Genomic DNA, 115,186 nt, shown 5'->3' on the forward strand with positions numbered 1-115,186 from the left:
ATTAACCAATGATAATTTTTAAATAAGAACAGTACATAAAATCCTGTACCAGTGTGAAACATTTGAGACCAGCAATTTTTTTTAACATTAACCAACAATAATTTGTAACCAGCCTCTATAAATGATGACAGATATTTATAATATTTATAACCCATAGGATCTGAAAGAGTTCTTCATAGGTAGAGTTAAGCCTTGGCCAGCTTTGACCAAAGGTTTGAGGCGCACAGCTCCCAGGGCAGACAGAGGGAACTCATCCATCAGCATGGGGGGGGGCACTGAGGAAAAAAGATTGTTAACCTCTTTAGGTCATAGCAATTACCCAGTACATCTACCTTCTACAACTGTGTCTGGCAGCCTCAATGCCTTGTAACAGCAAAGCTGAATGGCCCAGCCATCCATACAAGCATGCTGCTCCGCAGCCACGTGCTTGGGGCTGAGGCTGACTCTTTTTTTTTTTATGAAATATACCCCTATGCTTATGGCCATATCTCTAAAGTCTTGTAAGTGATCACAATATCAAAGTCAAAGAAGTCATTAAGTCATTATTTGAGTAGTCAGCGTCAGTCTAAGTCAGGACAAAGGCACAACATATATTACATAGACATACAGGACAAAGGCACCAAACAAACCAAAGACTTCAAGCTGCTTCACGGGTGTGACCAGCCCCACTTTTGAAATGAGACCGCTATCCATGCAGTCTCTACAGAGAACTGACCATACCATTCATGTATCATACCATAGAACTGAGAAACGCCACCCGCGTATCTCACCAGAGAACTGAACCTGCTACCTGCATGTAACTTCCACATTCTCACCAGCACCCAGATGGAAACCTCCCAGGCGCTACTGATCACCCTCTCTGTCTCCTCCCGAGACACGGGCGACTGCAAAACCGGAAATACAGAACCTGAATTCAATTGGCACAGCAGAGGTGGAGAGGGGCCAGTATTGAAGTTGGCCGCTATTTCCCTGTCGCAAGGGAAATGCTTGGGAGGTTGAGTCTGGGGGAGACGGTTCACATTTTCCCCGAAGCCTGCTCGCGATGGGGGAGGCAACAGGCTGGGGAGGGGGTGGATCATAAGCCAAACTCTCCCAGGTGCTGATCTATAGTAAGGCTTAAAGGGGTAGTTAGAGACTGTCCCATGTTAGTATTTCAATAAACGAATAGACAGACCACAAAAATGAACAATAAAACGAACAGACTGACAATCAGACGCGCTGCGCGGCTTTGGCGAAACACCGAAAGCAGAAATTCAGACGGAGGCTTCAGAGAAGGTCCGGACCATTAGCCTCCCAGAAGGAGCCCCGAAAAATCGGGCTCCAGACAGATGAGTCCCGAAAAATCGGGCTCCAGACAGATGAGCCCCGAAAAATTGGGCTCCAGACAGATGAGCCCCGAAAAGTCGGGCTCCAGACACCCTTGGACGTCTCCCAGGGTTGCAGGGGAGGAGTTCAGACCCATCAGTCTCTCCTGAGGCCTGCCAGATATACAGACCGATTCAGCTGAATCGAACAGAATTCAAATTCACAGCGCAACACTCAGACGCAAAAGACGTAAGGCATTTACAGGACATAGGACATATAGAATGCTGGCCAGCTTACCTCCCGAAGGTGGGTCGGTGGTCCTTGGGTGGGGGCCTCAATTCCTGGCCAACACACCAAATGAAAGACCCCCGAGGGATGTCTTCCTTTCGAGAGAGGCCCCGAACCCACGAATCAGACGAAACCACACTTACGGATGCAAACAGCAAGAGGTTTATTCGAATACACAGGTACCTGGTGCGACAAGGTCTCTCGGAAGACTTGCGCGCCCCCAGGTTGGAGTGAGGGGTTCTTATAGGAGAGCAAAAGCGTGGGTACAGAAGTGAAAAGTGTGGTTACGGGGATTCATTCCATTGGTCAATTCAAATAAGGCTAAGAGCGTGCTGAGTGGCAAGTTCTTGACCTTTTACCTAAATGCCAAGGAGGGGGTTGTCTGGGGGCTTTCTGTTTTCCTTATCTCTTCCTGCCTTCCTAGCTGGAGACCCACCTGAATACCAAGGAGGGGGTTGTCCAGGGTGGTATTTTTCCTTTTCAGGATTCATGATTAGCTTTCTTCTCATATATTGTATTTCTGATTAAGCATCCCCTTATATATTGAATTTTTGGTTAAGAACTTTCGTTTCCATTTGAGAGAATGACGCTTGAGGAAAATATGCAAGTTAAGAAAAATAAATAACCCATGGTTCAGAAAATTTTAAGATAGGTCAAAAGTTATGCTGAAAAGATAAAAAGTATGCCCTGAGGTTTCAGTATGTACTATTTTGGGTCTAAAGGAGTAGTTTGAAACATAAAATGCAGAAGTTTAGGTTTGAGTAAATCAGTAAAGTTTATATGGATGTTATATGTAAAGATTTTCTAAATATGGGGATGTGAAAATAATTTTGGAAAGAGAAATGTACTCTGAGTATGTAAAATGCAAGTTATTATGATATGTAATAGCAAGTTATGAAGGTCTGGAGATTAAAAGGCTTGAGTAGTGACAAAGATAATAAGATTTCAAAAGTTTAAATTTTAACATTAATAATATTCTGATAAACTTTTAACAACTGCTTGTTTTTTCCCTTCTCCGTTCCATTCCTTCCCCTTCCCCCCCTCCCCTCCCCTCCCCTCCCTTCCCTTCCCTCCACTTCCCCTCCCCTCCCTCTCTCCTTGCCCCCTTCCCCTCTCCTCCCCCCTTCTCTCCTCTTCTTTCTACCCTCCCCTTCCCTCCCCTCCCCCTCCCCTCCCCTCCCCTCCCCTCCCTCCCTTCCTCTCTATCCTCTTTTTAATAACCCACTGAGTCCAGTCAGTGCTGCCCATGAACACATGGGAGTAGAATAGTCCCTGGATAGTCTACACACCAAAGACGCACTCCTGGAGAAAACCGACTTTCCCTCTCCTGGCAGTCATCACCTGTCTGCAGCTCCTCAGCTGAAGGGGGAGGGCTCCTGTTACCCTCCCCCACTCATGCTAGAAAGATAAAAAGACTGATAGAGTATGAAACTGACTTACTTTTCAACATTAACTTTCTGGTCCATGAAGTGTCCTACGCTGCACACTCTGACTGCAGGTTAACAGTCTATATGTAGTCACTCCTTCCCTCTTCTTATTCTTTAGGAATAGAGTTCCATATTTAGCTCAGGCACCCATAGCCCAAATTCTCCTGCCTAAGCTTCTCGGTTATAAGGCTTACAATTGTGAATAGTGGGTTGTTTCTCAATTGGTCTCTTCAGAAACAAAATGAAGCTATAAATCAAAATATTTAACAATGCTGGCATTTAAGAAGCCATACCCTTGACTGTCCTGACCCCCGTGTTTGTCCCTTGCTGTGTTAAGCATATATTCTCCTGACTATTACTCCCACTGCAATCTACTAAAAAAAAGGAAGAAAAAAATACAGAAAAACATACACACAGACATACAGACTTATAGGCAGATGCCTTTGCTTTCGTTTTTTTCTCTTCCTGGGGCTGTATCCCCAACATCCAGTTGATGTGGTCCTGATTTAGGGCTCAGGGCAGACTGGAGGGTTCAGGACAACCTAGTACACAAGAATCCCGATTTACCACCAGGTGGCAATAGCTCCACTCCTCTCTTGTGGCGCCGCCCAGGCTGGCCTTCCTTCCCTGAAGTTCCTGATGCAGGCAGAGGCTGAGGACAAGCTGAGCAGCAGCCTGAGAGGCTCCTCTTCCCCTGCATCTGACAGCAGTGAGTGTGGGCGAGCAGGAATGGCTTTCTTATAGTATAAGTAACATCACACACCTCACCCACTTACGGTACACAGTTGTGTGGCTATGGGAATATTGAGAGGTGTGCAAGCATATTTCCATAATGTACTCTGCTTATTTAATCCAGAGATGCTTTCCCACAGCTTTTCTGGGTAGTTTCAGTGTTGGGGGGGCGGTTACTGGCTCCAGGAGGAGAGGAGATTACTAGGAGGAGGTTCAATGTGTGTAGAGACCACAGGATAACTTTTGAGAGTCAGTTATTTTCTTCCAACTTCTGGAGTCAGTCTCTCCTGTGCTTTGTTCCATGCTGGGAACTCCAGGGTAGTTAGCCCTTCAGCTTCTAGATGATCTCCTGTGCTCTGATTACAAAGGTATTCTTTTTTTGATGGTGTTCTTTGACTGAACTCAGATCTCCAATCTTGTGCTTCCAGCGTTTACCTGCAGAGACATCTTGCTGGACCCTGGGTGGTTTTCAGAGCCATTTTCTTGGTATGTGGTTCAGAGGATCAAGTCCAGAGCCTTTCATATGCTAGGCAAGTGCTCTTCCAACTCAGTGGGATTTTAAATATAAAAGCATTTCATTCACAAGTAGGGTAATTTGACTTCTTCCTTACCTGTTTGTAGCTTCTTTTTCTTCTCTCATTTTATTTCTCTGAAGATCCAAGCTCTGTATTAAATAATAGTTGAGAATTGGTCACTCCTGGGTCTATCCTGCGTTTTGAGAAAGTGATTCAAGTTATTCCCTATTCAGTATATTGCTGTTGGTAGGGTTATCACAGTGCCTTTCTTGTGTGTAGGCAGGAGTAAGTTTTCTCTTCCTGGTTTGTTCAGGCCTGAAGTCAAGAATGAGTTTAGTTTTTTTAAGGACTTCCCCCATTTATTGAGATTAGGATATCAGTTTTATTTCTGATCATGTTATGTGCTGAATTTCTTTTACTAATTTGCATATGCTGGACCATGCTTGCAAAAAAACACAGTGTTTTTTCATCATGTGTTTCTGTGCTTTCTCTTGCTGTTGACTTTTTGTACAATTCCATTATGATCTGATGGGATGCAAGAAATTACCATTTTGATTTGTCAAAAGTCTGTGATGGAGTGTTCCAATTATTAACATGTTGTTATCTTTATCTTTCCTACCTTTGGCTGGAAATCTGCTTTGTCAGGTAGGAGTGGAGATTTCCAGTCTATTTTCTTAAAATGCTGTTTTCCATCCTTCCACTTTCAGTCTTCATATGCGTTGCCAGCTAGTTGAGTTTTCCGCTGCAATAAACAATTTGTTATTGTTTTCTACTTTCCAATTTAGCCTGCCAGTTGCATCTTTTACTCCAGAATTGAGACCAGTTATATTTAGGTTACTGTTAAAATGTTTGTACTGGCCGAGTCGTGGTGGTGTACGTTTTTAATACCAGCACTCGGGAGGCAGAGGCAGGTGGATCTCCGTGAGTTTGAGGCCAGCCTGGTCTACAGAGTGGGTTGCAGGACAGGCTCCAAAGCTACAGAGAGACCCTGACTCAAAAAACAAAACAAAACTAAACAAAAGTTGGTACTGAATGAAATCCTATAATTTGGTGAGTTCTCTTCTCTTCACCTTCTGATTTTCTGATTTGGTTTCAATTTCTATGTGATATTTTCTTTCTCTCTCATCTTATATGTTTGCTGGCTCATTGGCATTTTGCTTTCGATTCCTGCGATAAAACATTATGATCAAAAGCTACTTGTGGAGGGAAAAGTTTATTTGGCTTACATTTTCACATCACAACCCACGACTGAAAGAAGCCAAGGCAGGAACTCAGGCAAGAACTGAATCAGAGACCATGGAGAAACGTGGCTCACTCGTTGCTTCTCATGTCTCCTTCCTTTGTTATTTTATTTTCCTGTGAGTGTCTTCTTCACTGCTTTAGTTGTGTTCATCTTGAAGGTGTTTATAAAGGATAAATTTGCATGTAGTCACATTGGTTGTCAGTTATTTTCTTTGAGGACTCAAAATACACAATTGCACACTCTGGCCTTTAGCTTTTCTGTCAAGGAACATGCTATTTTTTTCTGATTTGTTTTCCAATCAGGTCCATGCTAATAACTTGCCTGGTCTCCGTAATTATTTCCAGCATTATTTTTTTTGTTCTGTCCTCTCTGAATTTTACAAGCAGTGTGATATGATGAGATTATTTTCTGGTCCTATCTATGTGGTAGTCTAAATTACCTCTGTACCTGGATGTTCTCATCTCTCAACAGTTACAAAGAATTTTAGAATATTGCTTGAATGAATAGGTTTTCTATGCTTTTAGTCTGTATTTCAGCATTCTGTTCAAATAAAAATATTTCTGTATGGTCTGCCTGTCATATTCTGGGATCATCATAAGCTTTTTTTTAATTCCTCTCAAATAAAGAGGAATGCAATAACTTATTAACCTTGTATTTAGAATCTTGGTAGTTTTATCTTTCAGTTAATTTAGTCGGTTGGTGGTATTTTCTCCTGAATATTTAAAAGTTTATCTGCAAATTTTTCCAACAATTACATTTTTAAAAATTCTCTGTTTATTGCACATATCCTGTATTGTTTCGCTTATTTCCTTCAGCTGTCTATCTTTTTGAAGTTGCAATCCTTTGTAACTAAACCTCCTGAATAATTTCTTCAGCACTCTATCCATTTAAATACCCTTGGATTCAGTTGCTGACAAGTTATGATCTTTTGAGAAACTTTTATTTCCTCATATTCTTGTGTTTTGTTGTTGTAGTTTGTGCACCTGTGGGAGTGAATATAGTTTGCACACTGATGTGAGGATTTGTATGGTAACCTTCTTTCTACAGAGGGCACTGGTCAGAGTGCAGAATAAACCACAGTTACAACACCAGAGCCAGCTTGCTACAATACTCATAATGGAAATAATGAAATAATGGACAGAAGGTGGTGGTACATGACTTTAATCCCAGTACTCAGGAGACAGAGGCAGGTGGATCTCTGAGTTCGAGGTCAGCCTAGTATATAGAGTGAGTTTAAGGACAGCCAGTGATACAGACAGAAACCCTGTCTCAAATAAACAACAACAACAACTGAAATGTATAGTAAGTAAGATTAGCAAAAAAGAAAAGGAGAATAAGAGAAAAGAGCAAGACCTTTAAAAAAAATAGAAACAAAATATCATTCACACTAAAGACCTCCCGTCTTTGAATAGTCTTCTCATGGCTAACACGAGGGGTCTCTGTGGGCTGTGGTCCAGGTTGCCACTTCTGTTTGTGCGTCTGTCTAAATGAAGCAGTGTCTCCTGGATGCTTTGGTGGTGGGGAAATCCTTGTAAGCCAATAATCTTTAAGAGGTGGAATCTAGTTTAGGCATGGCCTTCTGGGACCAGGAGATAAAAACCTGTGCACCACCCAGGTGCACTCTCTGTATAGCTTCCCCTGCTGTCGAGCAGAGCCTGGATCTTCCGTTCCTGTGGCATGAGTTTTCCCCTTATAATAAATAAATTATATTTATAGACTTTAAGCTTGCCTGGTTATTTTTATAGTTAGATATGATCAACACTTTGGAGAAGTGGATATGACAAACAGAGCATGGGGTTCCACAGTGGAGAGAAGTTCTGGGAGCTGAGCTCTTTGCCTAAGCATTTTCAGATCCTATGCAGCAGCAAACCACCATACAATAAGGAAGAAGCTGTGGAAACAGTAATCCTTTGGTTCCCAGAATCACTTGGGTTCCCAGCTCTCAGCCCGTCTGCTGCACACAAATTTGCGCCATGAGTCAATTTCAGAAACCAAAGAATCTGCCAGAAACCTGCTCAGAACTCTCGGGCTCAGCAGTCACCCAGAGGAGCCATGTCAATCTGGTTACAGGAGGCAGGGCTGCCTGTCCTCATGCCTCCATGGCCTTAGCTAGGAGTGTGTCTCGGTCACTCCCTCCTGCACTACTGTCCATCATGGCTGCCTACCCTCCAGGACATCCCAGGGCACCAAGACACGTGCTAGATGATTTTGGATCTCAACACAGCTCAGACTCAGAGAACAGAAGCTCCTGGTTCTAGCACTGTGAGAGATAGAGTGTGTAGAGCTCGGGCAGTGCCCATCTATGTTCCTTTGTGTTTTATAGGACAGGAGTTTTCAGAGTGGGCCTTGCCCTGAGTAACTCCATTATACAGCAGTGGTTTGTTTCATTTTGAAAGCAAATACTGAGGCAAAAATGACTCCGTATCTTATGTGTGCAAGTGTTCAGCCAGAAAGTAAATATATGTTTATAGATAACTTAGTAATACAAACAAATTATTCCTACCTATAAAAATATTAAGCCAGGAACAGCTAGACCCATGGATGTTTGAAGACCTTGTTCAAGAAACCAAGCTTGTGTGCTTGTCCTAAACACCAGAGCAATGAGCGCTGCAAGGCCCTCACTTGGATCATAGCCGCTGAGTCATCATCAGGCCATCTGTTGTATGTGTCATTCAAAAAAAAAAAAAAGACAACAAACTCTCATCTATGTCCCAGAATGTCTGCTCACATGATCAGCCCTAATTGAAGTGTTCCACTTGAGCTCCCATTTGCTCAAACCCCTTCTGCTTAGAATCAGCTCTGTGCTTTGGAGCAATCTGCCCCATGAACCATCTCTCTATCTTGAACTGACACTGTGCCTTGAACCAATGGAGTATTTACTGACCACCCTGTCCAGAACAGCTCTCTGCTGCATGTGTATGAGCTCTGTTTTCCCTTCCACAGCTCTGCTTTAACACTTGCACCACTGTAAGTCTTTCTGGGTTGGTATGGGAGAATTGTCTGTATTCTGTCAATCATATTTTAATAAAACGCTGATTGGCCAGACAGGCAGTATAGGCAGGAAAACCAGACAGGAGGTAGAGGTGATGCAATGAGAACAGGAGAATTCTGGGAAGCAGGGAGGTTCCTCTGCCATTACTGCGCAGGCCACTGAAGAGGCAACATGTAAGCTGACAGCTGAAAAAGGTACCAAGCCATGTGGCTAACATAGATCAGAATAATGGGTTAAGATAAGTCATAAGAACTAATAAGTAGCCTGACCTAATGGGCCAATCAGCTTTATAACTTATAGAGATCTCTGTGTGATTGATTTTCGTTGGGAGTTGCCGGTTGTGGGGTACCGGGCGGGACAGAAACCCCAACAAGCTGGCCCTCATGTTACAATGGGTGACACTGTGTATCATGCTCAATGCAGTCTGAGATCTGAGAGACAATGTTGGTCATAGGATCAGAAGGAACCAGTTTACACTTGCCAAAAGCCACAAGCCTCAGAAGAAACAAAAGTGCTGGGAAATGAAAGGCAAGAAAGTTGATGCATCTTATGAATGCATTGTTCTTCAAACATCTGTCATGTGGATGACATACGTGTATTCATCCATGTTTTTCACACAGCATCCTTATGGCAGAGATTGATCCAGTGCATTCATTCCCAGTACCACTCTGCCATACAGGAGGAGACAGAGTCAGGTCAAATAATTGCAGTGGAACAATCCTCTTCTACACTATGAATGTATAATACTCTCACCGGTTAATAAAAACCTCACAGGCCAGTAACTGGGCAGAAAGTTGGTTGGTAAAACCAAACTGAGGATGATGGGAAGAAGGAAGGAAGAGTCAGGAGAGAAGCCAGTCAGCTGCTGAGCAAGGAGGTTGTGTAAAAAATGAGGTAACAAGTCGTGAGCAACATGGCAAAGCATAAATAGAAATACGGGTTAATTTAAATGTAAAGGTGCCTACTAACAAGCCAGAGTTATCAACTGAGAATTTGTAATTCATATTCAGCCTCGCAGTCGTCTATTTGAGACTGGGCAGTGGGGACAGGAAACATCCATTTACAAATACCCCTGCGGAATTAGTGTCTGGAGAGTGCTAAGTCTCTCCTGCCAGCCTGTCATCACCCAGGCACCTGTTTCTCCTTGGAGTTGCTCCCTGGTCTACACATGCTGAACGTGCACTGACCTATGCTCTCAGGCCCAGGCCCGTGTTTCTCCATGTGCTGTTGTCTTCTGCACTGTCTCCCGTCTCATCTGTTCTGGTATAAGAACTTCATACCCTTTCGTCAAGTCCTGTAGATGCCTTATGCTCCTGTGTAACACTCTTTCTTCTCACCTTGGAGATTCTTTTTTCTTATGATTATTCTCATTCAGAATGATTTCATTTCAGTATCAGTCTTGTTTGTCTAGTTCTCCTTCTTGAGCTATCAGTGTTAAAGTGGTTACTAAATGCATTTTTGAAATCTTAATTATGATTGTTTTGAAAATAGATTTTGTGTCTTGTGATAAGAAATCTGTAATTCGTTTCTCTCTGTCTTTGAATGTAGCAACCAATTGTTGTATTATTAATGATTGAAAATTGCAGTCTGGGATACTTGTGAACCTCCTTCTAGGTTCTCACTTTAGGAATCTTTAGGCTTGTTTACCCCATGCCTAGAAATTCATAATTGAAATTTCAGATGACATTTTTTGAACAGGAGGAGTTTAACATTCTTCCAGTAATGTCTGAGTAGAGCTGATGTGCAGAGCTTTAGCCCCATAGTCCTAATTCCCAAAGCCTAAACCTTCTGGATCTCAAGGCACAGGGTTTAGAGCATGTCATTGTTCTGAGGATCCAACTTTGCTTGGCGACAGACTGCTAATAATCTTCAAGAATAACAGGTCTTTTTGTAGATGTGTTTAGCAGGTTTTGTTTTCTTGCCTTTCCTGGAGTTTGGCCTGTGCTTGGGAGGTTTTATGGCTTGTGGCAGGAGGGAAGGCAGATTGGGGAGTGGCTGGCTTCACTGCTGCTGTCCCTCAACCCTGGCTGCTTTGGTTGTCATCAGAGCTCTTCACACAGCTGCTCCCACCCTGTCTGCTTTAAGGACGCTCCTGGAGGAGGCTTGCCTGAGCAGCTGGACCCTCACAGGCAGGAGCTCCCCACCCAAGATGTCATTTATTTGAAAGGAAAACCAGCTGCGTTGAAGTGTAAAGGAAAAAATTATATATACCACCCTTTATGCTGAAATGCAGGGCCTTAGAAATAGACAATTCAGGCCCCTTGCTGTAAGGGAGGGGAAGGGAGCCTTTTGTCCTGTGACAGGATGTGAGTCAGGATCAGCTAGGAAGGCAGGAAGAGATAAGAAAAACAGGTAGCACAGCCCCCTCCTTGGCATCCAGGTGGGTCTGGACAATCCCCTCCTTGGTATTTAGGTAAAAGGTCAGGAATGTGCCACTCAGCTTAGCCTTATTTACATTGACCAATGAAATGAAAGCTTTTTTTGCTTCTGTACCCGCGCTTTTGCTCTCCTATAAGAACCCCTCATCCCCAACCTGCAGGCGCGCAAGTCTTCCAGAGACTTGTAGCCCAGGTACCTGCGTATCCTATCCAATAAACCTCTTGCAATTTGCATCCAGCTGCGTGTTTTCGACTGATCTTTGGGCACGGGGTCTCTCTCTCTCTCGAGGGAAGACGCCCACGGGAGTCTTTCAGAAGATAGTATTTAAAAGTGTTTCATAAGCTTAGATCACTAAAGATCTTCAATTAAAGCAGACATTAATAACTTGTGAAATGAGACATTTAAATTTCATTTGTATTTTGTTTCCTTTAAAGTTTTAAAGTGTTTAGCTACTGATTTGTTGTCCTTAATCACTGTCATTTTAAAATCTAAGTCTTCGTAGAATTTAAACCTACCTGTTACAGTAGCGATGCTGTCGTTGTCAGCAGTTCGTCTCCTTTGCTGTCTGAAGATGCCTGATGACCAAAGGTGCAGTCTGAAGCTGTAAATAGTCAGAAGTGTCTACTCATCGCTGTGCAAGTCCAACTTATTATGTTTGTTGACCAAATCTCTCTCTCTCTCTCTCTCTCTACCGCTACACACACACACACACACACACACACACACACAGAGAGAGAGAGAGAGAGAGAGAGAGAAAGAGAGAGAGAGAGAGAGAGAGAGAGAGAGAGAGAGAGAGAGGGAAGAGATGTGGTAACGGTTGTCATATTTCTGCCTCTGAACTTATAGTGTATCATAATATGCTTTTGAAATAAGACAAATCTTCCCTCTCATCTTTCTCCTTCTTGCTTTATGAATTGTGAAGAACATTTTTACTTTACTCTTTAGAGCTTTTTTTCCCACTTAGGAATTTGTCATCTAAGAGGAATCTATGTCCTCAGTTATGTCTGCTTCTCATTGGGTACTTAAGTAATCACAGCCATATGAACTGTTCTTGAGGAAGGATTCTGCCTGTGAGTGCATAGTTAAAAAACAATCCTGAAGTGTGCTGTGTTATATAATAATCTTGTTTGTGTTGACCATCAACTTACCCTTGCTGTTCCTTCTACAGGAGGGAAGAACCTCTGGAGATGGCGTCCAATAGTGACCCTGTTACAGTCCCAATGATAGAAAGCAATCCGAGTGACCTTCCTGGAATGGACACCAGTGACCAGAACACATTGACTGGAGAGGCTGTGTTGAGTTTTCATAACATCAGCTATCGGGAAACAGTTCAGAGTGGCTTTGCATTTTGTAAAAAAACATGTGTCATAGAAAGACTATCAAATATGAAGTATGTACATGTAGTAAATAAACCAGTATATTGAACAAGGTTTTCAACAAACACAGATTTAAATTTCTTCTATTTTCAATCTTTTTTGTATGTATGTGTGTGTACATTTATGTGTATGCATGTGTTAGTGTGTGTACACATGTCTGTGTATGCAAATATATATCTGTTCATGTGTGTGTATAATTGTACTATGTGTATGTGTATATATCTGTTCATATTTGTGTATAAGTGTATTGTGTATGTATGTGTATATATCTGTTTATGTATGTGTATGAGTGTATGTGTGTGTATATGTCTACATCTGTTTGTGTGTGTATAAGTGTATGATGTGTGTGTATGTGTCTGTATCTGTTGGGGTATGTATAAGTCTATGTGTGTGCATGTTCACATGTACAGATGTGTGACACACCTGTGGCACAAGACTGTCAGAGGACAACCTTGAGCACGGATCCTTCTTCCGTGTTGCAGACAGAGTTCCTCATTGCTCACTACAGTGTATGCCAGGCAAGCTACCCATGAGAGTCCTGTAATTCTCCTACCTCTGTCTCCCATCTCTCCATAGAGCATGGAGTTACAGGTGCCATCACTGCACCCAACTTTATGTGAATTTTAGAGGTTTAACTTAGGTCCTCACCCTCGCACAGCAAGCACTTCACCCAATGAACCCTTCCCAGCCTCACCTTGTTATACAGATAGATTCACGATCACAGTGAAGTTTATGTGATGGAGACTAAAGAACAACACAATGGATGAATGGCACAAAAGCTGGTTCATTGGAAACACAAACAGCCCTGACAAACCCATAGACATATAACAAAAAAAAACAAGAAATTATTTTAATTCAATAAAATTTGGAATGAAAAACATAACATCAAAGATCTACTGATAAAATCAAAGGATGATAGAGGATACTGAAAATTTAATTCCTAGAAATTTGAAAATATTAAGGAACTGTGTACACATGTATACATACGTGCTCTCCAAAAACTGAACTGAAAGTTAATGACAGACTGACTGGATCAGTTATCAGTGACGAGATGGAAGCAATGAGGAAGTCCTAACAGCAGAAAGTACGGGCCCTCAAATATTTGCTCAAATTTCATTAAGAGCAAAACAGAGCTAAAGCCAACATTCCACACATTGTTCCGTGACATAGAGAACCAAATTTACAATCAAATTTGAGGACAGAGCTCACATGCCAAGATCTCCCCACGCAGTCTGTGTAGACTCTTCCTCCTGATCCCAACCATAATCTTTATTATTGGGCACTGGCCATTTCTGTGCCTCAGACTACAACTTCCATCATTTTCTTACTACGAGGGAAATGGGCAGGGCAAAGGGTTTTCTGAATATGATACTGTCTGAATATTAAATAAGAAATGGGAACATAGCTATGCTTTCTATAAGAATATACCTTTTTCAATCTGGATATTCACTACTCTGAATTAACCAATTAATTTTTGGACATAATTTGTTTTTATGCTGTACTTATTCACTTGTAAATAATGACCTCTACTTGAGGAATGTCTCCCAATCCTAAACTGAGCATATTCTAATCTCTTTATCAGGGAGGAATATCATCATTTTTGTGTGTGTATTTAGCTTTTCTATTTTGATTAAGATGGTGTTTTGTTTTGTTTTGAGTGTTAAACTTGGCAACGCTCTCCTGTCTTCTAAGTGCTTCTTTCTAGTCTTTAGATTTCTACTTGAGATGTATTGATTTTGATTTGATTTTATTTTAATAATACCAGCACTGTAACTGATATCCCATGTATCATAGCGTTCTTGTGATGAGGTCTCCAAGGCAAAAAGCAGTGTTATATGAAGACAGTGCTCATCAAACATTTGCAAGAAACTGTTATATACTGGGCACAAAAAGGCCATGTGTGTAATGGAGTCCTCCTGAAAGCCTGCTACTTGCTTCAAGGAAACAGAACTTAGATGCATCATGTTTCAAAAAAGACAAATTCTTAAATAATAAATAAAAATTGTTTTGTGATATCTGAGGCATTTTCTGTCAAGACACCACTAGAATTCAACATCTTTTAAGATAATAGACTTCCACTAATATTTAATTTTTTCTTAGGAGTTTGTGTTTATTTTCTGTTTGCAATTTCACCCAACTTCAATATCATATTCAGTGTAGACCCTAAATGAATATAACTTCTTTTAAACAGGGAAATCAACCAGTGTGATTTTGTATTTACAGTGGGATCATGAAACCTGGCCTCAACGCCATCATGGGGCCTCAAGATGGGAGCAGATCTTTGTGAGTATGACGGACAACAAATGCAAGCTCTTTGCATCCAGGTTCTGCGCTGTAAAGATCACTTCTATGGGACTTATTTAAGTTATGTGGGTATATCTACTCCTGTCCTGTGTGCTGTGGATAATGTGCAGGAGGATGCATTCTGATTTTATACCAAGAACAGGAAGTCTTCCTAGGTCACTTTACTGATAGTAAATAATAGAGTGATTGGCATGTGGTGTTGAGTCATATTATTATTACTTAATGTGTCAAGATACCATTAAAATTGTGAAGGTGAAGCAGAAGTTGTCTGGGGACAAGAACACATCACCAGAAATAATTCTCAAATTAGAGCAGCACGTTACCAGTTTGAGTTTCAAAGGACATACAGATCGTGTCTTGCATTCATAATTCTGGGCTGTATTAGAGCACAAGCACATACTGAACAGAAAGGATTGTGTGTGTGTGTATGTGTGTGTGTGTGTGTGTGTGATATTTCAGATAAACTTAGGATATGCAGAATTTTTATTCTGAGTATCTGAAAACTGATAGCTGTTACTGAACAGAGGAAGTAAACCACACAACATATGTGATCCATGTAGGTTATTAGATGTCTTAGCTGCAAGGAAAAGTCCACATGGATTATCGGGAGATATTTTGATAAATGGAAAACCTAGACCTGCTAATTTCACATGTACTTCTGGTTACGTGCCACAAGTAAGTGCTGGTGGGTTTATAATTTAAGATTTCCCCTGATTCTATATGGTTAGAAGTTCAGCTTATGGATTTGTGTGTTTCCAGTTCATTATATGACATATTTATAGACCGGACTTTCTCTACACTGGCTTTTCACAATAACTCATTATCCTGAGGTTGGCAATGTTAAATAGGAAGATGGGAAGGGATTGGAGTAAGAAATATGGGGCACAATATTAATAATTTCAGCCGTAATTTAATTCTACAGAGGACTACTGTTGTCTAATTTTGCCTTTTCTTCATCTCTCTCCACTACTTAGAAGATGCCTTATAGAAATAATTTCTGGTAATAGTCACCAAAACCCCTGTGCTCTACTTGGAAGGCAAATGGGAAGGGGTGAAAATGATTGCATCAGGCTTTCTATTGAAATCACTAACATTGAAAGAATGTTTTTAAGTAGAGCACTACAGTGGATGTGCTTTATGTGTGACTAGGTTATGTGTATTAGAGTGATGGCCTTACTAATAACTATCTGTAATTAAATTTAAAATTCCATTTAACCTTAAGAATGACGTGGTGATGCGCATGGTGACTGTAAGAGACAACAGAGTTCTCAGCAGCTCTTCGACTGCCAATGACTATGACAAGAGATGAAAAAAGAAGGCGAATTAATGAGGTCCTTGAACTTCTGTGTCTGAATAAAGTGGCAAATGTCAAGGTAATGTGAAGAAAAATCTTGAAAGACTCAGAGCTGAGAGAGGAGAGAGAAAGAGAGAGAGAGAGAGAGAGAGAGAGAGAGAGAGAGAGAGAGAGATTTTTGTGTAGATTACATGATCCTCTGTCAGCTATTCTATATAATATGTGTTGTCAAGGTGGCTGCTATCTGTATTTATGAGTAAGTGACAGGATACATAATATGAAGTGGAATGTAAGCTGCAAAGCCTTTTTTAGAATGACTAAACCTGGGAATGGAGTGGGATCCTGCAGGTTAAGACAGTTCCTCACATGACCATTTCCAAGTGTTTTTCACATGAGTCTCCTCTTCCCTTAGCCTTAAACTCTTGACTCATTAGAGATTTGGACAAGTGCTTTCTTCTTCTATTGTCACTTTCCCTAGAGGACTTGTCCCTTGTTGTTTCAGAATGTGCTTCTGGACGGACACAGGACGTGCAATGGAGAACTCTTGCTCTGTGTTCACTCTGCATTTATTTCCCTACACGGTTGTCCTTGGTTTCCTTAGCATTTACTTCTCACTTGCACAGTGCTTGTTATTTCCTGTAGTCTTTCTTTTTGTGCTCTTATCTCATCCTGTCTGTGGTGCCCAGTTTTAACTGTCAACTTGACACAGTCTAGAATCACATTGGAATCATCTAGAAGAGAGTCTCAATGAGGAATTATAGTCAGGTTGGCTTGTGGGCATTCCTGTGGGTGATTGTCTTGATTATGTTAAGCAATGTGGAAAGACCCAGTCCACTTAGGCAGCTCCGTTCTTTGGGTTTGGGTCCTGGGTGGCTTGTGAATGGAGAAAGTGAGTTGAGCACTGACAGACATGCGTGCATTCACCCTCTCTGTGCCCTTGACTGGTTAAACTGGCCAGAAAACTAGGCTACGCTTTTGCCCTTCCTCCACACTTCTTTATCTTATGTCAATATTTATTCCAAGACCTTGTGTAAGGTTTGATAGATACAACCTGGGGCAAGTGTAACAATGAATGGACCAGGTGATGCCTCCTGCTGAGACTTGAACAGGATCAGGAAGGGTAATAGATAAACAGTGAGTTTCACAGCTGAATGTGGGAGTAGATAACTAGCTTCTTACTGACATATTAGAAAGAATGTTGAATAGTATTTCATCCCTGAATACTATTCTTTATCCATGAAAAATAAGGACATTTGCTTTTCTTAACAATTCCATTCTTAACTAGCAAAATAAAATAAATCCTGATATCCTCAGCCCTATCAGGTTATAACCATTTACATTCCCCAAATGTTCTTTATTATTACATGGTTTACAGAACCTGATCAGGCATTTAATTTATTATATGAATAGAGTTTCTCAGCATTAGGGTTGTTTCCCTCTTGTGTGTCCTCCAAATTTTCTTGTCTCTCACAATAACATCAACTCACTTAGAAGATTATATACATATGTCTGCAAACAGTCGTGCCCCTCACAATGGTATCAACTCATTGAGAAGATTATATACAGATGTTTGCAGAGCAGACATTTGGGGGTATGAAAATGGTCTCCCCAGAATATGATTCTCATGGATTAACTCCTGAGTTGGCTCCTCTTTAGAGGCAGCGAGGAAAAGGATGGTACCAGCTGCTGAGTCTCACGATCCTTCTCGACAATTGTTTGTGAGATGTTTGTCTTGTTTGGAAAAATAATATAAAATATGACATTTAACAAACTTTCTTTTTCATAAATGATAGAATTTTGCTTGCTTTTACTTTGTTTATTTATGTGATTTATGTTTTCGATAGGATACTTTCCTTTCTATGTTTTTAAGAATAATTATTCATTTCCCTAAGTTGCTTATTTGGTTTTGTTTATAGGGACAACATATTAAGATATTTATTATCTTCTTGAAAGTCATGAATTGTAATAGATTGCAAGAATTTTAATATAATATTTTATTAATGAACTTTGTATTTATTTTACCTCCTGATAAAAGCTTCCCCTCTCATCCTCTTTCCCTCTCCTCTCCCCCTCCCCAGTCCACTCTTCCTCCACCTCTGTTCAGAAATTGCAGGTCTCTATGGGTGTCAACAAAATATGGCATGTCAGGTTGAGGTAGCATCAGCTCCTCTCTTTATATTAAGTCTGGGCAAGACAATCTAGCATTAGGTACATGCTCCTAAAACCTAGCCAAAATATTAGGGACAAGCCTGACTCCCCCACTACCAGGAGTCCCACACAAGCAGACCAACCCTCACAACCATTACATATATGCAGATGACCTAGACTGATCCCATGAATGCTCCCTAGCCATTGGTCCATAGTCTGTGAGCTCCCATGAGCAGCCCAGTTGTTTCTGTGAGTTCTCTTGTGATGATCCTGACCACCTGGCTCATATAATCATTCCTCCCTCTTCTCAACAGGATTCTCCAGGATTGACCCAGTGCTTGGCTATTTATTTCTGCATCTCTTTCCATTAATTAGTGAATGTACACCCTCCAATAACAGCTGGGGAGGTCACCAATCTGATCACATGAGATGGTCAGTTTAGGCTACCTATCCACTATTACCAGGAATCTTAGCTGGGGTTACCCTTGTAGATTCAATGGAGTTTCTGATGCATCAGGTTTCTACCTGAACCAAAAAATTCCTCAATATTTGTGTGTGAGTGTGTGTGTTATGACAACATATGTGGTTGTCATAACACATCTTTGTGACAGGTCTATTCTCTCCTCCCGTCTTTTTTGCCTTATTCTGCTGAAGCCCTACACACAAGCCTGATGCCCTGATCCATGTCCCATCTCATGCTTTATATGCTAGTTCCAGGGATTGAACCTGGGCTTCAGGCTTATGGGGCAAGTGCTTTTCCCTGCTAAGACTTCTCTTCAGTCTTTCACAAGATTTTGATTTAAGAAATGTAGAGGCAGTATGTGGTTTTTGTAAAAGATTGACTGTTATATAGCCAGTACATTAGTACACTTGCTAATACCGGTCTCCTGGGGTTCTTGGTGTTTACAGCAGCATACTCACTAAAGCTGTTCCTCACCGCAGCAATTTAACAGAACATTAGGTGGTTCCTTACTCCTGAGTACTTACTTTTCATCCATAAAAATAAGAGCATCTACTTACCTAGAAACTCTAATCTTAACTATCAAAGTGAATTATTCCTTTATAACCTCAGCCTTGTCATGACCACACTCATCCTTATTCCCTAAACATCCTTTGTTGTATGTTGTCAGTAGGGCTTGATCATGGTTTTGGTTATCATGTTTGGTGATAATTTTTCCCTAGTTCTGTGTTCCCGTAAACCTTACTATTCCCTCTCACCTTACACAATGACACTGGCTGGTACCAAGACTGTTCCAGTTTGACCTGTAGACTATACGACCTTTTGGATTTGCCTACAAGGATGAATCATGAATTCTGTGATCTTGTACAGTGTAAAAATGTCAATTCACAAAAGTCTTAAGGGAGTTAAAAAAGATCTTAATAAGGCAACGTGGAATTTTTTATTAAAAGCAGTGTGTGTGTATTTATTATGCGTGTTGTATTGTGTGCTTGTTGCTCCTGCGTCTGTACGTGTTTTGAAGTGTGTTTCTCTCTGTGACTGTAAGTCAGTGTGTTGTTTTGTGTGCATGCCTGTGTGTCAGCATATTGTGTCCTGTGTGTATTGTGTATTATGTGTATTTGTATGTGTGTTGTGTAGTATGTGTATGATGTTGTGTTGTTTTATGTTGTGTAGAGTGCCTTTGTCCTAGGTGTGTTGGAAGGGTATGAAATGGTGACTAAATCACTACAGATACTTCCTCTTCTCCTGTCCCATCTTCCTTGTTCTTTAGACAGAGATTAGCACAGGCTTCATGTAAAGTCTGACCTGAGTCTTTCTATTCATTTGGAAAAGAAAAAACTCCTTTCTTCTCTCAGGTGCACATATTTTTGCTCATCAGGATAATACTGTAACAAAATATTTTACTGCTGAAACAGGCTTGTTCAGCAAACGACAATGACTGTTGGTGTTCTTGTTGGTAATGGTGGTTGTTGGTGCTTTAGCCTAGGTCTAAAGAGCTTGAGAAAAAGACCAGTTTAGCAATGGAGCTGGTTGCTGAGCATCCCATTTTGTTCTTGGATGACCCCACTACTGACTTAGACTTGAGCACTATTACTGATGTCATCTCTGTCCTGAGAAGGTAAGTGCTGAAGGAATCTTAACTTTTATTGACTCAATGCCTGATCATACGTGTGTATTTTTGATGCAGGAGATTCAGAGGTAATGCTGACTGGGGGTGATGGCCTCCATTCAACACCAGGGTATGAAAAAATTCCATGAATGTGGAGAGGACTATGAGTTTTTCCATCTGAGGGGAAAAATAAGAAAACACATAAGCTTTCTCATGGTAACTTTTCCTTCATCTTTTAAAATCCTCTCTGAAAAAAATATCTCTTGTTCCTCCACATGGCTCTATATAGCCTCCCCACACTCCCAAACTCTGAACAATTATATGTTACATTTTCAGTATCAGACCCTGTCTCAAAAAACAACATAATCACATTGTTTCTCCATGGCAGATGATGTGAGAAGCTTATAAGTTTGGAGCAGTTCAAGGAATCATGGAGAAGGTTTTGCAGCTGCATCATGGTTGAGTGAGAACTACAAAGACACAACACTATGGGAATGTAATGATGTCAGCTGAAGGCTGAGATGTGTTGGTTCCTTTGCTAGGAATGTTGGCTTCTGAGTAACTTCATATATAGAATAAAGAGTATTATCTCTGCGTTTAGACCTGGATGTGATGGCTGAGGGAATGATTGCTAAGGTCTGGGTCCTAACCTGGGAAGAATGAAGTAAAAGGAATTCATTTCCTTCTTCCCAGAAAGATGTCTATGACTAAAATATTAATAGAATAAAGTGTAAAGATTGGGTTTTGTACATTTTAAAGATTAATAGAGTTTCAAACTGATTGAATAACCCCAAGAACTATATAAGAACTATCCCATTCCCCTGACCTAGGGTCCTGGCTGTTGAACTTTACTGTATTATCTATCTTTTCTTTCTTCCCCTTGTTCTTTGCTTTGTTCTGACATCATGGTCCATTACCCTAAATACTGTTTCCTGTCCCTCCAAGAACCAAGATCACTCGCTCATTGTATCTTCCAGTTAGGAAGCCAACAACTGGGGCCTTGTCACCTTCTAGACTGTAGATTCCTCTGGTGTCACCACCTTCCCCAGCCACCCCTTTTCCAGTCATCTTCAGGATACTCTAAGATCAGGATACGCTAAGATTCTTGCTCATTTTTCAGTATGGAACACTTCTCTCTGTTCCTGTGTCTTAGGCCATGGCTAGGCTTAGTGCATTGCATGGGGTCATCCCAAGTGTGATTTATCCCATTGTTGTGGGAACGGACACAGGTCCTGACATGCTGTGTTCTCAATGCTCTGAACACTCATGGAAGTACACTCTAGTTGTAAAATACTTTTTTCAAATGTTTCTATTATATGAGTGTTTGAGTTGTTTAGTGTGAGTGTGTGTGCATGTGTACCTGTGAAGCCTGTCTGTAGAGGTTAGAGGACAACTCAAGGAGTTGGCTTTCTTATTTGACCAAGTGTATTCTGGGGACTCAACTTGGATCTTTAGACTTGGTATCAAGTTCCTTTACCCACTGAGCCATGTTGCTTGCCTGTCTTGAATCTTGACATTCATGTACTGATGCTGGTGGTTCGTGGGTTATATCATATGAAGTTGCTGTTTTCCTTTTGTGGTTTATTAATCATCTCTCAGAAAAAACAATCAGTTATTATGCCCATTATTCTGCCCTTGTCTCTACAACCAGTCGTCCTTTTAGAATTCAAGATATGTGCTACCATGCCCAGCTCTCTTGCTCTCTTTATCCATTCTTTACCTCATCTTTTCCTTCCTCCCTCCCTCCCTCCCTCCCTCCCTCCCTCCCTCCCTCCCTCCCTCCCTCCCATATTCTTTCTCATCTTCTCTCCATTCCTTCATTGTGTTCTTTCTCCCTCCCTCCCTTCCTCCCTTCTCCCTCTATTTCATTCAATCTTTCTGTTTTTTCTTTTGAAATGGGGTCTCATATAACTTAGGCATGCCTAAAATTATGAATCCTCCCTAGTGCCTGGATATTACAGATATGCTACCATACCCAGCTATTATAGAAATATTTTCATAGCAGTTTTAAGCACTGTTTTTGTTTATTGATCCTTCTAATAGAAGATATGACTTCTTGAAATGCTCATTCAGCTGTTATTTTCATGCTATAGAATTAAACCAATACTCAAATCCTAGGTTTGCACCTCACTAACTGTGACCCCTTGGTCTGTTGCTTGACCTTCTAAGCCTTATCAGCAGAAAGGGAGAAATTATATTAGAATTGCCTTATGCCGATATTGTGAAAATTTAAATGAGATTATTACTGCGGTATTTAGCGGGAGAGCAATTAGTTAGGAATGTGAATCACATCATCAGAACAGTGAACACCAATTCCTGAAGAGACAGAAAGTGTGAGCAATTGAGGGGAATTGTGCTTACAGTCACAGCTGTAATGTTTGCTCTGTCATTGCTTCTCAAGCTTGAGTGAACCTGTCAATCACCAGGGCTGCCTTCTCGTGATATGGATTCCCTGCACTGACTCCCAGATATTGTGACTCAGTGTCTGAGAAGACAGCACAGGGATCAACGTGGTAACACTTGTGTGCACTACTGACGTCCCACATGTTAGAAGTCTTAGACTTTTAAATAAGAGCTTTAGCTTGGTTTTGCTATCCCATACATAACACAAGTGAGACAAGGTGTTTTTAAGAAAAATTCAAGCTGAAATGGGAACCTAGTTTATAACTTCAGGAACAAAAAATTTTGTGAAAATCTCAAGGTTCCCCTATCCAGTGACTTATGATTTTCCCTCTTTGAACTTAGGATGTCTAGGAGGAGACGGACCATCATCTTCTCCATTGATCAGCCCCACTACTCCATCTTCAGGCTGTTTGACAGCCTCACCTTAGTGGCCTCAGGAAAAGTCATGTTTCACGGGCCTGCGCAGGAGGCTTTGGGGTACTTCAAATCCACAGGTATGGCTGGCTTTTGCTGTGAGAGCGCCTTCCATCATGGGATCTGGGCAGAGAACAGGAGTTCTCAGGAATGCTGCTTTGCAGACTTACTGTGTGTGGGCTTCTACATTTTAAATAATACATTTGTTTAATTTGGTAATAGGAATCTGTTGCTTGTGTAGCACAGGCTTGTTGTGCAGGTCTCTTCCTTTCTCCTGTCCTGTATCATGCCTGTGTACAGGATTTTTACTGAACCTCTTTTTCTGTTTCCCAGTTGTGGTGACCCACTTAATTAACATGCTGGGCTCAGGTCCAGTAATCTGTCTCTTGAACAGCTTTGGAAGGGCCCAGCATCCAATATGTTTTTGCTCATGTAGCAGATGGTGGTTTTCAGTTTTCTCCTAGTGTGACCTGACTCTGAGGAACTTTGGAGATATTCCTTAATTTAGTATTAACTTTGCATTTCAGTTTTAGGCGATGCTTGGGGACAGCAGTGGTGCAGGTCTGGCTTCTGTGGACTCATGTTTTTTGTCTGCCTGTTTTTTTCACAGTCAGATTAGATGATGGCACATTTTAATGGTTTATGCCATGAGTTTCATCTTTGAGAAATATGGATATAGTTATGGATGATTCTCTTTGACTACAAATATAGGTTTAAATATTTGCTGTCATTTAAAGCTGTGTGGGTAATTGTGAGTTTATGGAGTCCAATAAAAATTTAGGCCAAATTCAAATGATTTTTTTCACAGGAAGAGTTCATATGTCTATATCTAGTCTATGTCTATTCTCTGCCCATGTTTAGTCTACCTCTATGACCAGATCTGTGTCTACTCTATTTCCATGTCTAGGTCTAGTCTATGTGTATGTCTAGTAGTCTTTGTCTATGTCTAGGCTATGTTTACTCTGTCTATGTCTGTGTATTATATATGTGGATTGTGAATGTGTGTATAGCACTAATATAAACACACATATGTATACAATAGGGTGTGAAGCATAAAGTACTGAAATATTATGAGTGATACATAATAAAAGAGGACAAGTTAGTTGAGGGGAGGGTCAAAAAGAGGAAGAAATTCTTAGATTCTGTCTCCACCACCCCCCTTCTCACTCTCTAATAGAAGGTCCTCACATTTGTGTTCATGGTCTACCTTCTTTGTAGGTTGCAACTATGTTTCCCACAACAACCCTGCAGACTTCTTCCTGGACATCATTAATGAAGATTTCTCTGCTCTACTCCACACAGAGGAAGATGGCCATGAAGGTATGTGAGTCTTCTAGAGACACAAATTTTTGCCTAATTGATTTCATTAAGACATAACTGCTGCTGCCTTGGGACCAGCATCTAGGCAGCTTAGGGTTCAGAGGGAAGCCATGGGGCCGGGGAAGCTAAGACCTTTTCTATCTAAGGGGTTAGGAAGAAAGACTCTCACACATTCTGTTGATCACATCCTTCTTTATTCATCAGCCTCTTCTGATGGACTGACTGGGATGGATCTGGCTGTGTGGTCACAGCTGTACAAAAGGCTATTTATCAATTGTTACATAAAGTATTTCCTCATTCCAAAGTCCCCAAGCTTAATCTACATGTCTTTTTGAAGGGAGCATCACATGCCTTCAGACTCCAGTCTTTCATTAAGCATTGTTTGCAATACAGAAATAATTCAAGAGCCCCAGCTGTGCATGAGATGTCCTGTGACCAAGGTCACGGGATGTCCACAAGACCCTCTTAGTAAAACAATCATTTTCCTCCACATGGATTCTTCAGGGTCAACGTACTTCCAAGAAACATCTGTGTATCCTAATCTCTATTCTATACAGTGATTTTGCTAAATTTCTACAGTGTACAAGTGACATGTTTTTCATCTTCCTTACAGGATTAAAAGCAAGATCATCCCAATATTTCATATACATTTATGTCTAAGTAATTTATTGCAGATCAACAGAACATAAGCAGAGAGAAATCATCTCTTCACAGACAACTCCCTTGGCAGCTGGCACGGTGTATACTGTGCCTACAGAGAGAGAATCAGTAATTCTATTGTATAACTATAAAGTCAGCCTCACAAGGAATGCTAAAGGAATCACAAACTGAAGCTTTGTACATAAAAGACAATCAGTCAGCTGTACTTCAGATCCTCAGGGTGTATACCCATCTATCACTAGTTATATCAGGAGAACTGAGGACAGGGATGGGCACATGGTCACAAAGAACTGTGTCTGTGTCTGTTAAACATTAAAGGAATTAGGGCCAGCCTGTCTCCTAGAGAGTTCAATCATTGTTTAATTATTAAGCTGAGCTGTCATCTAAAGCAGTTTGTAAGGTGAAGCTCAACGGTCTTGACTGAAAGCATATGTTTATATAAACTTCTATTCATCAAAGTTCAGGATATTATTGTCAATTAGAAGGGACAATTAGGGAGAAAGTCATCTTCATAATAGTTCACAGGTAAAATGGCCCAGAAGATTAGGATCTTTCCAAAGAGATAAGCATTATCTTACAGGAAGTGGGGGATTTCCCCATACCCAAGTCAACCATGGCAGATATCAGAGGAGGACAGCAGCAGCATGACAGCAAGCAGGCAAAGGGAAAGCAGAAGCAAAAGGCATCCTGGGGTCTGTGGTCTGGGGGCTTCTTTGCCAAACAGATTATTCATCAAGGGGTTTCATCCTGGTGGGCCAACTCCCCGAACCTCAGTCACCACCTGTTGCTCCTCTGCCATGTCCTCTGGCAGCATGGCCTCTGCCACAAAACCACATGACTCACAAGAAATAGCTCTTATGTTAATTCAGTGTCTAAAATTAACTAGCAGACTTTGCTGTTCTTTAGTGTTGAATGTTTTTAAATTTAATTTATAAAAGATTATTTAATGATATTGTCACAAGGGAAGTTTCAGGTTTAAATTAAATGTACTGATTGTTTGTCTTAGTATTCTTGCTATTGTTTTAGATGGGGTTTTCTCATGTAGCCAGACTGACCTTAAATGTGTGCTCTTTCTACCTCACCTCCCAAGTGTAGGTCTTACAGGACTATGTCAACATCCTGACTTTGTTTACAACATTTCAAAACACAATACTTGGCAGTTTATATATTTACATATACATTCACATGTGGCAGAAAGTAGGGACCAGACTTCTGTGTTAAAAAGAATAGCTCCATAAGGGAAGGAGTACTTGGTTAGGAATTGGAGTCCATAGAGGAAAAGGTCAATCTATTTGCTGTATCCATGAGGTAATGACAATAGTAAGGTCAGTTAGGGACACTTTTCTAACCTGCGAAGGAATTACATAGGACTAATTATCTCATGCTCAAAGTTTGGTGATCTGAAGATGGAGCTCAGCTGGTAGAGTGCTTGCCTAGCATTCACAAAGTCGTCAGTTTGGTTCTTAGCACATAACTGGGTGTGCAGGTGCATGCCTGTAATCTCAGCACTTGAGAAAGAAAGTGGAGGACTTGGAGAAGTTTAACGTCACCCTTGGCTTCAGAGCAACTTTGAGGTCTGTCTAGGGTACCTGAGACTGTCTCAAAGAAGAACTGATACATAATGTATGTGCTATTCATGAGAAGTGTCTCAGAAAAATCAGTTAATAATTGTCTGTTTCTTGTTTTTATCCACTTTCCCCCCAAAGCCAATGAACATACAGATGTTTCTGAGAGACAGCACCAAGTCAGAGAAAAATTAGCCAATATGTATGCCCAGTCCTCCTTATACAGAAAAATAAGAACTGAATTGGATCCACCTTTGGGGGAACAGAAGGCAGGGAGGAACTCAGCCTTGTGTCACCCCTTTCTGGCATCAGCTCTGGTGGATTATCTGTCGTTCATTTAAAAATATCAAAGATTTTACATGAATAACTATAATTCAGGTAATCTGAAGAATTATTTTAATTGTGAAACTCAAGTTTGAATAATTTGTTTCTGAGTCAGTCTACTGCAGGGTCACACTTGTCTTTTGCTCCCTTCCGTGTGTTTGTCATTTCCACTCTCATTGGAATAGAGAAATATTCAAAGAGCAAGTAGACCATGATTAACATTTTACTTTTAAAAAACACTTTTAGTATTTATTTTTCATTTAGAGGAACAATAATGACAAATTCAAGTAAAAAATTTAATTCTCAAATTCAATAAGAAATTCAGCACACCTAGGACCTCCTCACACCTGTCTACTTTATTTCATCAGTGCATCCTACAAGTTCAAAGTACAGGAATGAGAAAAGGAGGAAAAGGCCTTTTTTTCTGATGTAATTTTCCTTGTGAGGGGATGGATGGTAACTGGATAAGCAGATAAAACTGTAGCCTGTCAGACGAGAGAATGGACTTGGAGAAGGTTTCAGTAGAGAAGGGGTGGAGATGACTGGAGAGGGAAAGGACGGTTGGTCTGTGCTTGAAATCATGTGGTGAGGGGACAGGGCCACAGAACAGCTCTGAGGGAGCCTGAGCATCGACTGCGTGAGATGAGCCCGCTGCAGAGTGCTGTTCCCTCATCAGGAGTCCAGTGTGTGAAAGCAGCAGCTACTCAAAGAGTGCAGCTCTCACACATAGTAATTGGACTGAACAATGCTCTTCCCTGTCAGCCAACTGGAACTGGGAGAAGGTGAAGTTCAACTTTTCTTTAAACTGGCTCTGTAACAAGGATTTCCTGTTATTTTAACCTCAATGTCACACAGAAATGTGGTTCTTCCAGCTCATTGGGCCATCACTTATTCAGTTATTTTTTATTTCATGAAGATGGTGATTCTGCTGTGTTAGTGTTTGATCATGGGGCCTTAGCCATTAGTGAGCAATCACTCTACTGTAAAACTACATCCCTGTCCCCATCCAACCAAAACTTGCAGTAATATCTGCTCCTAGTGCATTGTAATTTTGTTCTCAGGCATTTAGTTTCTGTTGACTGCTGAAAGGTCATGTGTTGTTGACTGTAATGAAACACCACTTACTTCTTAACATGTGAGCTGCCCTTTTCACATTTCAATGTTGTTTCTTTCCTTGTGAGCATGTAGATATTCTGACCATTTAATTTATACTGGTCTTTGGGTTTTACTTGAAGACTTATGTCATAAAAAGACATTTTTATGTCTTATTCTTTTTGGAAAAAAAGATTCTATATGATTGGAAAACAGTGAGTTACATTCATCAAATTGAGTTACTCTTTGTTCAACAGTGAGGCAATATCATGGGGTAAGAAGTGTGAGTGTGTGTATGAGTGTGTGTGTGTGTGTATGTGTAGTAGGATCTGAGAACTAATTTTAATATTAGTTATTTATTTTTTATGTATGGGTGTTTTGCCTGCATGTATAAATTCCCTTTGTCTGCAAGTCCATGGAGGCCAGAAGATGGCATCAGATCCTCTGCTACTGGAGTTACATAAAATGGTTAGGAGTCATTTGTGTGCTGGGAATTGAATCACGGGTCCTCGGCAAGAACAGCAAGTTAAGTTAAGCTCTTAACTGCTGAACCTTATCTCTAAGCTCTGAAATTTTTGTTTCTAATTTATCATGTTACATGGTAGGATGCTTTCCCTTAGATCTTAATATTCTACTTTTAAAACTTTATCCAAGGAATACTAGTTAGGATCTTTCAAACAAGTTACAACATCATGTAACCTTACACCTTTGCTAATGGAAGCACCTTTTAAAGCTGTTTTAACCCAAAACCAAAGCAGTGCAGGCTCCTTGTGACAGTCTGTACAGATTGGTAAATGAATGTAGATGGGAATCTGGAGGACTTGGCTCCTTAGATGAGACTTGAGCCCCGGCTGATCTGACTGAGGTTCATGGAGCTGCAGTGACAGAGATGATGGGCAGTGGGAGACTGGGGTGACCCAGAGGACACTGTATAATCACTTTAGTAACAGCAGTAGTGCTGGTTCCCACACAGCACAGACTTCCCGAGGTGACATAGGTGAGGACCAGCTAACCCCTTCTTAGCATACAAAATCCTATTGCTAGGGACTGTGTTGTAAGCCATTTTTAATTTCATTATTTGATTTGTGCCTGAGGGGATTAGCATTACTGTGTGTTGTGAGGGCTCTGCCACTGAGCTGTCCTCCTGCCCTGGGTGCCCTTGTTTCTAACTATAAGAGTAAAGAAAGCCTGAATTCCTGTGAGCCACTTTAAGTAGAAAACTGCACACATTCTCTGGCACCAGAGTTGAGATCTCAGTTTAGGTGAAGACTTTTTGTCACTTACCTGGGCTTTTACTTAACCTCCCCAGGCGCCTGCATTCTCTCCCACCCGGTGTCATCCAGGTTTTAGTTCCTGAACTGAGTTCTTCACTGTCCATTCCTGGCTGAGCACTGGGAGAAGTCTCAGCTTCCAGGGTCTGCACTGTTGGAGCCTCAGATTGCAGAGACCTTCACTGTCAGTCTGACATACGAGCAGTTTATTGACATGCATGTTGTATATTCTTCCAGGAACTCTGGCCATAATATAGTGTTTATATCACTGGAGACATCTGATTAGTATACTATATATTCTAAAATAATGGACAATGTAAAGAATACTTTCTACTCATATTTGAAAATTTTCTTTTCCCTGTTTTCTTTTTAAAAGGCAATTATCACAGTCTTAATGGCTGTGGTTGTGGGTATCACTTTCTGCATCCTAAGAAATGACTGTACTGAAGTCCTGATCAGGTAACCAAATGAGAAAATGCTGTCACTCTGTTCAAGCCTATACAAATTTGTGAAAAATTTGAATTCATGACAAGAACAGAGTAAACATTTAACCATGTGATGTGTGTGTTTGAAGGCTGAGTGGAAGAACATACTTTTTCACATATGTTTGTGTGTACATAGTATGAAACTCCACATACCACACATCACATTTTGCCTATTTTAGTGTTTGGAGTGGTTTCATGTTATTTGACTCTCACTACATTTGAAATGTGGGGCGTTTGTTCATCTTCCCGAGTGGAATCCCACAGCTCTGAAAGAAGACTCCCATGCCACCCACTCCAGATTCCTGGCATCAACAATTCTAGTTTCTATCATTGAACATGACTAATGTGAGAACCCTGAATTGGAGACATTGTGTGGGAGGTCCTTCTGTTTGCGTCTTGCTTTCATTGGTTGAATAAAGAGACTGCCTTGGTCTTTTGATAGGGTAGTCCTTAGGTGGGCAGAGTAGACAAAACAGAATGCTGGGAAGAAGGGAAATGTGGTGTTTCTCCTGCCTGAGACAGACACTGGTTAGACTCATGCTGGTAAGCCACAGTAAAATGACGATACACATTAATGGAGATGGGTTAAATGAATATATAAGAGTTAGTCAATAAGAGGTTAGAACTAATGCGTCGGGCAGTAATTAAATTAATACAATTTCTGTGTGCTTATTTTGGGGGTTAAGCTAGCCTGGCACCAGGAACGTGACCTGCTCCTCCTACTACAGAGACACAGAAGTGTCTGTGTTTTGCTGTTGTTTGGCTGTGGTTTCTTGTTTGTTTTGGCTGTTGTGTTTCCATTGATGTGAAGTCCTTAGGTATGTGTAGGCATTTCCTGGGCTCTGTAAGGCAGAATAACAGTCCATTGTGTGAATACGCTGTGTTGCGTCCCATTTACCTGTGACTGGGATTGTGGTTCACTCTCACTTTTGACTACTATGAACCATGCTGCTGAGTGTGTGAGAACATCTCTTTGAGACCTGGAGGCTTGCTCTTTAAGGTAGAAAGCTAGATTGCATTTTCTCAGTTGAGGTTCCCTCCTTTCAAATTGACATACAAGTAACTAACACAAGCTCCACTTAAACTTGAACGATAGATGGTTATGATCTACCATGTAGGTGCTGCCAAACAAACATGGGTTCTTTGCAAAAGCAACAAGCACCTTTTTCTGCTGAGCCATCTCTCCAGTGCTGTTTTCTTTTTCAAGGAACAGATCTGTGTGATGTTATTTATTCTGCAGAACAAGGTGTTTTGGAAAGAACCCATCCTATTGTTGAATTTACTGTTGCTTTTGCCTCCATTCTCTCCTGGCAGAACCGGCCTGCTCTTCTTCCTCACAATGTTCCAGTGTCTCACCAGTATGACTATGGGGGTTCACTTCATGATTGACAGAGATGACAGGGATCGCCTTCTGTGAGTAGCCCCTGCTTCAGAAACAGGCATCAGGGGTGGGTGATCTAGTTAATTACATTCATAGTTGGATCTAGAATGTTATGTCATGGATTACCAGCAATTCCCCCTTATTGTTACTTACTTAGTTGAAAATAAACAAGCTATGAAGTTTTGCGTTTATCATGTGGTATAATGATTTTGAAATACGTAAAGAGTTTTCTAATATTATCTGAAAAGTGGATGGAAAATCAAGAGCAGAGGTTTCTGCTGCTCAGAGAAAGTCTCCAAATTGGGGTGAGATCACTAGATCCCAGTGCTGCAGACAACACTGTATGGGGGCTAAACATGACAGGAAATTCACCCACCCTCTCCCAAAGAAAGCTGTCAGGGGTTTCACAGAGCTCGGGTGCAGTGGGCTCAGCAGCACTGGAGCTGGAGGGGGACAGCTGCACAGGAATCAGGGTCCTCATGATGCAGGGCTGGGAAGAGCAGACAGCAGCCGCATATAAAAGAGCTGCTTATCTCCTGTGTTTTCCAAACATGGAAGAACCTTTTCCTGGTAGTCCATACTTAGGACTCACTGCTCTCAAAGATGGCCAATATTTGCGTTCAAGTAAATGCCACGGAGAGAAGCCTTCAGAGGAGCTAAGTCGGTAGAGCGCTGTCTTTGTGTGCATGAAACCCTGTGTTAGAGTCACAGTACCACAAACCCTGGGCATGGCTGTATTTCTCTAATCTCAACACTTGGGGACTGGGCTAGTGGCAGGAAGTTCTCATTCTTGGGCACATATGGAATTTATTGCTGGTCTTCACTAGTGATGCTGTACCAACAAACAAAACAAAGCAAAGCAAAAACTGAACTGCACTAAAGATACAGAGTGGGAGGCAGAACTTGGGATTTGGAAGGGTCAGGAAGGAAAAGGGTTAGGTTTGGTGTTTGGTAAGGATTCATGGTTGTAAAGAGAGATTACTGAAGGATATATCTGTCCTAAAGTGAGAGCAGCAGAAGAGAAGGATGTAGTGTCCTGAAGCTGCACTGTGACCTCAGAGTGACTGTGTCACCTTCTTCATAAGAACTGGAAGGAGAGAAGTCTCCATGACCACTGTATGAGGTGAGGTATGAATGAGCTTCTCCTCAGGGAGCCAGGGAGCTAGCTTCAGAGGGGCAGAGACTCTGGGGAGAATGGGCACATTGGGCTGTTTCCCTGGAGGGGCTGTTGTGTGCCCAGAGTGGACAAAAGAGGGTAGAGTTCTGTGGTGGGGAGAATAATAGTGAGAATATCATAAGGTTGTTGACCTAGAGTGACTGGTCCCTAAGATGGGGACATGTGTGGGAGTCAACATGGATACTGTGGATACTGTCCTGTTAGGCTGCCTGTGGTTCAGAAGTCAGTGTAACCAGCATCTCCCCTGTGCCTTCTGGACTAATCTAAGGATGTGTAATGTGATCTTTGTCTCTGCAGACATGAGTATACCAGTGAATACTACAGAGTGTCAACGTATTTCCTTGGGAAATTGCTGGGTGAGCTGATACCCAGAATGCTATTGCCAAGTTTTATATTTACTGTTATAGTATTCAGCATAGCAGGTAAGTGGAAAATCAAGAGAACACGTCTTTACTCTTGGGGGAGCGTGTTTTGGTTTGTACAACTGCGGCGAGTCTAAAGTAGGAAAGCATGAGTAGAAAAGCTCCTCTCACTGTGTGCCATCAAATCAGGAGTTCAGGGTGAAGACAGTCTTCAAGACTTGTTCACAAAATAGTACAAAAGTCACTTATGGTTTTTTTGTTTTGTTTTTTAAGTTTTTGTTTCTTTGGTTTTTCAAGACAGGATTTCTCTGTAGCTTTGAAGCCTGTCCTGGAACTAGCTCTTGTAGATCAGACTGGCCTCGAATTCATAGAGATCTACCTGCTCTTGCCTCCTGATTGCTGGGATTAAAGGCGTGTGCCACCACTGCCCGGCTACAAAAACCATTTATGAAACTGTGTTTTACTAGAGATTCTGTGCACTATAATTAATGTGAAAATAGCGTACACATTTGAGACAGTGACAACGCAGCAAGGTCAATTACTAGTATCTATCCAAAGGTGTTTTAAAAGATTTATTTTTCCTTCATTTGTTTGTTTGCCTTTGTGTGTGTGTGTGTGTGTGTGTGTGTGTGTGTGTGCACTAGGTGGATGCAGTGCCTGGGGAGGCCAGAAGAGGACATCAGATCCCCTGGAACTGGAGTTACAGAATGTGAGATGCCCTGTAGGTGCTGGGATTGGAATCAAGGGCCTTGTAGTAATAGCAAATGCTCTTAATCAGTGAGACATCTCTTATTCTAGCTGTGTATTTTTCCTGTGTTTCTGTATAAGTATCTGTATATGTAAGTACAATATAGAAAAGTGGGTGATATCTCATACATATGTACGCGTGAAAAAGAACTTAATTGTGTTCAATGTCTTATGATGCTTAATTTTAAAAAGAGAGAGGACACAGAGAACACTAAATTTGAGGTTTGTTAACAAGATGTAACATAAAACTTTTTTAAAATATGTATACAGATTCATTTATGGATCATGGATAGTCTTCACCCTAGATTTATTGCTCAAAATTTACATACTTTTCACACACACACACATATAAAGACACACAGACATGTAAATTCACTCACACAGTCATATACACTCACTCACACAGACATACACACATGCAACACTCTCTCACACACAGACATTCAAAGAAAAGCACTGATAGCGATTAGACATTTTTATAAGAGATTTAATATTCAGAACCAGTCATTTAGGCCATAAGATGGTTATGAAAAAATGTGCTTTCCTGCAAATCGGTCAACCTGATTTTGATCCTCAGAATCCACAGTGGAAGAGAGAATCACTCCAGAAAGGTGTTCTTCGACTCCACATGCACACCATGACACATACACACCATGGCATTTACACACCATGGCACATACACATCATGACAATACACACCATGGCACATACACACCACAGCACATTCACAACACGGCACATGCATACCATGCCACATGCACAATCATACCCATACATGCATTGTGCATATCATGATAATAATAACATTAACTTTGTAAACAATTAGGCACAGAACTCAGCTCCCCCAGACTCTAACTGTGTCCATGTGACTATTATAAAACACAGAACTTTGTATGTCTCATAACATTAGCTCCATAAAGATTACAAATCAGGTTGTAATTGCTTCCTTCAGATCAGTTATATTGTGACTTCCTAGGGAAATCTAAATTTGATGACACCCTACTGTCCTCTAGATATTAAAACCTCTGCAAGCTTTTTAACCCTTGACTTAGTTAGGTTTCTAGCGCTGTGATAAACACTGTGACCGGAACCAAACTGGGGAGGAAAGAGTTTATTTCATCTAACAGTTCAATGTCCTTTAAGAAGGGAAATCAAGGCAGGAACTCAGGGCAGGAACCTGGAGGCACGAAGTGAGGCAGAGATCATAGGAGAATATTGATTACTAGATTGCTCTTAATGGCTTCCTCAGCCTGTCTTCTTATAGAACTCATGACTACTTGCCCAGGGATGGCATCATCCACAGTTATCTTAGACCTGCTACATAAATCATTCATCAAGAAAATGCCCCACAGGCTTGCCTACAGGTAAATCTATAGGAGGTATTTTCTTAGTGAGGTTCCCTCTACCCTTAGAATGCAAGCTTGTGTTAAATTTCAAAAAAATGAACTGGCACAGTCCTGATCCCAATTTCATTACTAATGTAATTATAATAATCACAGAGGGACGTGGACATGAATGTGTTCTATTACTGACTCTCCTGTGAGAAATTGTGATAAAATTTGGACCACTTATGTTGTCTGTAGTTTTCCATGTCAGGATCCCATAAATTTCTCATAGTTATGCAAAGATGGGAACAGGCAGTATATGGAAAGGTAATTTTGTGGCAGATAAAAAAAAGTCATATGATGGAGTTGGAGAGAGGTTCATTGGTTAAGAGCATATGTTGCTACTCCAAAGTCCCCATATTTTGTTCCCAGCATCCACATGATCAGGTAACAGTTAGAGACACAGAGAAGTTGGGTGGCTGTGAAACTGTTATTAGTCTTGTTGATTAGTAAAGCATTGTTTGAAATATGTACAATTTTCTTGACTTAGATAAACTGATTCCACTTATTTTCTTTCTAAGGAGTCAACACAGATGTGAAGGGTTTCTTCACTATGATATTTACCATCATGATGTTGGCTTCTTCTGCCAGTTCCCTGCTGCTGTCTATAGGGGCAGGGCAGATTGCAGTGGGTATACCAACAACATTCCTTGTGACCACCTACTTTGTGTTAATGCTGGTGAGTGTGAATTGTGGTTTTCTGAGAGGAAGAATTTCCTTGTGTTCTTTTGCACATGTAACCTGCTTGACTGATCAGGGCTTGGGACTTGAGGCTTTATTCTAAAGCTTATTATGGTCTGTAGGAGAGGAGTCACCTTTGCTCCTAGGGTTTGTGGCTCCTGCTCTGAAGTAGTCCTATGATGTGGTTGACATGCCCTTTCTAGTATGCTCTTAACAGACATTTCTTGGGATCATATTATAAAACCATAATAAATTAGAACTTCAAGAAATTGGTGTGATTCACTGACACCCCAACAGTGAGATAGACTGCTGCCTTCCTTTAATGCCAGTGTGAAAGACTAGCCTGCTGTTTTAATCATAGCAGATTTGGTTTATTCAGTAGTCTCTAATGGGAAAGCATAGTTCATGATTGGTTTTTACTCTTTACTCTTTGCTCTTTTGGGCACCCACCACCCAGCTCCCAAATAAATTAAACTGAATCTTATTATTACTTACAAATGCCTAGCCTTAGCTTGACTTGTCTCTAGCCATTATGACTTTACTTAAATTATCCCATCTACCTTTTGCCTCTTGGCTTTTTCCTTTTCTTGTTTTATTTATTTTTATTAATAATTAATTTTACATACCAATCCCAGTTCCTACTCCTTCCCCTCCTCCAGCTTCTCCTACTTTTCCCCCACCCCACCCTTCATCTCCTCCTTAGAGAAGGTAAGTCTTCCCATGGGGAGTCATCAAAGTCTGGCACATCACTTTGAGGCAGGACTAAGGTTGTTCCCTTCTCATCTATAGGCTGAAGAAGGTATTCTTCCAAAAATAATGTGCTCCAAAAGGTCAGTTCAAGCACTAGGTCTAAATCCTGGTCCCACTGACAATGGTCCCACAGACTGCTCAAGCCACACAACTGTCACCCACATTCTGAGATTCTAGCTTGGTCCTATGCAGGTTCCCCAGCTGTCAATTAGGGATCAGTGAGCTCCCATTAGCTCAGGTCAGCTGTTTCTGTGGGTTTCCCTAACTTTTCTCATTTCTGTGTATCTTACTCTCACCTTACTCCATGAGTGTCGGTGTGAATTGGTGGCTGTGTAACTGTGTAGCTGGCCCCTAGCATCCTCCTCTTCTCCTTTTCTTGTTCCTTCATCCTCTCAGATTTCTCCTCCCAGTTATTCTCTCTGCCTGGCAGCCCTGCCTATCCTATCCTGCCACATTATTTGTCCTTCAGCTCTTTATTATTATTATCAATCAGGTGTGTAGACAGGCAAAGCATCCCACAACTTGGCAAAGTTAAACAAATGCAACATAGAAGAATGCATCATATTTTTGCATCATTAAACAAATGATCCACAGCATAGATACGTGTAGCACATCTTAAAGTAATGTTCTACAATAATGATCAAGGTAATTGTTCAGCACTTGATGTCTATGTCAGGGCTCACCTGTGTTCTGAAAAGTGTTAGGAATAGTGGAAGATTCCAGACTCCTAAGTACTAATCAGTCTTCAGTATTAGCACACTACTGGTCAATGTTTGCAATTGGTTACCCAGTTTTAGTCTTTTACCTCCATTAATTACATACGGTGCTGCTGTTGGACAGATTGTGGAACTGTTGGGAGGTAGAGACTTGGTGGGAAAAGTCTGTTGCAGGACAGGAGAGGGCTTTTGGGTGTTTATAGTCCTGTCCTCCTTCTCCTTCCTCTGTGCTTTTCACTGTAGCATGAAGAAGTGAACATTCAGCTTCTTCTCCCACTTCCTTACCTGCTGCCTGCTGTCTGCTGCCTGCTGCCTGCCAAATGGCCTCTTATCACTCTGGAAAACCAAGGCCAAAGGAGCTCTCTTTTTCTACAAGCTGCCTTGATCATGGTGTTGTGTCTCAGCAGCAGGGAAGTAACCGCTACATTTCCTGACATCTCAACATTCTCCCCTCCCTGCCTCATTCTTTGCTTTGTTTTTTGCAAACTACTGGGTCTACTTAGCTGTGCGCATACGTGCCCATGTGTTGGGCCATCTACTGGAGCATTGGTAGGCTCTCAAGGATCACATCCTTAAAGAAAACTAGCCGCCCCCCAGCCATCACTGCCAATAGCTCCTCAGGTAGGGGTAGGACTTCATTTCCAGCTCTCAGCTCCTTGACAGGATTTTGTCTGTCCTGATCTTGTACAAGTGATGCCCATGCTGTCACAACTGCTCGGCACTCATATGTGTCACTGTCCTGTTGTGACAGGAAAACACTGTCTTGTTGTAGTCGTCCACTGCCTCTGGCTCTTACAGTCTCTCTAGCCTCTCTTCATCATGATCCTTGATCCTTGGGAGGAGGGTGTGATATCCAGATGTCCCATTCAGGGCTTGATTCTCTGCAGTCTCTTTTCTTTGTATGCTGAACTGTATTGGGTTTGTGTTAATCATCATCTCCTACAAAGAAAGCTTCTCTGATGAAGGTCTGAGATGTAATAATCTATGGGTATCACAACAACTCATTAGAAGTCAGTTTAATACCACATCCATTTAGAAGAGTAACAGTAGATACTCCACTGGGACCTATGACCCCACTAGACACAGCATTTGACAGGCTTTCCATCTCATAGAGCAAGCCATAAATACAATCAGAAAATGGATGGTTGGTTAGTGCCATTATAATAGTTTGTCTACTGTCCCCCATGATTCTTTATCCCCGAGAAAAAAAAGCGGAAAAAACCCCAGTGGGTTCCTCACTTCTTTGAGCATATATGGAACACCCTAAGTCTCCCTACCCTATATTTCAGCATTTCTAGCTCACTGCCCATAGTGACAACACCCAATTAAGATGGAAGTCACTACATATAAGAGACGAGGAAAAACTAATGGAAAGTTCTGCTCTATCATGTTAAGTATTGGACTCAGAGTACTCTGCCAAGCATGCTGGGCAGGACTGTAGATTATTTTCTGTAAAGGAAGCCTTGACATTCTGGTTCTTAGACCTAAGACTCTCTTTCTTCTTTGGGCACTTTGTTGGGGTATGGTGGTGGTGTTTTCATCTGCCTCATTGCTAAGCTGCCAGACTCTCAGGACATGGGGCAGCAGACAAACATGGCGCTTGTGGGCAAGATGATCTATACAGTTTGGTACTGATGCCATCCATAGCATGGACCCCAAAGCACAGAAGAAACAGCAAGGCCCAGGAATTATTTCCATAAGTTCTGCCCATTGTTGGTTCTGGTCATCTTACCTCAGAGTGTAGAAGGGAAACCCAGTTACCTTGGAGCCCAGAACTGCCTAAGCATTGTTACAGATGATTTTAAAAAAATGCAGTTCTACAGTGACTCTAGTGTATTGATGGAGGGTTAAAATGACTGAATGTGTCCATCTTAGTAAGATGGACAAACCTGTGTACCCCGCCCCTTTTCCTTTCTTATGTGTGATTATGTATTTAAGTGGGAGAATGTGGGTACACAACAGAGTAAGTTTTTTTCTGGAGAATATAAGGGAAAATTTCAAAAGGAGTACACCAGATATTATGATGTTATATTGTCTCCTGGAAGTTTCCCTACATTCTGTGAAATAAACTGCCCTTGTTGGGTTAGGAATCCAGGTAAAATTCCACAAATACCAAAGAAACAAACAAACTAAATGAGAAATTTAATATACACTGGTAGGAGTGTACCAACTACTGAGATGGATAGAGCCTCCTCCCTTCCTCATGCTGATGCTGGTGTGATGAATACTATCTTAGAGTAACTCAGAACTACATAGGTTTGTTTAAGATTAAAGTCATTCTCAGAAGGACTGCAAGCCTCTCTGCACATGAACGTTACATATCTCCTGTCTTAGGGAGCCCACAGGCCTTTCCACCAGAAAATAAAGTCAGTTTCTCATCAATTCTGTCACAGATCACGCCTTCACTTTGCTTTTTCTCAGATTACAAAGTTTTCAGCCAGACTTCTTTGCTAAAATTTCCAGTTCATGGTTTCCTGCTTGGGAACCAAATACTGCTAAAAATCTGAAAAACAAAACAGAAAACAAGTTGAAACAGACCTGGGAGGCCCCTTTCCTGTGTTGTTAACCAAGATCACAGTTCAGAAGGCTAAGGAGGTGGGACACAGTACATCTAAGTGAAAGACTGATGACTGACATCATTGCCGAGAGGAAATGGACAGTCTTAGCACAAGAAAAACCTTTAAAATGAACATTTTAAAGTCTTGTATATGAGCAAAGAGGTCAAGATCATGATGAGTGGCCATACAAAGATTAATAGAAATGGGTTAAATTAATATGTAAGAGTTAGTCAGTAAGAAGCCAGAGCTAATGAGCCAACCAGTGATTTAATTAATACAGTTTTTGTGTGATTATTTCAGGGCTAAGTGGTCAGAAACCAACAAACAACGACCCTTCCCCCACAAGTTCATCATTTATAATATCTGCATAAATTAGATATTATGAAGAATCTGTAGAGGATTTAAATGCATGGGATAGGTGTACTTAAATTTTAAAGAGTATTCATAGGCTGCATGACATTTTAAAGATTGTGCAATATCTGTAAGTTTGGCTCCTGCAGAATGGTGTGATTAGTTATTCTGTTAAATCCTGCAAGGAGCCTTAGGTTTGCAAAGAGTAAAGATTCTATTTAGAGTTAACTGAAAGAATGTGTTAAGAAGTTGGTCTGAGCAGAAACAGTCAGAAGGATGAAGGGGTCTTGAAGAGGGAGGACCTTGTCTAGAATTCTTAATCACTGTACTGCTTCTAAATTGTGGTTTTGCCCTTCACAGTTTTTCTCAGGTCTGTCAGTATTTTCAGGAACTTTCATACCTGGGCTCTCATGGATTCAGTACTTGAGCATTCCACATTATGGACTTACAGTAAGTTGTCCTGTCTGTCACTGTACTTGGGTTCTCCAGTTGTAGCAACTTAAATGATTTCCAACCAAGTCCTTTCTCCAGCTGTAATCTCTAACCAGTCGCTGACCAGGATTTTCCTTCCAGGAGCAAAAGATGAGAACTTTCCTGTTGGTTTTAGCAGAAGATCAGTGAGTCATCTGAGATTTTCCTGAGTTACATGTCATTTGAGGTAAATAAAGAATGAGAAGAATCCCAGGGTAAAGAGGAAAGGTAAATGATACAATGAAAAGCAGACAGTTGTGATCCTGCCCAATGAGGAAATAAGGAAAGGACCAGGGATTGTGATATATAGTTTATATCAGGAAAGTAAAGAAACAGAAACCATGTGATGCTTATAGCCATCTGGCTTTGCCAAACTTTCTCTGCAGGAACATGTGTCCCAGTAGATTTTCTTAATCCCATAATCACAACTGGATTTGATAAAATAAAAGTAAGAAAATAATGTTACTATAAATCAGTAGTATTGTTTTAAATATAGTGTTTACAGGGTAACAGACTGGGAGAGAAGGAGGAGCCTGGAGTAGCCTAGTTAGAGAGTCCACCTCTTAGTAGTCGGGAAACCCCATCATTTCAATCCTAAACCTCTGAGTATGGAGAAGGGGACTGATTTGCTGGGCAGACTGAACATGGTGAGATATTTTTTCTAAATATTTTTGCAAAAAAAATATATATACAAATTACAGTCAATATCGAACTTGACGTTATAGCTGTGTTTATTCTTTGAAAACTTATGGAAATATTAAACTATTTGCCTTTCCCTGTTTCTGTTTGTGTTACAGGCTTTGCTGCACAATGAACTCCTGGGACAAAACTTCTGTCCAGAACACAAAACAGCAGAAGTCAGTAGATGTCAGAACTTAGTAATGTAAGCTTGAGTTCAGTGTCACAATGGAGACATAGAATGCTTCAAGAATTAGAAGGGAAACCCATGCTTTCAGGATTAAGCCCATTCCCCAGAGTGAGTCCTTGTAACCAATGCACAGCTGGCTGTGTTTCCATCTTGCCCCATTGTGTAGATAATGTGCACAAAGGGCTCTTTGGGGCCTTTAAAAATAGTTTTGGTGTCTTGATTGTGGATTTGAATTGTTTCAGAACCTTTGAGTTTGACATAGACTGCTCTGATAGTTTACAGGTATATATAGTTTTCACATGTATAGATTATCGTACCTGTGAGCAGAGCCTGAAGATGTCAGGGCAGCAAGATTAAAGTGAGTGAATTTTGCCTTCCAGATTTCAGGGTATTTCCTCTGCCCCACACTCTGGAAGACTTTAAGAAATCAAAGGGTGGTGCCTCTCCCCACTCTGTGTGTGTGTGTGTGTATGTGTGTGTGTGTGTGTGTGTGTGTGTGTGTGTATGTGTGTGTGTGTGTGTGTGTGTGTGTGTGTGTGTGTTTATAAAATGTCCTATCAGGAGACTTGTCCTGCAAAGAAAAATGAAAACTATACATCTTATTATATTGGAAGGAAATATCATTTTTGTCTAATGCCTTGAAAATATCTTCGATTTCTATAATCATTCCCATTAATTTGCTTTTGATATAAAATGAGAGAGGAATATGGTGATATGTTAAATCTTTCATGGATGCTCAAAGTAATAATGAAAAACAGTATCAAAAAATTATGTTTGAATTGCTGATAAGAAAACAAGTATGGGGGACATCTTATTTGCCACATCTTCTTTCTCTTGGTACAGTCTGGTATCTTTCTAATACAAATTCTTTTCCAATTTCTGGTCAGGAAAATTTGGATGGGTAAAGAGAAACCAAGGAAAGGTATCCACAGACCTCATACTCAAAAAAGGATTGTCTTCACAGTAGGAAGAAGAAATCTGCCCTTTTTATGGATTTGGGAACTGTTAAATCCTATGAGATATAAGGGAATGGAGACACACAGGGATGGAGACACACAGGGATGGAGACACACAGGGATGGAGACACACAGGGATAGAGACACACAGGGATAGAGACACACATGGGTGGAGACACACAGGGATGGAGACACACAGGGATGGAGACACACAGGGATGGAGACACACAGGGATGGAGACACACAGGGATAGAGACACACAGGGGTGGAGACACACAGGATGGAGACACACAGGGATAGAGACACACAGGGATGGAGACACACAGAGATGGAGACACACAGAGATGAAGACACAAAGGGGTGGAGACACACACAGAGATGGAGACACACAGAGATGGAGACACACAGAGATGGAGACACACAAGAGTGAAGACACATACAGATAGAGATACACAGACAGTATTGTCGTTTACCAGCAGCTGCTTTTCTAAGTTGTGTCCTGGTCCCTGCATCCTGCTGTGATGCAACTGCTACCCAGGTTCTGTCTGTAGCCATGGGCTCCTGGAGATGTTCCACAGCTGAGCATTCATGGTTGTTACTGCTCTCTTATTACATGAGATGACAACAATGAACTGACTCCTCTCAGAAACCCTTAGTCTCCTCTGGTCCTCAGTCTAGAAATTGATGTTGTGTTAGTTTGATTGTGTGCTGAGTCAGCAGAATTATACAAAACTTTGGTCTCTTACAGGGTCTGTGTGTAATTAATAAGCAGAGGTTTTCTGCTTTGGGAGAAACAAGTCCTTTATCTGCACCCTTGTCTTTTGAAGAGAGCAGCATTGTAGATTTAGAAATGAATGACACAGTTAAGTCTAAAAAGTTGGATCTTAGTGCAACTCTCTGAACTCATCCAAGTTTTCTAAGCCTACTTCCTCTGTGCTTTTAAATATATGTGATAGCTGTGCTTCTTCAGGTGGCTTTTGAAATTAACAAAGGTACCTCATTCAAGTAGTATAGATTGACATAATATACAACAAAATTGTAAGTACATCAGTACAGCTATCAACAAAATATAAAGATGAAGTTTTTAATGATGTGCTGAAACAGTTTTTCAAAGGAAGGAACAGTGAATTACTGAATAAGCTTTGACATTTATTTTGTATATTTTGAATTACAGATGCACTGGTGAAGAATACTTGACAATCCAGGGTGTTAACCTCTCATCATGGGGCTTCTGGGAGAATCACGTGGCCTTAGCTTGTATGACGATTATCCTCTTATCAATTACCTATGTGGGGTTCTTAGCTTTTAGAGAAAAGAGACAATTTTTAAATCAGTCTTCCACATTCTTTGAATTAAACTGATCTTAAAAACATTAAAACTTTACCGATGGGTAACCATGTCTGAGGAGCAGTAGGTGGCACTTGAATTTCAGGAGTTTAGCCCACCAGAATTCAAGGCACTGATGGGTAGATCATAGATAGGCAAGGCCCTAAGGGCTTTGGCTCCAGAATGTCTCTTGTTACTGTCATGCCTTTACATTTTTGCTGCTGCCATTTTTCTTTGGTATTTGCCATGGTGTGAATGAGTGTGAAGGGATTCCCACTGTCTTTAATGTAGTGTGATTATCTCATGGAAATATCATGGTCTAAAAGACAGTTGTTCCTGTGGATTATAATGAATATGATTTCCTCATAAGCTGTATTGTTTAACTGAAGTATTGATTTTATAATAATAGTGGTAGTTCCAATAGAATTTTGATGATTAAGGGTTTTTATCAAATGTAGTAAGTGATTATGGTAGAGGTTAGTTTAGTGAAAAAATTAATATAGGTAAATATATGAAAAAGTGTTATCCACAGTCCTGATACAGCAGGTACTGGAGAGGATAGAAAATAGGAACAGGGAATTGTCATAAAACTAGAACTGAAGAGTTTCTCTTAGGAACCATATAGACTATTATTTAGGTTAATAATTAAGGAAAACATTTGAGTCTCAGGAATATGCTCAATTTTTTTTGATATTGGGAAATGTGTTCTCAGGTTTCAATGTGCACAATACCTGAAAAAACTGTAATCAATTGACTTCATGTAACTAGAAAACAAAAAATTTTATGGTTAATTAACATAGTGGAACTTTGAAATATGAAACGTGAATCTAGTAGCCTGTTTTTTTGGCAATTATAAAAGACTATTGCCTAGGTAAGTAGTTATGACTGAAAGGCTCCTGATCTATGAGATATCTGAAAGATGAATATTTAACTGTCTGTGGGAGCTTGTGGATAACTTGTTTTTCACCTGAAATACATAGACTGTTTAATCATGTAAGGGAAATGGGAAACATGTTGTTTTTTACTTGTATTCATGGTAATAATTCAGTTAAATGTTGAATGTAACCACATTATAAATTTCATATTGTTTGAAAGATTCTGCTGGGGTGTATAAATTGTAAGGGAAAAATAGCGAGAAGGAAGTCATCAGGAATTTTTGAGAAGAAAAACATTAAGGTAGAAGAACAGAAAAGAAAAAATATAGAGTAGCCAAGCTACAGAAAGAATAATAAAAACGAAGAACTAAGCTTTGACCCTTAGAAAAGTCCTTGCGTGCCCATTTATGTTTTCAGTGGTTTGCATGCTCTTCATCTCCTCTGCAGCTTTCTGACTGCTGAAGGTTCACCATTCATCAGCACCCACGCTGAGATCCTGATGTTTTGGAGATGTGTGTTTGTGTGTTTCCATTGCTTGCCAGCCACAGAGAATTAAGATTTGTTCCAATTGCTGACCCCAGAGAATTCAGTTTTACTCCTCAAATAGAAAAGTCTATGGAGTGATTAGTCCTCTGAATCTGTGGAATTCCTTCAGTTAGTGAGCTGTTGAAGACTGGTCTCTACAGGAGCAAAACTTAATTTTTTTGTTGCTGTTGTTGTTCTGTAAATCAAAACTAAAACCAGCAACTGGGGTTTATGTTCTATTGTAGAAATATTCTACAATTGTTTAAAGAGATTTGATTGCAAACTGTCTTCTAAATATTTTTACTTATACTTATGGGCACAGGCTACAGCCAGCATTACCCAGGTAAGATTCCCTCTGTAATGAACTATGGTGAGTGCAGAGACTCATGACTGCTCAAGTACTGACTCTTTTTTTATATAAAAATATTCATTCATTTATTATGTATACAATATTCTGTCTGTGTGTAAGCCTGCAGTCCAGAAGAGGGCACAAGACCTCATTACAGATGGTTGTGAGCCACCATGTGGTTGCTGGGAGTTGAACTCAAGACCTTTGGAAGAGCAGGCAATGCTCTTAACCTCTGAACCATCTCTCCAGCCCAAGGTACTGACTCTTGAATGTTTAACCCTAAACAGGGCACAAAAACCATCTCCTCTAATGTTCAGAACTCTATGAAAGAGGGGTATAAAGATTACAGAAACTATAAGATGAGAAGAATGGCTGGGAATGCTACATTATGGTCATGACACACACAGCCCTTGCAACCATGGTTCGTCTACAATATCTACAACTACCTGCACAAGACTGGGTCCCTCATCCACAACATAAGGTCAGCGAGGGACTCAAGAGGACTATACTCCATTCTGCTGTTTAATCATGTAAAAGAAATGGGAATCTACTGGTAGATTGTGATAGATAGGCAGTCATTGATTTCACATGTATACTCACAGGAGAGCCAGCTAGGTTCCAGGGGACAGCCTATAAACCAGGGTCACACAGAGAGCCCTGGTTAAACTCCATGGGTCACAAGACAGAACACAAAGATAAGAATGTGGGAAAGAGACTTGTAAAGAGGGTTGTATGAAGGGGTTGAAAGGGAAATCAGAAAGGTGGGAGGGAGGGAATATGGGTGAAATACATTGTGGACATATATAAGATTGTCAAATTTTTGAAATAAATTTACAAATATAAAAAAGGAACATCTTGTGTAAAATATCGAATGAAAACTTTTTTTAAAAAATATTTATTTATTTATTATGTATAAAATATTCTGTCTGTGTGTGTGCCTGCAGGCCAGAAAGAAGAGGGCACCAGACCCCATTACAGATGGTTGTGAACCACCATGTGGTTGCTGGGAATTGAACTCAGGACCTTTGGAAGAGCAGGCAATGTTCTTAACCTCTGAGCCATCTCTCCAACCCCTAATGAAAACTTTTTATATTAAGTTTCTGTTATATACTAAATAAGCAACTGTCAATTTTCTTTTAAATTTACAAGATAGTGGCAAACTAAATTGTAAGGTAAAGGTACCAAACACCAAGGTAATTTTCTTAAGTATTGCATGTTAGTTCATCTCACTGATAATAATCGTGAGAGGAAACCAACCAAATGTCTTTTACCTGGAAAAGGAGAATTTGTCCTAGAGAACCTTAGATTCTTTACATTTTTATATCTTCATCTTCACAGTTAGTGCATATATCCACTAAATGAATCCATCACCGGCCATTATCTGGTTCATAAGAAATTACAAATTCTTTTAAAAGCATGGTTCTAAAATATGGTATAAAAAACTGTGCTACTTCTAAAGTTTAAAAAGTCACTGAACTTGCTGAACTTGGTGTGGTGGTACAAGCTGATAGTGTCATTTAATATGCCATGTCCTTCTGTATGTTTGTTACTTTAATTGGTTGAAGAATAAAGCTGTTTTGACCAAGGGCTTAGCAGAGTAAAGCCAAGCAGGAAATCTGAACAGAGATATAGAGAGAGTAGGTGGAGTCAAGGAGATGATATGCAGCTGTCGAAGGAGAAAAATGTCTGAACATTACTGGAAAGCCATAGCCTTGTGGCGATACATTGATTAACAGAAATGTCTTCATTTAAGATGTAAGAGCTATCTAGGAATACACCTGAGCCATTAGCCAAACAGCTTATAATTAATATAAGCCTCAGTGTGTTAGTTTGGGACTGAACAGCTGCAGGACCTGGCTGGACAAAATTTGCATTTACAGTCATTACCTGAGAAGTGAGAAGATCAGGAGTTCAAGGTCATCCTCAGGTAGATAGTATGTTTGAGGCTACCCAGGGCCGCAAAAGATGCTACTTACAAACAACGAAAACAAACAAACCACACATGAGTGACCTCTGAAACATCTTTGATGAGCTCATTAATAAGATTTATGGATTGTATCTTAGAGTTTGTATTACTTTGAAGAAACAGCATAACCATAAAGCAAGTTGGGAGGAAAGGGTTTATTTGGCTTATACTTCTATATCAGTGTTTATCGCTGATGGAAATCAGCACAGAAAGTCAAACAGGGCAGGAAACTGGAGGCAGGAGGTACCACAGAGACCATGGAGGAGGTTGCTGCTTATTGGTTTGCTCAGTATAGCTTTCTCAGCCTGCTTTCTTATAGAAGCCAGGATTCTCAATCCTGGGGCAGTACCATGAACAGTTTCTGGGCCATCTCCCACTGATCACTTACTAAGAAAATGAGTTACAACTGGATCTTATGAAGGCATTTTCACAGCTGAGGACCCTTCTTCTCTGAAGACTCTGACTTGTGTCAACTTGTCATAAAACCAGCCAGGACAGGTGGACACTTCTCTGTGGTGATGTAATGGCTCAGGAATGTTGACTGGGGTCTTGGCTATAGTTGCTATAAAATGACAGGGTTCCTGTGATATGAAATGACTCTTGTGACATTTGATCTGAAAAGTCACTTAAGTTTGTTTTAACTCAGTGGTATAGAATTTGGCAAGAGGCTCTCCTGAGGAACATTGCTGAGACACAGGTTTTGGGCCCTGCCTTACAGATCAGTATCTGCAGAAATTGCCCCTTAGAATCCTTGCTCACTCTCTGATCTGCTAGTTTCCAAGATCCTTTGCAGTCCTAGAGATTACATACTATGGCTTAGTAGCTCCTATATCTGTACCTTCGAAGTCTTTATTTCTCTTGGGTTTCTATAATTTATATTCATACCTTCTTCATTCAGTCTTTTCCCATAACAGCATAGTACTCATCAGCAATATATGTGTTTTTAAATATCTTACAAACTGATGTACAATGTAACAAAAAGTTCAGTTTGGCTCTTGGTGCAGACTCAGTGTGCCCCTAGATCTTCCCATTGTCCTTGACAGTGTTCCTTCTAGGCTATCTACATTCCTTTCTCACTGTGCTGACCCACAGACTTTCTCTAGCAGGGACCCACAGCATCTACAACTAGACAGTACTTAGGTAGGGGAATTTCATCTTCCTTCTTGTCCTCCATTCTGTTCTTTCTAGACTTACCCTCTGTCCTGCTGCAGCCTGTCCACGTGAGAACCCCCAATCACCACGTGTGTCTTTACTCCCTAGGGACCCATTCTTTTGTTACCGAACCAAAGAACTCCAAGTTCTTTCCTGCCATCTTGTCAGTATTTCCTTCTAGACATGCTCTGTTCCTTTGTGAGTAGTGCTGACTTGAAGAACAGCTCTCTACCAGGGTGCTTACACTTCTCCCAATAGGATGGAATATAGGGACCACATAGCTGCCCAGCATGGCCAGGAGCAGAGTAAGCTGCATCAATAAAAATGACAGAACATCTACGTAACATATACAAGACTGGACAGTTACACCACGAAACACTTCAAATATTGTAACGCTAGATTCTCAGATACATGTGCAGAAAATACAAACATGAATAACCAAGATGTGCATCTTCCAGAAACCAGCAACACTTCCAAAACCTGAAAACTGATCTACCACAAGATCCAGCTGGAATACTCTTGTGTATAGCTCCAGAGACCTCTAAATATTACTATAGAGACACTTTCTCTCTCTACTCTCTGCTGCTCTGTAATTATAGCCACAAATGGTGTCTATCAACTTATAAATGGATACTGAATATGTGATACCATTATAATGGAACATTATCCAGCTGCTGAATGTGTCTAGAATAACTTATTCTGAGTAAAGTAACCCAGGTCCCCAAAGACATATACTGTATACTTTATCTTATATGTGGATGTTGTCTTTTAAGCTTTATGCATGTGTGCTTTGATTTGCATATAGGCATTTAGTAAGGGACCAGGGAGAACAAGGGGCTCTTCCAAGGAAGGATAAATAAGAGTATAAAGTTATAAAGAGATAAATGGAAAACCAGAATGAGATTAAATGGAAAGGAGTGGGAGGGCAAGATAGAGGAGTAAAGAAAGAAGGAACACTGACACTAAGGACCATTTGAAAACCTATATGGAAATTTTCTATTATTGTAGAAGTAAGCACCATATAAATATGTACATATTAAAGGAATAATAATATATTCACCATATAATAGAGGAGACAATGCTCTGAAAAGACTTCTCATGTCACCAAGTAAACCTTGAGTGGCAGGAATAGGTTAATGTTGAGTTATTGGCTAAAGAAATTCCTATAGATCTCCCCAAACATCACAGACTATTGCCAAGACTGTTTATTGCTATCCATAACCTGATAGTAGGACCCTATTGCTGAAGACCCCACTTCCTTATTGAGCACAGAGAAATAAAACAGGTATGTGATTAGTGGCTTTACCCCTTCTGCTAGCATTCATGCTGGGGGGTTCTTTGCATGTTCCTACAGGAGAAGAGTAATCATCAGTATCACCTATTTTTAAACTCTGTGACCTCAACAGTAACATGCCTGTAAGATATTCAGGTACAATAGTGGCCCAAATATTACTGTAACATTCAACATTTTTTTTTAAAAAAAAATTGGGCTAAAGGTTCACTACTTGAAATGACGTCTATTCTTGACACTGTTAAATGGTCAAGGAATTGGTACTAAGATAGGTCCTGAGCCTAGGGGGAATACCTATTTCTATTATTTGTCTAAAGAAATATAGCATACCATGATTTCTGATGGCATAGTGCTATACCTATAGACCAGAACATTATTCAGTCCTTATCAGAGAAGCTGCTTCTTGCAGTAGATGGCAATTGCAAAGACATTCACAACTGGACAATGTGTAACGGCTGAGAGACCTATATGGATGTCTACATCAAAGCCCTGCCACTGTGGTTCAGAGGTCTATGCAGAAGAGAAGGTAAAAAGGTTTTAAAATCCAGATATGTTGAACGACTCAAAGAAAACAGCATCTTTCAGAAACAATAGGACTAATACACACACGAACTCACAGAGATTGCAGCAGGACACAAAAGGTCTGCACAGCTCAAGCCAGTCAGGATACCAGCACTGAAAAAACCCCACCCTAACCCAGAAGTTATATGTAATTGGTATCTGCTGGGAAAGGAAAAGCAGTTTTTTAAAAATAAAGTGTCCCTGGGTGAATCAACTATACTCCAGGAAAGGACCTGGGCCGAGGGGTAATTGTATGTTGGGAATTTTGTGTTGTTAACTGGCCAGCATGAAACAAAATCCTTGTGGTTTTTGTGTAATTTTTGTTCTGTTTTGGTATTTATTGTGTTATTGATTTTCTTTAGTTTGTTTTGATTTGTTTTTTTTAATTATTTTTAGGTAGAGAGAGAGAGCTATCATGGAGTTAGGTAGGTTGGTAGGAGGTGATGTGGGATTTCCCTCTGTATGCTGTGATTACCATTAATGAATAAAGAAACTGCTTTGGACCTATAGCAGGGCAGAACTTAGTTAGACAGGGAAAAGTAAGCTGAATGCTAGGAGGAAGAAGATAGAGTCAGGGAGAAGCAATGTAGCCCCGCCGGAGACAGACACTGGAACTTTACCCTGTAAGCCACAAACTCATGGCGATACAAAGATTAATGGAGATGTGTTAATTTAAGATATGAGTCAGCCAGAAATATGCTTAAGCTATTAGCCAAACAGTACTGCAAATAATATGGTTTCTGTGGAATTATTTCGGTGCTGAGCAGCAGGAAACAAACAAGCAGCCTCCTAAAACAGCAAGAGGTATTACAATTCCTGATTCACAGGTATGAGGAAGTGACTGCCACGCGGGCAAGCCGGAGCCAGACACCTCTGTGGTACTGGGCTTGAGCCAGGGTCCCCCATGGGAGCAGGCCTAAGCCAGGGACATCAGTAGGAGCAAGCCCAAGCCAGCAACTACTGCCAGAGCAAGCCTAAGCCAGTAACCATTGCCAGAGCAGTCCCAAGCCAGAGACCTTTGTGGGTTCAAACCCAAGCCAGGGACCTTTTTGGGAACAGGCCTGGGCTAATAATCTCAGGCAGAGCAGGTTTGAGTCAGCGACCAATGCAGGAACCAGTATGAGGTAGTTACCTCCAAAGAAGTAGGCCTGAGTTTGCATCCTCCTTGGGACCAGGCCTGAGCCAGCGACTTTCACTGGAGCAGGCCCCAGTTAGCCACCTCTGGAAGAACAGGTACAAGGGAGTGACCACCGAGGGAGCAGGCCTGAGAACGAGACCTCTGTGGGACTGGGCCCAAGCCAGGAGCTTCTGTGGGATCAGGCACCATCCAGGAACATCCACAGGAATAGACCCAAGCCAGCAAACTTTGCTGGAGTAGACCTGAACCAGGGACCTCCACAGCAGCAGGCTTGAGACAGAAACCTTTATGGGACCAGGCCTGAGCCGGCCAAAAATAAAGTTCCTTTGCTACATAATAACCAAAACATTAAACTCACAGAATAAAGAAAAAATATTAAGAGCTTCAAAGGAAAAAGGACAAGTAATATATAAAGGCAGACCTATCAGAATTACACTTGGCTTGTCAATGGAAACAATGAAAGACAGAAGGTTCAGGTCAAGCATTATGCAGACAGTAAGAGACCATGGATGCCATCCTAGACTACTATACCCAGCAAAACTTAAAATCATCATAAATGGACAAAACAAGGTATTCCATGACATACCCAGATTTAACCAATATGTTAGCACAAACCCAGCCCTACACAAAGTACTAGAAGGAAAGCTCCAACCCAAAGTTTTTGAGGGAAGGGGCCGCTTGTTCTTCCTAGTTGCCTGGTTAGCTTAGCCCTGAAATAGCCACACAAAAACTGTATTAATTAAATTGCTGCTTGGCCTGTTAGCTATAGCTTCTTATTGGCTAACTCTTACATATTAGTTTAACCCATTTCTATTAATCTGTGTATCGCCACGAGGTTGTGGCATACCAGATAAAATGCCCAGCGTCTGTCTCAGGCGGCTCCATGGTGTCTCCCTGACTCCACCCTTCTTTCTCTGAGCATTCAGTCCAATTCTCCCCACAGACCTAAGTTCTGCTATAACAACAGGCCAAGGCAGTTTCTTAATTCATTATTGGCAATCACAGCACACAGAGGGAACTCCCACATCACCAAGGAAGTTGGCTACATCCACAAAACCATAGACAATCAATGATCACACAGCAGCAAATCCCAAAGAAGGGGAAAACACACACAATAACATTATCAAGAACAAAAGCTAAAATAACTAGCAATCCCTGGTAATTAATATCCCTTAATGTTAGTAGACTCAGCACACCTATAAAAGGACACAGGCTAGCAGCTTGGATACAAAAACAGAATCCATCCTTCTACTGCATACAAGAAATATGCCTCAACTTCAAAGACAGACATCATCTCAGACTAAAGAGTTGTGAAAAATTCCAATAAAATGGACCTAAGAAAGAATATAATATCTAACAAAATAGCCTTTTTGTTATTAAGGGTTTTTTTAAAATAATTAAATATTTAAATGCCATATTTCCCAGATCGCTGAGCAGTTGAGGGCTATTTATCAGGTACAGCTACAGTATAGAATCTGCCTGGAGAGCTGGGTCCAAGCTTGATTGTACTGGCTCTCATCTTAACAGGTAAGATTTACACTCAAAAAAGACAGAAAGAAAAAAAATGCTTGCAATAGAAAGTTAATGGCAGAACTGACAACAGTAGAGAACAACCAAATATATTTTAATTGAGGGTTGGGTTAAATATAAAGTATTTTTGTAAGAGACTTAAAAGTACATACCAGTTTAAAACATGAGACTTATTGTTTTCTTAGTCTGAAATGAGATGCAATGAACAGACAATTATAAAAAAGGATCTTCAACAATGCCACATCAGACAGAAGACTGATCTCCAAGATGTACAAAGAACTCAAGAAACTTGATCTCAAAAGAACAAATAAACCCATAAAAATGGGGTACAAACCTAAACAGAGAAATCTCAACAGAGGATTCTAAAATGGCTGTAAGACACTTAAGGAAATGCTCAACATCCTTAGCCATCAGAGAAATGCAAATCAAAACAACTCTGAGGTTCCATCTTGGTTGTCAGAGTAGCCAAGATCAAAAACACTGATGACAACTTATGCTACAGAGGATATAGGGTAAAGGGAACACTCTTCCATTGCTGGTGGGATTGCAAACTGGTACAACTGTTTTGAAAATCAGTATGGCAATTTTTCAGAAAACTAGGAAACAACCTACCTTAAGACCCAGCAATACCACTTGTGGGTATATACCCCAAGGATACTCAATCATATAACAAGAACATGTGTTCAAGTACATTCATAGCAGCATTATTTGTCAGAGCCAGAACTTGGAAACAACCTAAGTGCTCTTCAACTGAAGAATGGATAGGGAAAATGTGGTAGGTACATTTACACAATGGAGTACCACACAGCAGGAAAAAAATAATGACATCTTGAAATTTGCAGGCAAATGGATGGATCTAGAAAACATCAAATTGAGTGAGGTAACCCAGAGCCAGAAAGACAAATAAAATATGTACTCACTAATAAGTGGCTTTTAATAATAAAGCCAAGAAAAACCAGTCTACAATTCACAATCCCAGTGAACCTAGACAACAAAGAGAACCCTAAGAGAGACACTCTCACACTGAGTCTGAGGAATGAACCAGGGCTTTCCAATGACCTAGAATGTCTGGTCCTCAAGCCCCAGGGATCCCCTGCCTCCTCCTCCCACTGTCAGGCTCTTTACCTGGTCCTGGGTCTGAACTCAGGTCCTCATGCTTACAGACACAGACCATTGTCCAGCCTGTAGTTTCTCTGTATGTATCTTGTACTCCAATGAAAGTTAACTTTTTCAAAAAAATTTGTACAGTTCTTATTCTTTGGGAATTTTGAGAACTTCATAGAAACAATGGATTTTATCATCCTCACCACTGCTACTTTACAGCAGAATTTTCCCCCAAATACTCCTCCCAACAACTTCTCCCTGTTCTCTTTTTCCTTCTCTTCCTTCCCCTCCCCTCCTCTACCTCCTTCCCTCCCTTCCTCTCCCTCCCCTCAATAACCCATGGAATCCAGTCAGTGCTGCCCATTCACACATGGGAGTAGAATATTTCTCTTGATAGTCGACATACCAAGGATGCACTCCTGAAGAGAACCGACTCTCCCTCTCCTGGCAGTCATCACCTGTCTGCAGCTCCTCAGCTGAAGGGGGAGGGATTGTGTGACCCTCCCCCATTCATGCTAGAAGGTTAAAAAGACTATTAGAGTATGAACTAACTTACTTTTCAACATTAACTTTCTGGTCTGTGAGGTGTTCTATGCTGCATCCTGCACACACTGACTGCAGGCTAACAGTCTACACATAGTCCCCCTCTGCTCTTCTTACTCTTTAAGGATAGAGTTCAATATTTAGCACAGGCACCCATACCCCAAATCCTCCTGTCTCAGGCTCTTGGCAATAGGGTTTACAACCATGAACAGTGAATTATTTCTCAATTGGTCTCTTCAGATATAAGATGAAGCTATAAATCAATTTATATTAACAACCTGGGCATTTAAGAAGCCATATACTCAACTGTCCTGACCCCCGTGTTTTTACCTTGCTGTTTTAAGCATATATTCACCTCCTGTTCATTACCTCCACCTTTAATCTATTAAAAAAGAAAGACAGATAAAAAAAAAAAAAGACGACTTTGCTTTCCTTTTTTTCTTTTGCCAGGCCTGGCTTACCACCATCCAGGTGATGCAGGCCTGACTTAGAGCTCAGAGCAGGCTGACCAGCTCTTTCATTCTTGCCAGATCTAAGGCTCCAGGATAACATAGTACATGAGAATCACGATTGACCACAAGGGGGCGCTAACTCCACTCCTCTCTTCTGGCTCCGCCCAGGCTCACCTTCCTTCCCTGAAGTTCCTGATGCAGGCAGAGGCTGAGGACAAGCTGAGCAGCAGCCTGAGAGGCTCCTCTTCCCCTGCATCTGACAGCAGTGAGTGTGGGCGAGCAGGAATAGCTTTCTTATAGTATAAGTAACATCACACACCTCACCGACTTATGGTGCCCAGTTGTGTGGCTATGGGAATATTGAGAGGTGTACAAGCATATTTCCATAATCTACTCTGTTTATTTAATCCAGATATGCTTTCCCACAGCTTCTCTGGGTATTTTCAGTGATTTGTTTGTGTGTGTGTGTGTGTGTGTGTGTGTGTGTGTGTGCGGGGTGCTGCTAGGGGAAGGTCCAATATGTGTGGAGATCTCAGGATAAATTTGAAAGTCAGTTCTTTTCTTCCAACTTGTTGAGGAGATCTCTCCTGTACTATATCCTCCATGCTGGGAACTCCAGGGTAGCTGGCCCTTCAGCTTCCAGGTGAGCTCTGTGTTGGGATCACAAAGGCATGCCACTGTAGTTCCCTTTTTCATGGTGTTCTTTGAACTCAGAAGGCCAATCCTGTGGAGGCAGCATGTTTACTTGCAGAGATACCTTGCTGGGCCCTGGATATTTTTCAGAGCTGTTTTCTGAGTATGTGGTTCAGAGGATCATCTCCAGAGCAAGGGCTCTGTCAGCCCAGTGGAATTTTAAACACAAAAACATTTCATCCACAAATAGGGTAATTAGACTTCTTCCTTTCCTGATTGTATCTCTCTTTTTCTTCTTAAGTCTTATTTCTCTGAGGAGCCAAGCTCTGCATTAAATAACAGTTGAGGGATGGTCTCTCTTGACTTTATCCTGCATTAGGGGAACTTCTAAAGTCACTCCCTGTTCAGTATATTGTTTTTCCTAGGATTATCTCAGTGCTCTTTGCTGTGTGTAGGTGTGAGCTTTCTCTTCCTAGGTGTGAGCTTTCTCGTCCTGGTTTGTTCACGGCTGTAATAAACAATGAGTTTAGTTTTACAAAGAATTTTTCCATCTATTGATATCTTTTTTTCCTTGATCATCTCATATGCTGAATTTCTTTTATTAACTTGCTATGTTGAAACATGTTTGCATAAAACAGTCTTCATTCACTGTGTGTTTCTGTAATTTCTCTTGCTGCTGACTTTTAATCCAATTCCATTATGATTTGATAGAATAGAAAAAGCTACCTTTTAAATTTGTTAAATGTTTGTCATGGAGTGTTCCAATTATTAATATGTAGTTATCTTTATTTTTTCCTAACTTTGGCTGGATATCTGCTTTGTCAGGTAGGAGTGGAGCTTTAGGAGTCTGCTTAAAATGTCATTTTCCTTCCTTTCACTTTCAGTTTTCATATGCGTGACCAGCTAGCTGAGTTTCCTGCTGCAATAAACAACTGGTTATTGTTTTCTGCTTTTCAGTTCAGCCTGACAGTTTCATCATTTACTCCAAAATTGAGACCACCACTTATATTTAGGTTACTGTTAAAATGTTTGTGCTGAATGAAACCCTATAATTTCTCTTTATCTTCTGATTCTCTGGTTTTCTTTCAATTGCTGTGTTCTTTTCTTTCTCTGTCATCTTAGATGTTTGCCGCTTCATTGGCAGTTTGCTTTTTGTTGCTGTGATAAAACATCATGATCAAAAGCTACTTGTGAAAGAAAAGGTTTATTTGGCTTACACTTCCACATCACAACCCACCACTGAAAGAAACCACATGGGAACTCAGGCAAGAACTGAATCAGAGACCATGGAGGAACATGGCTTACTAGTTGCCCCTCATGGCTTGCTCAGTCTGCTTTCTTTACCATCTCAGGACCCCAAAGTGGGCCCTCCCTCAGATCATACCACTGAGCCATCATCAGGTCACCCGATGTATGCATCACTAGACACAAGGCAACAAACTCTCAACTCAGTTTCCAGAATGTCTGCTCACATGATCAGCCCTAATTGAAGTGTTCCACTTGAGCTCCCATTTGTTCAGACCCCTTATGCCTGGAGTCAGCTTTGTACTTTGGAGCAATCTGCCCCATGAACCCTCTCTCTATCTTGAACTGACACTGTGCCTTGAATCAACTGAGTATGTATTGGCCACCCTGTTCCAGCACAGCTCTCTCTGCTGCATGTGTGTCAGCTCTGTTCTCCCTTCCACAGCTCTGCTTTAACCCTTGCACCACTGTAAGGCTTTGTGGGTGACACTGTGTATCGTGTGCTCATTGCAGTCTGAGATCTGGGATACAATATTGATCTTTAGGATCAAAAGAAAAAAGTTTACACTTGCCAAAAGCCACAAGCCTCAGAAGAAACAAAAGTGCTGGGTAATGAAAGCCAATAAAGATGATGCAGCTTATGAATGCACTGTTCTTCAGTAGTCAGACATGTGGATGACATACGTGTATCCATCCATGTTTTTCACACGGCATCCTTATGGCAGAGATTGATCCAGTGCATTCATTCCCAGTACCACTCTGCCATGCAGGAGGAGACAGAGTCAGGTCAAATAATTGCGGTGGAACAATCCTTTCTACACTATGAATGTATAATACTCTCACCGGTTAATAAAAACCTCACAGGCCAGTAACTGGGCAGGAAGTTAGGTGGGAAAACCAACCTGAGAATGATGGGAAGAAGGAAGGAAGAGTCAGGAGAGAAGCCAGTCAGCTGCTGAGCAAGGAGGTCATGTAGAAATGAGGTAACAAGTCATGGTAACATGGCAAAGCATAAATAGAAATATGGGTTAATTTAAGTGTAAGAGGTACCTACTAACAAGCCTGAGTTATTAACTGAGAATTCATAACTCATATTCAAATTCTAAGTCGGCAATTTGGGATTGGACTGTGGGGACAGGAAGTATCCATTTGCAAATACCCATGCTGGATTTAAATCTTAGCAGGGTAGTAGGTGTCTCCTGCCAGCCTGCTGTCACCCAGGCACCTGTTTCTCCTTGGAGTTGCTCCCTGGCCTACACGTGCTGAACATGCACTGACCTGTGCTCTCAGGCCCAGGCCCGTGTTTCTCCATGTGCTGTTGTCTTCTGCACTGTCTCCCGTCTCATGTGTTCTGGTATAGAAACTTTATATCCTTTTGTCAAGTCCTGCAGATGCCTTATGCTCCCTTGTACCTCTCTTTCTTTCCAACTTGGAAATTCTTTTTCCATATGATAATTCTCATTCAGAATGGATTTCATTTCAGTATCAGTTGTGGGTTTCTCTAGTTCTCCTTGTTAATTTATTAGTGTTTAAATGCTTGATAAATGCCTTTGTTGAAATCTTAATTATGATTGTCTTGAAAATAGATTTTGCATAGAGCACACTAATGTGACAGAGCCTTAACCCCATCATTTGGTTTGTTTGAAATCCCAAAGCCTAAGCATTCCGGATCTCAAGGTACAGAGTTTAGAAGATGCCATTGTTCTGAAGCTCCACATTTGATTTGGTGCGGGAGAATTGTCTGTATTCTGTCAATCATGTTTTAAATAAAACGCTGATTGGCCGGGCAGGAGGTATAGGTGGGAAAACCAGACAGGAAGTGGAAATGATGCAAGGAGAGCAGGAGAATTCTGGGGAGAAGGAAGTTGATTCCTCCCACTCCTGCCCAGATCACCAAAGCCGCAGGATGTGAGCTGCCCCACTGAAAAAGGTACTAAGCCAAAATAGATCTATTATGGCTAAAATAGATCAGAAAATTGGGTTAATCAAGATGTGAGAGTTAGCCAGTAAGAAGCCTGACCTAATGGGCCAATCAGCATTATAACTTATAGAGATCTCTTGTGTGGGTGATTTTTCTCTGGGACTAAACAGCTGGGGTGCTGGGCAGGACAGAAACACAAACAAACAGGCCCGGCCCTTTCATGTTACATTGATTGGTGACAGAATGCTAATAAATTTCCTCAAGAATAACAGAGCCTCTGACAGATGTGTTTATCAGGTTTTGTTTTCCTGCCTTTTCTGGTGTTGGCCCTGTACTTGGGTCACTTTCATGTCTTATGGCGGGAGGGGGCTGGGTTCTTTTCAGTACTGCTGTACCTCAACCCTGGCTGCTTTGGATGTCATCAGAGCTCCTCACACAGCTGCTCCCACCCTGTGTGCTTTTAGGATGCTCCTGGAGGAGGCTTGCCTGAGCAGCTGGTTCCTCACAGGCAGGAGCTCACCACTCAAGATGGCAGATATTGGAAAGGAAAACTGGCTGTGTTGAAGATGGTATTTTTAATTTTTTCACTAGCTCTTTTCACTAAAGGCCTTAGCTTAAAGCAGACACTAAATTGTGAAATTGGATATTTAAATTTCATTTGTATTCTTTTTACTTGGAAATCTTAAGCTGCTTAGCTACTATTTTGATGTCCCTAATCCCTTTCATTTTAAAATGTAAGTCTTCCTAGAATCTAAACATACCCATTACAGCAATGGCGATGTCTTTGCCAGCAGTTCATCTTCTTGGCTGTCTGAAGATGCCTGATGACCGAAGGTGCAGTCTGAAGCTGGAAATAGTCAGAAATGTCTCATGATCACCATGAAAGTCCAACTTCTTATTATGTTATACCTCATAATGCAACACACACACATGCACACACAGACCATGTAGTAGTGGTGGTCATGTATTCTGCCTCTGAACTTATATTTATCATAATATACTTTTGAAGTAAGAAAAATCTTCCCCCCATCTTTTCCTGACTTCCTTTATTAATTACCAATAGCATTTATGCTCTACTTATTAGGTCTCATTTGTTTCTTAGGAATTTGGTATCTAAAGAGAGTCTGTACTCAGTTATGTCTGCTTCTCACTGGGTCCTCAGAGAATCACAGCAATATGTACTGTTCATTAGGAAGAAATCTGTCTTTGACTGCACAGTTTAAAACAATCAAAGAATCCCTAAGTGTGCTGCTCTGTGTAATGTTGTTGCTTGCATGGACCATCAACTTCCTGTTTTCTTTTCTTCTACAGAAAGACATCTTGAGATGTCTTCCAATAACGACCCTGTTGCAATCCCAGTGATAGAAAGCAATCCCAGCGACCTTCCTGGAATGGACACCAGTGACCTGAAGACATTGACTGGAGAGGCTGTGCTAAGTTTTCATAACATCAGCTACCGAGAAACAGTGCAGCATGGCCTTCCATTTTGTAAAAAACCATGTGTGATAGAAAGACTATCAAATATCAGGTATGTGCATGAACTAGAGACCACAACAGTGAACAACTTGCCAACAATCACTGACTTTCTCTGTTGTCAATAAGCTGTGTATATGTGTGTGTGTTTGTGTGTGTACAAGTGTATATGATTGAATGTTCACGTGTGTAGATGTGTGAATGCTATGACATACCATGACACAAGGCAATAATAAGACAACATTGAACATAGATCTTCACATTCTACCATGTAGCAGAGAGAGTCCTTCATTGCTCACTGCAGTGTATGCCCGACCAGCTGCCTGCAAGTGTCCTGTAATTCTCCTGCCTGTCTCCCATCTCTCCACAGAGCATGGAGTTACAGGTGTCCACCACTGCATCCAACTTTATGTGAGTTCTGGAGGTTTAACTTAGGTCCTCACCCTTGCACAGCAATCACTTCACCCAATGAACCCTCCCCAACCTCACTTTGTTATACAGACAGATAGATTCATGATCACAGTGAAATTAATGTGATGGAGACTAAAGAACAACATAATGGATGAATGGCACAAAAAGTTGGTTCTTTGAAAACACAAATAAACTTGATACATCCCTTAGACATACTAGCAAAACAACAGCAACAAAAGCCCTGAAAAATAATTTTAACTCAATAAAATAAGGGATGAAAATGTAATATCAAAGACATACTATTAAATTCAAAGGAAACAGAGGAAATGTTGAGAATTATTTCCTAGAAATTAGAATGTATAAAAGAATTGTGTACACATCTATGCACACATCCCTCCCAAAACCAAACTGAGAATTTAGAACAAGCTGACTGGGTCAGTTACCAGTGATGGGATGGAAGCAATGAGGAAGTCCCAACAGCAGAAAGTCTAAGTTCTCAAATACTTTCTCAAAATTCATTAAGTGCTAAAAAGAGCTAAAGCCAACACTCCACACATTTTTTTCCATGACTTACAGAAGCCATGTTTACAAACAAATGCTAAGGAAGGAGCACACATACCAAGATTTCCCCGTGCAGTCTGCATGACTCTTCCTTCCGACCACAACTATAGCCTCTGTTCTTGGGCACTGGTTCTGCTCCTCCATCTAGAACTTCTATCATTTTCTTACTAAGAAGGGAATGAGAAGGACAAATGATTGACACATTGTCTGAATATGAAATAAGAAATGTGAACATAGCTAAGTTTTCTATAAGAATATGCCTTTTTCAATCTGAATATTCTCTACTCTGAATCAGTCAGTTTCTTGGACATAGTGTGTGTTTGTGCTTTACCTATACACCAGTAAATAGTGTCCTCTACTTAAGGGATGTCTCCCAGTCCTAGACTGAGCATATTCTAATATCTTTATCAATGAGGAAAATCAAAATTTTCTGGGGGTGTATTTAGATTTTCTATTTTGAATAAGGTTGTTTTCTTTTAATTTATTTTGAGTGTTAAACTTGGCAACACTCTCCTGTCCTTTGGGTGCTTCTTTATAGTCTTTAAATTTAACTTGAGATATATTGATTGTGGTTTTATCCATTTTAATAATAGAAACAATACTACTAATATCCCATGAATCATTGGTTACTTGTTACAAGGTCTAGAGGCAACAAGCAGGGCTATATGATGATATTGTTCATCAAAACATTAGCAAGAAGCTGTTATATGCCTGACACATAAAGACTGTATGTGTAATGGATTTCTCCCAGGAATCTGCTACTTGCTTCAAGGACACAGAACTTAGATGCACCATGTTTCAAAAAAGACAAGTCTTTAAATAATAAACACCAGGGGTTTTGTGATATCTGAGGCATTTTTCTGGCGAGTCACCATTAGAATTGAATATCTTTTTAAATAATAGACCACGGGTGACAGCTGCACGGCTGGGGCAGACTGTGAGGCCACTGGCAATGAGACCAGGATTTATCCTTATTGCTTGTACTTGCTTTATGGAACCCATTCTCTTTGGAGGGATAACTTGGTCAACCTAGATATAATGGGGAGGGTCTTCATCCTGCCTCAAAAATGTGCTAGAATTTGTTAACTCCCCATGGAAAGTCATTGTGTCTCTGAGGAATGGAAGGGGAGAGAGGTGGGGAGAGGGAAGGTGGAGGGAGTGGGAGGAAGTGAGAATTGGGATAGATAAGTAAAATGAGAAAAGGGTTTTCTTTTAAAAAAATAAAGTAATCATTTAAAAATAAATAATAGTCTTCTATTAATATTTTATTTTTTCTTCTGAGTTTCTGCTTATTTTCTGTATACAAATTCATGCAATATCAATAGCATATTCAGAGTAGACCCTACATAAATATAACTTCTTTTAAGACAAAAAATTAACAAGTTTGATTTTGTGTTTACAGTGGGATCATGAAACCTGGACTCAATGCTATTATGAGTCCTCAAGATGGGAGCAGATCTTTGTGAGTATAATAGAGAGCATTTGCAAGCTGTTTATATCCAGTTTCTGTGCTATAAAAATCACTTCTATGGGAATTATTTAAATATTGTGTGGGTGCATCTATTCTGGTCCCACGTATAGGTTACAATGTGCAGGAGGGTGCTTCCTAATTTTCAACCAAGAACAAAAAGTCTTATTAAAGCACTTTACTGATAGGAAATGATAGAGTGATTGGCATATGGTGTCAGGTCGTATTATTATTTTTTAATGTGGGGGAGATAGTATTAAAATTGGGAAGGTGAAGCCGAAGTTTTCTGGGGACAGGAAAACGTCACCAGACTTAATTCTCAAACTACAGCAGCACATTACCTGTTTGAGTCCTCAAGGTCAAAACCCAGGAGGGGGGAGGTCATGTGAATTACGTTCGTAATTCTGGGCTGTATTAGAGTACACAGTGAACAGAAAGGTGTGTGTATGTGTGTGTGTGTGTGTGTGTGTGTGTGTGTGTGTGTGTGTGTGTGTGACTTCAGTTAAACTTATGTAGCATTTTTATTCTGATTATCTGAAAGTTGATAGCTGTTACTGAAGGGAGGAAGTAAACCACACAACATATGTAACCCTTGTAGGTTATTACATGTCTTGGCTGCAAGGAAAGATCCACGTGGATTATCGGGAGATATTTTGATAAATGGAAAACATCGACCTACTAATTTCACATGTACTTCTGGTTATGTGCCACAGGTAAGTGTTGGTGGGTTTGCAATTTTAGATTTCCCCTAATTCTGTGTGGTTAGATGCTCAACTTATAGATTTGTGTGTTTTCACTTAGGTATATGACACATATATAGGCCTGACTTTCTCCACTGCTTAGAAGATGTTTTCTGAAAATAATTGCTGGTAGCAGTCACTAAATCTCTGTGACTAATTGGAAAGAAAGTGGGAGGGGAATGAAAGTTACTGCGTCAGGCTCTGTATCTGAAAAGAGTAAACCTGAAAGAATAACTTTAAGTAGAGCATTGGGTGTGCTTTATATGTGATCAGGTTACATATTTTAGAGTGATGGTCATATTGATAACTATTTGTAATTAAAATTCCACTTAACCTTAAGAATGACGTGGTGATGTGCACGGTGACTGTGAGAGACAACATAGAGTTCTCAGCTGCTCTTCGACTGCCAATGACTATGACAAGAGTTGAAAAGAGAAGACGAGTTAATGAGGTCCTTGAACTTCTGCATCTGGATAAAGAGGCAAATGTCAAGGTAATGTGAAGAAAAATCTTGAAAGACAGACAGAGGGGGGAAGGGAGAGGGAAAGGAAGAGAGAGCAAGAGAAAAAAAAGAGAAATAGAGAGATTCATGTATGGATTAGATATGACCCTCTGTCAAAGGTCCATATAATGTGTGTGGTCAATGTGACTATTCTCTGTATTAATGGGTAAATGACTGGTTACATGCAGTAGAGTGAAAAATGAGATGTGAAACCTTTTTTACAATGACTATATCTGAGAATTGAGCATGTGTCCAGCAGGGAAGAGTGTTCCTCACATGACCATTTCCAAGTGTTCCTCATGTGAGCGTCCTCTTCCCTCAACCTTAAACTCTTGATTCATTAGAGAATTGAACAAACTCTTTCTTCTGTCTATTGTCTCTTCCCATAGTGGACTTGCTCTTTGTTGTTTCAGAATGTGCTTCTGCACTGACACAGGACATGAGATGAAGAACTCTGGCTCTGTGTTCACTCTGTATTTATTGCCCTCCAGGGTTGTCCTTGGTCTCTTTAACATTTACTTCTAACTTGTTATTGCATGCAGTTTTTTCTAGCCTTTATTTTTGTGTTTTCATATCATCCTGTCTGAAGTTGCTACTTTTAACTGTCAACTAGATACAGTCTAGAATTACCTGAAATCATCTAGAATAGAGTCTCAATAAGGAATTATAGTCAGGTTTAATTATGGACAATTTTGTTTGTCAGAAATCAGACAAGGCATTTGATTATCTAAGATACACGGAAAGACCTAACCCTCTTAGGCAATGTCATTCTTTTGGTTTGAGTTCTGGGTGTCATGAGCATAGATAAAGTGAGCCGAACACTGACAGGCATGCGTGCATTCATCCTCTCTGTGCTCTGGACTGTATGTAACCAGCTGTCTCAGCTTCCTGTGCTGACTTCCCCGCAATGGTCAACTATACGTTTGAACTGTGTGCCAAAATAAAACCCTTTAGGCTACTTGTTTACCTTTTATCTTAGCGATTGGCCAGGAACTAGGGTATACTTTGCCCTCATGCCCGCTTCCTCATCTTCTACTAATATTCATTCCCAGACCCTGTGTAAGGTTTGATAGATACAACCTTGGGCAAATGTAACAATAAATGGATCAAGTGATGCTTCCTGTTGAGACTTGTACAGGATCAGGAAGGGTAATAGGTAAGTGGTGAGCTTCACAACTGACCATTGTATTAGCTAATTTCTTACTGACATATTAGAAAGAATATTGAAAAGTGTTTCACCCCAGAATACTCTTTTTTAGCCATGAAAAATAAAGACATTTGCTTTACTTAACAGTTCCATTCTTAACTATCAAAATGAGCAAAATCTTGATAACGTCAGCCCCAACAGGTTATAACTATTCATACTCCACAAATGTTCTTACAATAGCACTGCACAGATACTATAACCTGATCAGGCATTTAATTTATTATATGCCTAGAGTTTTTCAACATTAAGGTTGTTTCCCTCTTCTTGTGTTCTTCACACCATCCTGACTCTCACAATGACATCAATTCATTTAGAAGATGTTGTAAGAGATGCTTGTTGTTCATTTCCTGGTCACCCAGATTCCTGAAATAATCACACAGAAACTATATTATTTAAATCACTGCTCAGCTCACTAGATTTAGTCTCTTATTGTCTAACTCTTAATATCTTAATTTAATCCATCTCCATTAATCTGCATCACCATGAAGTTATGGCCTACCAGCAAAGTTTCAAAGTGTCGGTCTCCAGCATCGGCTCCATGACTTCTCCCCGTCTCTGCCTTCTTTCTACCAGCATTCAGTTTAGTTTTCCCTGCCTAGCTCTGTTCTGCTTAAGCAGCTGGCTGAAACAGATTCATTATTAATTCACAGCATGCAGAGGGGAATCCCACATCACCTCCCCTTTTCTCTTTAAATAAAAAGGAAGGGTTTTAAATTTAACACAGTCAAATTAAATATAACAAAAAGGTATCACGCAATAATTACAGTTATAATAGTCATATCTATTTAATCTTTTATCATAATTTAAGGAAACTATAACTATCTATTCTTCAACTGCATCAAAGACTCAAGAAGGATATAATATTACCTAAGTAAACAGGACAAGCATTGTAAGCAACTTCTAAAACTCTAGAATTGACAGAGACATCTCACTGCCTGCACAGTCATCCAAAGTTCTTTATTGTTGGAGCATCCATCTTCAGCCTACAGGCCCATAGTATCCGGCACACTTTTCTATCAAGCAGGAAATTTTAATGATAGTTCCACCTATACTGGCAGTTTGTCAGTCACTTTCTTCTTTGTCCTGCAGAATGTCAGGCAGACTTTTTCATGAAGCAGGAGCCCCAGAGGATCATCTCACCTTTAGGCAAGTTCAGCAGTCATTTTTCTGTGGGTCCTGCATGTCCAGTTCATACAGCATAGCATCAAGCAAGTTCAGGCAAGAGCAGTTTCTTGCCCAAGTGGCTAACAAACTTCATGAGGAGCCTCTTCAATGCCCATCTTCTTCTTGAAGTAATTGGTGCTTCCAGGAGCAGATGTATCTCATTGTATATACAGATGTCTGTAGAGCAGACATTGGTGATGTGGATGAAAGTGGGCTCCCCAGAATATGATTTCCATGGATTAATGGAGCAATTTATAATAAGATAGTTTCACACTAACCCAGAATGGAGTATAATAAATGTTTATTTATATAGACTTAGACTCACATAAAGGCAGTGATCACAAGTCATGTGCATGAGCAGGGAACTGGAACTGAATCCAGCAACCGTGAGGCCCATGCCTGCTTTTCGCCTAAATTTATAGTATATGAGACCAAGCCCAATGGGTCAGTATCTTAAAAACTATTGGTTGAAGTTACCACATCAGAATTACGTCTCTGATGGCTCATCCTTAGCAGCAGTGAGGAATAGGAAGGTCCTCACTCTTGATTCCCAAGATCATTCCCCACAGTTGTTTGTGAGATGCTTGTCTTTTTAGAAAGAATAATAGAAAAACTGACATTTACCATGCTTTCTTTTTTTCCTAAGTGATGGAATTTTGTGAACTTTGACTCTGTTTATTTATGTGGTTTATGTTTACAATAAGAAATTTTCTTTTCTATGTTTTTAAGAATAATTATTCTTTGCCCTGGATTGTGTAGCTTTTTTTTAGGGACAACATATGAATATACTTATTAACTTCTTGAAAAACACGAACTATAATAGATTGCAAGAATTGTAATGTAATTTTTTATTAATTATTTTTTCATTCTTTTTACATCACAATTGAGATGTCCCCTCCCATCCCATCCTTGCTCCCCTGTTTCCCCTCCACTATCAACCTCTTTTCATCTTTGTTCAGGAATTCCAGGCCTCTATGGTTGTCAACAGAGCATGGCATATTAAGGTGAGGTAGGACTAAGCTTTTTTCCTTGTATTAAAGCTGGGCAAGGCACCTAACATTAGTAACAGGTTCCCAAAAGACAGCCAAAGTGTTAGGTAAAAGCCTGGCTCCCACTGCCAGGAGTCCCACAAGTAGACCAAGCCACAAAACCATTACACATATGCAGAGGACCTAGACTCATCCCATGCAGGCTTCCTAGCCATCGGTCCATAGTCTGTGAGCTCCTTGAGCATCCTGTTGCTTCTATGTGTTTCCTTGTGATGACCCTGACTCCCCTGGATCAGATAATCCTTCCTCTTTTTCCTAAACTATATTCCCCAGGATGGGCCCAGTGCTTGACTGTGGGTCCTTGTGTCTCTTTCTATCAGTTAATGAATGTACATGCTCCAATGATAGTTGGGGTAGTCACCAATCTGATTACAGGAGATGGGCAGTTCAGGCTACTTATCCACTATTGCTAGGAATCTTACTAGGGTTGTCCTTATAGAGTTATGGGAGTTTTCCTTGTATCAGGTTTCTACCTGATCCCAAAATGCCCCAATGTGTATATGTATATGGGTACACCCATGGAGGTCATAGGACACCTTTTTCATGAATCTGTTCTCTCCTCCCACCTTGTTCGTCAGGCGGAATCTGTCTTGTTTTGCTGATGCCATACACACATGTCTCATGCTCCTGATTCAACTCTGATCTCATTATAATTACATCTTGATGGAATTACGGTTGCATTCCACTGCATATAGCTTCATTTGTGAGTTCCAGAGATTAAACCCAGGCTTCAGGTTTGTAGGGCAAATGTTTTTCCAAGCATGATAAGACTTCTCTTTGACCTTTCACAAGATTTTGATTTAAGACATGTTGAGGCAATATTCGGTTACTGTGTGCATCACAATCGTACACTTGATAATACCAGTCCACTGGGCTTCTTAGTGTGTACAGCAGCATACTCATTAAACTGCTTCTCACCGCAGCATTTTTAACAGAACATTAGGTAGTTCCTTACTCCTGAGTACTTACTTTTCATCCATAAAATAAGGACATCTGCTTACCTAGAAACTCTATACTTACCTAACAAAATAAATAGTTCCTTTATCCTCAGTCTTGTCATGACCACTTTCATGCATATTCCTCAAACATCCTTTGTTGTTTGCTGCCACTAGGGCTTGATCATAGTTTTGGTTATTGTGTTTGAAGAGCATTGTTCCCTCGTTCTCTGTCCCCCTAAACATTGCTATTCCCTCTGCCTTACACAATGATGTTGACTGGTACCAAGACTGTGTCAGTTTGATCTATAGACTATGCCACATTTAAATTTGCCTACAAGGATAAGTCATGAATTCTGTGATGTTGTACAGTGTAAATAATGTCAATTTGCAAAGTTTTAAGGGAGTAAAAGTGCCAGAATTTTTAATAAAAAGCAGTATGTGTCAGTGTGTTTATTATGTGTGTGTTTTGTAGAGTGTATGCAATGTTCTGTTGTGTCAATTGTCTATGTATTGTGTGTGTTGGGATAGTGTAAAATGACTACTAAATTACTAGAGTTACTTTATTTTTTTCTGTCCCATCTTCTTCATTCCTTAGACAGAGATTTCACTGAACCAGACTTGCAGTGTGATGATTCATGACTCTAGAATATGTGATTTGATAAAGAAAAATAGTAACTGTCATTACCACAAGCTTCATGTCAAATCTGACCTGAGTCTCTTTCTATTCACTTGGAAAAGAAAAACTCCCTTCTTCTCCCAGGTGCCCATATTTTTGTTTGTCAAAATAATGAAAGAACAAAATCTTTTATTGCTGGAATAGGCTCGTTCACCAAATGACAGTAACTGTGGGTGTTCTTTCGGATAATGATGGTTGTTGGTGCTTTAGCCTAGATCTAAAGAGCTCAGGAAAAGGACCAGTATAGCCATGGAGCTGGTCACCGAGCATCCCATTTTGTTCTTGGATGACCCCACCACTGACTTAGACTTGAGCACTGCTACTGATGTCATCTCGGTACTGAAAAGGTAAGTGCTGAAGGAATATTAAGTTTTATTGTCTTCATACCTGATCATATGTGTGTATTTTTGGTGCAGGAGATTCAGAAGAAAGCAAGAGAATTCCTTGTTCATTAGATGGAAAACTCCACTAACAAGGAATACACATCAAGAACAATGAGACAGGAGCATAGGAAATGATGGCTGTGCTGAAGGTGCAGCACTGCTTTAAAGAGCCTGTTCCCATAGCACTCAAGCCAGTGTCAAGAGAGCTGAGTGGGTGAGATCCAAACAGTGCAGGCTGGAGGGAAAATGTATTTGCTCTGTGACATGGCATGTTTGATGTGTCTGGAACATTAAAGAGATCAAGTTGACGATAACCCAGTGGTCTGAGGGGATGGAAATTTGGTAGTGCGCTGTCAGGGACCCCATAGAATGGGTGACTTGTTAGAAGTTAAATTTCTTACAGTTCTGGATCCTGGATCAAATATTAAGGTCTTCACAGGCCATGTTTGCTGAGACTTGGGCCACTGAGTTGTGGTTGGTATCTTCTTTCTCTTCATATGTCTATGCCCTGATCTCTTAAATGGACACCAGTTACATTAGGATACCCTAGTAATTTCATTAAAATTTAATTACCTTTTAAAAGACTCTGTCTCCAATTATATCCACATTTTAAATTCTTAGATGTGAAGTCTTCAACAAATGGGTTTTTGGAAGGTTACAGTTATGCTCTCCACATTCAGAGTGGTGTATTTTCCATGGCAGGGGATGTGATAAAGTTTCTGAGTTTAGAGCAGAGCAATGCATCATGGAGGAGGTTGTGCAGTTGCTCTGTGGGGATGTTAAATGTCAGCAGAATACTTAGTTGTGGTAGTTCCTTAGTTAGCAACTGGTGTGTTCTGTGTAGCTTTGAATATAGAATAAGTAGAATGATCTCTGGGATACACCCTGGATGTGATGGCTGAGGTAATGATTCCTAAGGTCTGGGTCCTGAACAATGGGAAGAATGAAGTAAAAAAAAATTAAATAAAAAAAAATAGTATTTTCTTTTCTCGCAAAATAAGTCAGTGGATAAAACATTTATAGAAAATCTGTAAGGGTTAGGTTTTACACATTTTAGAAATTAATAGAGTTTCAAACTGATTGAATAATTCCAAGAACTATAAGAACTATCACATTCCCATAATGTAAGCTCTGGGCTGTTGAATTTACAGCTGTTTCTGTCTTTCCTTCCTTCCCCTTGTTCTTTGTTTTGTTCTGACATGATGGCCCATCACCCTAAATACTGTTGCCTGTCCCTCAAAGTGCTACGGACCGGCTCAAGGGAGCCACTCAGACCATAAGGGAATCAGGGCGAAGGCACAGGAGAAATCAGGATACGGCGAGGAAAAGTGACACACAGACACTCTCAATGTTTTTGAGACATGCTGTTGTGATTTACTTACTTCAGTGCAGGATTATATATTATTACAAACAAAGAACTTGGCAAAGGCATACATCATCAGATCATAAAATAGAAAAGAACGGCATAAAACAGTTTTACAAAGAGAATCTTTAAAGATGCTTTGGCATGAGTACAAGGACTTTTGCTTCCTTAAATTTGTAAAGTTACCCCTTCCTTTTTCTTGTTATTAGAGAGACCATTGTTCTTGAGTTAGCCCACCTTTATCAGCTTGTACCAGGTGGCTGACTTGGGCTCAGCTAAGTGACCTTGTGTGTCTGGGTGAGAAAGAAGAAGGCTACTATCTTCCTGGAAAAACTTTCTGAGATTCATTTTGTACCAGTAATCTCAACTCCTTTCCCTTCCCGACTCTCAGAGTCAGATGTTGTAATTAGCCTAGGTTTTCTGGCCATAAGGAAGGTTGCATAGGCCTCCTGTTAAGTTGCAATAAATGCCTAATGCTGTTTTCCTGTAGAAGGCTTCTAAGGTTTTTTCTGCTAAGATTAACTCCTTTTATTCCACATCATCAAGGAATTGTCCTAATGATGATTTTGGCAATTCCCAGAACTGGCTACTTTTTTAAGGCTTTAATTAATAGTGGAGCAGAATTCAAAAATGTCCTCAGCAGTCTTGTTTATATCCACAACTGCCTGGAATAGTCTGATCTGTTAGCAATATGTAAGGATCACAAAGAACACACAGACAAGGGAAAAGACACACATATGGCTCCAAGGACAGCCAGGTCGAGTCAGTACTAATGGCGACTCAGGTAGCATTACACCACAACTGGTTGCCAAGGGACCGCCTGGAACACACAGCTCCTAGAAGCACAAATCCCAATCCTGCCGGCAATATTTGCCCATCTAGTCAGCATTTCTGCTACACTGGCGAGACAGTCGTGGATGTAGCATCAAAGAATGAAGATCACTCCACCATTGTACCTTCCCAGTGATGAAGTCAACAGCTGGGGCCTTGCCACCTTCTGGTCTGTAGACTCCTCAGGTGTCACCAGCTTCCCTCTTTGTCCCTTTTCATGTCTACTTCAGGATACACTGTAAGATCACGTTTCTGCTCATTTTCCAGTATGGAACGCTATCCTCCTTCCCTGCATCTCATGCCATGGGTAGTCTTAGTGCATTGCATGGGGTTGTCCCCAGTGTGGTTTCTCTCATGCCTGGGAGCAGACTCAGGTCCTGATATACTGTGTTCTCCTACATCTCCAACACTCCTGGAAGTGTATCCTACTGGTAGAATTACTGTTAGAAACATTTTTATTATGTGTGTATTTGAGTGTGTGTGCATGTGTACCTGTGTAGCATGCCTGTAGAGGTCAGAGGAAACGTCAAGGAGTTGGCTCTTTCCTTCCACCAAGTGAGTGGGTTCTGGGGACTGGACTAGGATCTTTAGACTTTGTATCAAGTTCCTTTACCCATTGAGTAATCTTGCTTTTTTGTATTGAATCTTGATCATCTAGTCAGGCTGTGGTTGTTGGGTTATATAATATGAAATTGCATTTTTCATTTTGTGGTTTATTAATAGTCTCTCAGGAAAAATAATCGGTTATCAAGCCCATTATTCTGCTGTTTTGTTGTCTATATAAACCATTTGTCCTGGTGGAACTCAAGATGTGCACTACCATGCTTGTTTCCTTTCCCTCCCTTCATCTTTTTCTCCCCTCTCTCCTCTGTTTCCCTCCCTCTCTCCCTCCCATTTTTCCTCCCTTCCTTCTTCTCTTCCTTCCTTTCTTATGTCCTTCCCTCTTTTAGCATTTCTGACATTCATTACTTACTCCCTCTTTCCCTACTCCTCTATTTCATTCATCTTTTCTGTTTGTCTTTTTGAAACAGGGTCTCCCATAGCATAGATGAGCCTTGAATTACAGATCCTCCCAAGTGCTGGAATGTTACAGATAATGCCACTGTACCCATATTTTATGAAGATATTTTCATAGCAGTTTTAAACATTGTTTTTGGTTATTGGTGCTCATACAGATTTACTGAAATTGTAATTCAACTTATTTTTTCCCATCATGAAATTAAACCAATGATCAAGTCTCAGGCTTGACCCTTTCTATTTGACCCCTTGGTTTATTGCTTGACCTTTTGAGCCTTTTCATTAGAAAGGAGGAAATTATATTAGATTTGCCTTATACCTAAATTGAAAGTTGAATGAGGTTATTGCTGAAGTGTTTAGGGAGAGCAAGTAGTTAGGAATGTGAGTCACATCATCAGAACAGTGAAAACCAATTCCTGAAGAGACAGAAAGTGTGAGCAATTGAGGGGAATTGTGCTTACAGTCACAGATGTAATGTTTGCTCAGTCAGTGCTTCTCAAGCTTGAGTGAACCTGTCAATCACCTGGGCTGCCTGCTCATGATATGGATCCCTGCACTGACTCCCAGATATTCCAATTCAGTGTCTGAGAAGACAGCACAGGAATCTATGTAGTAACACTTGAGTGGACCCTGAACTACTGACACCCCACATGTTAGAAGTCTTAATTTTTAAAATAAAGGCTTGGATCTTGGTTTGTCTATCAGGTGCATAACACAAGTGAGACAAGGTGTTTTTAAAGAGAATTCAAGCTGAAATGGAAACAGATTATAACTTCAGGAATAAAATATTTTGTTGAGAATCTCAAAGTTCCTCTCTGTCCAGTGACTTATGATTTTCCCTCTTTAAACTTAGGATGTCTATGAGGGGGCAGACCATCATCTTCTCCATTAATCAGCCCCAGTACTCCATCTTCAAACTGTTTGACAGCCTCACCTTAGTGGCCTCAGGAAAAGTCATGTTTCATGGGCCTGCACAAGAGGCTTTGGAGTACTTCAAATCTGCAGGTATGGATGGATTTGCTGTGGGACCTCTTTCATTCCCTGTAGAGAACAGGGTTTCTCAGGAGTGCTGCTTGACCCTCGTGTGTATGCCCTCTTGTGTACGTACTGTGTGTGGGAGTCTCTATTTTAAATACCTTTGGTTAATTTGGTTACAGGATTCTGTTAGTTGTGCAACACAGACTTTTTGCTGTTCATGTCTCTTTTCTCTTGTCTTGTATGCATGCCTGTGTTACAAGATTTTTACTGAGTCTCCTGTTCTGCTTCCTATTTGTGGTGACCCTCTTAACTAACATGCTGAACTCAGAGCCATTTATCCATCATTTCAAAAGCATTGGAAAGTCCAGCACCATTGTGTTCTTGCTCACATAGCGGGTTGTGATTTTCAGTTTTCCCCTCATGTGACCTGACTCTGAGGAGCTATGGAGATCTTACTTACTTAGTAGCTTTGCGTTTCAGGTTTAGGTGATGATTGAGGACTGTAGTGGCTCAAGTCTGGCTTCTGCAAACTCATGTGTTTGGCCTGCTTGTTTTTTTACAGTCAGATTGGATGATGACATATTTTTAATGGTTCTTGCCTTCAGTTTCATCTTAGCAAAATATTAATATTGGTATGGTTGATTCTCTTTGACTACAAATATAGGCTCAAATATTTGGTGCCCAGTATTCTTTATTTGTTTTTAATTAACCTTTGTCATTTAATAATGTTCAAACATTTGTGGGTCTATGGAGTCTAACAAAAATTTAGGCCAAATTGAAATGATCATTTCACAAGAAGAGTTCATATATATATATATATATATATATATATGTGTGTGTGTGTGTGTGTGTGTGTACATGCATACATATATATGTTTATATATGTGGTATATGTCTATATCTATGTCTCTGTGTAGTCTAAGTCTATGTTCATGTTTATGCCCATGACTACATATATGCCTATGTCCATATCTATCTCTATGTCCATGTCCATGCTTATGTGTATGTAGTCTATATCTATGCCCATGTCTATACATACATACATATATATGCATGTATGTGTATATATATATGCCTATGCCTATGGATATGTCTACTCTGTCTATGTCTGTGTATTGTATATGGTTATGTGTATATGTATATATAGCACCAACATAAACACATAGATGTATATAATAGACTTTGAAGCAGAGATTGCTGAAGTATTATAAGTTTATATTTAATAGAAAAGAATAAGTTGGTGGGGGATGTGAAAAGAGAGAAAGAAGTTCTTAGATTCTGTCTTCTCTCCCCTGTCCCACTCTCTGACAAAGGGTCCTCACATTTGTATTCATGGTCTACTTTCTTTGTAGGTTACAACTATGATTCCCACAACAATCCTGCAGACTTCTTCCTGGATATCCTTAATGGATGTTTCTCTGCTCTATTAGACACAGAGGAAGATAGCCTTGAAGGTATGTGAGCCTTCTAGAGTCACAGATTTTTGTCTAGTTGATTTCATTAAAACACAACCATGTGTCTCAATAGAATATAGCTTTCATGTTAATTCAGTTTCTAAAATTAGTTAATAGACTTTACTGTATGCTAGTCCTGTGTGTTTTTAAATTTAATTTATAAAAGAACATTTTTATGATATTGTTACAAGGGAAATTTCTTTTAAAAAGCACCTATTGATTATCATTTTGTTTTTTTCTGTTGTTTTTAATAGGGTTTTCTTATGTAGCCAGACTAGACTTGAATGAGTGCTCTTTCTATATCACTTCTGAAGTATAAATATCACAGGGCTATGTCACCATGCCTGGTTTTGTTTATAGCATTTAAAAACAAGATACTTGGAAGTTTATAGATTTACATATGCATTCATGTAGATGGATTTTTTTTGTCCTGCTCGGTCCTGCAGCTGTTCAGTCCCAACAAAACTCACAGAGACTTATATTAATTATAAACTGGTTGGACTATTAGCTCAGGCTTATTATTAACTAGCTGTTCCAACTTTAATTAATCCATAATAATTGTCTATATTTAGCCTCATGGCTTGGTACCTTACTGAGTAAGGCATTCTCATCTTTCTTCCTCTGTATCTGGCTTGTGAATATAGACTGAGCCTCTCCTCTTCCCAGAATTCTCTTAGTATGATTGTCCCACCTATACTTCCTGAATTTAATTAATCAGCCTTTTATTAAACTAATACGAATGACAAATCTTTATAGTGTACAAGAGGATGTCCCACAGCACTTCTCCTTTATGTCTTTTCAAAACAAGAACTTTGAATCTAATCTCCTTTGTTTAGTTTTTTTCCTGACCATTATCCATAACAACTTGCAACCAACACTCTGAACAATGACAAACATCCTTAATCCATTTTGGGAGAATGTGGGCATAGTTTTCTAGGCTATATTCTGCTGAATGGGAGCACTGATGATCTTATGGGGACTCAAAGAAAATTTAGGATTATGGTCAAGTCCTGACTGAAGTATTCTGTAAGACAGGATCATATCAGTCAGCAGTCTTCAGGCTGTTCTGGGTGTAGAACTCAGAGGAAACTGCAACAGAGGTGCTCTAAAACGTTGAATCATCTGGGCCATCTGTTACAACTGGAGATTTTTCAGGGTATCTTCCTTGATAAAACATTAATTTTCTTAACCCAGAATGAATCCACTGCCTCTCATTTCCTGTGGAAACAAAAGCAAAATCTCTTTTCCAAAGTAACATTTATTTTTCATTTAAATTTTGAAGTCAAGGCATTTTCAAAATTTATCAGTTGAATTAACTCAGCAGCATTTATAATCAAAAGTCTTTTAGCAGCTGTTGCTCCTTCATCAGCAGTGAAACAATTCAAAGACAACACAATAACATATAGTACCCAGATTTTCTGTATATTTCCCCTCTTTATATGGCTTTAGCTATTTTCTACTCTATTTTTTTTATTTTTATCTTTTTTTCTTTTTCAGACAGGGTTCCTTTGTGTATCTTTGACTTTCCTGGAACTCACTCTGTAGATCAGGATGACCTTGAACTCAGAGACCCACCTGCCTCTGCTTTCTGAGTGCTAAGATCAAAGGCATCTGCCACCACACCCAACTACTCTATTTTTTTCCATTTTTTTAATGATTTTTTCTATCCTTTTTTTTTCTCCTGAGCCTACATATATTTTTAAACACACTGTAAACTATTTAGAGTTTTTTTTCATTTGAATTTGTCTTTACTTGTAGATCTCTTTTTTTGACCACATGAGTCTTTAATTTCCTAAGTGATATGCCTAGGATCAAGGCAGTGACTTTGGTGACTGGATCTGGCCCATTCTTTTGCTTCCTGAGAGTCTAGATTTATAGGAGAAGTACTAGAATTTCTACCCCAACTCTGTAGAGTTTCTAGGTCCAGGCTACCACCAAGAAGCATGCCAGCTACTGCTCATTAAAACCATTTATGTGTTTGGTGGCAGGGCCTCTTAAAAGAGCGGTGAGGTTTTTGTTGCTAACACTGAGTAAGGAAGCCTCTAGTGAAAGAGATACACTTTGCCTCTAACAAACAGAGCCCACCCAAGAAAATGCTGCTACCGAAAAGCTGTGCTTAACTCTTTTATTTTGTGTTTAGAAATTCTTCCCAAGCTCTCTCAGATTTTATGTGGATGTAATTGCCCAACATTGGTGCCATTTGTAGATGAAATTTTCTGTCTTGTCCAGTCCCACAGCTGTTGAGTCCCAACAAAGCACACAGAGGCTTATATTCATTATAAATTGGTTGGCCTTTCGGCTCAGGCTTATTATTAACTATTTCTTACATCTTATATTAACCCTTAATTCTTATCTCTGTTTAGCCACATGGCTTGGTACCTTTCTCAGTGAGGCATTCTCATCTTGCTTCTTCTGCATCTGGGTGACGACTGCAGACTGAGACCTTCCTCTCCCTACCATTCTCCTACTCTGTTTGCCCTGCCTATACTTCCTGCCTGGATACAGGACAATCAGCATTTTATTAAACCACTATGAATGACAAATCTTTACAGTGTACAAGAGCATTTCCCACAGCACATTCACATGTGGCAGAAGCAGGGACAAGACTCTTTACGAATATTAAGTATACAAACATAAAATAAGAAAGACTACGTTAAGAATTAGGGTATAGATGGGGGAAAGACCATACAGTTTACTGTATCCATGGAATAATGACTGTAGTCAGGACAGTTAGAGACACTTTTCTAATCTGTGAAGGAATTACTCAGGAGTAACTTTTTTTTTCTCAAAGTTTGGTGGGCTGAAGATGGAGCTCAGCTGGTAGAGTGCTTGCCTAGCATGCACAAAGTCTTGAGTTTGGTTCCTAGCAGCACATAACTGGGTGTGAAGGTGCATGCCTGTAATCTCAGCACTTGAGACAGAAACAGGAGGACTTGGAAAAGTTTAAGCTTACCATTGGCTTCAGCACAACTTCAAGGCCTGTCTAGGGTACATGGCACTCTCTCAAAGAAAAACTGATACATAATTCTGTCTTATTCATGTGTATTGTCCCAGAAAAATCTGTTAAATTATTGTCTAATGTTTCTTGCCTTTATCCACTTTTATCCCAAAGCTAATGAACATAAAGAACTTTCTGAGAGACAGCACCAAGTCAGAGAAAACTTAGCGAATATGTATGCCCAGTCCTCCATATACAGAAAAATGAGAACTGAACTGAATCCACTCTTGGGGGAACAGAAGACAGAAAGGAGCTCAGCCTTGGAGGAGATCACGTGTGTCACCCCTTTCTGGCATCAGCTCTGGTGGATTTTCTGTCGTTCATTTAAGAATTTCAAGGGTTTTCCATGGATCATTGTAATTCGGGTAATCTGATTAATTATTTTAATTGTAAAACTCAAGTGTGAACAATTTCTGAGTCATTCTACTCAAACCCACACTTATCTTCTGCTTCCTTCCATGTGTTTGTCATCTCCACTCTCCCTGACATAGAGAAATATTCAATAGAGCAAGTAGAACACAATTAAGTTTTTACTTATGGAAGGCCATGTAGTGATTATCTTTTATTAGAAAAACAATAATGCATAACCGAAATAGAAAATTAAATTCTCAGAATGCAAAAGGAAATTCAGCACACCTGGGAACTTCTCATACCTGTCTACTTTAATTCACCACTGCATCCTACAAGTTCAAAGTCCAGGAATGAGAAAAGGAGAAAAAGGCTTTTTTCCTGATGCAACTTTCCATGTCGGTGGATGGATGGTAACTGGATAAACAGATAAAACTGTAGCCTGTCAGATGAGAGAATGGACTTGGGGAAGGTTTAAGTAGAGAAGGGTGGAGATGACTGGAGAGGGAAAGGACGGTTGGTCTGTGGTTGAAATCATGTGGTGAGGAGACAGGGCCACAGAACAGCTCTGAGGGAGCCTGAGCATCCACTGCCTGAGATGAGCCCGCTGCAGAGTGCTGTTCCCTCATCAGGAGTCCAGTGTGTGAAAGCAGCAGCTACTCAAAGAGTGCAGCTCACACACACATGGTAACTGGACTGAACAATGCTCTTCCCTGTCAGTCAACTGGAACTGGGAGGAGGTGAAGTTCTACTTTTCTTTAAACTGGCTCTGTAACAAGGATCATCATGACTTAAGATTTTCTGTTATTTTAACCTCAATGTCACACAGAAATGTGGTTCTTCCAGTACATTGAGCCATCATTTATTATGTTATTTTTTATTTCATGAAGATGGTGATTCTGCTGTGTTAGTGTTTGATCATGGGGCTGTAGCCCTTAGAGCACAATCATTTTACCATGAACCTACATCCCTGTCCCTGTCCAATCAGAATTTAAAGTTAGTTCTGCTGTTAGTGTGTTGCTATTTTATTCTCAGGCATTTAGTTTCTGTTGCAAACCGAAAGGTTGTGTGTTGTTTTCTGTAAACAAACGCCACTTTCTTCTTAATATCTGTGCTACCCATTTCATATTTAAATGTTGCTTCCTTCCCTGATTGTGTGTCTGTGAATATTGTTACCATTTGAGTTATAGTGCCAGTTGCTCTGAATACTTTGGCTTTTGTACTAGGGCATTTGTATCATAAAAGAAGCATTTTTAAGTCCACTTCTTGCGAACAAAGGATTTGATATGATTTGAAAATAGGTGATTTACGTTCACCACTTTGGGTTATCCACTGTTTAGTGGTGAGGCAATATCATGAGGAGAGAGAGAGAGAGAGAAAGAGAGAAAGAGAGAGAGAGAGAGAAAGAGAGAGAGAGAGAGAGAGAGAGAGAGAGAGAGAGAGAGAGCAATGCTAGGAATGGAAGATTATGTTTTTAAATTTTTATTTATTTATTTTTTGTATTTGAGTGTTTTGCCTGCACGTATATCTGTGTACCATCTACATGCCCATGGAGGCCAGAAGAAGGCCTCTGGAATTGGAACTACACATGGTTTTTAGAGGCCATTATGGTGCTGGAAACTGAATATCAGGATCTCTTCAAGAGCAGCAAGCACTCTTAACTACTGAGCCATATTTCCAAGCCCTGGGATTTTTATCTCTAATCTATCAAGTTACATGCTATTATGCTATTCCTTAAGTCATAATATTCTATTTTTAAAACAATATCAGAGACATAATAGAATATTTCAGTTAAGCTGCAGCATCACATAGCCTTACACTTTGCTAATGGAAGCACCTTTTAAAGTGATTTTAACCCAAAATCAAAGCAGTGCAGGTTCCTTGTTACAGTCTGTCCACATTGAGTAGATAGAGATCAATGAGGGTCTGGAAGAGCTGGCAGTTTAAATGAGACTTAGCCCAGGCTGCTCTGGCTGATGCTGGTGGGGCTGCCATGACAGAGATGTTGGGTAAGAGAGCATCGAGGGACACAGAGGACACTGTATGATCACTTTGGTGACAACAATAGTGCTGGTTCGCACACAGCACACACTTCCCTGAGGTGACACAGGTGGGGATCAGCTCACCACTTCTTAGCACACAAAATCCCATTGCTAGGAACTGTGTTGTGAGCCATTTTTAATTTCGTTATTGAATTCGCACAGGAGGGGATTAACATTCACTGTATGTTCTCCACTGAGCTCTCCCCTGGCCTGGGGTGCACTTGCTTCTAACTATAAGAATAAAGAAAGCCTGAATTACCTTGAGTGAGTTGAAGAAGAAAACTGCACATGTTCACTGGCATCAGAGTTGAGACCCCAGTTTAGGTGAAGACTTTCTGTCACTTACCTGGGTTTGTTTCCTAACCTCCCCAGACACTTGCATTCTCTCCCACCCGGTGTCATCCAGGTTTTAGTTCCTGAACTGAGTTCTTCACTGGCCATTTCTGGCTGAGCACTGGGAGAAGTCTCAGCTTTCAGGGTCTGCACTGTTGGAGCTTCAGATTGCAGAGACCTTCATTTTTAGTTTAACACATAAGCAGTCTAGTAACAAGTGTGTTTTATATTCTTCCAGGCACTGTGGCCAAAATATAGTGTTTAATCTCACTAGAGAGATCTGATTAGGAAACTATATATATTAAAATAATGGACAATATGTAGGATACTACTTTCTCCTAATGGATTTTTTCTTTTTTCCTCTATTTTTTTTTGAAAGGTAATTATCACAGTCTCAGTGGCAGTGTTTATTGGTACTTTGATCTATGTTGTAAGAAACGATTGTGCTGAAGTCTATACCAGGTAAGCAAATTTGGATCCTGATTTTGAGAAAATGCTGTTACTTTGTTCAAGCTTATAGAAATCCATTAAAAATTGGAATTCATGATGAGGGAAGAGTAAATGTTTTATGATATGGTAGGGTGTGCGTTGAAGGCTGAGTGGGCAAACTCAACTTTTCACATATGTTTGTGTATAGAGAATAGGAAACTAGACACACCACACATCTCACATTTTACCAATTTTAGTGTATGGAGTAGCTTCATATTATGCAACTATCACCACAGTTGAAATATAGGTCGTTTTTCATCTTCCCTAAAGGAATCCCAAAGATCTGAAAGAATATTCCCCATACTACCCATTTCTGATCCCTGGCATCAACCATTCTACTTTCTATCTTTGAGATGACTCATGTGGAACCCTGAATTGGAATCACACAAGTATCTGTGTTATGGTTTTATTTTAGTTTTTTACTTCTTTATTTTAGCTGACTTGTTTCTATTTGTGCGATGTCCTCAGGGCTCATCAAAGTGGTGTGTGTGTGTGTGTGTGTGTGTGTGTGTGTGTGTGTGCGCGCGCGCGCATGCGCACAGATTTCTTGGGCTCTGGAAGGCAAAATAATAGTCTATTGTGTGAATATGCTGTGTTGTTTCCTATTCATCTGTGACTGAAAATGTGGTTTGCTCTCCCCTTTGGCTACTATGGAACCATGTTTCTGAGTGTGCAAGTGCATCTGTTTGAGCTCTGTACTTTTGTTGTTTAAGGTAGAAACCTAGAACTGCCAAATCACAGCCCATTGTGTTAATTGTTTGAGCAACTTCTGTCCTGTCTCCAACTCTACTGTATTATTTTATATCCTCACCAGCACAACACAAGGGCTCCTGTATGTGCACATGCTCACCCTTTTTTGGTTTGAATATCTTATTCAAAGATATCAAAGATAAAAATAAGTCACAATTTATTGGATATGCAATAAAGAGTCTGTAAAAACCAGTTTTCCATTTTAAGTTTGAATGTTTCCTTTTCAGTCCACAAATATTTATTTCTTTACCTAGTATGTGTACATATGAGGTCATATATATGCTACAGCATGTGTGTGGAGGTCAGAGGACAATTGAGAAGAGCGGATCCCTCCAGCATGTGGGTTTAAGGGACTGTACTCAAGGTCATTAAGCTTGGCAATAGTCATCTTACCTGCTGAACCATCTCATGGTCCATAATTTTTCCTTGCTATTAAGTAATAGGCACTTTTTAAAATGAGATTTGAATTCCCCTACCAGATATGTACATGATCCACAGACATTTCTTTCCTTCTGCGCATTGCCTTTTTTTTCTGTTTATAATGCTTTGCGTACAGATGTTTTTAGCTTATCCTGTTTATTTTCTTGTTGTGCTGGTGCAAATTTTCTTGACTATATTAGGTTTATTTGAATGTGAGTGTGGGTGATAGAATGGGACTGTTTTTCCTGACTTGTCACCCTTTTGGTTCTTGTCTAGTTTGAGCTACAATATGACTTTAAAGATATGCTTTCATGTTAAAACTTTTCAATGACTACAGCATGTTCCAAACATAGTTTTTCATCAGAATCACAATTTTCAGAATTTTCACTGTAATTTATGTGTGACACACTAGTCTTTGTTCAATTGGGCTCCCTTCTTGATACCCACAGCCTCAGGATGCCTCCCAATGGCCAGAGAGTTTTGACCATGGAAGTTCTATGACTTGATTTTTGAGTGAATGTGTGTGTATATGTGTGCATGTGTGTTAGTGTGTGTAAGTATGTGTGTTGTGTGTTATATGTCCAGGTTTCTGTGGGGTATACTCATGATTAGGTGGGTGTCACATATTTTGTTGAGTTGTGAACATCTATACATGGAGGCCAGAGGTTATGCTGGTTTTCCTTGATGACCCTCCATTTTCTTTTTCAAGACAGGTGCCTCACTGAACCTCGAGCTCATTGGCTTAGCTAGGCTGGCTGGTGGATGAGCTCTAAGAAACAGCCTCTGTACCCTTCATCTCTGAAGTTACAGATGAGAAGTGCTGTGCCTGGGGACTTTACCATGTCTTCTAGTCATCTGAAATCAGGTCCTTTTAGCTAAATGGCAGACACTTTGCTGAACGGGCCACCTTCCAGCTCCGCAAGTCTGTTTTGATATATGGAAAGCACTAACTAGTTTGAAAGATAGAATAAACATAAAGAGAAGTTCCGTGGATTCTTCCTGTGTAGATCAGACAAGAGTCTGCAGTGAGATGATCATCACAGCTATTCAGTCTGTCTGCTTTTTCATCTTCCCTGAAGGCCAGGATCTAAAAACTTTCCTGGCGTAGCCATATCTGGTGGGAATGGCAAAGATCATAATGCCAGCAGTGCTGCTTGACAAAGATTCAACAAAGCTGAGCCACATGAGTGCCACTGCTCCAATTCTGTTTGTGATTTCTACGTATTGTATGCTTGGGTGGTGTGTGAAGTCCTTCTGTATATGTGTTGCTTTTATTGGCTAATGAATAAATAATCTGTCTTGGCCAGTGATAGGTAGAGTAGAGCTAGGTGGGGAAAACTAAACTAAATGCTGGGAGAAAGAAGGTGGAGTCAAGAGATGCCATGTTGCTGCCAGATGGGAAAAACGTGAGTTGCTAGCTGGAACCTTGCTGGTCAGCCAGGAATCTCACGGTAAAATATAAAATAATGGAAATTGGTTAATTCTAGATGTAAGAGCTAGCTAGCAAGATGCTTAAGCTATTGGCCAAACAGTATTGCAAGTAATATAGTTTCTATGTGGTTATTTTGAGGCTGAGTAGACGAGACCAAAGAAGTGGCCTCTTACAACACTTGGGGAACTTTAATAAGTGTAAAATTTGGGGATATTGTGTTGATGGAAATTTTCTCATGAATCATTTATGTATTCTCCCAGGAGTATTGTTTCTATGCTTGCCCAGGAAAGTCCTAAGCATAATACCCTACCACTTTTAGGGAGATATCCGTATCCACTTGACTGTCTTCCTTATGCCTTGGAGGTTATGAAATACTAAAGAAAGCAGAGATCTCTTTATTAGACTCAGAGATATTCTTTAAAGTTGAATACAAAAGCCTTGAATTAGATCAGGTATATCAAAGGTTGAAATCAATACATTATACTCATGAATACAGAACGAAACTGTGTTGAATAAGTTTCTGTCTCACCCAATCCTTGTCCTGCCTGATTCCTGCAGTTCTTAAGTCCCAAAGAAATCACACAGAGGTCTACATTAGATACAAACTGATTGGCCCATTAGCTCAGACTTCTTATTAACTCTTATAACTTATACTACTCATTATTAGCCATTATTCTTATCTGTGTTACCCATGTGGCTTAGTACCTTATTTGGAAGGGTAGCCACATCTTGCTTCTTCTGTGGTCAGTTCAAGATTGTCGAGTAATGGACTTCCTTCTTCCCAGAATTTCTTGACCTGCCTCTACTTCCTGTCTGGTTGTCCCGCCTATACTTCCTGCCTGGCTACTGGCCAATCATCATTTATTTAAAATATAATTGACAGAATACAGACAATTCTTTCACACCAAAATTGCACCTTTTCATTCATAAGGTACATGGGTAAGGTATGGAGAAAATCATCAAGCCATGGCTTCAGCAGGCCCTCCACAGTCCAAGAGAAAGAGGCTCCTCTTCTCCTTTGCTCTTATCTGGTCACATTCATTGGGCCAAGCTGCTATAATACAGTAGGCTATCGACCAAATTTCTGAATCGACAATAATTCTTAAAACATCTGCCCCTGTAGTGACTCAGGAACAAGATAATCAGAACAAAGTAAACTTAAAAGGTCACCAAGATTCAGTGTTTAGAGAAGCTGGCTGTAGATCAGATTGCAAGCCTCTTCCCTCTGTACACTCAGATGATTACATGGCATATACAGAAACAAAGTGAGAGAAACTGGAGTTAACTCTGACCACACAGGGACTTTTGATGGGCAAAGAATAATATGGAAAGATGATTAAAAAATGAAGTGTCAGGACCCCCATTTCTTAGAAAAGTTAGCTCATGCAGAGGCAGGTTGGTATCTTATGATCAAAGAACAAAAGAGTGCCAGAATTAAACATAAAAATGAATTATATATGGATGTAAAGTGTAAACATTGTATGATGTCAGAAATAATAACTTCAGCAGCTTCCAGGTGGTGGTAGACATCTTTAATCCTGTCAGTCAGGAGGCAGAGGCAGGCAGATCTCTGTGAGTTCCAGGCCAACCTGGTCTACAGAGTGAGTTACAGAACAGCCAGGACTACACAGGAAAACTCTGTCTCAAAAATACAAAATAATAATAATAAATGCTGCAGCAGCTTTGAACTGAGGAATTTTTTTGGCAATCTGGCTGTTAATAGTTAATAATATACAGCACAGGAAATGGCAAACATCTTGGACTGGCTAGTATCCTTGAAGTCACAAAATTTGACAACCTGAGAAAGGGCTATCATGTGCCTCTAGATTCTTAAAATTTGGGTTATGGGGTTGATGAATAAAATTACCATAAAAGATAACTCTGTTTATAAATGATGACTAAACTTATGACCCCAGATGTGCAATAGAAAAAGTTAAACCCATGTCTGGAAACAAAAGTGATAGGATCTGAGTTTTGAAACAACATGAATCTATTCCTACTCACCTAATTCTGTCTGAATAAAGAAGCATTCTGACTGCTAGTTAGTCAGGCTGAGATTCTCACACCACTGTGGGCTGAATCGCTGCTTCCCTCACGTGCTCCCTGCCTCCTCTCTGGCACCTGTCAAGCCCTGGGCCTGTTTTTATCTGTGGCACAGCAGCTGCGCCTGATCCTACTGATGCCTCAGCTGCTGACTGTGCCTCAGCAGCCCAGGGTGGCCTTTGTGTCCCGCCCCCACCACTACCTCGGCTACCTCCATGTGTGGAGACAGATGTGGTTTTCACTAAAATCCTGTCTTTTTATTTTACCAATAAAGACTCTGGTGCCAGATTTTGGGGTGAAAACCTGGTAGCTCAGAGACAGAGAAAGCAGCTGGCTGACCTTCCTCCTCTGCTGTTGTCTCAGAAAGAGCTCTCTTCTATGCAGTCTGAAACAATACTTCTCCACTGCATCTCTCTCTCTCTCTCTCTCTCTCTCTCTCTCTCTCTCTCTCTCTCTCTCTCTCTCTCTCTCATTCTAACCTCCTCACTTCTCCTCACTCTATGGTCATTTCCAGTCAGCTGCTTGCTTGCTCTACCTCTAGATCTATGGCTGATTTTATTTAAATAATGTAATCTCAGGGTTCAGCGTGTGATCAAATAACCCTCAACAGGGTGTGGCAACAGCATGTTCCAAACCCAGTGGTACTTGATTTGTGCCCTGTATTGACAGCACAGGATGATCACAGGATAGAGAGTATAGACACTGTCACAGGAAGCATTCAAAAATGAACTCCAAAAACCCTGGTGCAGAAATGTTCTTGGAAAGTGCAGATATAAAGAAGAGTTTTATTAGCTGGTTCTTCATATTGTGAAATGCTCTTAATTTGTATTTTTCACTCCCTTTGCTAAGAGGTTTTTTTGTTTGATGAGAAGTTGGACTGGGTGACAATGACCTTTGTGTGTGGTTTATTCCAATTTCCAGTCTTCCTGATAGCGATTGATCCTTTTGGATAGTGTCCCGGTTAGGTTTGTTTTTGTCAACTTCACATCAGCCAGAGTCATGTGGGAAGAAGGAATGTCGATTAAGAAAATGCATCTATTAGGGTGGTTTGTGGGAAAGTCTGGGGGGCATTATCTTGATTAATGATTGATGTGAGAGGGGCCAGCCCACTGACAGCAGTGCAAACCCTAGGCAGGTGGTTCTGAGTTTATTAAGAAAGCAAGCTGAAGCTAGCCACGAGAAGCACTCCCCTAAGGCCCCAGCTTCTATCCCTGCCTCCATGGTCCTGCCTTAAATTCTTTTCTGACTTTTTTTGGGGATGGACTGACCGGGACTATGTAAGCCAAATAAATCTCATTCTCCCTAAGATGCTTTCGGTTAGGGTGTTTATCACAGCAACAGAAACCTAAGTAGAACAGTTCAAAAACACTTCCTCAACATAATTTAATAAAGCTATTAAGTTACTTTCTATGGTGATATTTAAGATATTCATCACTCTGACTACAGGGCAAGGCCAGTTCAGGCCACCTCTCCTTTATTGCTTAGGGTCTTAGCTGGAGTCATCCTTGTAGATTCCTGGAAATTTCTCGAAGGCCAGGTTTCTTGCTAGTCCCATAATGGTTCTGTCAATCAAAATAATCTCTCTCCTTGCTTTCATCTCTGTCCTTTCTCCATCTTGACTATCTGTTCCCTCAAAATTCTCTTTCCTTTTCCCTCCTCCCTTCCTCCTCCCCTTCTACACTTCCTTCTCCCCCACCCCTATGCTCCTGATTTTGTAAGGAAACCTTGTCTATTTCCTTATCCAGGGATACATCCATCATTAATCAAGATAATGCCCCCCAGACTTTCCCACAAGCCACCCTAATAGATGCATTTTCTTAATCAATGTTCCTTCTTCCCACATGACTCTGGCTGATGTGAAGTTGACAAAAACAAACCTAATCAGGACACTATCCATAAGGATCAATACAAATTAAGAGCATTTCACAATATGAAGAACCAGCTAATAAAACTCTTCTTTATATCTGCACTTTCCATATATATGTGTGTGTATACACATATATGTGTATATATACATACATATATACACATATATACACACATACGCACACATGTGTGCGTATGTTTGTATGTGTGTTTCTTAGAGATTACCTCATTCCTTAGCTTCTCTAAGGTCATGAACTATAGGCTCAATATCCTTTGCTTTACTGCTAGTATCCACTTATGAGTGAGTATATACCATGTTCATCTTTCTGGGTCTGGGTTTCCTCGCTCAGGATGTTTTTTTTCTAGTTATATTCATTTGCATGCAGATTTCAAGCTGTCATTGTTTTTTACTGCTGAGTAGTACTCCATTGTGTAAGTGTGCCACACTTTCTTTATCCATTCTGCAGTTGAGGGGCATCGAGATTGTTTCCAGGATCTGGCTATTACAAATAATGCTGCTCTGAACATAGTTGAACAAATGTTATTGTAGTATGATTGAGTATCCGTTGAATATATGCCCAAGAGTCGTATTACTAGGTCTTGCAGTAGGTTGATTCCCAATTTTCTGAGAAACTGACATACTGATTTCCAGAGTAGTTAAACAAGTTTGCATTCCCACCAACAATGGAGGAATGTGCCCTTACTTCACATCTTCTCCAGCATAAGCTGTCATTGGTGTTTTTTATCTTAGCCATTCTGACTGGTGTAAGATGGTATAATCTCAAAGTTGTTTTGATTTGCACTTCCCTAATTTCCTTAAGTGTCTTTTGATTATTTGATATTCTTCTGTTGAGAATTCTCTGTTTAGTTCTGTACCCAATATCATCATAGAACTTTCATCCAGCAACTGATGGAAACAAAGACAGAGACCCATAGCAGAGCACTGGACTGAACTCCCAAAGTCCAATTGAAAATTGGGGGAGTGAAGAACATGAGCAAAAAGGCCAAGACCATGATGGGGACACCTACTGAAACAGTTTGCTTGAGCTAATGAGAGCTCACCAACTTCAGCCAGACAGGGAAGGAACCAGCATAGGTCTAAACTAGTCCCTCTGAGTGTGATTGACAGTTGCATGGCTGGGCAAACTGAGAGGTCACTGGCAGTGGCACCAGGATTTATTCCTACTGCTTCTACTGGCTTTATGGGAACCTATTCTCTTTGGATGGATACTTGCTCAGACTAGATATAGTAGGGAGGGCCTTGGACCTTCCCCAAAACAAAGTGCCTTACCTTCTCTGAGGAGTGGATGAGGGAGTAGGTGGAGGGAATGGGAGAAGGGGAGGGAGTGGGAACTAGGATAGATATGTAAAATTTATAAAAAAGATTGTTTCCTTTTTTAAAAAATAAAATTAATTAAAAATATTAATGAGCTTTAAGGTGATAAAAAAGTTACTTTTGGGGTCAATGTTAGTATTATTTTTATCATCCGGAGTCCAGATGATACATCTCTTGTTTTTATCCAGCATTGCCTTTTCACTTTTTTCAACTTGTGTAACTAGGAACTGGGTTTGAATTTTGTGGCATAGGAGTTCCTTTGGCTCAGCAGCATTATAGAGTTGAGGCAGCCAAATATTAAGGAAACAGCATTACAAAAAGTAATTAGACTTAAAAATTTGTTGTGCATACTTACAAAATAACTGAAATAATTTTCCCAAAATGCATGTGAAGTCTGATATTCATTGCAGCACTACACCTGATAACCACGTTCAGGAACTTAAGTGTCTACCAGCAAAAAGCTGGTACAGAAAATGTGACTTGCAATGCCGCTAATTTTCAAAATAAGAATTTATAACAACATGGATAGAATTGACAATTTGTGGAACATCATACAAAGTAAAGTAGTCTAAACATAAAAAGACAAATGTATTTCACTTCCATGTGGATTATGAAGCAATTGCCATCCTGGAAACAGGGGATGAAGTGATGATGGACAGAGACAGTGTGGAGAGAAGACATACGCATGGGCAAGGAGCACAATATTAGTTACACAGGAGAATAGGATACTTTTTCTTTGAGATCAATTGTACAGCACATTCAACTTAAAAAATATAATACACACTTCAATGTTTCTGAGAATATATTTTTGATACATTACCATAAAGTGATGTATATTTGTAGTGATGAGCATCACCTAATGTAGTTTGATATAATTATTTTACAAAACTGCTCATGAATCATATTAGTTTTATGTCTTCAACTTGTGGTATAGGTTGTCAATCTATAATTATAAAATCTAAAACAATCAGATAAGTATTTAGATGTGACATATATGGTTAAGTGAAGCCAGGGTCACAAATTCCCTTTTTAAGTTCTTGGTTTTGTTGATAAACATATATGAGAGTAAACCCAGATGGGAACTTGAGGACAATTTATTGGAGGCAGAAAGAGAATTTCCTGAATACCAAGGAACAGGTGTGTATGGGCGTGTAGGAGTGGCGAGAAAGAAAGTTGTGCATTTAGTAGAGCTGACCCTTTAAAGCAAGACTGGCTCATTAGGAGGGGAGGAGAAACCCATGTCCTCCACTCTATGGTTGGTCACATGGTCCTCTGGTCTTCTACTCTTGTTTGGTCCTTTGAGGCTGGGGCACATCTGTGACCTAAAAGGTCTAGAACATGCCATGCCATGCAGCCCAGGCAGGCCTGAGTCTGCAGTGATTCTCAAGCCTCTGTCTTCCAAGTTCCAGGAGTTTGGAGGGTAAGCTTCCTGATCTTCTGAGAATCCTTCCTGTTCTCAAGTTGTCTTTTTCATTTTTAATATTTTGCTTTAATTGGGACTTTGGTAGATTATAAAGTGAAATTTTTCTTTAATGTAGGAGAAAACTTATCTCCGCTAAATTCCTCCCCCTCATCTGTTCTAGATACCTATCCATCACTGTGTACCTAGATAAAGAGAGTCACTGACTTCTGTTAGCTGAAAAGGTGGCTGCTAGGACCCAGTCATGCCGTCTGTCTCAGAAAACCTGACATGTGTGTCCAGGAAAAAGATAAATGCAGAGTGCCTTTTATCCCCCCCTCCTCCTGCTTACCATCCCCTATCAAATGAACACAATTTTTTCTTCATAAATAAACATGACTGAATTCAGTTTTGAGCTCTTTGAAAGCCATGCATGAAATTGTTTGGTTATTTTAGGAATAATCATCAAGCTGGCTTTAAAGATGGTACTACAGTCAATGTCTGTAGTAAGCTGTTGTGTGGGGATTTCCCAACTGTTTCATGTTTTAATATTTAATCATCTCTAAATCAATACAGCCAATGAAATATTAAAACTTTTAAGAGTTTTATTTATCTTGATATTTCTTTTTATATATTAGGATTGATGTTTACCAACTTTGTTAGTTAAATTATAGTGATGCGTTTAGCTGCCATGACTAAATATCACAAACCCAGTGAATTTAAATCAAATGTCTCCACACTGCAGTGTGAGAGCCTGAGGTGAGGATTCTCTCTCAGGTTCTTCCTGTCTGGCCTCCTTCTTTCTGCCGTCTCATGGTAAACTCTGCAGTGCTGTCTTTTTCCATGATGGTGACACAGATGGCATCATGGGGTTCCTTTCTCATGATTCCATCTAAAACCAACTAACTCCTAAATTATATACCCAAGGATGATTATATTCAGGGTCATTATCACATTGATGGATTTTAGAGAAAGCACTTCTATTAACAGATACTGCAGTGGAGGCAGAGAGGAAAGTAACTCAAGGGACTTCCTGACTTTTATAATCAGAACAGTTCTACATTTTCCTTCTTTCTTTTTTAAATAGTTATTTTATTCTTATGTGCATGAATGTTTGTCTGCATGGATGTATATACACCATGTGAGTGTCCTGAGACTTGTGGAGATCAGAAGATGGCATCATATCCATGGGAACTAGAGTGACAGATGCTTGTGATCCACCGTGTGGGTACCGGCAACTAAACCTGGGTCCTTTGTAAGAACAACAAGCACCCTTTACTGCTGAGCCATCTCTCCAATACCACTTCTTTGTTGTCATTTTCATTTTCTTTTTTTAAAGAAAAATCATATGATTTTATTTAATGTACAGAACAAGTTCTGTTGTAAAGAAACCATTCTAATGTTGAGTTTTCTGTTTGATTTTTCTTCCATTCTCTTTCTGCAGATCTGTCATGCTCTTCTTGCTTACAAGTGTTGAATGTATCACAGGCATGTCTGCAGGGGAGCTCTTCATGATTGACAGGAATCTCTTTGTGTGAGTAGCCCCTGCTCCAGAGGCAGGCATCAGGTGATGATGACCAAGATGATTATATTCATAGTTGGGCCTAGGATGTTATTGCATGAAATACCAGTATTTTTCCTTTTTTCTTATTTGTTTAGTTGAAAAGTAACCGAATATTGGAAGTTTGTGTTCATCATTGTGGCCCCATGTATTTTGAAGTATGTAAAGAGATTATTAATATTAATGAAAAACTAGTTGGGAAATTAAGACCAGAGGTGCCTGATGCTTAGTAAAAGTTTCAAAATTTTGGGTGTGGTCACCAGATCCCAGTGCTGCAGATACAGTTGTAGGTGACTGAGAATCACTGGAGGATCCTGAACCCCCAGGGAAGGATGTCAGGGTTTTCATAGAGCTTAAGTATAGTGGGTTCAGCAGCACGTTGAAGCTAGAGAGGGACAGCTGCACAGGAATCAGAGTCCTTCTCTTGATGCAGGGCTGGAAAGAGCCAGAGAGCAGCTTCATATAAAAGAGTGGTTTGTCTCCCATGTTTTTTAAACATGGAAAAACCTTTTCCTGGTGTCCTGTACTTGGGATTCCCTTCTCTCAAAGATGACCAAGATTTGCCCCCAAGTACATGCCAAGGAGGGGAGTCATCAGAGAGGAGCTGAGGGCCTCGCTTGAAGCATGATTAATAGAAGCTCGGAGACTAAAAATGGGGTTCAACCTGAAGACCAAAAGCCTGCCTCTGGCTTTTACCCTGACCTCAGTTTGAAAGGGTGATCATGACTCCAGGAATCTCAAAATGAGACTGTTTGTTGAGTGCTATTTCCTCCCATTTTATAATCTTCTCTAAGGCTGGGATTAAAAATGTGCACCACCGTGATTAAAGGCATGAACCACCTGGTTTCTAAGGTAACCAGTGTGGCAACTAGAATTAAAGGTGCGTGCTACCACTGCCTAGTGTAAGACTGACCAGTGGGGCTATATTACTCTCAGATCTTCAGGCAAGCTTCATTTGTTAAAATACAGTTGAAATGCCACCACATTTTTCGTTTTTGCCTAAAATAAAAAGAAAGCTATAACTAATACAAAAAACAACATACAATAAGTACAATGACTATATACAATATACACAGGTAATAAATATATCAACAATATCTAGTTCATTTGCATTTGACAAATTCAGAGAAAATACTTCATATGTATCCTGTCTTGGTGAGTCCAAAGTCTTGTACCTGCCCAGGCAGGAAGTATAGGTGGGTCAACCAGACAGGAAGTAGAGGCAGGACAGTGAGAACAGGAGAAGGCTAAGAAGGAGGAAACCCATTCCTCCATTCCTGCCCAGACGACAGAGAAGCAAGATGTAACCTGCCCCACTGGAAAAGGTACTGAGTCACATGGCTAACACAGACAAGAATTATGGGTTACCATGAGATGTAAGAATTAGTTAATAAGAAGACTGAGCTAATGGGCCAATCAGTTTTATAATCTTATGGAGTCCTTTGTATGATTTTTTGGGGGGCTTGCAGACTTGTTGGGGTACCAGGAGGGACAGAAACCCCAACAAGCAGGCTCCTTCATGTTACAGTTGTTACAGTTGGCTAATGGAATTTGAGGCCAACCTGCACTGGTGGTCTATTCTAAAAAAAAAAAATAGAGCTACACAAATACAACGGGAGCAGAAGACCTTGGAATTTGGAATGACTTATAGAAAGATGTCAGGAAGGTAGGATTAGATTTGGTACTGGTAGGATTCATGGTTGAAAAGTGAGATTATTGAAAGATGAATTCTATCCTAATGTGAGAGTAGCAGAAAAGAAACACATGGTGTCCTAAATCAACACCTCAGAGTGATAGTGTCACTTTGTCCATCAGAACTGGAAGGAGAGAAGTCTGTATGATCACTGTCTGAGGTGAGGTACAAGTGAACTGCTGCTCAAAAAGCCAGCTTCAGAGAAGCAGAGACTCTGAAGAGAATGGGCACATTGGGCTATTTCCCTGGAGGACTGTTGTGTGCCCAGAGTGGACAAAAGAGGGGAGATTCTCTCATGGGGAGAATCATAGTAAGAATGTCATAAAGATGATGGCCTAGAGATTCTGGTCCATAAGATGGGAACATGTGTGGGAGTTAGCCTGGAGAATAGGGGTCATTGTCATGTTAGTCTCTCTGTGGTAGCAGAAGTCAGTGTAGCCAGCATCTCCCCTGCGCCTTCTGGACTAATCTAAGGATGTATAATGTGATCTTTTCCTCTGTAGACATGAGCACACCAGTGGATACTACAGAGTATCATCATTTTTCCTTGGGAAATTGCTGGGTGAGCTGGTGCCCAGGAGGTTGTTGTCAAGTATTATATTTACCATTATATTATTCAGCATAACAGGTAAGTGACACATTTGAGTCAATGGAGCAAGATCAATTATTAGATATCTATATTGATAATGATAATGGAGCAAGATAAATTATTACATAACTATATTTATAATGATAATGGAGCAATATCAGTTATTAGATATTTATCCACATGTACTGTAAAGAACTAATTTTTACTCTATGTGTGTGGGGGGGTGTGTGTCTATGTGTCTGTCTGTCTGTCATGTGTGTGTGCACTAAGTGAATGCAGTGCCTGAGAAAGCCAGAAAAGGACATCAAATCCTCTGGAACTGGAGTTATGAAAGAATTTGAGACACCTTGTGGGTGCTGGGATTATAATTCAGGGCTTTGCACTAATAGCACATGCATTTACCATTGAGCCATCTCTCTAGCCCAACTGTATATTTTTCTGTGTGTTTGTGTATAAATGTCTGTTTATTTAAATACAATATAGGAAAGAGGATAATATCTCTTAGATATGTCCATGTGTATAAAATATTTACTGGATACTTTGTCTTCCTCTGCCATCTTACAAACAGGGACCGCAACTTTGGTATTTGTTCAAATTATATTATGTAAATATTATTTAAAATATGTTAACAGAATAATATGTGCACAAGGTCAGGTTTTATCCTAGACTTTTTATAATTTCCATAATTTTTATACAAATAGAGACACACATAAAAAGCACTGATAAAGCTTAGACTTTGTTTTATAAGACATTTATCTTTCAGAACCAGTCATGTATGGGAGGATTTGGGGAATATGTTTGTCCTGCTAGCCAAACAGTCAGAATTTGATCCTCAGAATCCACAGTAGAGGACAGAATCAGTCCACAAAGTTGTCCTTCAACTCCATATACCCAGCATGGCAATAGACAGCATGGGACATGCACACCACAGCACATGCACCTGATGGCACATGCACACCATGGCACATGCACCCCATAGCACATGCACACCACACACATGCACCTGATGGCACATGCACACCATGGCACATGCACCCCATAGCACATGCACACCACAGCACATGCACACCATGGCACTTGCATGCCATGGCACATGCACACCATGGTACATGCATGCTACGGGACATGCACACCAAGGTGTTGAAATAACCAGGCTAGCTAAAGGATACAACAATTATATTTTTATTTAATATAAGGGGAAAACTCACGAGACAGGAAATGAGAAATCCAAGCACAGCAGTGACTCACAGGAATGGTGCAGAGAGAGAGAGCACCTGGGCACAGAGAGAGAACACCTGGTGGTGCACAGGTTTTGCCTCAGGTCCCAGAAACCATGTCTTAACTGGACTCCACCTCTTAAAGATAATTGGCTAACAAGGTTTTCCCTATCATCTCCTCCTTTTGTCTAAACAAGAGTGATCCAAAACCAATGCTAAACTATATACAATAGGAACAGATATCAAGTATAAAATTACAAACAACATAAGCAATATTAAGCAAGGAACACCTGACAAATGTTTTAGTAAACATTCTATTCCAAGGAGTGTAAATCTTACATCAGAAATAAGCCTGGCTAAATCATAAGAGGAAGGTAACTACAACTACCTAATCTTCAACCCCATCAAAGGCCTGAGAAGGGAGATAATATTACTTGAGAAGACCGGAAGTGCAATCAAGCAGCTTCCAAAGTGAGCAGAATATGACGGAGACAATTAGCTACTTGAGCAATCACCCAAAATCTCTTTTGCAATGTTGAAGCAACCAACTTTGGCTAAGGCCTAATGTAACTGACACACCATTTTCAGAGGCAGAAAATGTTTCAAAACCGTCTTACCCAGTCTTGGCAGGATTTGACAATCTTTTTTCTTGTGTCCTGCTTATCCGTGGCAGATACCATGTACTTTGAAAACAGTTAGACATGGAATTCAGCTCCTCTAGACTCTAACTTGTGTCTTTGTGACTATTATAGAAACACAGGACTGTGCATGACTCATAGCACTAGCTCCATAAAGCTTACAAATCAGCTTGTGGGACCCATTGCCTTCCTCCAGAGCAGTTACATGATGACTTCATAGGGAAAACTAAATTTGAAGACACCTACCTTTCCTTTATGTATTAAAAGCACTTCAAGGTTATTTAATTCTTGCCTTAGACATCTTGCAGTATATCAAGAAAGAAAGTCAGGGTAGGAACTCCAGGCAGAAACCTGTGAGCAAGAAGTGAAGCAGAGGCCATGGAGGGGTGCTATTTACTGACTTGCTCCTAATGGCTTTCTCAGCCTGATTTCTTTTGGAAACAAGAACTACCTGCCCAGGGATGGCATCATCTACAGTTGTTTAAAAGCTACCACCTAAATTCATCAAGAAAATAACCCCATAGGCTTGCATGCATACCAATCTAATGGAGGGATTTTCTTAATGAGGTTCTATCTCCCCATAGTCCTGATGCTATTTCTTTTACTAATGTAATTACAATAAACACAAGGGAATGAGGACAAGAAAGATTTCTATTGGTAATTCTCCTGTGAGAGAATACAGTAGAATTTTGGCAGTTGTGTCCCCTATAGCGCTACATGTCAGGATCTCATAAATGAATCATAATCGTTTATAAAAGAGAATAGGTATTATATGGAAAGGTGTTTTATGGCAAGTATAAACATGAAGTCATATGATGAGACTGGAGAGATGCCTCATCGGTTAAGAGCACTTGTTGCCACCCCACAGCCCCCAAATCTGATTCCCAGCATCCTCATCATCAGCTCTAGGAGATCTGATCCCCTCTTCTGGCCGTATAATGACTGTATAATGACTTTATTTGAAAACTGTACAATATCCTGGATTTCAGCAGCTGTATTGACCACCGCCATTTTTATCTTTCTAAGGAGTACGAACAGATGTGAAGGGTTTCTTCATTACGATATTTACCGTCATGATGTTGGCTTATTGTGTCAGTTCCCTGCCGCTGTCTATAGGAGCAGGGGAGAATGCAGCAGCTGTACCAACACAACTGATAGCCATCTATTTTATGTTCATGGTGGTGAGTGTGAACTGTATTTATAAGAGGAAAACTTTCCATGTGTTCTTCCTTGCACATCTAACCTGTTGGACACATCAGGACTTGGGACAGAGGCCTTATGCTAAAGCTTATCATGGTCTGTAGAAGAGAAGGCGCTGCCTTTCCTTCTAGGCTTTCTGGCTGCTGATCTGATTTAGTCCTATGATGTGGTTGGCATGCCCTTTCTAGTGAGCTCTTAACAGACATTTCTTGGGATCATATTACAAAATCATAATAAATAAGAACTTCAAGAAAGTGGTGTGATTGGCTGATCCCCCCACAAGATGGACTGCATCCAGTGTAAGAGAACTGCCTTCTCTTTTAGCCATAGCAGATGTGATTTGGTTTATTCAGTAGTCTCTAGAAGAAAAGCCAAGGTCATGGTCAATGTAATTGTTCAGTATCTGGAGTCTATCTCAGAGGTCACTTGTTCTGAAAATTGTTAGAAATAGTAGAAGATTCCAGACTCCTAAGGACTAACCAGTCTCCTGAATTAGCATACTTTTTCTCATCTGTCTGTAATTGGTTACTCAGTCTTAGTTTTTCATGCCCATAAATTACACAATTAATGTAAATGAATCAATCAATTAATGGAACCATATCCCATATTTTCCCAAAAAGCATATCAGGTAAGTAGAACGATTAATGTAGTGTGTTGATTGTTTATGTTCTTTTTGCTACTGCAGGAGCATACTGTTGCTTGGCAATGGCAGATGCATTTCATTGAGAAAATGCAAAGATTTGTTTTTATTCTTATTTAAATAGTCATATATGTATGACTATCCTCTAATGTAAAACTTTAACAAATTTTTGTTTGAGAAATTCTTAAATGCAAATAAAGTGTTTAAATGAAGTCTATGTCATTTTCTCCCTCTCCTAAATTCTTCCCTGTGGAATTTTGAATGAGAAATGTGCCCTAAGGCTCAGCGACTTGAACACTTGCTTCACAGATGATAATACTATGTGAGAGGCTCTGGAACCATTAGGAGGTAGAGACTGATGGGAAAGTCTGTCCCTGGGCAGGGGAGGGGCTGTGGGTGTTTATGGTCTTGTCCTCTTCCTCCTCCCTCTCTTCTTTGCACTCTGTCACGTGAAGATGTGAATATTCAACACATCTTCACCCAAGTCCTTGTGTGCTACCTGCTGCCCGCTACCATGCCTTCCTGCAAAGATGTCCTCTTATCTCTCTGGAAGCCCAAAGACAAAGGAACTCTCTCTTCCACAAGCTGCCTTGATCATGGCGTTGTATTTCGGCAGCAGGGAAGTAACTGCTACATTTCCTGTCGCTCTCGCCGTTCTCCTCTCCCTGTCTCATTCTTTGTTCTGCATTTTGTAAACCACTGGGTCTACTTAACTGTGCCCATACATGCCTGTATGGAGGGCCACCTACTGGAGTATGGGTAGGCTCCCAGGGGCCATATCCTAAAAGAAAACTGGCTCTCCCCGTCCCTGCAGCCATCAACTGCCTGTAGCTCCTCACGTGGGGGTAGGAGTTCATGGCCAATTCTCTCCTTCATACAGGGATTTTATTTTCTGTCTTGATCTTGTACAGGTGATGTCCATGTTGTCACAACTGCTCTGCATTCATATGTGCCACTGTCCTGTTGTGACAAGAAAACACTGTCTTGTTGTAGTTGTCCACTGCCTCTGGCTCCTACAATCTCTCTAGACTCTCTATCATAATGAACCTGGATCCTTGGGAGGAGGGTGTGATATCCAGATGTCCCATTTAGGCCTAGATCTTGTGTAGTCTCTCTTCTCTACCTGATCTGTGGAGAGTCTGTGTTAATCACTTTCTCCTGCAAAAGGAAGTTTCTCTGATGAAGGTCTGAGATGCACTAATTTATGAGTATCACAACTCATTCAAAGTCAGTTTAATACCATATCCATTTAAAAGAATAACAGTAGATTCTCCTCTGGGACCTATGACCCCACTAACCACAACATCAGACATGATGCAGCTTTACATTATTGCAGCTTCAGGGAACCAGTCTCAGGCTGCAGCATGGCTCAAAGAGAAACTCACAGCATCAAAACACATAGACATTTTCTATCTGAGGGCTTTTTAGGGAAAGTTAAAAAAAACTCATGCATACTCTTGGTGGTTGTCTTCATTTTCTCATGTTGGCTCTTCTTGCTATTACATTCATTTTATTCCTGCTCATTGATCCTTGAATTACTACATTGCTTTGTCTTCTGTCTTTTTTTTTACAAATTATATATCCCAGCCAATAATTTCAGGCAGTATAAGAGTCATAAAAAGGTCACAGTCCAAATGTAAAGATTGTGTGTAGCTTCTAATTATCCAAGAACAACTGCAGTCCTCATTTGTGGCTACAGAGTCAAGTTATCTTCTGTAGCCTTGATTAGTCAGAATTTATTTTCACAAATTGAGGTCAGGAATGAGTGCTAGGAATTAATAATTTGCCAGCTAGCAATCATTGGACTTTTTTGTATTTACAACTGAACCAGATCCTACAGCTGTGCGTCATTCCTTATCTAAGATAGTTGATCTTAAAAACTTTTAGCAAGACATCTGGTCTAGTCTAACACTTTTTTGAAGCTAGTACCATCTAATGGTTACACAAGCAACCTTTAACTGTAATTCTCAGCATTAAGATTAAATAGATTTGATCCAGTATGGCTCCTAGTTAACATTAGAGCTGAGATTTAAAGCAGCTTCTAAGTATGACTCGCAGATCTCATGTAACCGTAGGCCTAGCTATGAAACATTATTTTATTCATCAAAATTACACAGCTTCAGGAAAAATTATCTTCCTGACAAGCCATGGATATAAATTCCCAGTGAGATATAATAAACATGATATAAACACATTATAATACTGGCAGTGGGGAACTCCCCATACCGTATACATAGCAGCAGCAACAAGATGAAAGCACAGCATAAGCAGAAGACATTCTGGGGTCTCTCTCATAAACCTTGCTTGAACTCCTGGGAGGCTGACACCTGAACCTCAGTTACCATCTGCTGTTGCTATAATATGTCTGTTGGCTACCAACCAGCATTCCATCTTGTAGAGGACGCCATAAATATAATAAAAAAATTGAGTGGTTGGGCACTGCCATTGGAGTAGTCTCTCCAATACCTCTATGCTTTTCATTCACCCCAAGAAAGAGAATACAGACAGGTGGAAAGGCCACTGTCCTTGATCATACTTGTACCTTCATCCCAAGTCTCCTGGAATTCCCCTCCTCCATATTTAAACAGTTCTAGCTCACTGCCCATACTGATATCACCCAATCAAGATGTAAGTCACTACATACAGCGGACAAAGGAAAACTGAAGGAAAATTCTGCCCATCATATTCAGAATTGGACTCAGAATACTCTGCTAAGGCTGCTGGCCTGGACTGTAGAATAGTTTCTGTAAAGAAAGTCTTGGCATTCTTGTTCTTAGACCTAAAAGCCTCTTTCATTATTGGGCACTCCTGTTGGGGTATGGTGATGATATTTTTACCCAATGATTGCTGGGGAGCTGGACTCTCATGGGATGGGGCTGCAGACAAACATGACATTAGTGGAACAGTGAAGACGGTGATTAAAAAGAAATCCCACACTAGCTCAGAACTGAGTATAATAAAGGGTTATTTATTTAGGGGTAGACTCACAGCTCACAGTCCTCTGCTTGAATGGGAAATAGCAACAGAATCCCACAGCCAGAAAAAAGTGAGAACATGAGCTTTACATGGGCATTTATAGTAGAAGAGGCCACACCAAGTGGGCGGGTAACTTAAAGGCTACTGGCTGTAGGAGTTCCTGCAGTACCACAGTTAATCTGTAGGAGATTGGCTCTATTGCCATCCCAGAGCAAGGACCACAAAGCACAGCAGAAACAGCAAGGCCCATGACCATTTCCAAGAGTTCTGCCCATTGTTGTATATGGTCCTTCTACCTTAGAGTGTAAAAGGGAAACGTAGTCACCTGGGAGCCCAGAACTGCCTGAGCATTGTTATTAAAGATTTAAAAATGCAGTTCTACAATGACTCTAGTGCATTGGTCAAGGGTTAAAGACGACTGAATGTGTCCATATAAATAAGATGAACAAAGTTTGTGTGACCCCTCCCTTTTCCCTTCTCATATGTGGTTACATATTTAAGGGGGTACACAACAGAAAAAATTTATCCTGGAGAATATATGGCTGGAAATTTAAAAGGTACATGGGATATGATATTCAACTGTCTTGATCAAGTTTCCTTACATTGTGAAACAGATTGGCACTTTTTTTTGGAGTAAACTGCCCGAAACAATAGCTCTCCCTAATGATGTTGCTCCTGTTGCTTGTCAGTCTTTCCACCTTGGTTTACATGTCTGCTTTTGCTATGGGGAGTTCTTTGGATCCTAAGTTTTATCTGAGTCCATAACAAATATAATATTTACTTAAAAAAATTAGAACTGAGGCACCATTTAAAGGAATCTTTCCTTGAAAGTGAACTTTAATTCTGTGAACTTTTATAACTGAGTGCACTCTTGGGAATGTTCACCTTCTCTCAGGAAATCTCATGAAGGGCTTCATCTTGCTCTGCCCATATCTTGCTCCAGCAAATTGGCAGACAGGGCACTGCCTACTTCCTAGTAGCAAGCAGGCCTCTACCACCTTGAGACTGAGTGACTTGTCCATCCATAACTAAACTTTGCCTTTATCTTGAAAGCACTGTGGTTTCAGCAAAACTTTGGCTATGAAGAGCAGATTTGATCATTTCTGGCAAATATAAACATAAAACTTTAAAGAACTCTCTTCAAAATAAGCCTTTAAAATCGTGGCTCAAGACTTGCTGTCTCTAAATGGTTACTAAGCAAGGTCAACCCTTGGATTCCCAGCTAGCTTGTGGATCCACTGACTGCCAGATCTTAAAATAAAGTCCCTGATTATAATACACACTCAGAAATTTGTCCACTGTCAGACAGAAGCCTACAGAACTCTTCAGCAGCTCTGTGGTCAACAAAAGCTGTGGACAGGCAATAAAGAAGTTTCTTTCACCTGTTCCTTTCATTGGCATTAGAAAATACAAACAATACAAACTCTTGATTATTAAAACAAATGATTAACCAATAAACCCTCATTCCATGAATATAGCTCCTAATATATTTTCTGATATGATAAAATAATATGCCAAAATATGGGCACCATTAAAGCAGAAAGCAAAAATTCTAGCAGCATCCTTATGGCCTCTAGCATGTTTCAAATGTGAAAGAATAATAACATTCTTTTCTTGGAGCTGACAGGTTTCTTTCTGAGGTGATTAACCTCACCAACATATTTAAACAGCAATGCAAAATCAAACTCAAAACTAGCATGTTAATGTCATAGATATAAAAGATTTCTCTTTACTCTCCTTCTGTACCCTGATGATAAAGAAATAGTTGATTTTTAATGCATACTTTCAATAGTCAAACACCCATGATCCATGGAATTTTAAAAAGTAAGAATGATTTTTTAAAAAAGATTTTAAGAATGTAAAGGTAAGACTGAGCATGGTGGAATATCCCCTTAACCACAGCACTCAGGAGTTAGAGGCAAGTGGATCTCTGTGAATCCAAGGCCAGACTGGTCCACAGAGCAGTGAGTTCCAGGACCTCCAAAGTTACATAGAGAAACCCTCTCTCAAAAAAATAAAAAAATGACAAAGGAGGTGGAAGATAAAAAGAGATTTTTAATTAAAGAAAATGGTTTATGTATGAAGATTAAAATGGCTAGAATGGAAAAAAACTAGAAAGCTTATACAAGTTTCAAGGGTCCAAGTAAATTATTTTAGCAATATAAAAGATAAGACTTAAAGATGATATACATGATACAGCAATTTATGAGTCAAAGGTCAATACACCAATGCCAAACCTCTACTTAAATCAGCAGAGTTGTCATGAGGTATTGACCAAGTCATTTTCACATTTATAAACACAGGCTTCTAAAGATTTACATAACCAATTCCAAATATCACAGAACCAAAACAAAAATACATGTAATAAAGATAGTTAATTGTGTTTTGCTAACAGTATTAGATTAACTCCTTGAAAAATAAAACCAAGATTTGTTTAAAATTGTTTGTGTTCCTTTGTCTGAACTTTATCTAAATGTCACATGGAGTTATAGTCCCAAGGCTGGTAGAGCTCTCCTGTGTTTTCAGAAGAGCTTACACCCTACAGCAAATGGGACACAGATGGTGAGAGAGATCAGGCAGAACTTTGGCCATTTTCTTCCTAGCTCAGACAGTATGAAGGACTATGAGACCCCTCTGGTAAATACTCCATCTTCTTGATCAGAGAGGCCATGTAGTATGGGGAGAGCATACTCTGACCAGCCTATATCTTATAATAAATCCATGTAGACTCAGGCTATATGCAATGAAAAACAGAATTTATAATTGTGTGGGAGTTGTGTTGGTTAGTTTTCTTTTCATCTTGTCATAATTCTTGGTCATAATGGAGAGGAAACCTCTTCAGGAGTGCTGGCACATGCTTAGAGCCAGCCTGGTCTATGGGACAGTCAGGGATGCAGAGAGAAATCTTGTTCGAAGCAAAACAAAACAAAACCAACCTCTGTTGAGAAAAGATTTCATCAAATTCACTTGTAGGCAAGTCTATGGAGGAAGTGTTCTTTTATTAATGATTGATGTGGGAGGTCCCAGCCCACTGTGGACAACACTACAGTGGGAAGGTCATCCATGCTGTGGAAGCCATTATGAGTAAGTCATTAGGCACCATCATTCCATGGACTCTGTTCCAGCTCCTGCCTCCAGGTTCCTCCCTTGAATTTCCATGTTGACTTCTCTTAATGATAGACTGTGGTCAAGATGGGAAAGTCAAATAAACCCTTTTATCCATTATCACAAGAGTAGAAACCAAATTACCTGTAGTCTACACAGGTGTGTGTCAATCAGGTATGAGTGTTAATGAACTTGCCAAAAGAAAAAAATGGGGGTATGGATATAATTAATAACCCACATGGGAGATCTGAACTGAAATCCTTTGAAGAAATCCAGATGAACTTCTACAGATACCAAAGAGACAAAGAAACTGACAAATGCTTAAATATGCACTAGTAGGAACCCACCACCTCCTCAGATGGAGAGACATGAACATTACATGTCTCCTATCACGGGGAATCCAGTGGACTTCCCACCAGGGAATCTAAAATCAGTTTCTCATCAACTGTGTTGAGGATCTCTCTTCCACTTTGCTTTCTCTTAGGTTACAAAGTTTTCACCCAGAATCCTCTGCTAAAATTTTCAGTCCATGGTTTCCTGCTTGGGGACCAAATACTACTTAAAGGTCAAAAAACAAAACAAAACAGAAAACAAGTTGAAAAGGACCTGGGAGGCCCTCTTGCTGTGATGTTAACTGAGAACACAGTTCAGAAGGTTAAGGAGGTAGGTCACGTTCCAGCCAAGTGAAAGGGTGCTGACATTATTGTTCCAGGAAAATGGCCAATCTTAGTACAAGGAAAACCTTTAAAATGAACTTTTAAAAGTCTTGTTTATTATTTTTTTTACACGATAATAAAAATTTATTAATGTAACAAAAACAGCCTTTCTACAGTTCATTTTGATGAGTGTCTAGTCTTAACCATACCTAGGAAACAAAATATACATATAAACAAACAAAAACTAGAAACCTTTCTCTGATGAAAAAGTACACATGCCCCAAATTATCCACTTTGGATCATTCAGGCAGCCTTTAAAATTTATTCCCAAAAGGATTCTAACAATCCCTCATAACCTAAGAGACATGGAGTTGATAGCGTTCACTCTGCTTTTACCTTTGCTAAATGTGCTTATAAAACTGAAGTAGACAGCTAAATACTTGGGTAAACTGTACAGTGCATGTGCCCAAAGAGTGATTGCTACACCTGTGAGGCAGGACATCCTCATGGTCAAGTATCCATTTCCTTTGAGTGGGACACTGTCTACCAGAGCAAATGGCATGTTGTCCTCTCTATGAGAGAAAGACACATGGATTGGTAAAGCTTGCCGGGGTCTATTGTTCTTGTTCCCAGATGTGCAGGCAGGCCCACTGAACACCTCATATCAATAGAGAGAATGAGTTATTCCTCATACTGCATGGGATGAATTCTCTCATCAATGGGTAGTGATAGTTCCAATGGATGATGTTACCTCTGTTGGGTTTATTGTTGATGTTTAGAATTGTTTGCCTAACCTGAGTCTTTTTTATTTCCTTGTGAAATATAGTATTGTCTCTTCAATTTCTGTAAATCATACTGGAATTTTGAAGGGGATTGCAATGAATCTGTTTGTTACTTTAGGTAGGAAGAATATTTTCCTATTTATTCTCTGAATCTATTAGCATAGAGGTCTATCTTCTTGTATCTTCAATGTTTTATCCATGTCTTAAATTTTCTCTTGTACAAGTATTTTATTTGTTTAAATTTATGGCAATATATTTCCTCCCTTTCCCCCTTTTGAGATTACTGTGAATGAGGTCATTTCTTCATTTTGTTCCCACTGTGTTTAAAATTTGTAGTTGGGAAAAATTCCTGGCTTTTCTCTGTTTGTCATGGTGTTTTATCACAGCCACAGAAAAGGAACTAAGACAGCTGGTTATTATATAAACATATTATATAAATATAATATTATATTATATTATTAAGGTGTATTATATAATATAAATATATTTATTATAAAGTTTTTTATATGGGACTTTAAAATCTAGTTATGAAGCCAAATGTATTTTCTGTACAATTTTTTTGGTCAGGAGCAGTCTGAATGCATGCACACAGTCATTGTTTTGCAAAGCTAGTGTACTTAAGAGTGGACAGAACAAGTTTTATGTGAACATCAGACCTGTTCCCTGTTTAGCCCCATCAGGGCCTTATCAATCTCCATGTGGTTCTGTGGTTTTTTACTATTTTTACATGGGGGATTGGATGCTCTTTCTTCTCCTTTTTACCACATTGTGTGGTTGGTCTATTCTAGGCTTGAAGTTGTCTTAAGGTGATATTTCAAATGAATTCAAAATTGCTTCTGAAGTCACAAAGGTAGAGTCAAAACTCTTATACATATCAGGACTTATTGATCCTTGAAACTAAAAGTGGGTACATGATGTTCAGTGTTTGTCCTACTTAGGGTTTCTGTTGCTGTAATGAAACACCATGACCAAAGTGAAAGTTGAGGAGAAAGGGGTTTATTTGGCTTATATTTCTATATCACGGTTCATCATTGAAGGAAGTCAGAATCATAACTAAAACTGGCAGGAACTTGGAGGCAGGAGCTGATGCAGAGACCATGGACAGGTGCTGCTTATAAGTTTGATCAGACTGCTTTCTTATAGAATGTGGGACCAACAGACCACGGATGATACCACCCACAATGGCTGTCCGAGACCACTGAATAGATTGTGGGAAGATTGAAAGCCCTTTTAAAGATAAACAATACAAGCATTCATTTGACTCATACAGAGTGGGGTGGCTCTTCCTCCTTTTGGAAACCACAAAGAGCCTTGGCTTTGCCAAGAGTGAAGAATTCTGTTTATAGTTTACTGAAAGAATCTTTTAAAAAACTGGTCTGAGCAGAAGTGGTCTGAAGGACGAAGGGGTCTTGAAGAAGAAGGATCTTGTCTAGATCTCTTACTCATTGGACTGGTTCTAATGTGTGGTTTTGCTCTTTGTAGTTTATCACAGCTCTGTCACTATATTCCATAAACATCATGCACGACCTCTCCTGGATTTACTACTTTAGCATTCCGCATTATGGATTTACAGTAAGTTGCCCTGTCTTTCACTGTACTTGGGTTCTCCAACTGTAGCAAATGAAATGATTCCCAACCAAGTCCTTTCCTCAGCTGTAATTTCTAACCAGTTGCTACCCAGGGTTTTCCTTTCAAGACCAAAAGATAAGAGATTTCCTGTTGGTTTTAGCCAAAGGTCAGTGAGTCATCTCGGGTTTTCCCCTGGTCATGTGTTATTTGAGGGAAATAAAGGGTGAGAAAAATGTCAGAGTAAAGAGGAGAGATAGATGATATGATAAAAAGGCATGCAGTTGAGATACTACTCAATAAGGAAATAATTAAAGGATCATGGACTAAGATACATAGTTTATATCAGATAATAAAAGAAACAGAAATCATGTGATTACAGAGCCATATTAGCCTTCACAACCTGTTTCAATGAAAGCAAGCAAGACTATATTGTTGCTATAAATCAGTAGTATTGTTTTAATTACAGTGTTTATGGGGTTATGGACTTGGCAGAGAGGGAGGATCCTGGAGTAGTCTAGTTACAGAGTCCACTTCTGAGTAGTTGGGAAATCCCATCATTTCAATCCTAAAATTTCTGAGTGTGGGGAGGGGACTGCTTTGCTATACAGACTGAACTTGTTGGGAATTCTTTGTTTAAAAATATTTTTGGAAATTACTGTCAAGATTGAACTTGACATTATAGCTGTGTTTATTCTTTGGAAACGTATGGAAGTATTAAACTATTTGCCTTTCCCTGTTCATGTTTGTATTACAGGCTTTGCTGCACAATGAACTCATGGGACAAAACTTCTGTCCAGAGCACAAAACAGAAGAAACCAATAGATGTTATAACTTTGTAATGTAAGCTTGAGTTCAGTGTCACGATCGGGACATAGACTGCTACTAGACCTAGAGGGGAAACCCATCCTTTCAGAATTAACTCTGTCCTCTGCCCATTCCCCAGAGTGAGTCACTGTAACTAATGCACAGGTGGCTGTGTTTCCATCCTAGTGTTCCATGACGTAGATAATGTGCAGAAAGGGTTCTTTGGCCCTTTAAAAATGGTTTTGGTGTATTGATTGTGGGTTTGAGTTCCTCTATTCAGAATATTTGCGTTTGACTTAGGCTGTTCTGATAGTTTACAAAGGCATTCAGTTTTCACATGGTTAGATTAGGGTCCCTTTGAGCAGAGCCCAAGAATGTGAGGACAGCAAGGTCCAGAAGGTCCTGTCAGCATTCAGGGTCTTCTCTCTGCCTCACACTCTAGAGGACTTCAGGAAATCAAAGGGTGATGTCTCTGTCTCTGTCTCTGTCTCTCTCTCTCTCTCTCTCTCTCTTTCTCTCTCTCGTGTTTAAATGTTTTATCAGAAGACTTGTCCTGCAATGAAAAACACACATTTAACTAAATTCACTAAAAAGCAGCTGTTTTTCTAACCTGTGTACAGGACCCTGCAACCTGCTGTGATCCAACTGCTACTCAGGCTCTGTCTGTAGTCCTGGGCATCTGGGCATGTTCCATAGCAGAGTATCCATAGTTGTCACCATTCTCTTAGTACAGGAGCTGTTAGAAATCGACTGACTTCTGTCTGAAACCCTTCTTCTCTTCTGGTCCTTGGTCTAGAATTTGATGCTGTGTTCTTTTGCCTGACTGTGTGCCTAGTCAGCAGAATCACACAAAGCTTTGATCTCTTAGAGCATCTGTGTGTCATTATATACCTGAGGTTTTCTGCTTAATGGGAACCTAGTACTTCATCCATGACTTTGCCCTTTGAGGAGAGAGCAGCATTGTAGATTTAGAAATGAATGACATAGCTAAGCTTACTAAGCCTGCTTCCACTGGTAACAGCTATGCCTCTTTGGATGGTTTTTGATACTAACTAAGGGACCTGATTCAAGTAGTTTAAATTGGCATAATATATAACAAAATTGTAAGTATATCCTGACTACAGCCAAATAAATATAAAGAAGAAACTGTTAATGATATGTTGAAACTATGGGTTTTTAAAATCATGTAATAATGAATGTATGATAAACTTTGACATATTTTTTATATGTTGACTTACAGATGTACTGGAGAAGAATTCTTGACAATGCGGGGCATCAGTCTCTCTTCATGGGGATTCTGGGAGAATATCGTGGCCTTAGCTTGTATAATGACTATACTCTTATCAATTACCTTTGTACAATTATTAGTTCTTAACAAAAAAAGACATTTTAAAATTACTCTTCCATTTTCTCTGAATTATCTTTAAAAACAACAACTAAAAACTTTGGTTTTTTTCTGTAAAGTCAGTCAAAGTAATGGTTACTGGTAGATTACAGGAGAGAGACAATAATTGATTTCACATGTATACTCAGAAGAGAGGCAGTTAGGCTCTGGTAGATATTCACACAGACAGCACTGGTTAAACTCTATGGGTAACAAGACAAAATCCAATGTTATGAATGTGGGAAACAGACTTGTAAAGAGAGTATTTGGAAGGGCTGGAAGGGAAAAAAGAAAGATGGGGGAGTAATATTGGCTGAAATCTATAGTGTACATATATGTCATTATCAAATTTTTAAAAATAAAAATTACAAATATAAAAAGGAACTTCTTGTGTACAGTATCTAATGAAGACTTTTTCCTGTTTGGTTTCTGTTATACTGTAAATCCGCAATGATTATTTTTTTAAGTTCACAAAATAGTAACAAACTAAATTATAATTAAGAGAGTCTAAGCACCAAAATAATGTTATTACATATTGCATGTTAGTTCATCTCATTGATAATTATCATGAGAGGTAGCCAATCAAATTTGTTTTACCTAGGAATGGAGAATTTGTCCTAGAAAACCTTACCTTCTTTACATTTTTTACATCTTCATCTTTGCAGTGAGAACATAAGCTCTTATCCACCAAATGAATCCATCATCAGCCATTTTCTGGTCTATAAAAATGTATTGATTCTGTTTTCAAAGAATGGTTCTAAAATATGTTATAAAAATCCATGTTACTTCTAAGGTTAAAAAATATCAGTGAACTTGGTGTGGTGGTGCATTCTTACAGTGTTTTCTCTTGGGAGGTGGAATGATCAGGAGTTCAGAGTCATCCTCAGGTAGATAATCTGTTTGAGGCTCCCCAAGGCTAAAAAGACACAACTTCCAAGCCAAAACCAAAACAAACAAAAGACCACACATAATGAATGACCATAAAAACACCTTTGATGAACTCATTAAATAAGATTTGTGATTGGTGTCTTAGTGTTTCTATTGCTTTAATGAAACACTATGACCAAAAATCAACTTGGGGAGGCAAGAGTTTATTTGTCTTACACTTCCATATCACCATTCATCGCCACAGAAAGTCAGGGTAGGACCTCAAACGGCAGGAACCTGGAGGCAGGAGCTGATGCAGAGGCCGTGGAGGGGAACTGCTTACTGGGTCTTCACATTCCTCTTTCAGAATCTTTCTTATAGAAGCCAGGACCAACAGCCCCGGGGTAGCCACACCCACAGTTGCTGGGTCCTCTGCATTGAACATTAATGGGAAAATGCCTTACAATTGGATCTTATAGAGGCATTTTCTCAATTAAGACTCCTTTTCTGATGGATGACCCTAGTTTGTGTCAGCTTACCATAAGCCAGCCAGGACAGGTGCATACTTCTCTGTAGTGATGTAATAGCTCAGTCTTAATTGGGGCCTTTGACTAAATTTGCAGTATGAAGAAAGGATGATGTGGGATTCCCCTTTGTATGCTGTGAATATGATTGGTTAATAAAGAAAACTGGCTTGGCCTGATAGGGCAAAAGAGTAGAGGTAGGCAGGGAAAACTAAACTGAATGCTTGGAGAAAGAAGGGCAGAGTCAGGGAGAATCCATGAAGCTCCACCAGAGAAGGACGCCGGAACTTCAGTCAGTAAGCCATAACCACATGGCAATACACAGATGAACAGAGATGGGTTAGTTTCAGATATGAGTTAGCCAGAAATACGCTTAGGCTATTGACCAAACAGTATTGCAAATACTATACTTTCTGTGTGATTATTTCAGGACTAAGCAGCTGGGAACCAACTATCAGCCTACTTACTATAAAGGACTTGTGACATTTCAGGGGGACTCTGGATCTGAAAAGTCTCTTAAGCTCGGGGTGAACTCAGTGGTATAGAATTGGGCAAGAGGCTCTCCTGGGGAACATTGCAGAGTCACAGATGTTGGGACCCTGCCTTGTATATCACTATCTGTAGAAACTGCCTCTTGCCCACTCCTGCTCTGTTAGTATTTAAGATCATTTGAAGCCCTAGAGACTACAGACTATCATTTAGTAGCTGCTGCATCTACACGTTCCCAGGTATTTATTTCCCTGGGTTTCTATAATTTATACTCATAACTTCTTTATAAGTCTTTTTCCGTAACAGGAAAGTACTCATCAGCAATATGCATGTTGTAAAATATCTTTTAAAAGTGATGCACAATGTAGCAAAAGGTCCAGTGTGGCTCTTGGTGCAGACTCATTGTGACCCTAGCTCTTCCTGTTGCCCCTTTCAGTGTCCCTTCTAACCCATCTGCATTCCTTTTTGACTGTGCTGGCCCACAGACTCTTTCTATCACACTAGGCTAGTACTCAGGTAGAGATCTTCATCCTCCTTCCTGTCCTCCATTCTGGTCTCTCTAGACTTAAACTCAGTCCTTCTGCAGCCTGTCTTCATGAGTCACCACACACACACTGTATGTGTCCATCTTCTAGGGACTTGGGCTTTTGTCGATGACCCAGAGAACTCAGCTCTTTCCTGCCACCCTAGAGTATTTCCTTTCAGCCAAGCTCTTCTATTCATCTGCGAGTATCTGTTGACTTTCAGAACAGCTTTCTACCAAGGACCTCACAATACTCACAAAAGTCTGGAACTTAAGGACAACACAGCTGCTACACATGGTCAGGAGCAGAGTGGGACACTGCAACCAAAAAGCCAGAACACCCACAAACAAAGCCAAGACCATATATGTATAGCAGGAAACAGTTCAAATATCATAACTCTAGATTATTAAATCCAAGTGCAAGAAATACAAGCATGGTCAACCAATACAGAATGCCTCCTCCAGAATGCAGTAGCCCTATTAAAACACTGAAAACTGTTCTACAAGATCCAACTAGAGAACTCTTGGATATAGATCCAAAGGACTCTACATATTACTACAGAAGTGTTTTCTCATCTATATTCACTGCTGCTCTGTTCATTAGAGCCAGAAATTGGGAAGAGCTTTGATGTTCATCAACTGATAAATGAATACTGGAAATGCGGCACATTTACAGAATGGAACACTATTCAGCTGTTTAGAAAAATGAATTATGGAATTTACAAGTAAATCAATGTATCTACAAACACTTTTCTGAGTGTAGCAACCCAGACCCCCAAAAGACAAATACTGTTTTATCTTATATGTGATGCTGATTTTTACACTTTAGACACCTGTTCTTCAATCTAAATAATTATAGAGGTTAGGCAGCTAATAAGGGACTAGTTAAGACAAGAGCATCATCCAAGGAAGGAGAAATAAGAGTACAATGTTGTAAAGAGATAAATGGAAAACTAGGATAGGTTTAAGTGTAAGAGATGAAAGGGCGAGGTAGAGGAGGAATAAAAGGGGCAATTATGCTAAAGGCCATTTGAACACCTAATTGGAAATCTATCATTGTATAAGCTCCCTAAAAATATGTATATATGAAAGAAATAATAATGGGAACAATAATGGAGTCACCATATAATAGAGGAATCAATTTTCTGATATCTTATGTCATCAAGTAAATCTTGAATGGCAGGAATGGATTACATCATGTTGATTCACTGCCCAAAAAAATTCCTATAGATCTCCCCAAACATCATAGACTATTGCCAATACTATTGATTGTCACCATAATCTGATAGTAGCACTCTATTACAGGAGACCCCAGTTACTTATGTCATTGATCACAGAGAAATCAAGCAGGTATGAAACTAGAGGCTTCATCCCTGTTTCTTACATTCATGATAATAGGAGATTCTTTGCACCTCCTACAGGAAAAGAGTATTTAGTATCACCTAGCTATAAACTCTGTGACCTCCATCAGTAACAAGCTTGTAAGATATTCTGGTACAAATGTCATGGGAGCCACCCTACCAACTATTTTTTAAATTGGGATTAAGATCCCCTACATGAAATGAAGCTGATATCTGGCCCTGTTATGTGGCCAAGGACCTGAGACTAGATAGGTGCTGAGCCTGGGGAAAGCCTGCTACTATGTTGTGGCTAAAGAAACAATGCATACAGTAATTTCTAATGACATATTGCTATAAATACAGTCTAGAATATTGTTCAGTTCTCATCAGAGAACCTTCTTGTAGAAGATGGTAATTTGCAAAAGAGATTCACATCTGGGCCATGTATAGAGACTGGGAGACTTTGTAGCTAGCACACAGCCCTACATGGGGTGTCTTTTATCAAACCCCTCCCATTGAGGATCAGAGGTCTGTGCATGATGGGAAACCTCCTTCAGCCAAAGGCCTTTGAGAGGCTAGACTAGGTTGGGTGTGTCCTTGGGTACCAAAGACATGTGGGCCAGCCCGCATGATCTCATGCTCTCTCTCTCTCTCTCTCTCTCTCTCTCTCTCTCTCTCTTTCCCCTGCTCTTGCTTCTGGATGTTGAATTCCATTCCTTTCCCCTGTTGTGATCTGTGAGTTCCCCTTTAAATAAAAACCCCTTATTATACACTATTCTGAGATAGTATTAGATTATTTCATTTGGCACATTTCTCTTCATCTGGCTGCCCAACATGACAATGAGTCCATGCTCACAATTCTGGGCACGTGTCCTGCCCCTACCTCCAGTGGGCACCCAGAACACCTTTCCCACAGCACGCTGCTGCAACCTCTCCAACCACCCAGGTTTTTTCACACTGTGATCCCTGCTGTTTTACATCCACTGGCTGCACATACCGTGGCTCAGACAAAAAGCTTTGTTTCTTTCAGATTCTCAACATCAAAAAATTCTCTGTTTGTACAAAATCACTTTAATCATTTGTAATAATTACTCTTAAATTTATCAAAACATATTTGTCAGTATAATCAGCACAATGTATATGTTGGTTGCATCTTTCTGCCATGTGGCTGCAACTGTGACACTTGCTGACCAATAAAGATCATTAATATATCAACTCACTAAAATTTCCTAAAGGGGGCAAATAAATTAATAAATTTAAAAGTTATATAATAGCAGACAATATTATCATTCAAAAAATTAATAACCATTTTGTTTACACTATGGATGTTTTTCTGCAAGGCTTATGCAATTTTCTTATATATTTATTTATTTGACTTTAAAAATTAAATTTTTAATGTTATGTCCTTAAAAATAGTATGATAATGGAGCCAAAAATGAGACATTATTAAAAATAATACAGTCTTGGCACTGAGGCTATCCACCCAGAGGGGAACAGTTCCTGCTCCTGCACTGAGGCGATCCACCCAGAGTCAGTCACAGCAAAGATTGAACCAAGACGCCAAGATTCTCCTGGCTGCATTTGAAGGAAGAGACAGGCAGGCATCAATGTAAGAAATCCTCCAACAACCTGAAAGGCAACATGACAACACCAGATTCCAGAGATCACACAACAAGAAGACTTGAACACCCTGTTCCAGAAGAACTAGAAGAAATCGACTTTAAATGTAACATTATGAAAATAATAGAGGACCTTAAACAGGAGGTGAAAAAATGCTACAAAAAAATGGAGAAAACAAACATAAAGAAATGTAGAAGAAATGAATAAATCTCTTAAAGATACCCAAGAAAACCAAGATAAAGCAACCAAACAGGTAAAGGAAACAGTTCAAGATTTGAAAAATGAAATGGAGGTAATAAAGAAAACACAAACCGAGGGAAGGCTGGATATGGAAAATCTGGGTAATCAATCAGGAACTATAGAGACAAGCATAACCAACAGAATACAAGAGATAGAAGAAAGAATCTCAGACACTGAAGACACTATAGAGGAAATAAACTCATTGATTAAAGAAAATAACAAATCCAACACTTAACACAAAATATCCAGGAAATCTGGGACACCATAAAAAGACCAAACCTAAGAATAATAGGGGTCGAAGAAAAAGAAGAATTACAGCTCAAAGGCCCAGAAAATATATTCAACAAAATTATAGAAGAAAACTTTTCCAACCTAAAGAAGGATATTCCTATGAAGGTACAAGAAGCACACAGAACACCAAATAGATTGGATCAAAAAAAAAAAACCCATCCCCTCTCCATATAATAATCAAAACACA

At 40.0% G+C, this 115,186-nt stretch overlaps 1 protein-coding gene and 1 pseudogene across 4 annotated transcripts; both read left to right on the plus strand.

Moving 5' to 3' along the window:
- Nucleotides 1-8,482: 8,482 nt before the first annotated feature.
- LOC125408682 (ATP-binding cassette sub-family G member 3-like) lies at nucleotides 8,483-43,711 on the plus strand (annotated as a pseudogene). Its single transcript, XR_015738518.1, has 17 exons — nucleotides 8,483-8,696; nucleotides 9,123-9,396; nucleotides 12,050-12,271; nucleotides 14,481-14,540; nucleotides 15,122-15,236; nucleotides 15,784-15,934; nucleotides 19,945-20,081; nucleotides 22,818-22,969; nucleotides 24,108-24,209; nucleotides 26,576-26,812; nucleotides 29,498-29,580; nucleotides 30,921-31,019; nucleotides 32,462-32,586; nucleotides 35,180-35,337; nucleotides 40,075-40,164; nucleotides 40,983-41,068; nucleotides 43,184-43,711. The product of XR_015738518.1 is annotated as an ATP-binding cassette sub-family G member 3-like (transcript).
- Nucleotides 43,712-54,980: 11,269 nt separating this feature from the next.
- On the plus strand, nucleotides 54,981-109,489 carry LOC148121081 (ATP-binding cassette sub-family G member 3-like). Of its 3 annotated transcripts, XM_087908781.1 has the most exons (17): nucleotides 54,981-55,086; nucleotides 59,932-60,148; nucleotides 62,468-62,527; nucleotides 63,132-63,246; nucleotides 63,614-63,766; nucleotides 68,729-68,893; nucleotides 69,020-69,156; nucleotides 73,257-73,408; nucleotides 74,734-74,835; nucleotides 77,948-78,198; nucleotides 80,936-81,018; nucleotides 91,736-91,825; nucleotides 94,049-94,173; nucleotides 97,016-97,170; nucleotides 106,831-106,920; nucleotides 107,672-107,757; nucleotides 108,962-109,489. In XM_087908781.1, the coding sequence occupies exons 1-17, from the start codon at nucleotides 55,017-55,019 to the stop codon at nucleotides 109,146-109,148; spliced, it is 2,238 nt and encodes a 745-aa protein (XP_087764907.1). In that variant the 5' UTR covers nucleotides 54,981-55,016; the 3' UTR covers nucleotides 109,149-109,489. The 3 variants fall into 3 exon arrangements, with proteins under 3 accessions (XP_087764907.1, XP_087764908.1, XP_087764909.1); XM_087908782.1 differs by lacking the exon at nucleotides 68,729-68,893; XM_087908783.1 differs by lacking the exons at nucleotides 68,729-68,893; nucleotides 108,962-109,489 and having other exon boundaries at nucleotides 107,672-107,761.
- The last annotated feature ends 5,697 nt before the right edge of the window (nucleotides 109,490-115,186 follow it).

The sequence above is a fragment of the Myodes glareolus genome, chromosome 8, assembly GCF_982192425.1.
Source record: "Myodes glareolus chromosome 8, mMyoGla1.1, whole genome shotgun sequence".
Classification (NCBI taxonomy): Eukaryota; Metazoa; Chordata; class Mammalia; order Rodentia; family Cricetidae; genus Myodes; species Myodes glareolus.

Excerpts from the sequence above, each read along its gene's own strand:
- LOC148121081 (XM_087908781.1), top strand. The coding sequence starts at position 55,017 with ATGCAGGCAGAGGCTGAGGACAAGCTGAGCAGCAGCCTGAGAGGCTCC. Across the intron at positions 69,157-73,256 it reads GTCATCTCGGTACTGAAAAG|GATGTCTATGAGGGGGCAGA; the intron begins GTAAGTGCTGAA and ends CTTTAAACTTAG. Across the intron at positions 94,174-97,015 it reads TATATTATTCAGCATAACAG|GAGTACGAACAGATGTGAAG; the intron begins GTAAGTGACACA and ends TATCTTTCTAAG.